The sequence below is a fragment of the Tinamus guttatus genome, unplaced genomic scaffold, assembly GCF_059628265.1.
Source record: "Tinamus guttatus ecotype Peru unplaced genomic scaffold, ASM5962826v1 Tinamus_guttatus_pri_ptg000308l, whole genome shotgun sequence".
In the NCBI taxonomy this organism is placed as follows: domain Eukaryota; kingdom Metazoa; phylum Chordata; class Aves; order Tinamiformes; family Tinamidae; genus Tinamus; species Tinamus guttatus.
Window position 1 is genome coordinate 213,289 of NW_028288842.1, and position 121,019 is coordinate 334,307.

The following is a 121,019-nucleotide window of genomic DNA, read 5'->3' on the forward strand; positions in this document are numbered from 1 at the left end:
AAATGCTCAGTTCAGCCTTCTGTAGTTGGGATTAAATCAAGTCTGCCAACACTCTAAACATGCAGAAGATCCACAAAGAAAGTCCACGCTACAGTGTGCTATAGAAAAGGAAGAGCAGCAAACAAGACTCTGGTTTTGGATCAGTGCAATTGCACTGGGCTTGCTGAGGAACTTCAAAGGGTTCCATCTCCAGTCCGAGTCACGATAATTCATTAAGCTTTCAAAGGCTGGTGAATACTTGCCTTACCACTCACCACGCCTGCTCGTGGCAAGGTTTTCTTTGCAAGGATTGTCTCCACACGCTGCCTTCGCTGCTGCTGCTGCTGCTAACAGCCTCTTTCAGGTACGGGCTATTGGTGCTCTCCTTTCCAGAGACACCCTGATGAGGCTGCAATGTCGTCCTTTAGGAGGCCCTGGAAATACACCTTAGCTTGGATTAAAAAAGTTACCCTGGCTAATGAATATTGCCCAGAGCTACCAACCACCCCAGATTAGCTCAACCTTCCCGTTTATGGCTGTAGGAAATGAGGCCAGGCTCTGGAAGCTTGAGTACTTAATGTTTAAATTCAGTGACTGGGTAGAATTACTGGCAGTCTTTCAAAACACTGCATCAAAGGTAATATTTATTAGCCCAGTTTAATCCCATGCCTTGGTAACCTGTATCATGGGTTAAAAAAAAAAGGCTGTATCTTGAGTTAATAGAGGTGTACTGTTATCTTCAAAGAAGCATGTTAAGTACCTTGCAATCAAAATAATTTTAATTTCATCTCATAATTCATCACAAATATTTACAAATGACACTTTTTGCATAAGACAATTTTAAATCGGAAAATTTTGTAAATGGTAGAGAGGATTTGATAAAAGAAGTGAGAGCCACAATACTGATCACTAACTGCAGAAGACTCATGGTTACTTCTTCTTTGTCTTTTTTAGGGTCCAAGAGGAATCCAAAAAACAGCAGTTAGATTCTGAATGTTTATAGAAATCTTGTGAAAGAATTAACACTCAGTAATAGAGTATTTTTCAAACTAATTTGGTTAAGAAAGAAACTTTGTGTCTGGATAATCTGTAAAGCTTAAAGTTTTTTTTATTTATTTCTTGGTATTAACTACAATATTTCTTGTTTTATTTAAAATTTACTTTTAGTGTCATGCTCAATCGAAAGCAAAGAAAAGAGAAATTGCAAAGAAACTGCATTTCACTATGAAAACTGAAATGTTCACTTTTCAATTACACAAACGTGAATTGATCAATCCTTAGAAAAGCATCCATTTATTTTTCTTAATTTGCTCTATAATACTGCTTAAAATTTTCATTTTGTGTGGGAAAAAATACTTTTATGAAGATAGAAAGCAGATCCTTTTGGCCCCATGATTTAAAAAAGTGAATGTGGGAAATCACATATAAGTTCAATAAAAAAAAAAATCTACAGACAAAAAAAAATTACAACAAACCATTCTAGAAAACTTGGACCAGATGTAACCAAAAAATTAAAACGTTCCAAAATGTTTCATATCTATAAGATATATAGCTGCTCCATTAAGGCCTCGCAGTCAATGGGTATCCATTCATGGATAGTTATCCAACAGCAGACGTGTGACATCTAGTGGCCACCTACAGGAGTCACCTATTTGTTCTTTAAATATTACAGACACACTTCAGCCTTTGTAAAAGAAGATCTGAAACAGGTTTCCTCTCACTCATCGTTGGTGTGAAATGAAGGGGACAGCACTTCCGATTGTACCTGTGTTTAAGCTTTAATGTTTGGAGTAAACAAAAATATCCATGCACCTCAACTCTTCCAATGCTTTCCTTTCCTTATCTGAATTTAAAAAGTCTGGTTTTTTTTTTTTCTTTTTTTCCAGTATACTCCATTGATGCAAAAATATACCTACTCCTACAATGGTGGGGATAAAGATCCACTCTGGATGTTGCTGCTGAACTGTTGTATGGAACCTATTAAGTGCCGTGTTCCTGGAGTCCTGCTCTGAAGGGGACACAGGGCTCGTGAGGCCCGTGCCCAGGAGGCTGCCGCAGGCAGCAGTTCCCCACGGTGCACTATGTTACACGAAAATACTTTTAAGTCACAAACTCAAGAAACTGAAAGCTACCTTCATCTTTCCAAAGCATGTACTGTAAAAGATACTGTATAATTTAAACATTTTCACTAATGGACACTGCTATCCTTACTCTGGGACCAAGACAATCTATCCAAATTTCTCTAATTAGCAAATAATCTGTAGTGAGAACAAAGTGCTTCTTTTTTCCTAGTGTCACTTACAACCAAGGAAAATAATACTAGAAAAAATGTATGTTCTGTCCCTCTAATAATATATTATAAAAAATAGAGCGTAATAACTAAGACTTTTTTTCCTGAGTTGTCTTATACGCTTATGTTTGCCCACTGGGTTTTTTTCCAAAACCTTTTGTTCCGTTTTTTATGATGATCTAATTTAAATACTTGCTTCCTGAACCATACGCTCGATTTTCACTTTTGACTACAAAAGCTGCCCTCCCCAAAAAGGGCAAGAAATCACTGCAATGTTTAGGAATTAAATACATTATCTTACAATTGCAGGGTGTGCAAACCACCATCTCAATGAAATTTAATAGTTACAAATATTCTTAAACCGAGTACAGTACATTCTACAGACATAACATGGATAATTAATATTTCCATTTGAAACAAAAAATAATTACAAGCTTTTAAAAGTATTATAACTAACAAAATCAAATTCCTGTACAGTATCTGCTGGTTAAAGTTTCTTAGCAAAAATATAATATTGTGTTTTCAGCATTCCAGTTACAGATGGTTCAATATTAAAATTAAGGTTCTTCATCATTAAAAAAAATATTGTATTTTTCCATAGGTGCAGCAGAAACTCTCCCAGTGAACAAGGCTTAAGTATTTAAAAATATATAGATAGTATTAAATATGAATTAAGATGAAGAGTTAAAAAATTATAGTACAGTACTGAGGATGTGTGGTTGTTGTGCATTAAGAACTTTACATTCCTTCTTACTACAAGAAAGCAACACTACAGAGCCCACTGTATATCACTTAGTTCAGCTGGATCCCCAAGTCCTCCATCCGCCTCCAAGTAATTCATGAGAGCAGTCATAGCAGTGTCATCATTTTCACATATTGCATCGAAGTCCAGCTGAGAATTACCACCTATAAAATTATTAAAACATTTTTTTTGCATTACAAATCATGAAGAATATGCAAGTTTTCAAAATGTCTTTGTTTTTAAATGGCACCCGCCTTTGAAGGCAAGAGAAAACATTTACATCCAAGTGTTCACAGAGATCAAGTAATTCAAACAATGGCTATGAGCAGACTGTCATCAAGATGTGCATGACTTGGATTGAAAACTCAACCCTTGCCAAATCATGGGTCTACTCCAACCCTGGTATCCAAGCAGAAAACTGCTTTCCAGTTTGTGTCACTTCAGTGGGAAACACAACCACGTGCCTAAATGCTTGTTCATACGATGCCAGATGAACTCCCGAATCCTTACAAGCTGCTATGGGTGGGCTTCAGAAAGCAGCTCCATACTTTTAGCCCTTTACAAGGGTAAAGTAAAATATTTTAGCTTAAATACCAATGAAAAAAAATGTTTCCTTGCTTACCATGGATAAATGATTTTTCAAATCCTTGATTGAGGACCAGCATCTGTACTTTTTAAATTGATACAAAAGACTCATAGCTCAACTGGAAGACAGCTACAGGTTTAAATAAATGAAAAAGCTTCTACTAACTGATGGATAAACAAGGGAGATCGGAAAGTTTAACTACAGGCCTAATAACTGCTTTACTATCACTGTCTTTCATTGTGTTAAAAATAACACAATAAAAAGTTCAAATCTCTTAAAACCTGACACTTTTGAGTGCACCACTTTAAAACCATCTTGCCCTATGCCCATCCCCAAATACCCAAAAGAGGAATAAAATAAATCTTACTGAGGAGAGGTTCATTATTGGGAAATGAAATAGCACCCTGGGTTTGTTCTGAAGTCTCTACAACTTCTGTTTCTGAAGGACATAAGTGTATCATCTCTTTATTTGGCACCTGGAAGATCAAAAGTAAAAGGGACAGAGTAAAATCCTAAATTTTATTACAATTATTTTATTACAGAAGCATTATAAATTGCTGTCAAACTGTGAAAAACAGAGAAAAAAAAAACAACAAAAAGACACTGAATGGGAGTCCTACTGCATTTCAAAATCCAATTTTGAAAGGTTCACATAGCACCAGATTTGGTTTTAACGCAGACTGAATACCCATCTGTCAAAGCTACTTCACAGTGATGGGCATCTGATTTACTGAAGATCAAATTCATTATCCAGCAAATAAATCCAGTGTAACAAAATGCCCTGGCACACATTTTCCAAATCCAGTACCATAATCTACAAATTCCCAGTCATATCACCTATGTTAATATCAATACATTAAACTGAATCCATTCTAGCTTAAAGATGAAGTAAAAAAGCTTCACACTTTTATTCTACTGTTGCTAGCCTAGTGCTTCCAAAGTGCAAAAGTTATTTTAAAAACACTTAATCTTGTACTGTGCTGATAACAAGATACAAAATAACAGAAATTCTGGTTTTGTATTTCATGTTGTTTGATGCATACAGAACCTGGGAAGTATGAGGTATACAGTACTGCACATGGAAAGTGCCTAGTTTTGAGCTATCTGGCAGTAATATTTTATTTTTAGATTTTAAAATGCAGTGGTAATACTTACATTGCTGCATTTCACAGACAAAACTGGAGAAGGTGACTTCCTCAAGAGATGTGATGGACTTAAGTCCCCAGATGGAGAAGAATGCAACCTAAAATCATATATATATATATACACACACATGGTGAAATTATGAAATCACGCGAAACAAAAATGAAAAATAGTCTATGTTGCAGAAACAACCAACATTCTCCTAACCAATAAGAAAATGCAAGTAAGCCTATGCAAGACAACATTGCCTTCAATTCTTCTAAATACTAAATTCTCCTGCTACAGACTTGGATAAAACAAAAAGCAGAAGTGCTCAGTAAAGAGACTGAGTCATAATTTGTTGAGTGTATTCTGATTTTTCCTTTGAACCATCACATCGACAGACCCAAGAGTGGCAGGTTTCACAAGTGAGCACACTGGTGCACATAGATACATTCCAAAAGAAGCAGAAAACAGACCACAAAAGGATTTGTTTTCCTAAATAGTTAAAGGTAGAACTAAGACTATGTCCTCATGCTCCTTCTATTATCATCACACCCACCTTTCTGCATTTTCATTAAATTCTGACAAAAAAAATATAGATTACTTAACAGAATTCTTTGAGTTCCTGCCAGTTGTCTCTCACTGAACATGCCAGATATTAAAATAATAGTGAAAATGTAGTATTTGTGCCCTTTGGATAGCCTGCTCCCATCTCCTCCTGCTCTTCCCGACTGTCCAAGACCAAGGCTGTAAAAGAAGTGGGGCACTCTGGATGCTTTAACAACTATCACTTGCTCATATCCAAAACTTGGTAAGGAATTGGTGGAAACATATATATGTTTAAAGTGAGTAAAGAGTATATCTGAAATAAATATGTATTTGTGTAGAATATTTATTAATTTTCTACATTCCCACATCCAAAGCACAAACTGGCAAGAAGCTCTGCCATCTCTGAAAATTGTGACAGAGACTTCAGATGGAACAAGGATTTTAGGACTGTCCTACTAAAACCATCTTTTCTCAGGTGCTAAACCAATTCAGATGTGCTTGTAAGTACAGCTGCACGCACAGCCCTGAAATCTGTTAGAACTTGGTGGTGCTCGAAGCTCAGCTTGAAAACCATGTCTGTCTTGGACACACTAACAAGTGCAGAGAGATGATTCAGGTAGTAAGGGCACCCATTCGCCATTGGGTTAAGTTTGTGGTCACACAGAAAGAAAAAAAATAAAGGTGTTTGATGAAAAAGAGTTGCCATTATCTTGTTTAGACCACTCCTTTGGCTAATTTTGATTTCCCCAGTGTGCATAGGATAGTACCTTGACTTAATACAAGATGTGAAGAAATGGCACGAAATCTTACTCCGCAGCTGAGAAGAAATACAGTACTGCCATGACAGCTGAGTCCATTAGGTGTGAAGTAGGACGACTCTTTCCAAAGAAAGCAATACATAGCTTCATTTTCTAGCCACTATTCAAGGTGTGAACATAAATGACAAAAAACACTAAGGCTCATTTTTCCAAGGCCTGAATGAACTAACCTGATGCAGCTTCTCAACGTGAGTGTGCATTAACTGCCAGAGTTTTCCAAAATACCTGCCCCGGAAACAGGATTCCACTGAATGCTAAACTTGCACAGAATGGGGTCTTCCGTGATTTTATTTTCTTCTAGCATCCCACTTAAATGAGAAACAAGTCAGGACTATTACTGTGATCTGATCTTTCTGAAGAGATGCTTTGATAAGTCAAATAGACTGCTGCAAATGTCCTTTTGCCTTAAACTGCTGCTCTGTAAACCATCAGAGCCATGTTTTACTTATGTAATGAAATCCAGACATCTACAACAAGAACCTCAAACAGAGATGTGCAGGTACGCACCATCAAGAGCTTCCAGCTTATGATAGGTTGCCAAAAAGGAAAAAAAAAAAAAAAAAAAAAAAAGGTAATGTTAACAGTATCAAACCCTCAAATAGGGGAAATCAGTATCATCATCTCTTCAAAATTCCACAGTTCTGTCCATCATGATGGATTCCTAAGGTGAAAACAGACCAACTTTGGTCTCTCAGGATCTTGAGACTTGACACAGAAGAGGAGAAATGAATTGATTTCATCTTTATGGAAAGCTCAAACTTTCTCTCTGTTCCTTATGAAGATGCTCTTCCTGGACTGTTGTCTGTGTGGTACCATAAGGAGAAAGGTGTTCTTAATAACACCAAAACTTCAAGGGGGGAGTTTCCAAGAACTTATGCCATGGCATATGAAGCTACACCTGACACCTCTACAAGGATTTCCAGAATTGGTGCACTCCTTATTGAAAGATCTAATATTACTACAGTCTTTCAGGTATGGTTGCACTGGAAAGATTTCCATGGGACCTTGCACACACTGCTATGCAGACATTGTGTCTGCACAATTTCTTGGCATCTCTTTACCTGAAAGTGGAAGAGCTAAGGCCTGAAGAATGGCCTCACTAGCCAAAGCTGGCACTTAAACAAGGTGCCTTGTCCTGATGAGGTGATAGTACCGTTAAGCTGTGCTTGACCTCAACAAAAGAGGTTGGATCTTCCGATATCATCTTCATGCCTGAAAGTCGTGACTGAAAACAAACCTTCTCTGCACAAATGCACCTCAAAGACTTGGAATCAGCCAACCCAGAGACTTTTAAAAACTCTTGTTAAACAGCAAGCAAGAAATGTGGAAGGACAAGGCAAGAATACCAAAATTATCTTTCTTCCTTTGGATTTACATGACTATGCCAGCATAGGTATTTTGCTAGAAATCTACTAAAACTAATTTATAGAATGGCTAATCTTTAACTAACAGTTTAAATCTTGAATTGATTTAATTGATTTGGAATGATAGAGTGGGGTTTCTTAATCTACAGCTGTGTATTGAGAAGGAATTGAGCTCTCACTTTATTCCACTTTCAAGACAAGCTGAGAGGTTATGCAATATACCACTGGGCACTATTTCAGGGTAAATTCTGCCTGCAGAACTAGAAACACACATATTCTGTCCCCAGGCCACTAATCTCCATTCCCTAATGGTTCTATCTATTCATTTCAACCTCAAAGTGAAGAAGCTACATCAGAACAAGAGTTCTGAAGTCATGGCTAAGTAGTTCTTTCATTAAGAAGGGAAATTACCTGCCCCAGAATGAAACCATTTACCAAGGCCAGTAATCTGTATGGCCCCGTAGGAGGCTCATATTAGGCTGTTGTAATTGGCATCCCATAAACGCCCTTGCAAATCAAAAAATATTTTTTAGATGCAGAATAATAAAACTGGAACTTGAATAACCCCCACATAACCACTTACACTTCTTTTCCATCTTTATTTAAAAGCCTAATATAAGATTTTAAAATATTGTTACCTTTGTAATTCTAATACTTCATTTGCAATTTCAGTTCCTATACTTCCAGCACCAAGAACTGTTCCAGAGGACATTCCAGGTACACTTACTAAAGACTGTTTTGTGGTATCTGCAGTTTAAAAACAAAACAAAGCTTAAGTTTACAGCAATTATAGCAAAATGAAGAAGTTAATAGCACATATAGATCAGACTATGTAGAACAAATGAATGTTAAAAAAATGCATTATCAGTATCTCTCTACGTTCTGTGTTTAAAAGGAATTAGCACAATTGCATAAACCTCATTTCCTTGGGAGAAAAAAAAACATGCAAAATATGAAAAGACTCTGCAAAAGAAGCATAATAGCCTATCAATCAAAAATCTAGTTGTAGTAGAATCTGCTCAAGGGAAAAGAGATGTTGCAAGCCCTTCCAATGACAATTATGTGAACTAGAATGCTGTAAACAATCACAAATTGTCACTAGAATTGTCTTTGGAAGAGGTAAACTCTCTCTCACAAACAACCTGGAATAAAAGGGTTCCTGGATTGGGTAAAGCTAAAACTGTAAAAAAGGTGCTGATTTTTTGGAATCAGCCAACCCAGAGACTTTTAAAAACTCTTGTTAAACAGCAAGCAAGAAATGTGGAAGGACAAGGCAAGAATACCAAAATTATCTTTCTTCCTTTGGATTTACATGACTATGCCAGCATAGGTATTTTGCTAGAAATCTACTAAAACTAATTTATAGAATGGCTAATCTTTAACTAACAGTTTAAATCTTGAATTGATTTAATTGATTTGGAATGATAGAGTGGGGTTTCTTAATCTACAGCTGTGTACCTATGATAATCATAAGAAGTGACACTCGCCTTCTGCAGGCTGGGAGCCACTGAGGGCCAGCTCTTCAGGTGACTCATTGTGACCTCTGAGATTGAAACAAACAAACAAAAACTCAGCAACTTGAAATTGTAATTAAGACCAAAAATAACACGGAGATTCATTTCACAAATTACTTACAATACTACAGTGTTGTTTGACACAATGTACTCCAGCTCTTTGGTCCATGGATTCATGAAACTAAACCACTGACTCTTTAAAGTAACAAAAGTCCCATCTTTTGCTCTAAATTTGTAGGAATTCGTAAATACTTTTTCCTTATTCTGCAGTACTAGATAAGAAAGAAAAGTTGTAACCACAGTATTTATGCTAGGAAGATACAGTTAAGTCTAAAAAATTGTTCTATGCTAAAAGGAAAAAAAGATAGCTAGACATTCAAACCAAAAAAAAACAAAAGAACAAAGACAGAAGCTCTGCTGAAATCAAACTACATTTTCAGAAACACTGTTTTTGAACTAGAGCTCATGGACTGAGCTTCTGCGAACTACTGACAGGGAGACTCCTGATTTGGTGAACCTTCATAATCGGTGTCTTTAATTAAACGACTAGGCATATTTGCTCTCCAGGACCATCCTCATTCTTATGTCTCATTAATGCAGAAGCAGAAAGTGCCGATGACTCTTTACTACTATTAATTCACAGCTTTGTGTTTCTGATTTCTCCTGTTTTCACACAGCAGTTACATGTTGCTCCATGCAGTTTGTGAGGACAAATCATTTTGTACCTTCTTTATGTTTTTCAGCGAGGTGGTTGTGATCATCTTGATGGCAGTACTCGTAACAAGAAGTTCCTAGAAGCTCTTGGGGCAGATATCCTAAAATTGCTGTTGCACTGTTAGAAATAAAAACATGAACTACAGCAGATTCAAACAATGGCAAAGTTTATTTTCTTCAGTAGCAGGTAAAGCAAAAAATGAGTGTTTAAAAGAAACAGGTAATCAATCCTTTAAAACAATTAATAATTGAATTTTACTCTGCTACTTTAAGGAATAGATTTAAATTGATATTTTTAAAGGAAAGAAAATTATTAAAAGCAATAAAAATCTTCCAGCGGCCATAATCAAATTAAGAAATGGCAATACGATCCATATTGCAGACAAAAGTCCGTTTTAGAGAAGCTCAGAAAATATTAAACTTTGTTTTCAGTCCTAATGAAATAATTTGGTACCTCATTAAGATATACTGCATTTGTTCCAAATGGTAAGATTTTAAGAAGCAGTCCTTTTTTGATCGAGTTTTAACTATCTGCATACAGATACAAATCATACATATAGCCATGCAGCTCCAACATCAGATGTTTCTTTAATGAATAAACATATGAGTGTATTTTATGACTTATTTTAATTTTGGTAGCCTGCCTTTTCCAATAGGAAAATACATAAAATGTAGTGTAGAATAGGTGTATGACAAGAAAAGAGCCCCGACTATCCAGTTTCAGCTGGAATCACTAGTTGCTTACAGCATCTAGAAATTTTATCATGCTTGAAAAACATTTTTCTGTGGCAGAAAATACTAGAAAACCAGCTAGTGACGTCATTTTCATTTCTCTGTTGAAGAACAAAATGCTTACCGTTGATCTACGTAAACAAATTTTCCATCCATGGCAAATCGTGTAACAAATTCTGTTGCTTTGACTTTTATTTCACTACTCTTTTGTGGAACAATATAAGGGTGTAACCTCCCAATGGCAACGAGACAGTTAAAATTACTACTGTCTTTTTCTACATCATTTTCTTCTTCCACTCCCACCTCCTTAGGAGACCAGTTCTTCATATATCCAGTACAGTGAATGGTACAGTACTTTCTGTGATCTAATAAAAAAATGAAATAAGCAGTTATAGCTCAAAATGATTTTTTAAAATTACTTTCATCGTAACATCAGCATTTAGATTTTATGATGATCTACAACAAGATACAATTTCAGAAGGCTATAATTAAATACTCTGCAATACTACTTAATTTTATACTACTTAATTTTGGCTTACCTTGAGAGTGTACTTCTATATAGCTACAGGTGTTGGCAGTTCAAATACATTCTCACAGAAGAAAAAGTAAACCAAGAGTCTAGCAACACACAGATCACTTCACATGGTTTCATACACATTCTGAATTCAAACAAACTAGACAGGTCTTCCCCTCTTTGTCTTGTGAACACTTGACTATAACATATTTTTACTGCTGCATTAGGAAACTTCTGGAAGGAAGCCAAAACCAATCAAGCTTACTTTCTATTTATCTCAGGCTTCAAATTACTGGGAACAGGTATATGAAAAAGGCCTCTAAATTCCAACATACACCGTCCCTCACTCCTGCAACTGGTAGCCCCTTTTCTGTCTTTATACCATGCAAATAACCTCATATATACCAAAAAGTAGAGATGACATACTGCGTCTTACAGTCACTATCTCTCAAAAAATTACCAAATGACTCCGATATCCATATTCTGATCAAACTATGTTTTCCCTAAGCTTAACTGCATCTACTCTATCAATCAACTGCAAGTAACCCTACAGGGACTTTGTCACAATTTCTCAGATTGGCAAGATGACTCTTCCATCAATATAAATGTCAAATTCTCATCTCTCACCAAGTTGTTTGGCACATTGAGAGAGCTAGAATTCTATTAACTTATAATGAGAAATCTACTTTAAAAATTACCCTTGAATGGTATGTATCAGTAATAACATGTTACATTAAAAAAAATAGTAGCAAGATTTTTTCAAGGTCCATTTCAGCACTTTTACAAACGTCAGTATTAAGGTGTTAAATGAGAGCTGGTAATTAAGTTTTAAAAAGGAAAAAACATCCACTGAAAGTTCAAAAGACTTTACTGCTGTACAGGCACATCAGAATACAAGCTAAATTAAAACTACTGAAAAAAAATGGAAAACTAGATTTGAGTAATTAACTTCACTATTTTAAGTGAGAGAGGAAAATTCATACTTAGCAAGTAGACACAACAGAAAATGTAGTTTAGGAAAAAAGAAAAAGATACTAGTTTCCCCCCCATCCCCCCTCCAAAACACTACTTTGGGCAGATTTTATCCCTAGAGTTATCTTTAGGACATAGATTAATCTCATTCCTCTGATTGTCTCCAGTGCTTTCAAGAATTTCCCTGAGTTTTCTCAAATTCACAGGAACAGACCACATGCTGCTAAACCCAGCCACTGTATCTGAGGTTCCTTCTCCCACTTCCCTGGGGTGAATAAGGAGGAGAGAATACAACTAGACTGTTTTTCAGTACGTGTCACCAGGAAATACTTACACTTGACAACTATTTTGGGAAGTCCTTGATAACTGCAAGGACCACATTACTCACTCAGAAGTTAAATATGCACAATTTCATGTCAAAAAGACTCCCACTGCCTCTACACTGATTGAATACCTTTCTTCTTTTGGTTGGACAAGCATTCCTTTTCTTCTTTCACTATGGTCTTACTACATTTTATCCGACAGAAGAAAGAACGTCGAGCACCAGAATTCAGTCGAGTTGGTCCAGCTTGAAAATCCGTGTGTACTTGCAAGCCAGCTTACGAAAGTTCAGTAAAAGAAGTTAAAAACAAAACAACAAACAACTTCGGCCTCATCCTCATTTCAGTTTCTAGTACATTTTCCCTATTGCTTATTTGCCTAAATTTGGTACTTAACTATGAAATAATCCTAATGGCTTAAATAGGGAAAGAAAATGCAACTGTCACATAAATTCCAAAATGAAAAAGAACTATCAAATTATTTGAATGCCCTAGACACTTTATAAAATTTCAATTTCTATTTGGTACAGGAAACAGCTGCAAAGATTTTTTTTTTTTTTTTTTTAAGAACAGCTATAAAATAGCAGTTAGCTGCACAGTACATAATGCTTTCCTTAACAGTAATAACTGTAAACAGAATAAAATTTGGTTAAATTAGGATTGACACTTAGCATTTTCAGAGAGGAGAGTGATTCTTGATACTGAAGTATTTTATCCCATGTTCGACTACATCAGGTCTTTTGTATTGACAAGACCTATCAAATACAAGAAAAAAAAGAAGTATGCCTGGTAGGAAAAACATCAGACCACATGCCGGCAAATGCTTAGCAATGCTGATTTCTATCATTCTTATTACCCAAAATAACTTATTTACTAGGCTAGCTTCTAAACTGTAAGCACTCTAAGCAGCAGATTAGCAAATATGTTATAGGAATCGTATCTCAGGCTTGTACATAGACACACATACAAATACGTGAATATGCTCTGCATAATAACTGAACTTATTGATATTTCTTAAGAAAATTTCAGTACACTCATAACTATGACTTACTTTTGCCATCTACGAGCTTTTCTCTTGGAGAGATATCAGAAGAAGAAAGTTGCTCCTTAACTTTGGCAACATCTTTTGGATGCAAGTAATCAAACAAACTTTGTCCAATTAAACTGGCCTATTTAAAATAAAAAAGTAGATAACTGAAAACTATACATTCTAGAACCAAACACCATATTAATCACCTTGGAAACACAACTTTCTATGCTATTTTAAAAATAAATCTTTCAGATATCACAGTTATTCTGAATTCAATATTTTTAATCTGCATTTAATTTGCTCCTGTTTAATATTGCTTCCAAGAAAACAACATAGTAAAAATGGAATTGGTAACTTCCCTTAAAAAAAAATACTGGCTATAGCTGGATAAAGCATAGAAACACATCCCCCCGCAGATTTTGTTTTAAGAATAGAAGTATTTACAGGTGCTGAATGACTCAGGCTCTCATTTGGCTGGACAAAATGGCACAAGTAAGCCAGGAACTCTTCGAAAGCTGCACAGAAGACAGCTCACTTCAACACTCCTTAGCAGGGGATACTTATAGGGATTGCTCTGCCTGGGATCCTCTCAACCTGCTGACCTGCAACTTCAACAGCCTCTGCTGATCCAGTCAAAATAACCAGCCTGCGGAACTACTTCAAGCACCATCACCTTCTTCAGAAACAGGAAAAAATTCCCACAGAAGTGGGATAGTGGTTTTGTTTTTAATATTGCTTACCTTCACCACAGCAGGTCAGATCACTGAGTAGAAGGCAGCTGTGTTGATAAGAAGGATTCTAGATCCAAGCTACACCTCATCTTGGACTCCCTGCCATCTGCTATGTCACCAGTGAATAAAGGGAGCACCTCTCCAACAGGCTAGAATTGGAAACGGGCTAAGGGAAAAGCTTCTAAGAAAGCAAAACAAGCATCCAGTCTTTTCCATTTGCCCAGTCCCCTTCTAATCCTAATGCAAATGCAAAATGCTGAGTGGCACTGAGAAAGGCTAGCAGCAGTCTTGCCAAAATGCACAGGAACAACAACAGGATTTATAGCTAGAAATGATTCCCAGTTAAGCTAACGAATCCCTGGCTTAAGTCAGTCATGTCCACTGCACCTAGCCCCTTTTGCCTCTTTGGCGGGAAGAGCAGCCATCTATGTTATGGGTCTGAACGCGGGCATGGCTGATGGGAGAGATGCCAAAAGGTACATTTCGTCCCTGACCGAGTTCCAAAGCTCTCAACAAACAACTGCATTATGCTTTTTGGAATTAAAATCATCATATAAAAGAAAATCTTTTAGAGGTGGAAACTAGGACAACTAGTCCCCTCAGACCAACACTTTCCTTAAGGATCATCTATTGTAATCTGGCACTGTCACTCTGGTCAGGGACACTGACTGTTCTTGCAAATGCTTCATTCTAGGAAGTAGAGCCTCACCCTTTAAAGAAGGTTAAAGCAAAGGGATGCAAATAAATGACGCAAAAAGATTGATTTTTCTTTTTAATAAAATGCGATAAGATTTTATAAAGTTTAAAAGTTCCTAAGTTAAAGAAAATGCAAAATAAAAACTCAGTTATAGCCACCTGATCATAATTAAGTATTTTGCAAACTGATTCTGAAACAAACAGAATTTTTCCTCTGTTGCATCCAACCACAAACAGGAATCCATCTGCAGCCTGAAAATACAAAGATATTGTCTTTATAAATAAATAACTAAAATATTTTATGAATATTAATTACTTCAAGGAAGTACACTTGTAATCCTCAATGTTTTTATTAAGTCATATAAATCACACACAAAAAGGAATTAAAAAGACTTCAAGAACCAAGTCAGACTGCAGACAGGTAAAATTTCCTAAACATAGCTTTGGAGAAGAGAAGGCCAACTGTTAAACAGCTTAATTGGAGTCATTTTACAGATCTTGCCAAATTATGTTATTGTAGCAAATAAGGAAGAAAATAGATGCAAATGTGGAAGCATAAAGGAGTGTGGGTGTATGAGTGTGTAAAAACAGGAGGAAAGATTTTCTTGCAGATATTATTTCTACTTCTATTTCAAAATATAAATAGAAAAAATAGAGCAAAGCATAGCAAATAACAGCAATTGTATTTACATGTAATTGAAAACATTCTCTATATTTGCAGGCAGAGTTCAATATCAGCATAAGAATATTTTATGTATTAATTATGCAGTTTATGTATAGAGTTATTATCCCCTATGGTTGCTGTCTATTGCACTGATGCATTATCTTCCATATATCTTTATGAAAAATAACGCTGTATACTGTATACGGTTCATCAGCCAATACTCACACACACTTGTAGGGAGAGAGAAAAAAAAAAAAAAAAAAAAGCTCTATCAAACTAAAAACTTCATTAGTGTCTGGCTTTAATAGAACATCATCTGACTGATAGTCTCCTTCTACTTACCCTAAGGATTAACTGTCTGAGCTCATCATCCTTTAAAAATGAAGGTTTATATCGGACTTCTGAATAGGAGCTAGTAGAACCTGGAAAACAGCTTATTTTCAGACACGTATACAATGTCAAAAGCTACAATTTAACAGAGCTATGCTTGGTTTATATTTTAGAAGTTTTCTTTGCAACCCATGGCTTAAAAACAACAAAAAAAACCCACTAGTAGTTAGTAACTTCAAAAAAAAAAATGCTGATGCTGCCCTTCATTTAGCACAAATCAAAATATCCTTAGATATCCTTACTGTACTGCTAGAGAAATGGTGTTATGAGAACTGGATTATGTAGAAATATTTTAATAGGCTTGTTTCAAAATCCTTAACATTTGCTGAATCTCAATTCTTATACTCTCAGTTGCCTTCTGGGCACAAACAAGGCTTCATTAGAACTACCTATCCAGTGACACACACACACACACACACACACACACACACCCACACACCCACACACAAAACCCCAAATCATTCTATGTAGCTCAACTATTGTGCTGTTGACTTGCTATGTTTATTGTTCCAGCTCCCAAGGTAAATAGCCTAGAACCACTCTTAAACACTGGAAGTATTTTGGTAACTGTATATGAGGTTTTGTTTTTTAATGTCCCCTTTGACTCCTATTCTCAAAGATTACTGTGTTCAAAGCCAATGTTTTTTTTAGTTTTACATGAATGGATTTGGTTTCATGACATTACACTGCACAAGAGTTAACCTGTCACTTAAGCAAGTTCTGTATGCTCACTACCAGTACAATTATTTACATTAGTTTTCTTAGGTAAGCATCAACACTGTTTCCCAGTGTTGAGGGGGCCTTTTTTTTTTTTGATCTCATGCTTGATGAAACTTGTTAGAAGTATTTGGTATTTCTTAAATAACTTGGTCTTCAACTTAAAGTTTTCCCAGATTTTTTTAAAAGCATTTTCCACGCCTTGTTTCATAATGCTGTTTATTTCAAAGTCATCAGCTGAATATGAAATTCCAATGCAGGGATAAAGACGTGATGCAATCACAAATGTGGAAATAATGAATAGAGGAGCAAATTGTCTCTGTACTCCTATTAGCAGTACAGCTAGTGGTTTGGGTAGAGCACTACAGGTACTACTATTACCGAAAGTATGAGGGAAAGGGGATAGATTGCACATTGACTTCTGCATACTTTCTGTCTGCTAAGGGTATCAGACACCAAAGGGTTGTTTAATACATAACAGAAAAAAAGACAAAACAAGAAATGAAATTCTGGAAGACAGAAATATGTAAATTTAAATGAAGAATAAGTTATGAAGGATAAGTTGCAGAAAAAAACTTCAGTAGACAAAAATTACACAAAATCACATACAGCTGCTAACAAGAAATACAAACATATCTAGAAATGATTATGTAGAAGCATATACTCAGAATTGAGCTCAGTGACTAGGTATAGAGAGTTATTTATCATTAAAGAAAATATATAGTATAATTCTTTTTAGAAAAAGCATGACCTTCGTCTCACCTTTTATAACCCACCTTTTAAAGATTTTAAGTGTTGCACAGCCATCCGTAACACTGTAAGCTTGTCTAGTTTTCGCGCCATGGGGTTGCACTGAGGTATCATAGCAGACAATTCTTCTATCAGATTATTCATTTTGTCTCTTCTTCGTTTCTCTGTCTGACTGTGTGCCTCTCTAACAAGAAAAAATATTTCAAGAAAGATGCAGAACACAATCTCCCCCTCCACCAACAAATCTATTTAATTTGAGGAGCAGAACATACTGCAAGAAATATCACTGTGTTGAAACAGTTTTTCTTAAGCTTCATGTATTTGACAATTCAACTTGTTTAACTTAATCAGAACAGCAACAGCCATAGTAATGATATACTATTGAGAGAGAAAGCTGTCAAGCAACAACTTGATTATGAAGGCTTTTAGAGTTGTGAAATTCTCCTTGTGACCCTTGAGGTTCAACTGAATCTCTGGCATGCAGTAAGCTGTCAAGGTATTATTTCATGTCATTAGTAAGCACTAGAAGACATTTCTGCTTCTCGTTATCTAGTTATATTAAAAGTCACTCGGGTTGAAGTAGGACACAGAAACAAGCATTTATTCATAGCACAGCATAAGCAGCAGATAGCACATTTACATATCCTTATTAGCTGTGAAAACTAAAAGCAAAGAAGCTATGTTTAATCTGTTTTCAATTCTCAGTAAGCTTCCCTTTCAGTCACAAGACAAGCTGGTAGAGAGGGCTTCAGGCTCTGTGCATACCTTATGTCTTAAGTTTTACCTCTTTGGAAGCCCCTGTCCAAGAACTCAAACACAGAAGAGGGCTTCTCTTAAGAGGGCTTTCATCAGAAAAATGCACATGTAGTGCACATGACAATATACATCACGAATCTCAATATTTACATCTCAAGTCACCTCTATAATTCCTTCAAGTATGTTAGCTTTTCTAGCTGATCTTTCTCCCTCTAACATCCTCCAGCAGTCAAAAAAAAAGTTTAATTCATTCATTTCCTCCTTAAACAGAAGGCAAACTGGCCACTCAGTCAAAATGAAGATCATTTTTCTTCCTGACTGAGAAGACACACAGTGGTAGTGAACCAAATTGAGAGGAAAATGTTCTGGGTAATTCATCTCTGCAATGCTTTTTCTTAAGAGATACTGCAACAGAAATTATTAAAGGTAATTAACTAAATCTGGCCTGATGAGAAAGAACTAAGCACAATTTTAAAGACAGCCTTCCGTTATTTCCATTATTCGTTTTAGACACACACACAAAAAATTCCCCTGCCCACAAACAAATTTGAGTTATTCACCTGAAAAATTTTCTGATCTCTCTCTCAAGTTTTAGGAAAAATTTGTTTTCATCTATTGATTTTCAGCTCTAAGGACTGACTTTTTGCTTTGTGTCAAGCAGCAACAGTAATATATATTACCCTGTTGTAATATACTCCTTGAAACATGAATGTCTGGAAGACAGACATAAACATCTGTGGAAACACACCAATCTTCCACATCTGGAAGATTCAATAAGAAATTAGGGAACATAGAACAGGTGGATACAGAATTTGCAGTGATGAATGGATGATTCAAAAAGCCCTCTGTGATATTTCCCAGTTACAAAGTAGATGAAAGTAATTTCCTCAAAAAGAAACATACTGGAAGGAGATATCTGTTGAAGAAACTTTCCAAATGTCTTCCACTTTTTCAGGTAAGAAACCATTTTTGAGAGAGAAATCAACAATACAACACGACTGTTATCAAAGCACTATACAAAATAGAAGCTTGCATAATGACTGGGATACTCAGGAAAGATGAATGAGTCCTGGATTTAAGTAAAAAGTGTGCAGAGATAATATATTTTGGAATGAACTTTGTCATTAATTTCTTCTGGTTAAGTTAAACTACAATAATCTTTCATAATCAGCAGTTAACATACTGGAAAAATACTGCTTTTGGCAGCACAGGGACTTGAAGATTTCTGCCATCACATCTTTGCTAGCATGCAGAAAATAAAACAAGAATTTTATTCTGAAACAACTCTAGTTTAAATGGTCTATAGTTTAAAATAACTCCTTGCATGAATCAATTGCATTCGGTCACAGTTTCAATAAATTTCAATTTGCATTAAGGTAGGATATGAATCGAAAGTGCAGTGGCAATCCCTAAACAATTTCCCTATATAAGAATTTGTTCAAGAAGAACAATAATTTCTGACATGCTTTAGCTCAATCCACTTTCACGCAGACTACCCTCAAATAACTCCATGTGGAGACAAACCTAAAGGAAACGTTGACATCTTGACATTCATCAGCTCCCTTTATACACAGCTTGAATGACTGTATTAATTCTTATCTTGAAAATTTTAAGCCTCAGGTTTTTGTTAATGTCCGAGCATTTTGTTACATTTTGTTAATGTATTTGCAACAAAGCGTTCTTTAAAGTATAAAATTCCCAAGAAAGAGCCAACTATTAATAGACAAATAGAATAAAAAGGTGCCAAAAATGTTAAATATCTGACAGTTTTGATAAAAGCAACCCACAAACTGATTCGTTTAGTGTCAATCCTAGTATTTACAAGCAAAATGTACTCTTTTTGTAAATTAGTACCTGAAATCTTTTATTTTAACATGCTCATCATCTTCACTCCTAGAGAAGAAAAGACACAGAGTTTTAAACTGTGTATTTAACACTAGGCACATCTTTCCTTCTGTACATTCAAGATGATATAGGAAATTCTACAAAACAGCTATCACTCGAACAATATCAAAATTGCACAAATTCCTTATATGAGAATTATCTAGCAAGTGATGCATAACATAACAAGAGAGCAAAACATAACTTTGAATGTCCACATAATTATGGGGATATTTCATAACTATGCACAGAAAACAAAACTAATGCAACATTAAAACTAGTCAAAGCCCAGCCTTGATTTTCTTTCTAATTTTGCAAGAGTTATCCTCTATCGTGTGATTATTTCCAAACTCATTGTCCAAAGACAAAAGCAGCACTCAGCTTACACTAGGCTGAAAATAGCACTCTACAATTGCTCATGGGTGCAAAAAAATTAATTATTTTCCTTTACCACACAGTAACGCCTAGAAAGAGTCTATTTAATAAAACTGCAGATGAAAGAAAATCAATTGCCTGCATCATGAAAAATCCTTGACAGCAGAAAAACACAATTGACTCAAATGAGGGCAATGATTTTTATTTTCTTCAAAACCACTGTATTCTTCACCAACAGCTTTTAAAAGTGTCATAAGGTGGCCTAATCACTAACTTGCAAAGTCAGTATAGGCATTTTTGTACTGGTGGAGAGTATTCAGAGCAGTTTATATATTAACATTGGCTACCGCTTGCCAATGAAGGAAAACTACTACAATTTTTTTTTTTTTTACTATATCTGCAGTAGTACTTCTGCTTTTAAAATTTAGCAGTGGAGCCATCACATGCTGTACTCTAAGCTCCACTGCAGAGGAGACTCAGTAGGCTCAGGACTGCCCCAGAAGAGGCAATGTTGTACCAGATTTTTCACTTTTCTATCATGAGCATCACGGCAAAGTCCACAATAAAATAAACCATTTTATCTCCAGAGAAAGATTTCATTATGATCCAGTAAGTCATGCACCAAATCCCAACTAGGCAGGTACAACAGCATACTGGGCAGCTATTATCACCTTTTGCTGTATGTATTTGTACTCTGCAGATTTGTGCCTTTATACTAGCATTCCTGAAGGCAAGCAAACACACAGCTTACCCACCCAAACAGAATGTGACACTTATAACAATGAAAATAGTAATGGCTTCATTTCTAAAAATGTACCTTTTCTGAGGATCACCATCAGCTTCAGCTGTGTCCCTGCAGGAACAGGTAATGAAGTAAACAGAAGGTACTTGAGGTAGAGAAAGATGATTTGATATGCTCAATGAAAAATGTTTCAGATAAATGTTATAGGAAAACAAACAAACAAACTACTATAGATCACTGAAAATTCCAGAAATACAAGACATACTTGAATTTTTAAGCTGGACAGTTTTATCAACATCCATAGTGTGGATACATTCTGTAGATTAGGGACTATATAGAAGAATGCATTAAAGAGAACTGCTTTCATAATCACAAACATACATTGTAATTAATAGTTGTAGTGTCTACGGCATTTCAAGAAAAAGGATTAGGAAACTACCATGTCATTGAAATAACATACATGCCTCATCTTTACAGTGTGGCACAAAGAGAACCAATTCACTTACTGGTTATCGGAATCACTTCCTTTGCGTTTCCTTGGAATCTCGGCCACAAAAGCGTTGAACGAAGCAGGGGCAGCAGGCTTGGTTGTTGCATCCATGAGGCTAGGGACTCCAGAAGGAACGCATGGGTTCCCATCTACCAAGCAATTATCTGTGAAAGAGGGAAAGAAAAAAAAAAGTTATAAATCAATAAGAAAAGTTATAATATCATGCTTTTATTTTGATTTTCTTTTGAAAAAAAAATCCAGTTGGTGACTTCTAGGCCTCTGACACAGAAACCATAAAGTTGTATTGCTACAATGGAAGCATTAAAAGTGCATATTGCTTCCCCAGAGCCATAAAATGGTCTCAGCAAGACAATAAGCACACCTTTAAAATATAGCATATTGTAAACTAATGTTCCTTCCTCTCCTCACACAGCCTCAGCAGACTACACATAGAACCTCCAATACCTCAAACATCCTTCTGCAAAATCCTAACAAGATGTAGTATTCCCTAGCAGATCGAAATACTGAAACTGACTCAAATTTCAACTTAAAAAATGTGTTACGCTTTTTAAACAAGCTGGACATTTAAAAATGCAGGCTTGCTGTAACTGTTTCTGAAATAACATCTACAATTACACAGGATTCCACTTAACATAGTACTAGGAACTTGCCAAGCTCCATCTCAGACTTCCCTTCATAATTCTCACCTCAATCGAAATGGCTTTAATTCTGTGAGGGGAGAGAAGAGTAGACACAAGTCAAAAATATCCTGTCTATCAACCAGAAAAGGAAATGAGGCTCAGGGAATTTAACCACTATTGCCCCTTTCCCACAGTAACTTTTCTTACAGTGTCTTTATTTTACAAATGATCTGGCCACAACTGTCACCCACCTTATCTCAATACATACTGTTACAAAGGATCACCCAGTGATGTTTAGGTACAGAAACGTAATTAAGCCTGGTTTATACATCTAAACACAATAAAAATTAATTTCACAAAGGGACAGATGAGGGTATAACAAAGGTCACAATGTACTTGAGCATCTCCAGCTTTTAACAGCAGGCAAAATCCAAGTTGGGCACTTTCAAAATCCAGGGGAAAGGAAAATTGGATTTTTTTTTTCAGAGCATTGTTATCATCTGAGATGTCAGTAAATCACAGGTAAAAGTATGTGAAAAGAGAAATACACTGCATACGTTTCTGTTTTCCTCTTAGGTATAAGCACATTTTACATCAGAAATTTTACCTCCTAAAATCTATTCTATGGTTGTTGTTAGAATGCTACTCTGGAGAGTTAAACAAAAAGCCTATTACTTGAACAACAGCTTGCCTAGTCTTCCACTAATCCATTCTACCAAGTCAGGCTGTATACAGTGTTGGCCCCTTCTGCATTTTAAAAACCTTTCACTACAAAGTCACACAGGAAGTTTAAAAAAAAAAAAAAAGAAAAAGAAAAAGTAGGTGGAAAAGCAGGGAATCACAAAGTATTTGACAAATACATAACAGTCTTTAGGCACATGCGACAGAACGAAAATTTGGCCACTCCAAATACACAATATATTCATATTAGGGATATCAAAAAGATATTAAAAGAATATAGACCACAAATACAATGACACACATCAATGACACACATCATATACATTTGATTTTTTTTGATTAATCATCATTTCAAAACAGTCTGATTTTATATTTCTTCTATATTTCCTTGTACTAAAAAAAAAAAAGCCTCCCCCAACAAAACCAAAGGCATTCTGTTCATAAAGAGCAGTTTTAATTCACAATTACATAAAGAGCAGCCTTCAATAACTAGATTAAGCCACTGAAGTATAATCATACTTTATAAATATTTATGAAGGAGTACTGGCTAAACAGAAACCTAAATCAAAGACAAGAATGCTTCCAGCACAACAGATCCTTTCATCCGGTAATAAAGCGGGACAGGACAGACCCACTGACCTAAATACTCCTGGGCACGCAGATGGCCTGTCGGCTTTCTAAACCACTTCCCCTTTAGGAAGCAAAATTAAATTAACTGATATATCATTTACAGTTTTTCCCAATTATTCTTCATATGATTCAAACAACAATCATCTTTAAAGGCTCAATCAATACCCTTAACACTGCATCCATCTCCTCTCCACCTCCTTCTAGCATTCCTTCCACTTTTTCTTAATTCAGGAGAAAAAAAAAACAAAACAAAACATTTTTTATTCATTAATAACTTGTAACCTAAACATTTTTGTCGGTATGATGAATTCTTAAATAGCATCAAGATGACAAATAAAATGGCATGTTAAATGCTATTTAAGTAAAAAGTCGGTAAACTATTTGTAGCTAGATGATCTTGTAGCTAGATAAAAAGATATAGAGGTGGTATCGATTCCTGCCACGTACAGCGTGCAGGATTGACATGCTCTATCAAAATAAACGGCAAACCTAAAACAAACAAGCAAGAAAGGGAAATAAATGTAAAGTCTCAGGACTAACACACTGAGTAGAAAAGTACTTATTCAGAATTTAACACACAATTTTTCCTTAATACCCAATGCTCACCGAACAAGAAACATAGAGGAGTTCCCAAAGCTAAGCCAGTTTTAAGAGGTCTATAAAACCCTTTAAAATAATCTCTTAGAGCTTTCCATAATTGCTCTTTTTATGATGCTAGGTGTTTCCTTGAAGGATATCTTAATCTCCTACACTCTATGATGGAACATTTCTTTACCTTTCTAGTTACACCACTTTGTAAGGAATGGCTAAAGGATTTATGGATCTTCTGTCTAAGAAATAGAATGATCTAGAGTATAACCCAATAGATGTGTGTGTGGGGGGGACACATTTATATTAGGTGAAAGCTAGATTCTCATCTTTATTTGTGCATCTGACTGAATTTTTTATATTTGTATTTTTTGTGAACATTTTCCTATCACTAAAATTAAAAACAATTACCATCTAAAACATATGAAGTACAACCAAACATTTCCCATTTCATAAAATGCTCTATGACCAATACTAGTGAGAAAGACTCCACCTTACTGCAAGTTTATTTTTTCAAGAAGATTTAAATCATTATCCATTTTTAAACTACTGAAAATAGTTTACATTAACTACAGAAATTTTATCACCCCAAATGCCATTATTTAAATCAGGTGGTTAGCAAGACAAAATTACAAATGAGAAATCACACTGTCTTTATTGTTATTAATATTCAAAGTTTTGCTACTGTATGGGCATACTGATGACTCAGTTTTAATGGTAAATGGATAATTCCTGAATACAAATGCCTATTAGTGATCTAGGCTTGGTTCTCAATATTAAGCATCTCTGCTTATCTAAATTAAGTACTAAAAATATTTTTAAAGCATAACATGCACAGCAAGAGAGACGAAGGCAACATTGAAAAAGGAATTCAATGTAATCATTCTCTCCCATAAAAAGCAGAACATATCACAGAGTTACAAATACAGTATATGAAAAACAGTTCTTCTCAGTAAATGCATTATAAATAGAACACTCCGGTATACTTCAAAATCAGACAAAACATAGTATAGCATAGATAACTATTCATGGAATAGTTGTCAACTCATACACTTTTCACTGTACCGACATACAACAGTATTCTACCACACAGCAACTTTTTCATATCTTCCTAAAAAAAAAAAAAAAAAAAAAAGAAGGCAGAGGGCTGTCAAGGAAATAAACAGTTTCAGAGAGGCTGCATGAAACGAACATTTGAGGGTGGGATGAGAAGTAAAGATAGATGAAACCAACTGTATCCCTGAGTTCTGACAATACTCTGTGTAAATCACATCGCTGTCTTTATAAATAAGCCTTGCGGGACTTAGTTTCCATATTTTTCTAATCTGCCTCATACCACTTCTGCTACTGACAATGACAGCTCAAAACATATGCCATATTTCTGAGCTGTTATAGCACTATCTGTTTTGAGGTTCTCCGTTTCTAAACAAAAACATTCTATTAGAAAAGGCTTACAGTGAAACCAGCCACTAAAGGCCAAGGTCATCCGAGCAAACTGAGATGCCCACAGGGGAACTAGCCCTTCGAGGCTTCCTTTATCCCCAGCGGAGGAGAGAAGACACTTCTAGGGTGATTCATCTCAAGCTGAAATAGATTCCTACAGTTGGTTAGATGAAACACAACATTTCCAGGGTGATTCATCTCAACTTAAAATAGATTCCTACAGTTGATTAGATGAAATGCAGTCCAAGAGTGCTGACTTCTCATCACTAATTACACAAAGACCTAACTAGCTCAGATGCTGATATACTCTGTAGACAACGAAAGTTAGGCAAGATCAATGCCACCAAGGGATGATTTAAAGCTACTATGCAATTGTTAAAATATGAGAGACAGCGCTTCGCGGTTGTCATGCAACAAGATCAGGTCCAAGACAATCTTTCAAACCTACAGCCTTCCATAGGCACTACCATTTCACAACCTCGCTTTTGGCTAGGCACAAGGTTACTCCTTGCAGTCTTTCTTCCTAAAGTGTTCGTATAGAATTAAAACATGTATACTGTTTTTTAATTATCAAAACAAAATCAAGCAAGAGAAAAATAAGCACTCCAAATGTCAAAAGAAAAATTTAAGCCATGCAAACATTCATAATTCAATGACAAGACCTTTAAAACAGCTCCTACTCAAACAGTTTAAAAAAGGAGTCTAAACCCATCTACCAGGATGTTACTATGAAATACACTTGAAATTCATGTTACAGCCTAAACAGATTTTTAAAAGTCAGGTGGCATTCTTCATATTTTGGGGACAGATGTGCACAAAAGGCATTTCACACTTATAGAATTACTTTCCTTGTTGCATGTCTGCAACTATTTATATTATCAACGTGGTAATGCTGACACAATCCAAGAACAGGAAGGTTTCTACACTTTCCAGCAGAAGGTGAGGGGAAGAAAGAAACTGCTTTGCATTGGAATTCCTAAGATTACAGATGTATTTCTCCAAACATTTGAAAATACTTCTATGAGAAGTTCTTAATTACCAGAGTATTAAAATATTTGTTTTCCCATGCTGAAATGAATTCTCCTCTGACACATAGTAACCACTAGCAAGAAATTCAAGCTTTGACATTTTATATATATATATATATATATATATATAAATATATGTAAATAAAGACAGAATTGTGTTAGAAGCGAATGTATTTAGGTGACACACAATTTTTCCTTTTTTTTTAACCTCGACAGATGAATAGCTTATTGAAACATAAATCTTCTCACACAAGCTACTAGGCTATGCCTACATCAGTAAACACACTAGAACATTGACAACAGGTCAGTTTACAGAAGCAAATGGTACAGGAGTCCTCACTTCAATGTAGTTCAGGGCACTTCTGTTAAATCACATCTAGTCTAGCTCACTGGACCCAAAATCCCTAAAGAAGACGCCTTCTAAAGCTGCCCAAGAACCAAGTCCAGGCTCAGTCCCTTTTGTCTGGAGTTGGACGTACATTTATTCCATGTCTGGAGTTACACTAACCTTCCTACATTAAAATTCTGGTGCAGTTTGTTTTGGAAGCGACCTGTTTCACTCGTACCAAAACCACCCTGCAAAACAAAGCACTGCACAGTAAGTGAGGGCGAGTGAGGATTTACTACAAACCGTCGTCCCGCTCTGAACCACAACACTCATTTTGGTTGGTGCTCTGACTACTTGCACAAGTGCAGGATCTCAGTCTAAAGTCCTTATGAGAGCAGTCACACACAGAAGCAGATACACACACAAATTGGGACAGATCAGCAACCAAACTTTTCTAAGTTAAGGTATTATTCAAGACATCTGATTGGATTCTGATGGCTTACAGCACTTAACATGTCCAAAATGGTTTCTTTTTTTGGAATGTCTTTGATTACCTAAGCAATTATAAATATACCTATCCATATAGCCATAGGACAGCTGCTGAACCACATAATTTCAAATAATGGTGTTGTATGAACTGCTTTGTTTTACTAAGGAGTTCTTTTTCTACACTTTTAATTAATTTATACATATTTTAATGAATTGTTATGCAGATGTGCATTAAAGAATAAAAAAAAACTATATCCGTACCTTCCACAAATATTTACAGGTATCAATGCCAGGACATGCATGATTTTACAGGTCCTGCACATCTGGACACAAATAAAAAAAGACAACCATATTCTATAAGCAGGAGAGATAAGTGTATTCCATGTATTTCTTTAGGGCTTTAAGAGAAGCTATAAAAAGCATCTTCTGGCTAGACAGTGCATCTAGCATTCTGATCACACCCCACACTACATTTTCATTTAAAGTTGGAACTACCATTTTCCTACGGGTTAAATTTTGAAAACAGCAGAAGTGTACTTGTGCAAAACAGATTTTCTTCCACATTGTTTAAGCTTCTATTAATCAGGAGAAAGATGCTGAGAATTTAGTAATTAAGTCACCTTACGCTCAACGCTATTCAGAAAACAATCTATTTAGAGGTTTGCATTTGAAACACAACACTGGATTTTTTTTAATACAAAGAAAAAGTGATATACTCTGAATTACAAAAATGAATTTATGTGAACCATACTAACAGAGGCAACTGAATATTCTTTGCATCTCTTTTTGCTTAGTTATTTTAACCACTCTCTCACAAGAAAGTGGTCAAGAACCGTAACTTTACCAATGAAATAATACATCTACTTAATAAATCTCAAACACCAAGTATTTGGCCAAACCTACTAGTGTATTAAAAGGTATGACTGTAACCAGGTAATGAAGAGATACTACACAAGCCCTTGAAAGATTACCCTGCTTCCCAAGTCACTTCCGGGTTCAAATCAGGACGCTGATAGAAATCTAGAGTCTCAAATATCTTAGCTCATTGCTGAGAAAAATACCTTGCCAGTAATACAGTGCTCAAGAAATCAAGGCCAGCAGTTCTTTTCCACACTTCATATCCAAATTATTGTGGAAAAAAAAAAATCAAGTCTGCAGCAGAATTTTATGAGCCCAGGAGTCCAAGAAGGAAATTTTCAACGTTGATGCTGATTCACTTCCCACAGTCACTCACAATGTGATTTTCTTCTTACAGTGAATTTAATTCTTAGCTGATATGAATTCTCCAGTTCAGAGTACAGTCTTCCTAATGTTCAATGGCAACAAAAATATGTTGCTCAAATGAAAAACTACTAAGCTGACCTGGACCTATTCCAATCTTTAAATCCTTTACACAAATCAAGATACTTTTATCTTTTTAAAAGTAAAATGATTAATAGAAAGAGACTCTGTTTCTTTGAAATCTTTTAGAAAAATAGGGATAAGCATAAACAAGAGAAGAAAATGGAGTAGGGACGTGGGAGTTCTTTCACAATGTAACATAAAAATAATTTTTACATGGAAAGTCCACATATTGTCCCTTAATTTACATTATTTCCTTTCCTTACGCTACATGAAGGATACAGAAACAATAAATGCTAATTTCAGACAACAAAAAGAAAAAAAACCTACAAAAATGCTTTAATAAATTATATTGCTACTTGCTACGAAATTATACAGGTATTTAAACAAACAAGCAACAGCTAATCTTCATAAGTTAAAAGCACAGCAAGAGACGGAAGAAACTACCTCAAGACACCGAGGAGCCTGAATACATTAAAACACTACAAATCCCTCAAGTACGCATGAGAAGGACAACAACAGCAAATGCATAAGAAGCCGTGCTAATTAAACAGAACTGCAGCAATGACTCGCGAGCAACGTGCTCGCTTCTGCAGCTCAAAACGCCGGGCGAAACATCGTTTCTTTTTCCATCCTCGGATCAACAATCTGAAAGGAGGAAGCAACATACTCATCCCTACAGCAGGAGGAGCACAAGCAGCTGCTGCCCGGCTAAAAGGATGGCCCGCTTTTAGTGCTAGAAACTTAGGATGAGGAACGAGGAATGTCATGCCGCTGTCACTGCAAGTGCACACTCACACGCACTGACACGGAGAAGCCAAACTCACTACGCTTAAAACGCTGAATTACACCTGCCTGCAGGAAATATATAGATATATATATATGGACGCCATATATATATATATATATGGAAAACTGAAAATACATAAAAACAAACCCAAACAACTCCTCGGAGGGAAGAGCAGAGCGCAGCTCGATGCTCTGGGCCCCAGCACGGGCGCAGAGCAGTCCCAAAGCCCAGAAACGCCAAACGCGCCCGCAGGGAAACCGAGAAGGCACCCGGGAAGGCAGCTGCCACTCAGGCGGGCGGCCACCCCGAGCCGCGGACACGCCGACCCACGCGCGGCCGCTGCCCCGCGCTCGGGACAGCCCTCCCGCCTCCAACGGCTTCCAACGGCCGCTCCCGCCGCACCTGGGGCCGCGCGCCGCTCCTCCTCGGCGCCCTCGGCGCCGGCCGCTCCTGCCTCGGCCATGGCGGGCTGCCCGCGGCCCGCTCAGCAGCGCCCCCGCCGCGGCCGGCATGCGGGAGGTGAGGCGAGGTGAGGTGAGGTGAGCGCCGACGCGCAGGCGGGGAGGACCCGCGGGCGCCCCGCCGCGCTCGCCCTTCAACACCGCCTCAGCAGCGCCGCCGCCGGCGCCATGGCCCCTTCCCCTCCGCCGGGGCGCTTCTCGCGAGACTTCTCGCGTGGGCGTGGGGGGGAGGCCGCGAACGAGCGCGCGCGCGCGCGGGCGGGCGTTTGACGGCGGCCGTTGGGGCAACGGTCGCGGCGCAGGCGGCGGGACGGGCCTGTGCGCCGCGCGCGCCCGTCGCGCGTGGGGGAGTGAGGCGGCCGCGCAGGACGCGCCACGCCCGAGGAGAACTCGGCAGCTTGGAAGAGGCTGGGTGAGGAGGAAGGTCTCCTGCGCCACCCCCCTTCCTCACGGCAAAGCACGTGCAAGCCCAAACCTTTTAAAAACAAAAACAAGCAAAAAAGTTATATCTTTCTAGTTTGTTAAGCCGTCTTAACGGGCCTGGATGCCGCCGGGTGCTCAGGGTGAGCTGTGTTTTTAGGCGAGCGAGAGAGCCCTTGGGAGGCGAGCCCTGGCGCCTGCTGCCCGGCTCACGTGCCCGCGGGGCCTGGGCTGGGGCGCGTGAGCCGAGCTCCTCCTGTACAGGCCTAAGGGTGGCTCTTAGGAGCTTACTTAACGTGCACCGAAAGTGCCGCAAACGGGCGCTCACCCCGAGGGACCTCGCTGGAGCTAATCTTAAATAAGACCTGTGGGACATGTGCGGCCTGGACGTTGGGACCTCAGTGATGCCAGCGCTGCTGGACAGAGCAGCCCCTGTCAGCCCACGTCTTGTGGTGATGAGGAAAAATACATATATGTGAACAGCAGGAACCTGTCCACGTCAGCGAAAGTGAGCAGCATGCAGAGGGTTAAGGCAACCCACGAGCAATAAAATAGTTCTTGCAGAAATGAATTGCTTGCAAGATAGCTTTCTGAAAAGTGCTTTTCTTCAAGAGGAGAGGCGTGCACAGCAGGGCGACGGGTCCGGAGCTGTGCGAGCAGCGCAGGGGGACTCCTGTGGTTGTGTTTGTAAAGCACCTCGCTGCTGCTGCTAATGCTACAGGTGATTGCGGCTATTTATAAAATCAGTGCCGACTATGTACTACTGACTTTCTGAAGAAGGTTTTTTTTCCCCCTAAATTATGGAAATTAGATAGTCCTACTAAAATGTCTTACTATAGTTTGATCTGGGTGGCTGGAAAAAACACCTGACGTAAAAATAGCCTTTTCTGTGTCTGTTTTCCTTATGTAGATATGTTACTTTTTTTTTTTTTTAAGGAACACTAGTATGCTGAAACCAAAGTGTCGTCATATCTTTGTTTCGATGTTTCTGTCATCCCTTTAACAGCCTTTTCTAAGACAACTGTTTGGTATTGTCATCGTTTTCATGTATAAACACACATGCATGGCTTCAATACACTGGATTGAGCATAAGGAATTAAATCCTCACAAAATGATGTGGGTAAAATCCATTTGACCACCTGTAAATTTAGTGTAATGTAGTGGAGGATGAATAATTTCCTAGTTAACATCAGAGGTGGGGGGAAGCAAAAGCCAAAGATGGCTTTTCATTTATAGCTTTCTGAAATTTAAACAGAATTTAGTTGCCTAAACTCCAAACTATAATCCTGAAAGCCACTAGACATATGAAATCCATAGGTCTGTTTGTGCTTTTTTGTTGTGTCTTTTTTTTTTTAAATTCAAAGCTCCCAAGTCATTTCAAGTTCTGCTTTAGCACATGGTAGAAGTACCTTGTCCATATAAGAGTGGGCTGCTCAGCATGCTGCCCACATCTAAGCCCAAGGGTGCATTACAAATGTATTTTTTTCTTATCAGGGACTCCTGGAAGTCTTCCAAGTTCATTAATACCATTTCTGTGTACTTCTAGGCCAGACAAATGCGCATTTGATCAGAATTGGACACAAATGTGTGATCGGCGAAGAAGTAGCACAGAATTTACCAGCATCTCGTTCCATGCTACTTCGAACTGGTTGCAGGGGAAGGTATGGCATCTAATCCAGGGTGAAGTTGAAGTATTGATATAAATTTCCAATAAGCTGTTCATGGGCAGCTAAAATGCCATGTTTCACCCTGCTAAAATACTCTTTTCCTCCCATTTTGAAGCTGGGAGCAGCCTCTTACCAAGTCTGCATCCCCAGTGGGCACCCATGTGTAAAGGAGAATTCAGACAGCAGGGAGATTGTAGCTAGCCAGGCACACTGGCTGAAAACAGTTCAGGTAGTAACTGCAGAAAGTTGAGATGGCCACTCTTACACAGTTCAGTAAATTAAAGATATAAATAGTTCCAAAAATGGGTGTGTTAGGCTATCAAATACAAACTCTGTCCATTTGTGAGTATCCAGTTCAGAGCCTAGGATGTCAAATGTAGCTGTTTTGGATGAATACTGACTTACTGGGCATGGTGATGGTTTAATGCCAGAAGTACTTGTGATGAAGTGAATGCAGATAGTTTTTTTGTTCCTTTATCATTTAAATGGGCCAGAAAATCAGAGTAATCCCTTAGCAATATTTCTGCACGCCAGGCTTTCTTTATGACACAGAATCTCAGAATCACAGAATGCTTAGGGTTGGAAGGGGCCTCTAGAGATCATCTAGTCCAGCCCCCCTGCTCCAGCAGGGACACCTAGAGCACGTAGCACAGGGTGGCATCTTCATAACCTGTGCATTTCTTATCCTTGCTCGGTGTCACTTCTCTTGGCACTTAGTGCTTACAAGCAGAGTGCATGCCAATTCATTAACACAGGTTGGAAACATTACTGATGGTACTAATTTATTGATTCAAAGCTAAGGCTTGGCCATTTAACTGAGCGTTTCATATATGACAGTAACTGGTGTTTGTAGCATTGAGTAAGCCATGTTCCTTGGCAGAGTAGGTGCTCATTTTGATATTTTTGCCCTGTTCTGATGTGAGAGCTTCCTGTTCAGTAGCTTTTAGTAGTAAAATAGAGAACAAAATGCTTTATGTAAGTAATGGATAATAACCTCCTTTTTTTTTTCCAAACAACTTACATAACATCTTGCTAAAGGGGGAAAAAATAATAATTGAACCTCAGAGCAGTTAAATAACAATCTGTCACTGAGCAATAAAAGAAAGGTGGCTGTACTATTGCTCCTTTTTTTCTCTCTATAGACAGTTAAGGAAATCCGAGGCCTGTCTTAGCAGTTACACAGGCCAGGAAGAGCATGCAATCAGCTTTTCTTTGACCCCTCATCCCGAGGAGGTTGCTAATTGCTTTGTGTGTTTGCTGGGACCAACCTAGATTCATGCACGCCTCTCTGGAGAGACCTATTTCGGAAGAGGAGAGCGACGGGGGGAGAGCGACCCAGCCTCCCTCCCCTGCCCAAGGGACACGTTTTGCTCTGGCTATGGCAGTAGCACACTGAATGACACTGCCTCACTTAAAAAAAACCCCGATAAACCCCCGATATCTGGGTGACTGCTTAGGTCTAGCTGGCTAGCAAGCTTTTCCTGCTGGAACTTAAGCCCAATAAACTGGTGTTGCTCAGCACTCATGTAAATGCAAACAGATTATTCACGCTTTTTTTTTTTTTTCCCCCCAGAACACAAGCACTTATGGTTTCCCCTCAGACCAAGTTTCTACATAGTTTAAATTAATAATAATAAAAAAGACTATCTGTGTGCTGGATCAAGTACTTTTTATGGCTAATAATTTAAGGAATATGGATGAATAGAGGGGTTTTTTTTTAATATCAACCTATTTTAGACTGTTTTGTGCTTTCCTGGAGCACGGTGGATGACTTTTAAGGGCATGGCAAGAAATATCTTGAGATGGCCATAAATTCCCTGCCTAGAATTCTCAGTGATTTTTTTCAAGGCACTCACAAATTGCAAGGAGCTTTCTGTGCTTTAAGGTGTTGAAAAGTGATGCAAATCCTTGGACAAACCAAAATCTGTTTTACATTGCTGGAAAAGCAGATCAAACAGAGTCAAAATATCTCTATGGTCAATACATTCATTTTTTCTTTAATACACTATATCCATTAGGAAAAAAAATAGATCATCATTTTAAAGCAGTTCTTCCCCAAATCGGGAGAGTCTTCTGCTTTAGAATTTATATAAATGGCATAATCATCCTGCAATCAGCCTGAAACAAAATTAAGCTTTTTAAAATGGTTTCCACTCGGTAACAGCCCTTCAAAGAAGTGAAAATCAAGCTCAAAAGAATACAGGCTCTGGCAGCACCCAGCTGCACTGTATTCACCCAGTACAGAAACTCCCTGCTGCGTAAAATTAACATTACGCAGCTTGCTGGGTGGGTAGCCTTCTGCCTTCAAGGATCTGTGAATCACTGACAAATTCCTTCCATGCTGAAACAAGTTGGATGTGAGCCCTGAACTCCTACTCATCTCTCTCTCATCTAACTGGTGGGGCAAGTGGGTCAATCGATTTACTTTGTGATTCTTGTAACAAAATTCTCAAAGTCAAAAAGATGAGCGGTTTCGAAAGTGGCCTAGCTGATGAGGTCTGTGCTGGGCAGTAATTTAATTGCTTGTAAATCTCTTAACTAAAGGTCGCTTAACTTGATGTTACCACTTTTGATTAAAACAAAAACAAAAAACCCTTAACTTTTTAAAAAGTCTTCTAATTCTTGGCAGAATTAGGAATGATTTTCTGAATCATCATTTTCTGGATGCCTAACAAGAGCCCAGTGCCTAATGGTTTTGCTAAGTATGGGCCACTAAATCACGACAGAATTAATCGAAATCAGAAAGCCAAGGACCCCTGCATACAGTGGGCTAGTAACTCTATCTGATGTGAGTCACCCAGCAGAACTGTGATGGCTGTTCGTTGACTGCAAACTCTGCAAGTCCAGGAATCACACTTACATGTTTGCTGCTTGGAATAACATTCCAGTTCCATACTGTGGAGCAGGCTGGGGCAAATCCCACAGTGATGTACGTGCTACATACCTAAATAAAGCAGTAAAGCCTTTATGTGGCAAGAGGGCAAAGGAAATTTGACCTGTAACACCTGCAGTTTGGAAGACCTTGTCACTCACTCATACTCCGCGTCCATAGGGAGGTGCAGGTTCTGTGGGAATCTCTGGAAGGACACACTGCCTTTAGTGTTTGTAACTCTCGCTCTCTGCTCCTGCTGTCTCCTCTTGCAGGCACGGAGCAGGGATGGGGGTAACTCACACCCAGCTTTTACACAAGAACTTGAAGATAACAGCGATGACCCTGCAGATGCCAGTGGCTGGTTTCTGTCTGAGCCAGGAAACAACAGAGGCAAGGGAGAGACCTGGGCTTTGCGTGGGGGAGCAGAAACTTCTGGAGCAGGTGGGAAGTAGATGGGGAGTAACTGCTACCAGCTGAAGGTGGGGAGGGAGAGCAAGTGTTTCCCGAGAAGAAGCAGCAGAAAGTGGCTCACTGGAAACAGGCTTAAAGCAGCTGGTGTAGAAACAAGATGTGGCATCAAGAATGAGTGCAAAAAGCGACCCAGGAAAATATTTTGCTTATGGACCTGGAACGTTTTGTGCAGGAAGAAATAAAATGTGTAAAAGCACATCAGATAGTTGCAGGATGCTTTATACACATAGAACTATATTTTTAACAGATTCATTTCAAAACACATTTTTGAATGTGCTAGTGACGTAGCCTTTATGTTCATCTTTAAAGCGACATATTCTTGAGGAACATGGGATTTGGTAATTCAAGGGAATTGAGAACTAAGCTGACATTTCCTCGTAACCAGGAGGAAGGTGCAATCCCCTTAAACAGAATTGGCAAATTTCTGTAAAAATTGTCTCAAATTGCTGAGAGCAGCACTTCTCAAGCAGAGAGCTGTTACTCAGTGGTGAGCTACAGTGTGTGGCAGGCCCCAGCTCCTGTGTGCTGTCAGCTGCACTACCCTGTGCGAGTGTTTCATGTGCGTTTTCCTGCTGTGGTCTCGATAAGGAAACGGGAACAGCTAGACACAAGTATTCTTACAGTGAACCCAAGAACACACTGCCCAGGGAAGGCTAAAGGGAAAGAAAAGGGAAGCTCTTGGGAAGAGCAATAACCACTCCTGAGCTGGCTGCATCTGCTAGAGTGAAGGCAACTTGTGCTCTCTGCATGTGCTGTTTTAAGAGCGAATGGGCGCTGCTGCCAGCGCGGTTCAAGGTGAGGATCCACAAGCCAAGGGTCTCCGTTCTTTACACATCCACCAGTCTGGAAGGGGAACAAATCCAGTCCCTTTCACATAAAGTGCTCTGAGCATAAAAAAATAAAAGCCACAATTTTACAAAAAGAATGCTACATTTATTTTCAAATGCTGTAAAAAGCCTCATATAAATTTTTTATAATGCTTCTATGTAACTTTCCCAACCACAACTAATGAAACAGTCTAGGAAAAAATAGAGCAGTTGCCATTTAGACTCCAAGAACGAGCTGCTGCAATATCTGACGTTGAAAGGACACGGTACAGTATGTTACAACGCTTGTAATCGCTCATGGTACTGAAAAAGGCAGAGCACTTCCTAAGCAGCGCCGGTGCGAGTGGGCCGTGCTGCAGCCATCCCGACTCACCGCTGCCGCCACCAGAAACCCACGCAAACACCCTCCTCGCCCTGCTCGCGGCCCTCTCTTCCCGGAGCGCTTTGCTGCGCTCCCCTGGGCCACATCCCGTGCCTAGCCCCTGCGCTCATCCCATGCTGCAGCCAGCAGCCCGGGTGTGGGACAGTTGACCTATAAAAATAACACTTATACAACTCTTCAGCAAGGCAAATCAACAGTGCAAACGCGGTGTCAGCAACAGGTGATTCCTGAACGCTGGCATTTGGTTTGTTCGAACTCCTTTTACACATGAAAGGTGCTCTGCCACTCTCCTGGACCTCAGGCCACTCACTCACGCCGATCACAGAGGGAACCAAGTGCCAAAGCTCAGCTGTGCTTCGCAGTCCAAACATCCGCCCCTGTTCCAGGCTGTTCCGATGCCGAGTCGGGGTAGAGGCTCCCTACTTCCGCAGAGGCGCTCAAGATCTCCTTGCTGGAACAGGTTAACTTCCGAGAGCAATTTGCATACACCATTCCGCGGTTTAACTGAAGTTAACAAAAATATACTCCCAGAAAATAATTTTTCACATGGTTGCAATCATCAAGCCATTTCAGGATCTTTGGTACTCCAAGAATTAAAAAAAAAAAATGGCACAGTGACAGAAATCAACAAAGGAAAAACACAGCTGTTCAAAAGAGGAGGACAAAATAAAGAAGCAAAAGATATGTTACACTTCCTTTTTTTCTTTTTTTCTTTTTTTTTTTTGGAAAGCCAGTGTAAATTAACCTTCTGTTCTCTTTAATCTATTACAGTGTCACAGCTTTATCTTTCTCAAAAAAGAAAAAACAAACCTATCATCCTAAAAGCAGTAGTTAATATTGTCTTTAACTTGACTTACTGGTTAAAATAATGCCATGTTTTCAAAAAAGAAAAAAAAATAACTATTCAATACAGAAGTGTTTGCTAAACAGGCTGCAGGCTGTTTCCATAAGGATATAATTCTTATGTGAGCACTGATATGATTAATCATCTGCAATTTTATATGCATATTATCTTTAGTGTTACAAAGAATTGAGCTTCTTCCAAGCCTGTAAACCAGTGAGTATGTACAGACAGAGTTATTTAATAGATAGCTTTAAGTTAAGTGTATATTTATCTTCCTTCCCCTAAGCTCCACTAGGGGAAAAAAAAAAAAAAATCACTGAGCATTTGCAGTTTCCCATGTCTTGGTAAATTCAAGCAAAGACTTCTTTTTATATTACATAAATAGGGTAACTGTGGTCTTTTGAAATGTTTTTTTCTTTTCTGGAGGAATTCCACTTCTAGTGTACATGAGCCCCCCAAACAAGGTTAAGAATTAAAGATAAAAGAACAAATGGATTTTTGAATAGCAGTATCTTTTGGGGCCAAGCTTATACCTTGGATTAGCCCTAGAGCAGGGAGACAAGAAAATTGTGCCCTGCTAGTTCTAGGTCACTGGTAAAAAGTGGTAGCAAAAATATAAATGTGGATTTAAGTGAGCTACAAATTTTGGACAATCTTTGGATGGTTATAGGTGACCTTTACTTTGCTGACAAGGATAAAACCAGCCTGGAAATTAGTGCAACTTTCCGGAAGAAAATTGGGAAATAATAAGGTGTTCCTATGTAAGTCAAGCCTTAAGGCAAAAATGAAGCATGGCCATATTCTGATATAATATTGTATAAATGGATACTCCCTTTTGATGAGCCAAACATCAGATATTTGAAAACAAGCAAAATATTGAACAAAGACATGACCGAAGCCCTTGAACTGCTGGCTGGGGGAAGACGACACCAGGGCACAAAAATCTTTCTGCTAAATGGTCTTCCATGCAACAGATGAACCCCCACAGGGAGCTTTAAAGCATACAGACAACTCGGAAGAGGCGGATGTCCCGGTGCCTAGCAGCAGTGAATATTTCTGTAATGGCTTTAGCAATAATTGCTTCCATTTTCCTGAGGGGAAAAAAAGGGTCTAATGGAGTCTACTACACATCAGAGCATCCTGTGCTTCACTGCAGTAGGCGCCCTGGGGGCCCTCGGTTCCCTTTTCGCTGGCGCTCAGGGCAGCTGCAGCACCAAGGGAGGCAGCAAGTGGGACCTGGCTTCTTGCCTTACCGGGACATTGCTCCGCTGCGCACGTCTCCCCTCTAACCAGCAAAGGACATGAGAGATCTCCACTGCACTCTGCTCGTTTCTACATACTGCAAAGAAGGTGCTGGCACAGAGCTACAGATAAATTCACCAGCAGCCATATACATATATATATATGCAAGCTGGCAGCAGGGCTAGCAGGAGGAGCCCGTATGGACCATCACACTGGGCAGAGCAGCGTTTAGAGGCGCTTCTGGCTGCACTCGTGGCTGCTTGTGGGCCCTGGTGACTGGGCTCCAGACTCACTCGGGCCCTTCCAAGCCCACAGACCATGAGAGAGACAGTGGGAGAAACTGGAGCCTGCAAGAGAGTGAACCTAGTGGGGCGCTCGATTTGCTCCAGCTTAGAGGAGGCTGCTAATGGATGTGCTGAAAATGAAAGGCAGGGACAGGATCCTTTCCTGCTTGGAACATCTTAGGGAAAGGGAAAAAAATAGTAAAAGAAGCAGGTTGATCACTTTTCTAGAATACCTGTTTTGCAGGGACAGAAAAGGCTATTTGAATTCTCAAGAGCAGTAAGATTATCTGTTTTACAGTCGAGGCAGGAATGCAATCTCAGAGATTGCCACCTCCTCAAAACTTGGTATCAGGACAAAATTTCCTTTCTAAAACAAGGACAAAAAAAAAAAACATTTAAATTCAGATTCCATTTTTTCTTCTGAATTTGCTAACAGGTTTAAAGCTCCATCAGCTTGAACAGAAACACCTGTAATGGCATTTTGAAGCAGCAACGCTACTACGCAGGTCACAGGGACTGTCTCATTGCCACACACAGGGAATAAAGAAAAAGGAGAGAAGATTACGGATGAGCTGCTGGTACAGGGCTTTGGAGGGGAGGAATGAAGGAAGGTATAATCAGGCTCCACAGGATATTGCTAGTTTAAATAACGAAATGTTGCCGTGCTCATGGGCTAGCTGTAGACCACAAGTGGAACCCCCTCAACTGCTCAGAGGATTTTGCAAATACGGGCAATAGTTTTCCATACTGCCTATCTAAAAACCACCAGGCGAGCAGTATAATAACAATGCTGCATAAAATGATATGTTTTTACTCCTGGGTGGATTAGATGGTTTACAGTACAAACACAGCCACAGTACAGAGAGGCAGAATTAACCGTTCTACACACATAGGCAGTGCAGTTACAAAGGGATGTACGTTCCTTTTTATTCCAGTACCTTTGTATAATAAAGTTAACAAAAATATTCAAATATTAAAAAAAAAGCCAGCTGGCACTGCCAACTAATTCCTGTAGTAGTCTTAGAAATCCTAATCCTGTAGAATTTCCGTGTGAAGTTGATGCGCACCAGAGTCAATGTGTTGAAAACTAACGCCAAGCGGGTCTGGTGATGCAGCTACCTGAGGTTTGTGGGGTTTTCTTTCCTTTGTGGGTTTGTGTTTTGGTTCACAACTTCCCAGCTTTCATGTAGGAAGGGATGGAGCCACGCTGCGTGAGCCCTTCAAACCTCTTGTAGGTGTAATTGAGGAAAACCCAGTCTTTGGATTTGTAGTCAGGCTCCGTTGTGTTTGGCACTAGAGTTCAGAAACAGAAGCAAGAATTAAGAGCAGTGCTACTTAGGAGAGGCCTTTTCATGTGGCACTAAAGTAAATAAACATGAAACTCGTTTCGCTCGGCATCAAGAATCCCCTGAAGAAACCCTGTTTCCACTAAGCTCAGTGGCATTTTGCCATTGGTCTGAGCAGAATAGTCATTTCAGCATATCTTTCTGAAGCATAAAGTGTTGTATTTCGGTTTGTGTGCACACCAGAAGCTCCTGTCACCTAAAAGGAACCTCTACTACTACCATGAGATATACAGTTACTTATAACATTTAGGACACTTCATGCACAACAAATCCCTATAAGCATAAGTCATAAATAGAAGAAAAAGCTACATGCATCCCAAGAGGATTACATATATCACCCATTTTACACTCCTAGGACTTCCTTCTGCTTACAGCACCTCCAAGGCTTCTACAGCAAGCAGGAGATCCAGTCACCTCTTAATAAATAAGTGACCAACGCGGCTGGCATGCTCAGCACGGATATTTGGTACAGTGAGCTTCTAAATTTAGCATTCAGGTAGTTATCTTTAGAGTTCTAAAGACATTTTGAACTCAAGTGGCCAAAAATACAGGTGTACAAGGTTATATTTAGGTATTTAGATGTACAGTAACATTTCCAGTGATGTGACACATGTGAAATGCCAAAAAACACCATTACATTATGCATTACATAAATATAAACTTATATACCCAACTTTAGGCACTGAATGCTTTTGCCTTCGAAGAACTGACTTTACAGCTAAGTAACATCTACTTCAGGGAGGAGGGGAAAAAAAAGGCTTTTTGATCATTCTGGTGTTTGTTGGCATATGTAACTCATCTATAATTCATAATCACTGTAATATATCTGCCTATGTATAAGCAATAAATATTTAAGTGAAAACAGTGGAATTTGGGAGAATTCAGTACCTCAGAGAATTAGGCCTTCTATCTATCTATATAAGAATTTCTTGCTACTTGCCAATAGGAAATAACATTAAGAAACTAAATAATTTGTGGAGCCTGTGAAGTTCAAATTGCTATGTTGAATAACTTACAGTTGGCTCATTCATCTGCCTTTCAAACTTCTGCCCATAACTATGTTAAAATTCATGTTTGGCTCAAAACGCCAAAGTTAAAGATCTAAAGTAAATCAAGGCATAATGTTTTAACAGAATTTCATTAGACAGATTATATGGTAGAAAGCTGTTTATGTTCACTGTCTGAAAATACATGCTGACCATTTTTTCTAATTAACTTAACAGTTTACATCTATTTGGTCTTTTCTGCCCCCAAGATCTACAGAAGCAGAAGCTACAAGAGTTTATAAATTTACATTTATATTTGAAAGAAAATCTCTAGATCAAGCCCATATATTGGCTGGATTTGGATATCAGAAAAACAAACACACACACAAAAATCATGGAGTATTCAGGCATGGCATAGCATAGATAAAATGTGGAATATAAGACATCAGTCTCACCTGGCTGTAAAATATCAGACTCGGGGAATTCATCAAAGTTGGAAGTATCATCAATGCTTTTAATTTCTATAGGGATTGCAGCCGGTCTTTCCCTACACACAGAAATAAATCCAAAAAGAGTGAATATTAGGAAGAGAGGCACTAAGTTCCAGTTTTGTTTAATTTAGCTTTTTTTAATCACAACATCCCTTTTATTCCAAACACAAGGGTCTGCTGAGTCCTTTACAACGATATTGACTTGTGTATTTTCCAACATCATGGACAGATTTATCGGTCTTCCAGCATGAGCGTTTCCTTGGCACTCTTGGGGAAAACATGCTTTTCCACTAGCTAAAACTGCATTCCACATCAATTCACCACATAGCTATCACTGTGATCACTGCTGTGACCAGGAACCACCGTGGTTACCCTCATTTCACAGACCCAGCCTACCCAGCTGAGCAGGATTTTGCTCCCCTTTGGAGTCTCCAGACATTTTGCTTTACAAACTCCTCAGCCTGGAACTGCTCCAGCTACTGCTCCACCACAGCTCCTGTTTCTGCTGGTCTAGGCTGCCAGCAACTCATCCCAAATGAGTCGATCCTGACACTTTGCTGCTGCTGTGTTGGTTCAAGAATCAGGCAAGGCCTTTCAAAAGTTTGAAGCTGGAGGGTTAACAGCTACTCAAGTGATCTGCACCTTGACAGCATTTTCAACATAGCACCGCGGGAACATTATTAGTCTGCACATGCAAGGTTATTAGGGCTGTAATTATTACAGTTGCAATTAAATCCACCTCTGGGTGGAGGTGGGGAAGCTTCTTTGCCAGGTTGCCAACTGTGGTGTGAGCAGCTACTGCTGTTGCTGCTCACTAGTGTCACCTACACTGAAGGAGAAGTTGAATGAGGCTTCCTGCACCAGAAGCAAGAGCAGAGGTGGGACAAGGTAATCCCAAGTCCGCACTACGGATTTTCACGAACAAAAGTGCCATATTACTGAAATGGCACAACTTTGATTGACTAGTAGCTATTATTTGAAATGAAAATGCCCCCCAAAGCCTGCTTTTTGAGGTGTCACCACTTTGAAACACACAAATGTGGCTTGAAGACCTTGCATATCCCAATTCAGGCTAGAAACTGGTGCCTCTGCCTCAGACCTGGCCACAAAGGGGACTCGGTGCCTCAGCCCCGTGCTCTGCACAAGCACCACTTCACTTGGGCGCAGCACCTGCATGTCCTGCGCTTTGCTCCTACCTGCAGCCTTGCCTTCTAACTCCTCCATTTCCCCTGAATCTTGAGGATACAATTTGCCTTGTCCCTGTTTTAATGAAGTCAGATAGGGGAGTAGCTGCAAAGCCTGTTCCCACTGGAACAGGAGCTGTCTGATGATATCAAAATGCAAGTCAGCAATGCCAGAGCCACCCTACCACAATTTCTCTCCATCCCAAGCATTCGGGGCTAGTCAGAGGCATTTCAAGCTGGCAAAACTCTGATTGGATCTATGGACGTCAGCAAGGCCTGACAACCTTGGCTCCCACCCACTAATTGGTGGCAGCTGCCTTTTAACATAAAAGATAAACTGGGAAGGATTATTCTTGCCATCACACTGCAGGAGATCCTTGCCTTCATGGGTTTCATTCTTTATATAAAATGGATATATACCTGATATGTCCCCAGTCCACTCCTTCAAAGAATGGATGACTTTTTATTTCCTCTACTCCATTACTACCGATTCTATTTTCTGAGTCGGTGCAAAACCTGAAAAAGAAAGAAATGAGGAAAATATTATAATAAGGTAAACAGAAACAAGAGTAAACAAAACTGCCATGGTATCCTGTATCAGGAATTGGTGGCATTTTGAAGAAAAGTTCCATTGCTTGTGTAGCATAAAAGCAGCATATTACAGCTAGGAGAAGAGAGAAATATTGGAAGGAGGATATTATCAATGCCCCCAAACAGGAGGCCATGATGACAGTAACTTGCATTTTATCTAAACTGCTTCATTCCTGTCTTCAAACGTTATGAGAAGTTGCTTCTCTGCTGACTGAGCAAGGCGAGTTTGGAGTGGTGACTTTTCAGACCCTCCTGCTGAGCACGTTCTTTTAGGCCTCCTGTTGCTCTAAAAGTCACCTGATCTTTATGAAATTAAATACTTGCTTTTGGCCAAAATGAGCAAAAGCCTATGTTTACTTAGTGATCCTGAACCTATACAGCCTGTCCACATGATCACATCATCCATATTTGCAAGTCACTCTTCCCACCAAATACTCTCCAATGTAAAAAAAGGTCATCATTTGCCAACTAGCAGAGTTTCCAGGAGGCATTTCAGTAATACAGCAAGTGAGGTTACAAACTCTCCCCAGTTGTTACCAGCAATGTTCTCATGCCTGTAGTTGAGTCACACTTGGGAAATAACTGATCTTGAACTTATTTTAGTTTGTTCTGGCTTTGTCTGTAACTCACTTTAGGCTCAGATGGCCATTACCCAATGTGTCCTAGCTAAAAAGTGAAAGGACCCAATGGGCAAGTTGTCTAACCTGCAGCTTTGGCCTTTTTTTCCCTCCCAAGTTGTCTGACTAAAGATGCTTTTAGCTTAAGTTCTTTATTCTGTTTTATGCAATTGTATGGCTGTACAATAAATGAAATAATACAAGCAATCATTGTATAACTAAATTTGCAAGCCAATAAGCAAGGCATGTTAAAAATACGTTATTTGAAATATATAAACATGCCTCAAGCAGACCTAAGACCAAGGAAGAAGAAACCCTCAGCAGCAACCCTGGACTTTCAGTGAAGAACTCAGGGTGCTGACAACATATAGACAATGTGAGCCAAACGCTAGAGAAATAGATAGTAAGAGGTTTGCGTGCAACAATTTTATTATGTTATTAATCAGAACTAGTAACAGTTGAACTAGCAACTTGGATTGTAAGAGCTAGTGTCACTGTACCTGTTTGCTATAAGAATAACTGTTTGTTGCATTTGTTGTGCTTGTTGCATGCTGCTGGAGCACTGCCTGGACTAACAATATATTTTAGTTTTTAGCTCTGTCCCAAGCACATTCCCTTTTTGCCCATAACAAATTCAAATGAGTTTGTAATTCTGTCTTTGAAAAATATCAAAGTCAACTCCTTGACCACAACAACCTCTCATGGCAAGATAGCATTTCTGCCTGAAACCAAAAAGCCTCAGGAAACTTTAATGCAGACAAATCATGACTTTGAAAATTAGACTTTATGTAATATGTCCAAAAATTTCTGTTCCATACACTGAATACTGGTGAGTGGTCACTTTTTTAGTTCCCTCTTCAAGAACTAAAAAAGCTGTGTTTTAATCGTTATTTTCTTTCCAGGCTGCTCTGGTTTTTTTTTCCTGATACAGTAGTGCAAGTTAAGAGCTGTAAATTTATTCCCTCATCCTAAACAAAAAGCAAAGAGAAAAGGATGGAAAGATTGACTGGGGATGGTGAGATGCAATAAGAAGCCAACCCCTTCTCCTAGTCCAAAGCTTCCTCTCTGCAGGATTGAAAGTTATCCTTGTGGAAGATGACTCTGACTCTGTGTGGGCTTCTGACTCTGTGTGGGCTTCTGTTACCGACCTTAGAATTAAATCCTTTGATTTCTCTGAAATGGGCACCTCTGGAGGAAATACCAACGTTTCTTTCCAGTTCATAACTTTCCTGTAGGTTTCTTGTGGTGTTTCTGAGCAGAAAGGTGGATACCCTGCATGCACAAAGACAAAAAAAAAAAAAATCAACATGTTTTTCCCACAGTAGGAAAGTAGCCTGGGCCTCTGCTTTTGCCACCATAGCTTCTGAATCTAAAAAGTAGACCTAGCCAAAATTTTCTTTTAGAATGTAAAGGTTGTTTTGCTATTTCCAGGCAATGAGACTGAACCTTGAAACATTTGATAGCGAGCAGTTATTCACGCGGACATTTTACTGAGGCCTCCTCATCTCTTACCATCTTCTTGGAAAGATTGGGGTAGACTCTAGAGTCTTCTGGAAACGGCGTTTGGGGCTCACTTCAGGAAGAAGTGAATGAAATGCTAAGGCCTGCACTGTAGTGGGGATCAGAGTAGATGATCTAACGTGTCCTGCTACCCTCTGAAGGAACCTTGAGTTGGGGTTTCTGACGTACCTATTAGCATTTCGTACATGATCACTCCCAAAGACCACCAGTCGCATAGCTTGTTATACCCTGTCTGCATAAATACTTCTGGGGCAATGTAGTCTGGAGTGCCAACAGTAGAATATGCCTGGGGAGGAGGGAAAAAAAAAAAAAAAAGTAAACACTTTAAAATAATTATTAGTTTTTTAGACTTTGGAAATAATTTTCCTGGGGATTCATATACAATATCTTGTTGTTTGGATAGATGAGAATGCTTAATTTGGTAATTCACAATATCTAAAATCTCAATAACTTAAAAAAAAAAAAAAAAAAAAAACATGGACGAGCACAGACAGTCCCCCTAATAAACAAGCCAACCCCTTCCCCCAGAAAAAAAAAATCTGACTTTTACTTTGGAAATTGAATATTTTGCTGTCATTTGTTTGACCAAGAATAAAATATTTAATTTGGCTGAATAGAACATTTAGTTCCGAATCAGTTAAAAACCAAGATAATAATTCTTTTATGAATTACTTTTGAAACAAGTAGTTACTTTAACCTTGTCCCCTCTTTGCTGGACTGCGTGATGATACATCTAGCTTCACCACATAGCTCTGCCAGGTCAGTCTGTACTAAATTTTGAGATTGCCTCTTTCCAGGGACACAAGTGCGGGAGAAAGGGCCTGAACTACGAGGCAACATGACTGCAGTGTAATCTCAGTCTGTCTCAGAATGAAGCCAAGAACAACTCAAAAGCATTTCAGATATAGTGCAGCATATCACTTCCTAGATAGAGAGACCAAAATAAGAAGTTCAAAGATTTGCAGATTTAGGGCTTTGGGACTGCTACTCAGAGAAAGTTATTGGCTTGGCTGAAATTCTGTAATCTCCAGGGCAATGGACTGACTTTATCTTATGTCCACTCACTTAATGCCAGTTACAGCTTGTCAGCTCTGCAACTACGGCCATCCTGTTACAAACTATTAGCATTAATGTCCAGTCTTTATGTTCTTCTTTATATAGTTTCAGAGAGAAAAAAAAATATATATATATATATATATATTTAATTTTATTGACTCACCAACTGTCGCCTGTTCTTCTTCCATGTTTCTGCTTTTCTTTTTGAGTTCATATTTTGAAATGCTAATTTAGAAAATAATTAGTAGGTATTAGATGCCTTCGTGAGAAGTAAAAGTTTGACAGCACACTGTATTCAATGAATGACCATTTTGCCTCTTTAAAATGCTTTCTTCTAGAAACAAATTCTTGATTATAACTGGAGAGTGGAAAAGGGCAATGAATAACTACTGCCCAACACCAAGTTGAGCATCACACAGGTAGGATACTTCAGCAGCTATTATAATTAGAACTTTATGAAGGCTCTGCAGATTAATCTGGTAGTTTATATTCAGGTATGATTCAGAGAATTGCAGTGTATTTTAAACAGCATATGCAGAATCCAAGCAGAAGTACAGAAGTAGTTTTCTTTTGTAGAATAAAACACTAATGTGGAAACATGATTGAGGCATATACATGAACAACTTTACTCTTATGAAAAGGCTAATGAGATCATCACTGACTTCAGTGATGAAATATGCATCAAATATACATACATATTAAAACATATTGAAAGGGAAGAAGAAATGAAAAACCTATTGAAGTTATGGTGTCTTTCCTGTGAAATACTTCCATGTTCTGCAAACAGGTTTTCCAACTAAGTGCAATCAGCCTGAGCAATGCTGCTTAATCCAGCAGAACTCAATTATGATGTGGTATGGCTGCAGCTCAAAGCTATTTAAACATTTAACTAGAACATCATATACTTACAGAAGTCACTTGGTGGGTTGTGTGTAAGGTTCCTGTAGAACTCAGTTCTGTGAGCTTTTTTTAAACCTGTGCATAGTCCAAAATCAGAGAGTTTTACATGACCCTAAAAAAAAAAAAAAAAAAAAAAAAAAGGAGATTAAAAAAATATATAGATATAGTAATGATTGAGAAAGAAAGTTGTTTGCATGCGATGGACTTGCACCAGACTGTCTAGTGCAAGGCAAGCAAATAAGGACTGAATCTAGATGCACCAGGAGGGTGTGTTTTCTTTCCAAGGGGTTTTAGTGTTGCCTACCGGGAATGACCAGAGCCAACAGCTCCGCAACAGCTGTGGGCAGCCAGTTTGCCTGGCTCTGTTTTGAAGTGGACACCACTCAGAGAGAACTCTGAGACTCAGAAGCCTCCAGCAGAAATTGCTGTTGCTCTGTTTTGATAGCAATCCGTTTTTAACCACACATGCAGACGCCAGCGCCAGATAGTCTACAGGCCTGCATAGGATGCTTGCTGGGTCCACCTGAGGACTGTTCCCACCAGCAAGCAGGTAATAGAACAAATGAGGTAACTGCAGGAGTTGAAATGATCACTCAGACAGTAGCACAGTCTGAATGCTTCAGGCTTTCGCACTTCTTGAATTAACTCACAAATATCAATTTTTAATGTGTATGAATTCAAGCACACGGGCAGTCTTAAGTGCGCGTTTTCATGCTCAAAAGCCTTTCCAACAAAGGCACAAAAAGGGTAGTTTTGCTTTGTTAAGCATATAGATATTCTACACAAAACATGTCGTGACCATTTTCTGCCTTTACTACAGAGAGTTCAAGTGACTGGGGTGACACTACTGTTTCAAGGAATCACTCCCAACTCCCACAGCTATAAATGACATTATCTGCAGAGCTGCTCAAAACCTAGGCAGTTTACATGCATATTTACATGCCTTAGCATCCAGCAAAAGATTGTCTGGCTTAATATCTCTGTGAATGAATCCCAGCTGGTGAATAGCATCTATGGCCAACACGGTTTCAGAGATGTAAAACTGTGTCTCCTCTTCTGATAAAGTATCTTTCTTCATTAGTAAGGTCATCATGTCACCTAACCAAAGAGCAGAAAATACAGCACAGAAATCAGAGCATTTCAATCACAAGGCTAGTCCCACGAGAAATCTCAAGAGATTTCAAATTTAACCTTATAACTGACTTTGTAGCTACTAATTATAAAACCACTATTTCAAAGACCTACAAACCCAACATATTTTTAGTAAACTGCACATAACCCTGTTAAAAATTCTAAATATGATTTTTAATTGGATAGCCCAGTGAGATACTTTTCCCCCAAAGAAAGTTTTAACGTATCCGTTGCACAGATAAGTTCTTTCAGCGGGAGCTATCTCTTTTTATTACTGTCACTAAATTCATCAGAAAAAAAAAAGTGAAGCGTTGGACTAGAGGAATTATTTAGCACAAGTCTAGAAGAATTATTTAATCCAAGTCTGCAATTATATTAACATTGGCCTCAACCCCTGCCCTTCTCTTAAGATCAGGACCAGTTATATTACTGTCACTACACTTAAAACAGCATTAAAACTTTCTATTATCATAAATTTCACAGCATGCATGTTTCTACCATTTTTATGAAGTTGATAACAGGAAGAAGTACTTCTATCACTTAGTAACACAATGTAGAACTTACCTCCAGGTAAGAACTCCATGATCAGATAGAGATTTCTTTTATCCTGAAAACTGTAAAACATTTTCACTACCCAGGCTCCATCTGCTTCAACCAGAATATCTCTTTCTGCTCGGATGTGGGCCACCTAAACATGGATTTGGTTTAAATACTGTTATTAAAGGACAATTCAAGTACTTAAATGTAGATGACATTATTACATAATCAACAGATTTCTTATATAAGTATACAAAGAAATAGGCAAGAAGTGAGAAGAGTCTTAGGCTGGAGACAGGGGAAAGGAAGCAGAGCAGACTGAGCCATTTCTCCAAGTGAGGAACAGGGACCTGGCCCAGAGCTCATGAGCTCTGCTGCTCATGTTGGGCCTGGGCAAGCAAATCTGGAAACCTCTGACCTTGCTCAGAATATTCAAGTCCCAGCTGTGTCTTTGAAAACTATTAACACACTTGCACCAAAACCACATTAAGGAATGCTCTGCAACTCTTTCTTGAAGCCACCATTGAAATAGGACCAGTCCCAGGAGATGCTGGCATGTTACTGCATCCTGCCATAGGTAAAGCAGGTCAACTGTGTGCTTTTAAAATCAATTTTTTGTTTGTTTGTTGGGTTGTTTTTTGTGGGGGACTAAGGCAGAGAAGGGAAGAGGAGGAAGAACTTTGTCCTCTGCTAATGCTCATTTTGCTGCTTTCTACTGCAAGTGTTAGTTTGGCCGCTCTCACAGGGAGCGGAAAGCATGCAGCAGAAGAGCCTGGAATGTGTGCACTAAGTGGGAAGCCTTTAGGTTCTCATCCAGAAAAGATGTTTCTCTATCACACACGTCTGTGTGATACAAACACAGTCATTTCAAGAGTATGGGAAGAAAAAAGAAAAAAAAAATCACATTTCCAGCAAATAGCGAATGAAGAGTCTCCTTCACTTTACCCTCAGTTCTACTAGCCAAGAGCAGCACTACGGTAAATGTGTGTCCACTTCATATTGCCCTGAGTTCCCTCCCCGTAGTAGGAGCTCCCAGCTCATTGGCTCTGTCTATTCCATATATTCTCATTAGAAAATGTTTCTTTTCACTCCTTACACTTTCTGCATATAGCAGCAACCTAAATTAAAACCTTGCTTAAAAAAAACCAAAACACCAGGACATTTCCCAATGCCATTACACCTGAAAGTCTTAATTTTCTTTTATTTGCATCCACGCACATCCTGGCTGCTGTGCAAAATATGCTGCTTCTTTGTGGTTCTCTATGTCCGAGAAGCCAAGAAGGCTGCACTAGGAAAAAAAGAAGAGTGGGATGCCATAACAGAGTTAATGATGGTGTTAGGACAGGTAGGGCAGATGGAAGTTCTCTTGTTAGCTTTTCCTTGGAACATCTGCACTTGAACTCTTTGCTTTGTGGTACTAAAGTATTTGCCTCATCCTATGGGGAATTTTCAGTGAATTGTTGACTGAAAAGCAGAACAGAAGAGACACAAAGCCTGACTAGAAGGCAAAAGGAATGCAAAACAAAGCCGAACAATGGACAACATAACATCTGTTGCTATCTGACCACACAAAGAAAACATTAAGTACTCTCTCTGATTTGACTTTGGCATGGTACAATTTTTCATGAAATGCAAAATTAGGGATTAAGCACTAAAAAATCTGCAATGATAAAGGAGGAGAGGGGAAAAAAAATAGATCCTTTGTTAATGTTCCAAATCAGTTGCAAATTAAACATTTTCACAAATTCTACTACGTGACCTTATTTCCTAACTTCCACTTTTCTACTGTGGTGGCACCTCCATAAAGGCCTTGTACTACAATGCCACTATTAGGGCTGCACAGAGTAGGAGTGGGAAATACAGATAGTATCTGGCACAAAGAACTTCAGCAACTGTCAATTCTCTAAACAGAGTAACTCGGAAATTCAAGAGTCTTATGTAACACAAACCTGCTCTTTTTCCAGCATATCTGCTTTTCTTAGTATCTTCATTGCATAAATATGGCCTGTATCCTTCTTCTGAACAAGACGTACCTATAACGGAAAATACAACCCAATCAATCCTATATACCTCATAAACTAGACCCCACAGAGCTATATCCTGGAAGGCTTGAATTGTAGGGCATAGAAAGGTTCTTTTATTACACATTCAAAAACACATGGATAAAGAAATCTGTTATAGCACATATTTCTATACACCATATACAGTGCTGCCATTCTAATGCTAGTTAGACAATATAATATTGACTATATAACAAAATTGACAGTAAAGCTTGCGGTGGCAGCACTTCCGGAGGCAGCATGGACAACATTGGCTGGGACTAATAGAAAGGACTGCAGGAAAGCAAGGCTCTTTGATAGCCCTTGATAAATCTGTGCCTGTAGTCCATTAATGGTCTTACCCACACTTACAGACTCACTAAAACAGCTATTCTTCTGCAATAAAACCACCAAGTTGGAACTTGTTAAAATTAACCATTTTAATTATAGAATAACATTTGACACATTTTTAATATCCTGATCAAGCAAGAAATGCACAAACCTCCCCAAATGCTCCTCTTCCAATAACTTTCAAAGACTCAAAGTCATCCAAGCCGAGCCTTGTCCTCTTCAGTCGCAGAAACTCAGTTTCTTTGCGGGCATGTTGTGACCTGCGCAGTTTTTTCTAACAAAACATATTACATGGGCACTGATAAGTCATGTGGTAGTAGAAAGCCGAGATATATCATCTCCCTTTCTGCAAAGTATTCTCCCACCCGTTAGAATTATAGAGAACATGCGATAGAGAACATGCGATAGAGAAATTTGTTTGAAATTCTCCAAATCTGAGTCAGGAGCACAGTGTTTTCTACAAAGGTCCCAATTATTCATTTATTTTGTCAGTTCTCAGAGAAGATAAGCACTTAAGTGTGCTCCCAAACCTGCCAAGGAGATGGCAGAGGCTGCTAACCACATCCACCAGCCTACCGGATTGAGTACTGGGATGATAATGCCATTTAAAGCCACGAGATGGCAGTATGCACCCACATTCGCCTTTCACCTGTCCCAGAAGTTGCATCAAACTTAAGAATTGCCTGGGACTGTTAGTTTCTATTTATTTCAGTGCCTGTGCTGAAGGCAGTACAGGCAGCAGCGCTGGGATGGACCTCAGAAAAGGAATTTACCGAGCAAAATTCTGACAGATGCCAATTGGGAAGAACTCCCTTCAAGCCCATATCTGAAGGGAGCAGGGGTACATGAGAAAACTGGTTCAGCATTTTGTTTTCTACCCACTTCTTCCATGTGCATCTCATCCTTTTCTCCTCTCTGTGCCAAATCAAAAGCTAAGCAATTTTAAACTTCATTTACAAGATAAGAACTTAATGTCATGTGAGGTAATGTTAAAGGTTAACTCATCAAACGTCAGTTTGAGCAACTTTTAGCAAAGCAATCTGCTCAAATATTACGTGTTACCTCCTCATCTGCTAAGCCCTCCTCTTCCATTGCCACCTCAAGCTTCTTCTGCCTGCAAAGAAGAGACACAATTGATTAACTTTTTTAATTAAAAACAAATACAGGATTATAGGCAAGACAACACAGATACCAGATACCAAAGAGCTTGCCTCAAATGGCACATCTGAAAACCTATCACTCACTTCATGCTTTTACTCATTTATGACCAAACCTGTTGAAAATGCATAAACAAATTTGAAGCACATGCTTTCTGGACACATTTAAGCACATGCTTACAGATTTAGGCATTAGAAGCCCAATCACAGAGTTACCATCACCCTAGGAATTTTTATGTCTTGTGGGAGCCCGTTTCTACCAAACCTCTTTTTCTACTCTTGAGCTGCCTCCTTCTGACCTTCAGGCTGCATCTTTCAGAAAGGTGCTTGGCTGCAAATGGCAGCTAAGATTTTGAACCCCAAGTACCAGGCAGTTTGTGTCTTTGCACACTTCAGGAAATACTGCAGGATACCCCAAATTAAGGCCCCTATTAGACAGCCTATTCTCCTAACAACAAGCTGCTCCATTACACAGGATAATGACAGAATGCAACAAAGAGATGGAAACCCCGCTGCTTGGCTGAAAAGCCCTCAATTAAAAACATATTACCAAGGGAACGATAATTTCCCATGCTGATGACACTCCGCAACACAACATTCATTATAATCAAATGCTCAGTGCTCCCACACTTAATTCAGTAGCACTTCACTGCAGCAGATGCAGAGCAGGGCACGGAAATTGAAATGATGATCCCACCTGCGCCCCAACACGAGGGGTGTCAGGCAACATAGTGCTGGAGTAACGTAGAGCTGGGCACGATACTGCCGCCTGAGGCCCTCCAGCCCACTCAAGAGCCAAGCAAAAGCCACCGCAACTGAGATCGCTTCCTCTCCTGCCTCCACCCTGGCCCATCCTCTCTCTCTGCCACCAGCACCATCCTATCGAGCTCCACCACGATGATCCTCCTCCCTCTTTCTTACACACTTCCATCTGCAGAGGCATTGGCTGGAGCATGGTGCTGCAGAGCATGAGGAGACACACCAAGCCATTGGGCAAGACCCCTCCATGGGGCTTATTCCTGGGAGACACAGCATGAAGGGGTCAGCTGCGAAGCCCTTCCCAGCAGCAGCAACCTCCCACATGTTGCAAAACAAGACCCTGCACAGTGTGGGCTCCACGAAGTGGTGATAATTCGATGAGATGAGTCAGTCCCCCCAGAGCCAGGGGATGCTCGTGGATTTATCAGCATGGATGACAGCTCCAAGGCAGTCCATGTCCTCAGACACAGAGCTCTCCACTTTTGAGCTAAGAAGGATGCCCACGAAACGCTCTGTGCCAGAGGACTAACGTGTCCTTGAGGCAATGCCAGCAAAAGCCAGCACGGAACAGCTGCATGGAGGCAAGAGTGAGCCAAGGCACTACCTGGTTTCTCGCTCCTCATGCTGGATGATGAGGTTGCTGTAGAAGTTCTCCAGGGTGAGCTTGGCCACCGTCACTCTCTCCCGGGTGTGGTTGCTCATGGGAAAGGATGTTGTCGTCCCTGCAGTCATCGCCATGGTAACATGTACTGAAACAGAGCACGGCAAGGCATTACTCACTTGAAAAATAGATTTCTCTTCCCTGCTTCTCCATCCCTAAGTTCTTAGGCACTGCAATAGTCACACGAAAGGCTTCAAGAAATTCCATTTAAAAAGACATATTACAAAAGATGTTTTATGAGCCTCATGTTTCTAGAGCCATTCAACAGAACAGCACATTGATGGCTGGGGGATTTCTAGAAACCCTCCCATCAAATAATGTAATGGCCATATTTTAAATTTTTTTTTTAAAGCAACAAACCAAGAATAGAAAACCCTTCCACAGCCTAAGTGCATTAGTCGACCAGCTCTTCCCGTTAGTACCATCTCTAAGCTGTGCTGATAATCCAGGGAGCATTTTCTGGAGCAGCCCACTCTTTCGAGAGCTCTCTGTATTGGGATGCTCAGCTTCTGGGAGAAATGTTACTACAGCAACCTCCCAGTCCAGCTGTAGATATGCTGCTTGCATAGATAAAGTGCTTATGCAGATAAAGTTCAGCAACTGCTGAACACACGCAGCCCGACACAGACAAACAAGTTATTTCAAGAAACACTCTAATATGAGAAAAACCTGCCTTGGGATCATTTGGGAATGTCAGGGGGGCTCAGTATTAACTGGGGCTCAACATGGATTAACCTTTACTTCAGGTATTGCGAGCACACTCCATCACCAGCGAGCAACCGGCTATTTATCCTTTGCTCCGCTCGTATTCCTGGGAGGATCAAACACCATAGCAATTTTGTCTCACGTTAATTTGTCTTCCCCGTGCTCCCAGAGCCACCAATGCCAACGTTACCAAATAGCAAATCTAAGTCGCTTGATTTTATTAAGCCTGGAAAAGGGAGATAAAACTTTTGGCACCAACACGCCAAGTTATAAATAGCAGGGTTGAGCCTAACTGTACGTCTAAAGCAGGAAAAGAGAGGATATAGAAGGGAGCCCACAGGGTAAATCAGAGAGCTCCGGGAAAGCTGTTTAAAAGCTAAGAAACCTGCATGGACACGACTCCATCCCAAGGGAGAAGAGAGGCATCTCCGAAAGCGCTGGCTTTCTGCATCTCATGCGCCCCTCCCTGCCAGCCAGCCCTCCGCAGCGAAGCCTGAAGCCTCCCAAGGCAGAATTCACTTGGCATTTGCTCTCTTTGCAGGCGGGAGCTCCCAGGGTCCCCTGGGGAGATGCACAAGAGCGTGGGCATGGCAGGACAGGCTGGGTGCTCTGCAAAAATAATGCACTGGCTCGCGGCAGAGAAATTGCTTTTCCTGAGAAATCCCTGCATCCACTTGCCATCTAACCCAAACAAACAGAATACAAGTCCATGTCCCAAACCAAATATCCAGTTGGGAGCAATTAAGCCAAGTGCTCCAGCCTGGCCTTTTGTAAACAAATGATGCCAGAGAGGATGGAGGCGGAAGGAAGAAGCTTCAAAACGGAGCCTTTTATGGAGAGCACAGGGCGCTTCCTGAGCTCGCCACGCCGACGGGAATGTTTTGAGGAGGTGCCACCCAGAGTTCCTGGAAACGTCCTCAAAAACCTCCCAATTCACCCAAATTCGTGTCATCTGCATAATGGAACTGTTCTATTTGCGTCGCATTTGGCTGCCTGGCCCGAGAAGAAGGTCACATTAACCAAGCAGTCCTGTTTTGGCTCTGGCTGAGCAAGACCTAAGACCTTTCTTTCCAAAGTGCCCAGCATGTTGGAAAAAGTGATACAGGGCAGACTCTGAACAATGGAGACATCAGAATGACGCGAGGGCCCCAAGAGGGAGCTGCCAGCAGCCCCACGCGCTGCTTGGCCCTGAAAGGGAGCCAGTGCTGGCACCTCCGGAGCAGAGCCACGGATACGGCTTGCTGGACATGGGATGGGTTCCAGCGAGGTGGCAGGACACCAGCGCGCAGGGCAGGAGCTGGAGGAGGCTACCGACAGGAGAGCAGAAGGGAGGGAGGGCATATGAGGCCCCATACTGACAAGTTGGATTTTTCAAGAGTCTTGTCTGAGCAAGTCTCCCTTCCAACCCACAGCTCCATTACTGTAGGAAGCACTGGTTGATCCAAGCACATTTCTTCTTTTCACTTTCCACTTCACAAAGACCTGAGAGTGAAAGGAAGACCAAGCAATGCTAAACCACAGCTTCAGTCTTAGAGCTTTCAGGGTAGACCTGAGCAAAGCCCAAGCCTTGACTGATGTTTCCTGAGAGGCTTTCTATTATTCACACCCCCCAAGCCCAGCTGCTGCTGCTGCAAAGATGGCAATTGCCAGAGAGAGCTTTGGAGAGGATGCAAGTTTGCAGCTCCCACAACCCATCGTTCATGTTTTCATACTATAGGTGCCACAAGCCCTCAGGAAATTTGCTTTATAACTCTATGCTATGGTTTCCAGCTTGTCAAGTGGGATAAGAAGACAGGGAGGTGGGGCAGACTACCTTAACTGTAAAACTGATAAAATATCACCAATTATTTGAGCCGCAGTGATGGTGAACTGTATTCTGTCAAATACTTTAATTTTCAAGAAAAGATAAACACATGGAATGTGTTACCAGCGGCAAGAACTGAAGCCAAGCTTGCCACAAAGAGCAACACCTTCCCATTTAGAGGGTTTCAGGACCCCAGAGCAACCAACACAACCAACTCTTGCTTTCTTCAGCACAAATTGCCAGTGAGAGGGCAAGTCTGTGCACGTCAGATAGCAGCAGACCCCACGGCTGGACCTTTTCTGGAAGAACTGGTCTAAAGATGACCCCCTCTTTATAGATATAAGCCTCTCCTACACAACTGTGCTGTATCATATAGCATCTTCTTACTATCAGTGAGTCTGGATCAAAGTCTAACAGTGGAAACACTCTTATTTTAGAAACCACACTTGTCATATAATTATACAGCAGCCCTTGAGTAAAATTACTCCATACTTGTTACTAAACACGTATTTAAGTGAGGGAGCAAACACCACGCATCATCCTTGCAGAGATAAAAACATGTCTTTCAGCAAGTTGCAGTACTCTAGGACATTTCTCATGTTCCCAGGGCTTGCACACGGATTGAAGCACAGTGTTACACGAGGGCAGGGAATCCCAGTCCTTCCTCTCCAAACAGCTATGTCATTCCACGGAAAAGCTGATGGAACGATTCTCATCCTTACACCAAGCATGCTCCTAAACCCCAGCAATTATGAAGCCAGCTCTCTATCACAATAAAAAGGGCAAAACTGTCATGTTTATAAAGTTCCTACTTACACCCCGTCAATGAAAGCCTCTTGGTAAGGAAGACATGTAAAGATATTTCAGCCTTTCAGACCACTCCCCATTGCCTCAGCACAACACATTGTCCCTGAAGTTTCTCTCAAAGTCAAGCATGCAAACAGCATTTTCAAGAAGCAGAAGTTACAAGATAAAGAAGAGAGACAGTTTTGATGTGAGACTATTGCAAAGTAAAAGCATGTAGCTCACCAGAGGGATTGCCTTTAGGAAAAGCCCGTTACCTCCCGTGTGTAGAGCAGGAACTCTTCTGCATAAGCGGCTCCAGCGTTTGTGGCAAAGCTGCCTGGCTGCTTACAGATACCACAGCCAAACAACCAGCAAAACCAGCACTGAGAAATACTGGTGGCTAGGACTATGTATATATTTATATATTTTTAAAATGCCATCTAGGAAAGCAGTACGGATACAGCAAGGCTGGAAGTACAATTGCCAGCCCTGCCGTCTCCAAATTGTTTGGATTCTCTTAAGACGAGACAGGATATATATGTGTACATATATACACACACATATACAAAAAAAAAAAAAACATTGTACACAAATAACTGCACGATTCACACCAAAAGGTAGGGGGTAGGGGCAGACGAGTGAAGTGAGCAGCCAAGGCCTCGGGGGCCAATGTGGTGCAACCCACCAGCAGCCCCAAGGGGAGGCGCAGCAGCTGCCCAAGCATTATTTTTCAGTACTTGGTGTTCTTACTAAATACAGATGTCTAAGTTCAAAGTGGAGCCTTGCCCAAAGTTCAGTAACGTCAATGAATATAAGGACAAAACAAAAAACCTTCTAATTTCGACAGATTTTTATTTCATATTGTAGTTCTGGCATCTGGATGGTGCTAGCTGTGCTACTGCTGCTAGTGAAATAGTTATGAGATCAGCATATCTGCATGCACGGCTCTGGAGCATGAATGAGAAAGAAAAATACTATATTCTTACATAATTCATGTTTTCAGTAGTGTAACCATTCACAAGCCTCTGTCATATTTAATACGCTACCTGGAAGAAGCTGTGTTCTCAGACAAATGCGGCAAAGCAGATACTTCACACAGATTTTTTTCTTCAATGCTCTTGCAAAAAAAATTCTGACATCTTTTTATTACAGTCCCTACATGAGAAAGGAAAACAAAACACACAGCCACTAACTTCCTTTACCATTTCATTTATGTACTTCATTTCCTTTAGTTTTCTACTAGTTGCCCAATCTGTATTACGCGCTAATAAATTTTGCTACTTTAAAGCTCCAGAACAAATTACATTTGCCCTTTTAAAGTATACTAAGAAACAGAGTAAAGTTAGTCCTGCCAAAACAGGCTTTGCTATTTAAAAGCAAAAGATGTTCAAATGCTTTAGCCATTTTAAGTCATTCTTCCTTTCCCTGCGGAACGTGCACAATGAGTGGCCTGTTATAGCCGCAGCTAAAAGCAGATGGAGCTCCAGCTAATAAACCGAAAACAGGAGACACTCCCAATGCCAGATCTCCATGACTGAGAAAATCTTGGAGATGTTTGCAGAATCTGGGGCTTAAACTCACACATCTGCTACAAACTGCCACAGCTCGGGCTGCAAAGACACTAGGTATACCCGAACACCGCAAAGCCAGAGCAATCGGGGGTGTTGGTGTTTGTCTCCAAAACACCTGTTGCATTCAAAATGAAATATATATATATATATATATATATATATATATATATATATATATATATATATATATATATATATAATGGGCCTAAGTGAGACATGCTTTCTAAATGAAGTTGTTTCCTTACCTTTGGATAGATTCCTACATCTCTCAATCCCATCTATCTCACCGTGCAAAACAAGGCCTCTAAGGAGACTAGGCAGAAGGAGACAACAAAAATAATAAACAAAATGAGAGTCTCTGGGTGTCCGTGCCTGGCCAGCTGGCACGAGGCAGCCCTGTTTCTCAAGGAAGCCGTCCCACTTTCCGCAGAACCATCTGCTTATTTCTTTCCCACTGCCATTCCCTCCTCTGTGCCAGCACAGAGGACTGCATAACCTAGATTGGGAGTTGGTTTCAAAGTATTCCTTTAAAAGTCTTCTTTTGCTGGTTTTACTCGGGTTGACTGAAACGGACCCTGTTTTTCCAGGGTTACTCCCATGCCAGGACCAATTCATTCCAGTGGAGCTTGTCCGAAGGTAAGGAGCACTAAGCAAACAGAGCCTTAGGCCTCCATTTAGTTTGCATCCCAGAAATTAGTCTCACAAATCATTACAACACACCCATAGTAATGATAAGGAAATATTTCCAAATATGGAATAAAAATTGAATATTAGAGTTCTGCTGCACTTAAGGATTTCCTGCTATTCAACTAAGTAGAGCAGCAAAAGTCTCCCATGAACAACGGTCTGTGATTCAGTTCTGTCCTGCTTTCAATAGGCAGCGAGCACGACTGACAAATGCAAATTAATTTCCTTGACAGGAAAAGATACTGGGCGGGTGAAACTATGTGTGCACACATACACACACGCATGGGTATAAATATATACACAGAGACAAACACTTTTTTAAAAAATTAATTTTTCAAGCACTTCAAATAACAAATAAATTTTTGACCTAGGATTTTAACATTTGCCTAGATTTACAGATGAAGACAGTAGTTACCTAAAGTTTAAAACTGTAAGACCACTGATAAGGTCACTTTTCATCTCAGTTATACTTAATTCAACCTTTGCCGATACAATTAGAGTCTTTATATTCTGCTATCAATAGCTCTGTTCCAAAGTTAACAGCACAATCCTGAGACATCCTGTACTTGGAGCATTCACTCAGTGCTGAATGACTTGCAATGACATACCAAAAATTGTTGTGAGCTCGGTCCCTTCAAATAACTCATTTTATTTTCTTTACAGAAGTGCTCTTTGAGAAAACCACCCAATTATTTGGGTCTTGGCAGTCGGTGCCCTCTCAAATTATTTGACTGTGCACAACTGTGGTTGTAAGATAGGCGCACACCATTAACCTCATGCAGAGAGAGAGAGGAGAATAGGGAGTTTGTACTTCTGCTACGTCACTGAGAAGAGGGTTAGAGCCAAGACAGGAAAGGATTGGAGGACTCTGCATCCCCCTGTGCTGCTCTGCGCTCCTGGGAGGGCTCCAGCTGAAAGCTCAGCTTGGTACCACACAACGGGCGCTCGACCGAGCACAGCCGCAGCCCTGTGTAGCCCTCTCCGGCTCTCAGGGTTTACCCTGAATTGATATTTTAGGTTATTGGCAACAAGGCAACCCAGTAATGCTTGGTAAGACACAAACAGCGCTATGCCGCAAAATACCCAGCGTTAGCTCACTTGCTCCTTCCCTTTCCCTTGGCTCTCCCCAAGACTCGCAGTGCTCCAACTCACTGTCCTCAGAAGTGTTTGAAAGAGGAAGCTCCTCTTCCACTACAAGTAACACAGTCACATTCACTTTAGCATTTTAGCAGCTTTCAGCAAGTATTTGCAGCCATATCACCAAAATATTGTTTTACATAAGTGGCACATAAAAACTCATGCTCAACATTTTGCTGTAATGTCTGGGGCCCTTTTGATCAATGAAGAACAAAATGAGGTCAGCACTTCAAAGGTCACTGACCAAAATCTGCTTCCTTCTTAATTCTTGTATTTTGGGGATAAAACGATACCATATATAACAGTTGGCATGTCCCACTTCAAAACATGGACAACTGTCTGAAGTAAAATTCTGTCAAACGGATTTCTCTGGGTCTGACTCCTTCGCAGCTAAGGGACATAACTTAAGACAGTAATAAAGAATAAGAGGAGGAGCTTCCGATGTGACAAATGCATCAAAGTTCCTTGAAACGGTAATATATTTTCAGCTTTGGTCCAAGACACTCAAGTGAGCTGAATTTTAGGAATGCTGCAAAGCCTTTCTATTCCCTAAGCAGCCTAGGGAGGCAGGAGCATAGGGAGGGTCAGCCCTTGGAAACCAGGAGGGATATTGCTATTGGGTAGGGCTGAAGGAGAGGAGGGCAGTAGGCTTGTTTTTCTTTTTATTGATGTATGTTCAAATTTCTGACTCTCACTAGGCTCTTTTTAGTTCACATCAATCAAATTAAATATAGTAATTACACATGATAAGTCTGTGCCAGCAAAGGAGCTGGCTGCTAGACGAGACACAGAGCATCAGTGACCGCCACGGCCTGCACAGCGCCTACAGTCAGAGTTAATGAGCACAACACATCCCTCCGGCCCCAAAGAGCTACAAATGCAGGTAGCAAATCTTGTTAGGACATGCCCCAGTGGAGAGCAGACATTTACCCATTCAAATCCTGCTGCAAATGTTTATTTCTTTAAGTATGTTTTTTTTGAGATGGCAACAGCTGTTGCCACATAAAGCAGACTACTGTGATGAGGCTCAGGATGCAGAGCTAAACAGATGCTTGACCTAAAAGTAGAATACATGATACTGCCTCACTGATGTTTGAAGCTGGGAAACAGATTTGGAAGAGGCAGGGGATGGAGTTTTACCACCATCAGGAGCTCTGGGCACCAGTACTACATGGAGGAAGAAACGTTATTTCACAAAGGCATGTGATAATGACAGTGAGATCAGAGTCCCTACAACAGCAGCAAAGACAACTGAAAAGACCGGGCTACCATTCCAGCTTACTATCAGGTAACTTTGGAATAGAAGAATCAAGGGGTCCATACCATCGTATTTTCACATTCCAACAGCAGCTATACATCACACTGAAAGCAAAAATGCTGCCTAACAAGCTTCCATCAATAGCTGAAAAAGAAGAATAAACCTCCCCAGCTGCCTGCATGCAATGCCAAGCAGAACTCAGGACACACAAGAAAATATGGTTTGGGTTTATTCACCTGAGATTTAGGTGCCTAGCTGCACAGAAAAGCAACTCTTTCAGATGCACTCAGACTCACAGAGCCTTTATGAAATCCAAGTCATTCAGCAACCACTTGCCTAGTCTGTCACAAGTCTGCTTGCTCACTTCGTCCAAGGTGGAAGTGTGACCACTGGAGTGTTCTGTTATGGATGTGCATATATGCATAACCCCTCTTACACAACCTCATAGTCACACCTCTAGAGAGGTCAAAGAAAGACACAAAAGAAAGATCTACACCTCAGCTGAAATTGGTGAGGTTTCTTCCTAGTTCCTGTGGAGGTTCACTCTCCAGTGTTGGCCTGAGAAGCCTCATTCAAAATGGGTGGTGTTTTCCTTTAAATTAATATCAGATATTTGATTAAACTACCTGGTTTGCTAGTCAAAGAACAAGAGAAGCAAAAGTACTCACCATGACCAGCTACACAAGAAGAGGGGGAGGAAGAACAAAGCACATCATCTGCTCACCTATTTACTTTTCTAAAAGATACTCTCTATAGCCCTATAAGGCAATGAAATGTCATTAGGCCTCCACTCAATCCATCAGACAGAGATGAAGATGAGTGCAGTTACCTGCAGGAAATCCGAAAAGAAACATCAGTTCAGCACCAAAGGTTGACGGAGATGGATGGAGTGGCAAATAAAGAGGTCTTTCACGCAGTGATCTGGATTGTTCGACAAACTGGCTACAACCAGCTATTTCCCATAAATAGTAACTGGAGAAAAACCCAAATAAACTATAGAAAGAATGAGATCATTTCCACTTCTGAAATGCTATTTAACATTAACGCTTCTTTACAGAGGGGAACTGCAGGCACAAGGCCCTTACGCAGGAAGGATGGAAGCTGCTGCCAAGGCCTGTTTCAAGGAGGGTCAGTGCAGGTCCCTGCGTTGCTGTCTGTGGGCTGACTTGCTCTCTCTGCACCAATCCCTCCTACCCTTTACCTGATAATGCGGTTTGCTGAGACACAGCCATAAGAGGAGCTAGATCCTCTCACCCATCTGAGCCACAGCCCCCAGATCCCTGTAAAAAGACAGCCGTTTTCCATAAGATCAGTGAGTTAGCTTGTCCCACCCTGTAGCCACACAACTGCCAAGTTCAATCAAGCCAAGTACCAAAACATACAGATAGGCTTGGGGCCAAGGGAATAGGACTCTCCATTTTGCAGGCGCCTCTTTTTAGACTACACTCAACACATGGACAGGGTTGGGATATGCATGTGGTGACAGGAGGGCAGGATGCCACGCATCTAAATCAAGAACAATTTAAGCCTTCTCTTTTTCTTATTTTTTATAAGGTTGGGGTGATGCATGTACAAAGGAAGGATGCTCTTGTGGTTACAGCACAGGAAGCTGCATTAAGTAACACATGATCTGGATTCTACTCCATTCTCCATGTGACTTAGTGCAGAATCAAAACCCAACAAAAACAACAAATATATACACACACACGCACCCCTGCTTAGTGTGTGCCTCAGTTACTCTACATGAAAACGGACATATCATTCCTGTACCTAGCAGGCAATGTTAAAAAGCTTTAATAAGCTCATGCAAACAGAGAACCTGGAGTCTTAAGAGGAAAGATGATACAGAAGTTTTAACAAAAATCCAATAACACACACTCTCAACTGACCCCAAAATTGAGGCATGTGGCCCCTTTCTTGGAACTGGACTTCTATGAGCCACTCCATTTCTACTGACTGGAGAAATGGTTAAGTGCTCTGGCAACTCCAGAAGAGACATGGATCTGTAGGTTGTGGATTTGAAAGGGTGTGTGGCAAGATAAGCATTTTTTGCTTCCAAAGATGGGGTTGAAGTTTAATTCTAATTTCAGAAACTAGACGAAAAAATATGGCAAAATAATAATAAAAAAGGGAAATAACAGCTAAATATTCATATACTGCAAGTGGCCATGTTTGATGGAAACATTTCCAGGTTGTGCTACATTCCCCTTTGGCTAAATGTTGCTATTGCAAAGTATTCATTTGACTGACTCCCTAATCAGTATTTACGCATTTTGTTGCTCACATGCCAATAACATTAATCAGCTGTCTTTGGAGGCACTGATACACAGGTGACATTTGGAAAGTCTTGCGGGTTTCCCGGGACAGCCATACCGAACAACGGGAATGTAGTTTGTCCCACTGAAATAACATGAGGTAAGAAAGAGTACTTAATTTCACAAATCACTAGAAAGCAGGTGCTACCTTCTTTTTACTTCTTCTGGAGATTTGAGGAACATTAGACAAGAAGCGAGGCACTTCAGACAATTAACTATTGCTTCAAATTGCATCTTAAAACACATCCCACTGGCATTCATCTACAGAAGGAAAACCACATAAAATCAGCCTTAGCAGTCAGAGAAAGTCTGTGCACAAACCAGCTCTTTTCATTCCCCAGATCATGCCCCACTCGATAGCGAGCGCTACCTCCTTAGCCTGGCTAGGTAATTAAAGTTTCATCACCTCCTCAGGTCTAAGAGGACAGCACAGGGTGGGAGCAAGACCTGGAGGCCCCGGTTTTCACATCCCAGGAGTAAATTCCTGTGTGGGACCCTGCAAGCTGGGGACGTGTGTGCTCCTCCCTTCCTTTCAGCTTGCCCAAAGCTGCAATGGTCCCTTGGAGTTATCAAGCCTGAAGCTGCTTGACTCTCCTTTGAGATATTCCTCCTAATAATGCTAGAAAGTCTCTTCCAGTGAACGCGAGCTGCAGGCGATGGCCCGCTCCCTGATGTGATGTGTCTGCCTCCAGGCCTTCATTGAGCAAATGGGGATTTGCCTCACTTTAAAGTATTTTCTCTCCACATCTCAAGGTAATTTGCAAAATTTATGTGAAACACGACGTATTTGTAAAGCCAGTCAGCTGCAGTATCACTGTTTTCTATGAAGGGAAGTAAATGAACCCGAGCTCAATGTGCAGAGCCTTAAAGGAGCAGGAGGGCAGAAGTGGAGCAGCAAATCCTTGTAGCAGCAGGAACAAACCCATCCCCACTCCCCTTTTTTAAGAAGTAGCAATATTAGCACAGCTGAGATGATACATGGGCTGACCTAGCACGCTCAACATGTTGCGCTCAAAACACAAGGATGGCTTTAAACCCTTTTTTAGAAATGAGGAAACTGAGGCACTACACAATTAATCAGACTACCAAAAAATGCCATAGCAAATCCAGAATTCCTGGATTCCCATCACATTTACTGTCCATGTCAAGAACGCACAATAACATTGGCCAAATTTCCTGTAGTTTTTCCTCATATACAAGCATCATCACTTCATAAAAATACCCCTGAGCTTTAAATGCTATGAGAGGAGAAGAAAATCTCTCTATCTGAGTATCATTAAAAAGAAAAACCCACTCTGTAACACCACAGCACCACGTGAAACACAAAGTGCAATTTGTTTAAGCTGCCAGTAACCTGAAAGAACAGCTGAGAAATAGAATCACTGCAGCAGCCCTGACTCTCACCTTGGGTTTAATGTTACCGAGTCAGATCAGGTCAGCAGCTGAGCACTGGGGAGATGCAGCTATCTCTCTGGCAAGACTTCATACAGATATGCATGTTTGAAAAATAAATCTTGTGCACTTAAAAAAATTTATGAAACCCTATTTTTAAACACTAAATGGCACAGTGAACTATGGGAAAACTGGGCTTTTCAGAAGCGTAGCTGCAGAGCAGCCTTACCTTCTTACACTAATATTTACACTGGGCCTTGGGGCTTTCACAGCTGCTACTGAGGAAGCACATTCTCGTGCTCTTTTGGAGGAAATTAAGCCTATTCTGACTACACTGTTTGCCAAACAAAAGGAGTCTGTGAATTCTCAAGGCTTTTTTTTTTTTTTTTTTGCATGCACCTGCAGAGATTTTTTTTTTTACCAAGGTGAGGCCAGCTTATTTTATCCTTGTTGGGCTATCCATTGCCATAGGAGACAGTGCTCAGAAGTCACATTCATGCAGCACATAACTGGTAGTCCACTGGGGACTTGCTTTTAATTCCCCCTGAAAAATATATTAACCTGTTTTAGCAGCTATTGCAGTAGTGCTAAAATAGTTCAGTACAAGAGTCATGTTCACGGAAAGAAGCAGATGCCTCCTCTTAAGGCAGTTCAGAGGAATGCCCTTCTGAAAGTGCTATTTCATCTCCATTGAGTGCATGCCAAGGTAGGATGCTTAACTTAGCCTTGAGTCGGCAACTTTGAAGCACTGAAGATAGATGGGCAACACTCTCTCTAACATGGATATACTCCGCTTCCACCAGAGCTAAGAGCATTTGAATCCAACAGTGGTTTGGGTATCTTGTCATTTTTACAACCTTTAACTTTGTGCACCTCACAGGCAGTAAAAACATCCTCCACAAAAAAAGATGAAGAACCCAAACTCTAAATAGTGATTGCTAAAAATACTTTCCGTGCAGATACTCTTTGCCAAATAAGTGCCAAAACTTCAAAGGCTAAATTATGACATTGAAGTATTTGTAGCGTAAGCTTGTCTCTCCAATGTTTCTTGGGAAACTTGGCTGGCAGTCAGATATGGCATCTTTCAGCTCAAAGACCTGATCCAGGCAATAACTGGAAGTCTCTCTTTGGTGGCTTACATGAAATGAAGCAATGGATCTCAAGAAACAAGGAACTACATCACAAAAGCATCTGTAAGAGCACTTCCTTTGTTGATGCCACGCGAAAGGCCAAGGACCGAACAAAGTGGGGAGAATGAATCCCTCAAAATAGCGTGTTCTTTCAAAATGTGACCACTTTTCCCTTGTGTCTCCTCTGAAAGCTTCCCAGTGTATTTTATGAACTGTGAGCTAAGCTGAGAATTTCTTCAAGAAATATACACAATTCCCATACTTCCACAGCAGGAAAAAGACACAGGGCCTATTGGCTTACAGTATTTCACAACCATAGGACAGGACAAGGCAATTTTATAAGGACACAGGTAATATAGGATCAAAAGCTTTGATCATGAACACCAACCTTCATTTGTCATAGTAAAGCCCCACATACACTGGAAAGGACATAAATCCCATTAATTAGGTTTGCCAGAAAGCTAGACTGTAAACATCACGGATATAATTCAAAACAGCATTCTTGGAATAACTAAATAAATAGTGCTAACTAATGTGAACTCTTGTGCTCGGATGTCATAAGACAATTGAATATTAACACAACAACACATGATGAGGAGTCTGGTGCTGTGCAGCAAGTTTAGAGATACAGCATGGAGAGAAAAGAGCGTGTTTCACTCAAATATTAAAGCATTCCCAATTTTGGTCATTTGGAAAGAGCTTCTGATGCAAGTCAATTATGCCTGAATTATGCAGTGTCAAATGCAGCCAGTATTCCAAAAAGTAGTAAAAACACCTATGAAAAGATTTTGGGACATGGTGCAGTCTCTACCTACTACCTCAAGAAACCTTCTGGGTATTTACAGCACACACTGGAGTTTCTTTTTCAGTCCCTTCTCTCTTGAAGTCAATGCGAACAAAAGAGAATTCTTGCATAGAAGTAACATTACGTTTGGTACAAAAGAAAGTCAAAAATTAGAGACATTTCTAAGGGTTTTTTTTAAATGAATACATTCTTTATTGGAAATAATTAGACGTTAATTTCGAAAAAAAAATAGAATTCAGTGCAACTTTCTTATAAAAGCACGGGTCTGTTAAGTTTCACTTCCCTTAAAAGCCCTTCGCTCTTGGTCAAGCACAAACTACAGCCCTGATGAATCCTCACAGCAGAAGAGGAAAGAAGAGGCAAGTACAACCAGGTGCAGCACTTACTGTATCACATGCAAAAGAAAAAGCCCCTGGACATTCACACATGATGGGAGCCTACTGTGGTGAGTGACTTCACCTTGTAAATCAGATGCTTTGTTGACAAGATGATCACCACCCTTGAATACGAGGAAGCTGCACCCTCAGCGCAGATTCAGACGTTCCAGACAGAAGTCTGGCCTTCCATCCAAGACAAATATGGCATTTAATCTGTCCAGTACTTTCTGTGCTTTATTAGTTTGCAATATCTAATGAGGATTTACTTTAGAATTCATAAGGGGAGGGGAAAGTGAGGGGAGAGGAGAGGAAAACAAAACAAAACAAAACACTTTAACCAACATCTTTGGTCAAATCCAGCCCTGACTCAGCAGCCAAGAAGGGGAGGAAAAGCAGAAAGATTTCACAATGTCAGAGGATCATCTCATTGTGCACCTCCATTCTTCACCCGCACACAAGGCAGGCATAGGCTCACTAAGTTTTCATATGTCCTAAGCAAGAACATGCACATTTATCCTCTTACTCTGCATGGCAGGTTCCTTGAAGATGAAGATGACAAGGCTGCTTTAAAAGCTCTTGCACAAAACAAACAAACAAAAAGCATTTACGTAGCATTTCTCAGACTGAGGGAACTACAATCAAGTAGAAATAAGAAAGATACTGTCACATATGCCTAGTCACAAAATTGAGTTTCTCCAAAGGAAAAAAAAATACAAAGAATACTAACAGGTTTCTTTTTTCTTTTTAAATAAACAAATACCATAATGGAAACTGTTGCATCCAACAATCATTCTTACGTTTTCACTCCCTAAACAACACAGGCTCATCCAGCAACACAGGCTGAAACTGCCCAAGTTTGAACTGTAACAAAACTGAAACCAGCTATTTGAATTTACTGCTGCCTTAGTAAAAAAGGTGTCAGGGAGCTACTTGATTTTCATTAGGGTGTATAAGTAGGTTTTTTTTTCTCCATTTACCTCATAATTACTCACTTCCTTTTTTGATTTTGACTTTCCACAATTCTTTCAATCTTCTCAAGTGCAGTGATCATGTGTATCCATGCATTCTTTTTTTTCCCTAAACATTGCTTTTGGTTTTAAAGATTATTTTACAAAGCAGGTTGACACTTTGCTTAAACAGATAACATGCAGGCGCATTTCACCCTCAAACTCTCACTGTGGCCAGAGCCCAAGGGCCCATTTTGCTACCTCCAGCAAAGGTAGCCCAGGTTGCCAGCAGCAAGGCTGCAGCACAAACTGTGGGCAGCCACTGAAATCAGTGGTGTGGGTCATGGCAAATTCATACAAGTGAAGTTCTTTCATTGCTGTTATGGACTATTTCCTGGCACAAAATTGGCTCTGCCTTCCACCTCCCATTTGTCACCACACAACTGGTGTGGATGTCTGTGGAAAAAAAAAGCAAAGAACCAACATGACTATGATGCCCCTCAAGATTAATGTCACTCTAGCGAGAGCCTAACACTTTAGAGAGGTGAACCAACCATAGCTGTCAGAGACTACACTTGCACTTGGGACATAGAGCAAGTGTTAGCGAGACAACAGGGACCATAGGAGGGAAAAAGGAAGTAGAAAGTTCCTTTAGGTCACACTTCACGGTAAAGCTCCACTGATACTGACTGAAGGAGCTGTGGTTATACTTGCCTGAACTCAAAACCCCAGTACACGTTAGCAAACCCACTAACACGCCCACAGTCTGGAACTCATGGCGCTACCTGTAGGATTGATGATACCAGTATAGAAACCACATTTACTCCTCATCGTGACACGGCAGCAGAGGGGTAAATTCTGAAAGAAAGGAGGATGCTTCACTGGTCCTATCACAGGAAACCTTGGCGAAGTTCACTCGGATCTAAATTACAAGCCAGGCATAACCATCCTCAGGAAATGTAAGGACTTAACACACTCAGATTGATTAGCTAGTAAACATACTAATCCTCAGCTGGATATCTCCATCCTTCCACATATTACTACCACACCATAATAGCGGAAATCCAGATTTTAATCTTACACACTCATTCTCCTGCAATACTATTTAGCTACATGGTCTCAAGCCTTTGGGAATGACTCTGCATTTCCTTGTGCACCTGGAGCACACAGTGATTTCTGTGTACTCTGTCCTATGGAACTAATGTAGCCCATAAACACTAATAATTACTGAGCACTACAGCTGGTCTAGAAGTGGTCTATGCTACAATGGATGAAAAAAAGCTGAAAATTCTTCCAAATTCTTTGAAGGTTTGCTAGGAAAAATTGTAAATCTGAAGCATTCCACTTTGTTCCTCTCTCCCCATATTTATCACTGGCTCTTGAGAAAAGGATGGAAAGGGAGGAAAAAGAAGATGTAACAGGGAGAGGAAGGAATTGTGCCTCCTCCATTCCCTTCATCTTCCAACCCAAAATAAATATATTCGTTCAGGCCTTTCTCCCTCTTTGAAATGAGAAAGACATTCTCAAATGAAATCATTTATTATATATATATATATAAAAGAGTATTCCAAAAACCATCTACTTCCAAATATAATGCTGCCAGTTATCATCAAATGCTACTCTTAAAGTCCATGTACTTTCTGTGCTAATAGGAATATAAGGATATGAAGAATGCAGAATAGGTATCTCTCTCAAGCTTAGTCAATCTGCCAAAAAAGACAAGACAGTGACCTTCATGAGAAGGAAGAAGTAATTTGTAATTGATTTTCTTACCTGAAATGACTTCTAATGATAGCTGTACCTAAAGCCATAGCTTACCAAGGCTAAGTGTTTTCCAAAATGCAGTCCACAAGACACTGCCAACTGCATGGGACTTGGTCAGTGGAATAGCCTTTTCAGTGTTTTATTTCTTTTTTTTTATTCCAAGATGCATGATGCTCTGGGGAGTATGTTGTGGACTGCGAAAAGTTCGTGATTCAGTGAGCTTGAGAACTAGGGCTTCAATTTTGCTGCTGATTAAGCACTCCATGGTTTGTATAACTCAACCTAACTGATACATGTAACACTCAGAATGAATCAGCTGAAGATGAGCTGTATTTGACTTCTTGTTTATATCTCTTTTAAGCAGATACTACTCTTAAGGTCAATCATAACCACATGTTATACTATAAACTTTTTTTCCCCTCACTGTGGAAATCTGCTAAACTTTTATTAAATATTTGATATGATGTCCACATTCTGCATTTCATGTTTTTTAAACACATCCAAGAAATAGTTTTGGTCTACAGATTTTTTTCATCTTAGTGTAATTTTGCCCAAGTTCACTAAATTACTATGATTCAGAGGGTGAAAGTGAACATAAGGCTTTTCTATAGGAAAAAAAATACACTGAGAGGAAAAACCACTGAGAAATTTTTAATTCTTGCTTAGGCATCTGAGCAGTGAGCTCACCATATGCAGATTGGCTGTTCAGAGTACAAGTGGGCCAAGATGCTCACATAATAAATATTTGATAATAATAAATGAACTCTGTTTAGCTGTTCAATAAAACTCCCTGGGAAGATGTACATGGCAAAGTGGTGAAAGAATCTCCATACAAAGATTAACCACACAAGAGAACTCTTCTAATATGCTTGCATATACAGTGGTCACCTATCTACATCATTACACAAGATTTCAGAGTTGAATTTATAGCAAATACCTACTTTAATAAACCCTGCTTCTCTACCCTTAACTACTACTTCCTAATTAATAAGACACTATCTATACCTATTAGTATTGTGGCAGAGCAGAAAAATTAGACATTACTGTAAATAGTATTTACAATATACAGGAATATGAATGCTTCCCCTTCCCCCCATATTTTGGGACCAGGCTTCATTTTTTACAGTGTTAGTAGAAACTAAGATCTACACTGTAACTAATTTCAAGAAGTGATGGAAATTATTTTAAGCCATATATGGCAGATCAGTCATGAGTAACACCAATCCAGCTGCTCGCAAGGAGAGTATTTACCCTGTATCAGGCTAACCAAACCCAACCAAACCCAGTGACAAGGATATGCTTGCACAATGTCACACATTAGTGATACCAGCAGCTGTAATTACTTTCATTCTCCTCTTGAAGGCCAGAGCTCCCTGTGATAAACAGGCTACTTTTCAACACATGCCACTGCTTTGAACCCCACCATAAAAACACCTGACTTGGTAAATAAGTCTTGGCAAGTGTATTTACTGCACAAATACCTGTTAACCAAAAGCCGTTACCACGTTAAATAGGAATGTGTGTCAACAGGTGCCTGTTAAAAACAGGTAGCAGCCACATCCTTCATTGTCTCTCATTGCAATGCATTTTGCCTACTATTCCACACAGGAGCTCATATTCTGAGAATAGAGTTCCCCTACAGTTCAGGTGGTTTATTTGGTAAGTATATATTCAATTAATCACAAAAACTGACTTCGTTCTCAGTCTGACATTTCTACAGTTTAAAAAAAAAAAAAAGTTAGTCCCCTTCAGTCCTTACTTTTTGACAAAATCCATTTGAATCCATTCCCCTTTTCTGCTCTGCCAAGCTTTAAATACCACAAAACAGAAGAATCAAGCTATCTTTCAGTTCAAGAAACAACAAGTGCCTTAAAACAATACCATACAATGCTTTCATCTGTGGAGCTGCCCCCTTTAGCTATCCCCTTTAGAGAGGGCACAGCATGCTAAAAAAGCAGTGACATTTTGAGTGGAACAATTCTTTCATCAGGCTGATATTTGGCTGCCATCCTGGTTACCTCCCTTATAAGGCTCCGGTGAGAGGGAGGAGCTGGGAACATATTATGCAACTATTCACTGTAAAAATAATGACAACAAATTTTAAGAAATGACTGTGATAAAATCTATCCCAGTAGACATAGGCAAGACAAATACAGACTGACATTGCTGGACTAAGTGCTATTTCTACCTGGCTGCTGGGTGAAAAGAGGATTTTTTCCCCTAAAAGACAACATTTTTCTTGGTTCTTCAAAAAAAAAGGGAAACATTAAGCGTGAAGCTTCTCCTACCTTCTCTGCATTTTTGTTCATGGTGGCATTCAATGGCAGTTGACTCAGACCTTCCTCAGAATTATTCAGCTCTACTCATTCTCTAAGAGGCAAGTGCTAATTCATACACTACGCCAGAAAAAAATCAAGTAGAAAATGGCAGCCTATGAGAAATGTCAGCTTTAAAAAACAATCTCCTCCAAGTGACTGGACCCTTTTCCACAAAGGGCCCCTAACTGGCTGGTATCTGCAGGAAGAGGATCCTCTGGGGCACCAGGAGCCCAAGGTGGAGCACAAGAGTGTGGACGCTGCCTCTCTGCTGTGTCAGGAACAGGAGATGGATCATAACCTTGCAAACTGCCTAAGCACACTTCATTTCCCCTCTCTTGGCAAGACGCTTCTGTCAAGTGCCTTTCTCTTGCCCAGCCCTTGAGTTCTCCTTAGCAGGAAGTTTCAGGGTGGTCATATGTCTTACAGAAGTATAACTTTTTTTTTTTTTTTTTTTTTTTTTTAATCTAACCTTTTTGCATATAAAAGCAGACTTTATTTGTAACTCCTATGGCAGAGCCCTGGCATCTTTCTTTTAACTGCATCCAGCTTAAGCAGAACGGTATTTTCAATAAGTATTATTATTCTACATAAAAAGCTCATACAAAGAACCCTAAAATAAGTACTTCTTCCCAGCAAGGTAGGCACTTGGCTAAAGTTTTCTAATTGTTTTTATAGGATGGTTTGTTCACTTATTTTTGTTTTACTACAAGATTTAATATGTGAAATTTCTTGGCACATTTTAGCAATGTGGTAGTAGTGCCTTAAAATTTAATGTGATGTTACATGCAATACTCTCAGAATTGCAAACTAGTATCTTTATTACACACTCAGAGAAAGGCCTGTTTCCCTTTTCAGAAGGGTTTTGCAACCTTCCATCTGTTCAAAAGGTAACAAAATATATATTTGTTTCCACTTGTGTGGAAGGGAATTTCATGAATTCCAATATGGCAGGATCTCTGCTAAGTCCGCTACTCCTCTACAGCTTGTCAGCGACCACAGGCTCAAGCTCTGAAACACAGGGGGCAGAGCTCAAGTAAATTACAATCCAATAGACACTCTTCCTCTTGTACAGTTCCTCTCCCCATACATATGGGAGGTAGCTCCTTACACTTCCCCGCATTCCCTCTCCCAGTTGTCATGAGCTCAGTCTGTGCAACCTGCCTGCTCCAAACTAGTACTTAATCCTGTCTGTGCTTTGTTACTAAAAGGTGAATAGTCTTCTCTGGTTTTACTGCTTCAGGACATTTTTGCTATTGTGAAACCTCACAAACCCAAAACTATTATTTTAATCATTCTTTCCTTTTACTAGCAAAAACACAGAAGGAGTTGTTTGCTCCTCTGACAATGAAGCAGTCTCCTGAAGTAAGTCTATTTTTACGTATCTGTTTTCTTCATCATATTCGGTTGCAATTTAAAAATATATTTCAGCTAAAAATGTGCATGTTTAATTGCTTATAGGTGTAAATATTAAAAACTACATCACCAATTCTAAATTTACAGTTCAAAACAGATGTCGAATTTACTGAGGAATTAGAAAATTAAGTACTATGATCAATGAAGATACTTGAAGCAGAAAGATTAGCATTCTCTCTCAATATGACGTTTTGTTTTGCTTTTTCAATCTCAGTGGAGTGGGAGGAGAGATATTAAAGCAAGCCTCACAAAATGACCTGATTTTACAAGTAAAAGACAATATTAAGCATGACAATTGCCCATTTTAATGCTTTCCATGCCAAAAGTGACTTACTTGCATTGTCATAAATTCTTCCTGATTCATTCATTCATTCCCCCACTCTCTGTTTTGTTTTTCTTGTTGTGAAATGTTCTATTGTTTCCTCGAGCAGATGCAGGAGCAATGGGATTGCCAAAAATCATTCTGTCTTAGAGCTGCAGGACTCTTTGTACCAACTGAATATCAGGTCCACTCTTCTGTATTTGGCAGTGACCTAACTTCCAATCTCCAAGTAAAGATCCCTCATCTTACTTCCATGTCACCATGTAAATTCACACCAGGTACAAAATAATCCTGTCCCTTGTTCATACCCTATAACATGATATTTGGCTACCCTCCTGGTAAAAAAAAGGTCTTCTCAACAGTTGTTTAGTCACCAGACTTAAAAAGTCTGCATCAGTCCATCTTGATGGATTAAACTTCAGCCAGTTATTTACGAAACCCAAATTTTCATGCTATAGTAGTGCAGCTACTGCTGATAGCGGGTTCTAAGTGTGCTCCAAGTGTGGTTATATGTTGAAATAGCTGGAAACAAGAGATAAATTAAACATACTATTGTCCAGAAAATCACTTATGTCAACTGTCATTACCCTAAGACATACAAAGCCTCTTTCTGGGGGACTAACAGCAAACCATTTACCATATAATATCAGCTTACTCTTTTGTGGTGACAAATACAGTATTCAGAGAGGTAATTGTTTTCATTGTAACACACATGTCTAGTCTGCATTTCTTCTTAGAATACAAACAAAGTTTATCTTTACATCTTTGTCATTACAAAGCTTAGCTTCATATTCCAACTCCCTGCTCATACTAGCCAAGGAAAAAAATATTTTGATTTGAAAAAAATGTTGACTGAGTGAAAAATGAATTTATGGAAGGGAAGATATGCTTTTAAAAAAATAAACTTCACAAAGCTAATCAGGTACCATGGACAAAAACAGCGCTCCTCAAACTGTGACCGAGCAACTTGCATTCACCAAAGAACTCAAAAACACACAACAAGCTACAGCAAGTGGCTTAAATAGTTAACAGCTACACCAGAAGTCTACCTACAATTCAGGCTTCCAAAACACAGCGATAGCTGAAGCAAAGGAGGTTACACAAAAGTCCTGAGAAACAATAAGCTAGACAAACCTCACTCCTGTGCATAGGAAGTCATAAATTCCTCTCCTGAGGATATTCTCCCACTGCGCACCCAGAGCACGGGGGCCCGATCCAGCTACTGCCTGTTAATAAGGATTGAGGTTTTTTAAAAGATTAACTTTAGATTAGGCTCAAGAAATAAAGCATGATACCTGTCTGCTATAAATATTTGCTTCTTAATTCTGTTTAGTTAGAGAGTTTGGGTGTTGTTTTTCCTCCAAAATGAAAGTGACATATAGAAGATTTATTTTCAGGAATTCTAAGCCTGTTAAGCTCTATTTAAAGTGAGCATGCACCATGTCATGTATATGGTGAAAAGAGCTACGTTTTAATTCCACAGAACAAAGTTTACTTTCCCTAATTCAAAAGGGCTCCCCCCCCCCATGGAAGTAGGAAAACCTGACTGTGTACATCTCAGAAGATGCAACTCCCTCAGTACCAGATCTGCATTACTGTATGCATCAGCATGCAGTAACAGGTCCCTCACATAAAGCGAGCATGACCGCTGCTTACCACCTCTCAGATTAGCAGCATATTTATAATTTTTTCTGCTAGAGTCCTGAGTAAAGTCAAGACTGATACTGCTTCACCCGTCAGTTTCTACATGATAAGGAAGGAAAACAGCTTTTAAGATTTATGTGTATTTTGGGCACATTTTATAGAACATGCACAACAACTCGGTGAGATTATCAGCATTATACACACTTGCAAACAATATCCCAGCACTTACAGAGACTGTTTTCCCAAACAGTGATCAGGAGACAAAAATCAGTATATGTGACAAAAACTAAACATCTGCAGTCTGAAAAAGAAATCTTATTGCTCTTTAGAATAAGGCAAGTAAAAAGCAAAACCACAATAATGGGGTTCAGCAGGCTGGGGTTTGGAGGAGTTTGTTTGTTTTGGTTTAGTCTTTTTGGTTAAGTCTTTAACACTGCTTTTCATTCACAGACTATTCCAAGTCTTGCTTTTTTCTATCCTGGATTTTTGCAGCAGGAAAGCCAGTACATAACATCATCAGAGGCTGTCTTTCAGCATTCATGGAAAGTCTATTTTTGTGATCCCAGCAGTTTGAATTTAAAACAGAAAACAACAACCAGAGGCACCCCGTACTTCTCCGCATTTAACTTTTAAGCCAACACCTCAGCCGCTGCAAACTGGCTGACGTGAGCCAGAACAAAAGCCGAACTGTCAAACTACAGGCCAAAACCCCCCCAAACTCCTCCGACTCCGGGAAAAAGGTTACATGGGCAGTTTTCAATTTGCTTATGCGGGAGAGTGGAAACATATAGTTTGTTTCACGTATAGTACAGAAATTATTAAATAATAATGACAATGATAATAATACAAAATAATAATAACAGAAGAGCAGGACACCCTTATGCGAGGAAGCCGCGTTAAGCGCCGCTCGCACTGCCGGGCCCAACGGTCGCTCAACGGCCGCCCGCCCAGGGGGCTCCCCTGACGCCCGCGCCCCACAGGAGGGCGCAGCCCCCTGGGCGCCGCTCCGAGCGGGGCAGCGGCGCGGAGATCCCGCGGGCGCCGCGGCGGAGACCACGGAGCGCAGCTCGCCAGCCTCCCGTGACAGGGTCCACCACGCCGGCGGGAGGCTCCGAGCCCGCGGGGCAGCGCGGGTGCCCGCGGCACTCACCTCTCCGCCGCGCCGCCCTGGCTCCCGCCGGCTCCTCGCTCGCTGCCCCGCAGCCGGCGCCGCTGCGAGCACGGCCCCCTCCGCCGCCGCTAATGGCAGCAGGAGGAGGCAGCGGGAGGGCCCTCGGCGCAGCGCTGTTTACCGGGCGGCTCTCGCGAGAGCGCCGCGCGACGCCATTGGCCGCCGCCGCCGGGCGGCCGTTGGGGCGCGCGGGCGGCCGTTGGGGCGCGCGGGCGGCCGTTGGGGCGCGCGGGCGGCCGTTGGGGCGCTCCTGCCGCCGGGCGAGCCGCGGTGCTGGAGGAGGCGAGACTTCCCCCGAAATAGCCAGGCCAGCCTCCAAGAGATTTGCAGTCCGAAGGGACCGCGTTTCTCTGCCGGTTAAAGCAGCCAGCGTTAAACTTGCCTTTCAGGTGTCTTTGGCAGCAGGCGTTATCCGGAGGGTTTGCCCACGTGAGAAGATGGCACCGAGGGAAAAAGTACTGTGGAAGTGGCATGAGCAGGTGCCCAAGGAGCTGAAAAGAGAGGGATGGCCTGAAAGAGCAAACCTGGGTACGGGCCTCTTGATGCCTTGCTGTCATTCTGGTTGTACCAGTGGAATGCAAGGGTGTTGCCTCGGGTAGAGGAGAGCTAAAACCCAACTCTGTCTTGCTACTAGGTAATAAAAAAGTAGCAGCAGAGCAGCTGCATTTGCAAGGAAGCTTACCCTAAGTAACAGTAACCCGTACATCCTGGCTTTGACAGAGCCAGCTAAGTAGAACACAAACCTCTGAACTCAAACTGGCAGAGTGGTGACCGAGGTACCTCAAGGTACTTCTGCTTCCTTCATGAACACATCCAGGGGAAGCTAGAGAAGGTGTGTCCTAGTGTCATCTCTTGACGTGAGGATGGTTTGCTGGTAAAGACAACTTGTTTAAATGAAACATTAAATTGATTTTACTTCACTGTTTTTTTATACAGCATCTGAGGAACTTTCCACACTAAAACAAAGTTCCTCCACAGAGATTGTACAGTCTCAGGACTTTATACAATCCCAGGACTTTATTCCTACAAGTGGATCTACACTTTCCCCTTGGCTTTCAGGCAGAGTCGAGAAATACACTGTGAACCTACCAGAGCAAAGTGCTCTACCTGCAGAGATCAGTTTCAGCAGCATAAGGTTTGGTAGGTTTGAAATAACAGAGGACTAAAATTAGCATATTTTAACTTGAATGAGATGTAATAAGGGCTGCCCTTGTGATATCAGGGCTGCAGTGTTTCCACATTTGGCACCCGTGGTAGTGAAGTTGTGTGTGCCCATTTACCATTTTGCCATGTTGAAAGCGTAGGCAAATTACAAAAAAAAAGAAAGACAAAAAGTAAATTCAAAATAAATTGGTGATGGATCTAAAAAGCAACATTTCACTAAGGTACTCTTTCTGGAGCAAAAGTTTTTAAACATCTTTAACAGTGGTAAGGAGGAATGAATGAAAGCTCCCAAGAGGTATGGGTACTGATTTTGATTATAGTTTTTTGTTGTTTTGAGAATTCTACTTTCAGTCACTTGTTTTTATTTGTGCCCCCCCCCCCCCCGAAAGCCATCACAGGGAAGTTGGGGGAGGCAGGGTCAGTCTCAGACATGAAGAGGACCAGATGTGACAATGAAAACTGAATGAATATTCACAACGTGATGTTACAGTTCCTGACTTGCTGCTGCTGCTCCTCTTGTGGGTCTTGCCAGCATAGCAGATGGCAGACACTGAAAGGTTGCTGTGCCAGTGGAAAATTACTGACTTTTGTGTTGGTCTTGTGCGTGTGTGGGGAGGAAAAAGCCGGGGGGGGAGAGAGGGGACGACAAGCATTTATTTATTTATAATTTTCACAAGAGGAAAACAAATGATTCATAAGAGTATAAAAATTATTGATGTCTAAAAAGCTGATCTATTACTTTAGACAAATGATACATATTTGTTTACATTATAAAATTCTGTGTGTTTTTGAGTTTTCATGAATGGTAGTTTTGACCAAAAAAAGAAACAAATGGTAACAATGCAAGTCTATGTTCCCTAAGCGGCTGATGGAAAAACAGTATTTCATGTTTCTATTTTTACCTGGCTATAAAAATATTCATGTTAGGAGATTTTCCATTGCAAAACAGACATGGTTTACTTTAATTTCTCAATTTCACATTTGCATAGCTGTGCCCATAGAAGATCATCTTACTTGATCTGGCAATGGAATCACCTCTGTTGCAGTTGAAGGCAATGGGCTATCTAGCATGAATAAAGCTAAACACATCCATAGCTTGTGAAGGTCTGCAACCTTAAAGGAAGCAAAAAATCAAATGCTCACTCTTACGTGAACCATGGAAGAACCAAGCTTGCAAATAATTTCTGTGCAGGCAGATAAAGTGGGGAGGGTTGACAGAACTTACCCAAGGCTCTGTGTGGTAACCCAACAGTTAAAAGCAGTAGTGCTTGCTTAATAACTTTTACTTCTGTATATTGGCAGGCTTAGCCCTTAATTCAGGCTTAGCTAAAGGAACCTATTCCCTCTTCCCAGAAGAACAAGAATTTTTTTTCCTAAGTATACTTACCTCTGAACTGCTATATAATGTTCTGCTCTGGCACGTTGCAACATGCGGTGAAATGTTCTGTGCTGGCTGGGGCTGCGGGATCAGGATACACCCTGGTGCGCAGCAATTAAAGTCAAATACAAAAGCTCAAATAGCGCCTGTCAAATTCCACTGAATCTCTGAAGCCTTCAAAAAAAAAAAAAAAAAAAAAAAGAAATCTTAGGGTAAAGTCTGTACCAAACCAAAACAGTGTTGCCCTCATTATTGTAATTCAAGAGAGGGATCACTGGTCTGTGAAAGGACATGCATGTGAGGTTTTACATAAATTTATCTTGCAGTCAATTGATGTTAACAGATACAAATTGCCATATCAGAGCCATGCTGGAGATGTCTCTTGGAAAAATTCTTCTTTTTTTAACCAATAAATAGCCTTTTTGACAGCAGAAATAATGTACAAATGTTTCTCAGAGACATCACCAGTAGCTTGCAGAAATAATGTACAAATGTTTATCAGAGACATCACCAGTAGCTTGCAGCAATCTATCTAGTGTAGCATTAGGAAGCAATTCTAATGTTCTGAACTTGTTTTCTTACTATTTTTCTATACCATACAAGACACATTTATTTCTTCAAAATAAGCAAAAAAACTCTAAACCTTGAAAGATAGGTTAATGCAAACTATACAGAAACATTCATCAAGATTTTCCAGTGTCTTATTATGACTTTCTTAGCTACTTTATACTACTTTTAATACAAATTTTACCTGTGACTTCCTGATCTGCCTAAATTATTAAAGTATATAGTCTCTTTGTCATTTAATAAGTAGAAGACGAGGAAAAACTGCAAAACCTTTAATCTATTTTATGGAACTTAGAATAATATGCTATAATTCCAACAAGAATTTGCATCTCCTGAATGTCCTTGAAATTGCTGTTGCTTGATTTCTTTGGGACATAGTGGTGAACCAAATGCTCTGAAAATTCTTGGGCACAGAAGGAAATAGTATTTCTTAATAGACAAAATGTATAATTAGATGAAGACAGCACATGGTTGCACTTCATATGAAATGTTTCATAGTCAAAACACTTAAGAAGATCTTGGACCTGCAGATTTGTGAAGAATTAGGTATCTGATTGAAATGGATTGTCCTGTATACTTCTGTGAGACTAGTCTCATAAGTAACATTACTCACATAGCTGTTTGCTAGGTCAGGCTCCTTATTTAGGAACCTGGCATTAATATTTAAAAAGATGTAACAACATAGGAATGCCCGCATCGATGCTGTCCCGGGCGGTGTCTCAATCACAGTTTGTCTTCCCAGTGATCATGGACATCCATGCCTGGAAAATGAAGGACAAAACTCACGTATGGTGAATTGCTTTAAAACCCTCCCACCTCCAACTATCCTCAGCTTGATGTAGTCAATCTAAATGGTAACTTCCAATGTATCACTCTTCCAAGTGCTTGTGCAATATCCTTGTAAAACCTTGTGAACCTTCTCCAGGCACCACACACTTCAGCGGGGAGGTCCAGTCTGTCGTATGAAAATCAGTTCCTTTCATTTATCCTGGACCTGGCTCCTGAGAGAAAATTGTTAAGGCTTCTAGTTCAGGTATCAGAATAGACAGTGACCTGTTAATCTATATCCATCCTGTGAGTGCTACTGTTTGTTTATTTATTTATTTTATTTTTTAAAATATCCCACACTTCCTCAGTTATCATTATTCCAGGCTAGGGTCCTGCCCCAGAAACCATTCTATACTGTTCGTCATCCTTGCTGCCCTTCTCTGAACCCCTAATATGTATTTTTGGAAGTAAGAGTATTCAAGGTGTGGGTGAACCACCTCTTCACACAGGAGCTTATACTTCCTGCCCATCCTGTTAATTTGAAGGCTGAGTACATAATTTGCTGCCCCTTAAAATTAGTAACAAACTTGTTATTTTTTACTAGGTGCCTTTCAGAGGCATTAGCAATAATCCAACTCTGTTCAGTACTGTAGCCAACTCACAGCCCTCCTTAGAAAGTTTAATTTATATTTTACTGAAAGCCAAGGTGCTTTGCTTTGTATTAATAATATCTATGTCACAGAGAAACCATTTGTGCTTCCATATGCCTAGTCTACAGAGCAAAGCAACCCATTCAACTAAAAATAAAGGAAATGAATGTAGTGAGTTTACAGATTGTCATCTCATATGCTGAATGCTTTAGCATTTCACAGCTATACTTGCAAAACCAGTGTTTTGCCAATTTTTAATACAATCTAAATGCCTTTTTTTCCTATGTAAGTAGAATTCTTCTTTTTAGCATGAACTTGTGACTTGGCTTGGACTTTTGCAGGAGGTTTAGAACTCACAGCAGGGTTCTTCCTGGCAAACAGACAGCAAATTCCTCAGGCAGGAGTTAAAGATGTGACAAATTTGGTTCATTTTGTAAGCAATTAAAATATTTATAGCTGAGTTCAATCAAACAACGTCATCTTAAAATATTATTATTCCTGGATTCTCTTTGGAGAAAATCCTTCAGGGACTTGCTGGAGACATATTTAATACATGATCTTTTTCCGTAAACAAAGAAACACTGAAAGTCTGGAACAAAAAATTACCCAAAACACTAATAATAGCATTTTTTGATTTTTACGGAAGCTATTCTTCCTCGGTTGGCGTAGTCGTCATGTCCTTTCCTTAAAATACTACAGTGAAGTTAACAGTCTTTCCAGTCAGATTCCTGAATACGTAAGAATATATTTTACAAAAAGAAAATCTGTTTTTCAGATATTTTATTCTTTGTTAAAATATTTGACTGTTCTTAGACTGTTTCAGGATTGAACATTTGCTTTTTCCTCTTAGCAAAGATTTTCTTTAGATTCTTTGCTAGTTTCATGATTATTTTTGCACGGTACATGGAAGACTATGTGTAGATTGCAAGCTTGCCACACAGTCTGTCTTCTTACTTAGGTTTGCTTTCTGCTTCCTTAGCTGCACAGCTATGTAGTTCAGCTTTTGTGTCTGACATAAAGCTCTTAAAATAAATTAAGAGAAAAAGAAACTGGAACAAGATGTAAACGAAGTGATGCAACTTGCTGTTACATTCTGTTCCCTGCTTTTCAAACCTAATGCATCTGTTTTAGTGCCTGATACCAATGTCTCTGTATTCACAGGAGCTACTGAACACGGAGGCTTCTGTGTGCTTGCTTGGCAGGGAAGGTTTGGCTCCACAGCATGGATCCCTGTCTCTTTTAGGAGGAGGAGGACAACAAAATAAAACAGACCCAGGCAGCATGGAGACGAGCCTGCCTGGAGCTGGAGCTCTCATATTTCTTCTCTCTGACTTGAAGCCCCACACCTCAGGTTAAAGGACAGAGTTTTGTGTCCGGTGTTGCAGAATAGGGATGAAGTTTGCCTACTCAGGGTGCAAAACTTCATGCCTGGGACTATGGGAAGGCCTGCTGGCCTCTTTCCCTTTAGATATCCTTGTGTATAGTTGGATGGCAGTTGAGTCAAAGTCTGTAGACAGTTCTTGAGTCTATAGCTCAAAGTGTGGAGTTGGCATGGAATAAATGAGAGCAGGTTGCAAGGAAGCAGGGACAAAACTGCATGGATTTGTAAAGAAAGGTATATAAGATGATGAAGAAGAACACAATGCAGTAGTGTAAGTGGATTGCCAGAGAGAAGTCTTGGAGATATTTCTTCCGCAAAGATAAGTTAATCCAAGGTTAATGCAGCTCTGAAAACTCTTAGCTCAAAAATTTTAAGTCAACTCTCCCCTCCCAGACATTCAAAGAAAAGAAAGAGCTGATGATGATTACAAAATTCTAGGGTTTGGCAAGTGCTTTGATTCTTTAACTTCCTCTGCCTTGCTCCCCTACCTTCCTTTTCCCCCTGCATCATCTGCACAAGTGGGACAATTAGAGCTGGACCATTCCATTCTAAATGTGCAGAAAGAGCAAGCCCCACTGCACTGTGTTCTTGCTTTGCATTTGCAATCCCAGCACAGCTTCTCCTTTGTTTACAGCATACGGAGGATGTCCTAATTACGTCTTTCACTACTGACTCTTCCTTAATGGAGAGTGTAGGAGATATTTTCTGTATTGTTTGCTGTTTAGTAGCATGGAAAGTCTTCTCCAAGTTTGTTAAACCAATGTGGTTCACTCTCAAGAAGTGTTTCCTACCAGCCAGCACTGAAGACAAGTGCTTGACTCCTTGCTGTTTCTGCCAGAAGTGTATTCCTCCTGAACCTCTGCTCCAGCTCAAAGCTATTGGCTTTACTGCTAATGAGGAAAGCTCTATTACTATCCAAGTTGCAGAACGGACCCTTCTGCTCTGCCACACAGGCTCCCGGAGGTTTCTGTCCCTCTCAAAGACACTCGGGGCATCTCAGTGGCCATCAGTGCTGCTGTCAATTGTCTACAACATGCAAGATTCATCAGTCCCTGCTGCGCAAAGAGAGAAACTATGAACTGGGAATTCCTCAATTGCCTGAGTTTTCTTTGCAACAGTCCCATAAAATGAGTTTGAAAATATAACATAAGAGAAGACCCTTGTAGATTCCTTGTATTTCTTTTTTCCTAAATCTGAAAAAGTGTCCCATTTGCATGAACTCTTAGCTTCTTCACTGTCTGAGCTATCTCTTTGTGGTGCAGAACTCTCAGCTCTTGAGGTCTAGGTCATTAAACACAGGAAAAATCTACAGGGCATAAAAATAGTAAGTCACAAAATGGCAAGGCTCAATTCTTAAATGAGCTGGCATCTTAGCAAATTTGCTTAGTTACAGATATCCTCTAAAATGAAGTAGAAGTTTCTAAACAAAACATTTCAAAATCACAGTGTAACTGTAATTTGAAACGATGGTATGAGAGTCAGTTCCCCCATGTCTCTCATGTAGTCCTTATAAATATCCAGCAAACCTACTCAGTTTCTTCTAGGAGAAGAGGAATTGAGCTATTGGTAAAGTTTTGAAGTCTTAAATTATCAGGAGTGAGTTCTTGGTTCACGTGAATTTTATGGGGTCTCTGAATCTTGCCACTGGTCTGACACACACACATACACACACAGGCGAAGTATTTTAATCTGGTACATGGAGATGCTCAGTCCCCTGGCCTCTGTCAGCAAGATCACTTGCATTCCTAAGTTTTCATGTGGGTGAGGAGTAGATGAACATGCTGCTGCTTTACACAGTAGGGATAACTGCCTACATGCTCATCCAGAGAGGGGAGTGTGCACTTCCTCCATTCAGCTCAGAGTGACCCTCTTCGGGTTACCAAATAGAATGCTAACTATTGCATTGCAGTGGTAGTCTGCTTCCAAAGTCTGCTAAGGCAAGGAGCTGGGCAACTACTGGCTTTGTAGGTGAGACCATAAAAAGTCACCTTGTGACAATATATGTTGCAATTAGTGTGGCATTTTGGTGTCTCACCTGTCTTGCAGGCAGAGCTTGCAAAAATTCTACTATCATCCCAATTTAGCCCCTCAATGCAGAGATTTAATTATGCAGCCATTTAAGCTACATTTGCAGTACAGAGTATGTAAACATACTGTCATTTCCTTCCTTCTTTGCTGATCTTCTTTTTGAGATTAATCTCTCTTGTCCATTTTTTTTTTCTTCTACTAAGGCAATTGAAAACATAAATTACATAACTAGCCTTTTAATGTACCACAGGCACATGCTGGAGTACAATGATCTATGCACAATCTCCATTTGCAAGAAAAAAAAAAAGTGATTACAAATTAAGAAAATAGTTACAAACTTCGTGCAGTCTCGTGGTTGCTTGGACTATTTATGAGGGAGAACAGAGAAAGGGAACCAATTCCCTTCCATTCCCGTTATCTTGAGGGCTTGGATCTTCTAGTGGAAATAATCCAATTGTCACAACATGAGGAAAATAGTTAGGTCTAATAAAGACAAGCATGGACCCTAAAAAGATATGAGGTCAAATTTAAGCTAACACATCTGATGATTTCCCTTTAGTTTTTGCAGAACCTCTCTGCATTGTCTCTGAATAACTACAGTGTCATGGAGGGTAGAGGAGCAAACCCAGGTACATTCCACAGCAGTAGTTACAAAATGCCCAAGTTCTGCCACTGACATTACACCCCATCAAATTCTTCTGGCGCCCCCAGGAGCGCAGGGTCCTGTGCAGAGGCTGCTGGCCATGAGTGGAAACAGAGCAAGTAATTAAGCCTGCGGTGCTCAAGTCTGTGGGAGAAGGGCGGCAGGGGGCCCCATGGAGAAAAGCTTTTCAAAGGGGCATCAAACACTGAATCCCCAGAACTCTGCTCCCATCCTCCCAGGAAAGAGCCGAGCACCAGCCCTCCTTCTCAGCAGTGACTGTGATTCGACAGCGCTGGCAATGAGCTGCCAGCGGGGTGGCTGTAAATCTGGAGCTTCTAAATAGTCATTTCCTATTTCTCCAAAAGGTGCAGAATGTTAATCCAAGTCCGTCTTTGCTCCTTCTCCCATAATTAGCCATACATGCCCCCAGTTTGGCCACATGAGCTCACTCAAAACTAATGGAAAAGAAAAAAAAAACAGTACACAGGAATACTGACATGACAGAATAGGTTTAAAAGGACAACAAAACATCAGATAGCCTAGTTTTGTGAGTGGCTGCTAAAGCAAGCAGCTGGTGGTAATTTCTTAAAATTTAAACTAGTAGCTCCCGTGTCACAGCAACAGCAGCATTTATTAGTAATAACAATACTTAAAAGGCTGTTTCCAAGAGGCCTGCATACATTAGCATTGCTTTTGCTAGCTGGAATTTTTCATCTGTTGAAATAACAAGTGATTACTACACTTTAAGGAGAATCCTGCCTTTTTGCATGCAGAAGCTGTGGAGCAACTGTAAAATCAGGACTGAAACCTTTGGTTCTGCGCTCTGGATGATATATACTAGGAAAATATCATGGCAGTGGACATGGAAAGGAGAAGGGTGAACAAAAGCACCAAACGCCTCCTTTCCACAAGTTTGAAAAAAGTTCTTGCTAGAAGAAAATGAAGCAACTCGGGCACTAATATGGTAGAAGTGGCCAGTTAATTTGCTTTTACAAACTGCAGAGATCAAGCACAGAGCTGTTGGCAGGTACCTCCAATCAGACATACTTATTTATTTTCCCTTTTCTCTTTTCTTCCTTACAGTTTGTTCCTCTTCCACCCTCTTCCCGTCCCGAACCACCACCCCACGCTGGTTAACTGACTAAGGAAATGCTGATTATAGGACGAAGTCACAGAATCCCAGAGTGGTTGAGGTTGGAAGGGCCCTCTAGAGATCGTCTAGCCCAACCCCCCTGCTCCAGCAGGGACACCTGGAGCACATGGCACAGGGTGGCATCCAGGCAGTTTTGGGAGATCTCCAGAGAAGGAGACTCCACAACCTCTCCGGGCAGCCTGTTCCAGGGTTCTGTCACCCACATAGGAAAGAAGCTCTTCCTCACATGGACATGGAACTTTCTGTGTTTTAATTTATACCCATTACCCCTTGTCCTGTCACTGGCCACCAGGCCCCGCAGCACAGAGATCAATGCAGAAAGGAGAGCAGGTGCAGAGGTGATTATCGGGATGTTTTGGCACCTCCTGCCAACATGCTGCTGACAGTGCCAGCGTAGCCAGGTTAAAATTAGGTCAGATGATAGACACAGAGAACTTGCAGTCAGAGCCATCTCTTGTATTCACATACATACAGCCATGTTCTACCAGGCTGTGACAATTTATGGACCAAGTGCTGTCTGGAAGTCACAACCTAAAGCTGTAGCCTCTGCAGACTGGAGTATTATTGACTTGCTCACACACAGAACATGAAGGCAAAATCTTGAGAGACATTTCCTGAACAAAAAGAGGAATTTGTGAGAGACTTTCAGAAGGGACATACTTTTCAAAGGAAATGCTTTGTGTCTCTTTAAGCCTTCTGTTTTCTTGATCTGACAGGCCCCGGGTTTGGAGCCTTTTTCTAATACACACATTTACAAGTGTATTAAGGAAATAATGCCCTAATTTGATGATGTGAGCAGAGATGATGAAGCAGTTGCTATTAAAACAGATCTCCATAAATTGCTAATGGAGGAAGGGAACGAGTCAGATGGGGCTGACTCCGAATGGTCTGGGAATTTCCCCCCAGGCACATGTCCTATTTGGCTTGCTGCAGTTTTGTCCAGCTCCCTCCAAGACACACAACCATGTCAGACAAAGCTGCCTTTTTCACTTTTGGAGCTAACAAGAGCAGTGCAGCTCCATGTTTACCTGACTGGCTGGCTGCCCAGACAGGGTTTCCCCAGTAGGCAACTAAGTATGTGCAGGCAGTTCTCCTTCCAGTTCTGTTAGTGCCCATCAAGGACCAGCTGCATCTCCAGGGACAGGGAGCTGAGCCAGTATCCCAGGCCTTCATCAACCAGGTCCTCATCACACCGTCCCTGCATGAGGTGAGCCAGGCAGCCCTGGGGTTGCCACTCAAGGTCAGTGAGGATGGTCCGGGGGAAGCTTGTTAGCAAGTCAGGTTCATGCAGGGGAAGTCAGTCCACAGGTCAGGCTCTGGATCAACAAGGTCTATGGCCAGACCATGGTCCATGGCCTACAGTCCAGCTCAGGCAGGGACTGACTCCCCAGGCCTGAGCTTAAAAGGAGTCCCCAGGCAGAGGGAGGTCAGACTGGATCAGAGGCTTTTGGTGAGACTGGTCAGGGCAACTGAGGCCCTATAAGTACCATCAAAGCTCTTCATCCTTCTTTAGAGTTCTCACTGGGGGAACAAGGAAAGGAAAACACAAGATTAATTTTTCAGGGACTAAGAAATGGAGAGACCTGGGCTTGGCTCATAGAGAAGATAATTTGTTAACCTTTTGCTCTTTGCATCCCCATTTTTTGTGCCACTTTCTGTTTGCTTCCCACATCTGTGACCATTCATGTATCCTGCTCTCCATCTGCCTTCACCTTTTCTGCATGTGCTTTGGCCCAGCCACGTGCGGTTACCACTTCCTTCAGCTGTTCTGTGCTGACTAGGAATCTTTATCGATGATCGGTTACAGCAACAGGGGCAACTTGGATGCCTGTGGCCTTTTTTCTCCCAGTGGTTCCTAGTGCCAGGAGTTGAAACTGTGGGGATTCATTGGCTCTGGGGATCCAAGGATCTCAAGAAGGAAATGCAGGAGTGTGACGGGACTGCTACATCCATGGAAGTTGTCATCCACCAGGACCTTCAGGCCCATTTCTGCCAAGCTGCTTTCCATCCAGTAGGTCCTCAGCCAGTACTGGTGCATAGATACTCACAGATACTTAATCATCTCTGTGGGTAATACCGTATCAAACCTCCACAGGTCATTAAGTCCAAACACTCACTTGAAGCTGGGCTATCACCAAAACAAGATCAGGTCACCTTGCAACTCAAGGTCTTGAAAGCCTCAAAGGATGCTGATTCTGTGATCTCTCCAGGCCCTTGTTCCAGTGTTTTACCACCCTTCTGCCAAAGATATATCATAATGTCCAGTCTGGACTTCCTAAGGAGGTGTCCTAAGCAGTCACCTGAGAGGTGACTCCTGTCTCCTCTTATAGCATCTGCCACTGCTGAGAAGATTCTGGCTGTCTCCTCTGTGTAGCTCCTTTCCAAGTAGATGGTAGGCTAAGGAGTTAGCCTGGTAGGCCCATTGACATGTATTTTTATTTAAGTTGCAACCTATTCATACTGAAAGCACTTGCATTTAATGTATATTTAGATCTACTAGTAAAAGCTAAAATCTCACAGTAGTGTGAGTTAAACTAATGTTGTAAGTGAGACCCTCTTCTGTAAATTCAAGAAAAAAAGATGTTTTCTTCCTTACTTATCCCTGACCAAGGGGTTAGCAGCAATCTCTAATTCTCTGCACATGTCTAAAAACTGCATTTTCCCAAGTATTTCTACAAATAATACAAAGTTCAGATCAAGTATTCTGCTCTCAGCTTCTAGAATCACCCCAAAGCCCTAAGAACAGTGGCAGTGTACTCGCTATTGACGAATCTAGCCAAGGGACCTTCTTTTTCACCCTAGGAGATAAGCTGAGGCCTAAGTTCAGCACTCTCCAATGCAGCTGCATAGAGTGTTTATTTAAACAGGCCTTTTATTGACTATTAGATGTTTCCTGGCAACTGAATGCAAGTGTAAAGCTATTGTCAATGCCCTTCTTCCTTCCCAGGAGGTTGGTTTTGGTCTCATCTTGTTCCATACTTTTTTTTCTTTCAATGTGATTTTGGTAGGTACCAGTTGCTGCCTAGAAGGACATACTTTAAAATAAACAGATACTTAGATAAAACATTCAATGAAAATCTCTTAAGTATTTCTCAGAAGGCTTCTATCCACAGTGTCAAACAATGTGTTGGGTTGCATACACCACAATCTGAAGCTGTGACCCTCCACATTAACTTTTCATGTACAGAAGTATGAGTGCTAATCAGAGTGCTCTGCATGTTCCTCCCCACCCTGGGAAGCCCTGTCTATTTTATCAAAACAGATGCTAAAGGGATTCATTACAGTCCTCCAGAAAGCTTATACTGGGGAAACAGAAATGCAATAACTACTTCTACATCCTTCTCATTTAAGAAAAAATCTCTGTCAACCAGGGTTTTATCCTACTACCTTTCTGGCTTGTGAGACTGAGTGCTCTTGATCTGAAATCTGTGCTTTTTTGAATTTGCTTTTGCAAATCCATTCTTCATCTAATTTCAAGTTCCCATGTTGGATTTTAAGCCCATGAAATTCATATTCCACCAGCTACATGAACAGAGATACTCTCGTCAAAGTGCAGACTACCAGTGTCTCACAAATAACCATCTCCAGTTTGTGCGAAGTGTCTGAATTACTTCTGATTGGATGGAAAGAAGATGGAAAATTACTTGTGTTGCAAGTAAAAATCATAAGGACATGGAAAATTACAGTGATGAAGCCCAACGAACTCCAAGAAAGCAGAAAATAGAACTTATGCCATTCTTCTATTATCCAGTCAAAGAATTATTTTGATTTGAATAGAATTGCAAAAGACTACTTAAGAACTCCATAAAAAAAGAGAATGTTCACAAAGGGATAACTCGTAAGTAGCCTATTGGTAAAGCTACTTCATGGTTCAAATGTTGCTACATCAGGTCCAGCAATTTTGACTTACCTAATGCTAGAACTTGGTGATTTTGTTCTAAATTGCCACAGCTTCTTTCCCTCCTGTCTAAAGCATCACACGATGCTTTATTTAGGCCAGAACAAGTAGCCAAATGCACCGTTTGATTACAGAATGGTGATAAATCACCTGTTATTAAAGCCACTTTGCAGTTGCCACATCCAACCTGTGTATGGACTTAAGTAGGTAGATACAAGCACTGATAAGAAAGGCCTAATAGTCCTAGGTCTGCAAGATTAGCACCCTGTTCCTGAAAGACATCAGCCATAAGCAAGCTCAGGACTGAGTGACTCCATGGATATGATAGCATGAAGAAGCTAAAAACTTTCTACAGCTCTTGCCAATCATAATGTTCCTAGGTGTGCAGTAATATCAGCGAGGTAATCTGGTATATTGCAAGCCACATAGAACTACTTTCTTTTGTTGGGGAATTTTCATCACATCCTTTTTCAAGCAACACCTTTGAACTAGATTTGAGAGATCCTGGAAAGGATCATTGGAGACATAATTCCTGAACAGTAAAAGTGATTCACAAGACTTCAGGCTATTGAACAGACAAGCTATTGTAGTTTCTAAGACTCTCAATTCACTTTCTTAAGCTCTCTTAGTAATATTCAGGAACACTTTTGATTACTGCCAAAGTAAGAGATTTTTTTAAGGTCATATATTAAGAGAACCTTGTATCTGTCTATCACTCTAGATATTCCACATCTAATGTCAATTACGGCAGTATAAATCAAACAGTAGGACATTGGTGCTGCATCTCAATGCTCTGGATTTTGTTGTGGGGCGGAGAGGAGAATCTGGCCTGAATATTCAGGGCATAATTCCTGTGGAATAAGAAGACTCTGCTATAGAAGAGAGCTTCTCTCTTAGAAATAGATTCTCTTCATGTTTGCCTAACGGAACTCTTGGCTTTGATGCAATTTTTTTTTCCTTCAGGAAAGTACAGGAAGCAGGGCACAGAGCAGCAATAACTGACAGAATGAGGAGGGCGAGTGGGTAATGAACAGTACTGACCACGTTGTCATTAGTCATGCCCTCCCCCATGTCTGTCTCGTTAGAGGGAACACAGTGTAGGCATTGGCTTGAATTACTCATCTTTGTTTATAGTCCTGCCTATGCAGAGAGCCTTTTTCCAGATATTGAAGATGCCTTTTTGTGTGTGTGTGTCCAGAGAAGCTCAAGCTGCAGGACAGATATTAGGTGGAGGGGAACAGGAGCAGGTGATTTCTTTAGCAGTCACTGCCAGACTTACTTACAAACACCCTCATAAAAACAGCTCTCTAAAATGTACCTAACCTTGGGAAGAAGCATGGCTGGCACCAAGGAAATGAGCACCTCTCTTCAGAAGATACCATGTTGATGAGTGACAGAGTAAGCTGCTTTCCCCTGAGTGTACAGGTTCTCCTGTCATCGTATGTGTTTTTGTGCTATGCTGGGGCAGCTTCTGCCTGGCTCTGTGTAGATACTGACCCGTAGTTGTGGCTGGTATCCTTGTTCGCACTGGGGGTTTCCTGCAGAGGTGACAGGGAGGGTGCAGGGGAGTGAGGGCATGATGTAGTTCCTCACTGGGGAAATATGGAGTGCAGTATTGGATTTCTTGTTTGGGTGGCATAAACTTTAATGTCCTAACAGATAGTCTAATGCACTCAATCATGCTCACTGTTTTCCATCTCCGTGACTCCTCACCATATTAATCATAGAAAAAAAGTGTGACATTATTGCTATGAAGTTCCCAGAAGCATTCTCATGTACATCCACAATAAGAAGAGAGTTGGCATGAAAAAATATGTATAAATCCTTCTCAGTGCATTTGGATCAAGCGTACCCCAAGGACCATTTAATCTTTTCTGTGGTCTGAAAATGGGAACATAGGCTTTAATACTTGGTACAGCTGAAGGAGATTCTGCTAAGACTTAGGAACTGTTGTTCAGTCATGCAAAAGGTGACCTGATGCCTGCAGGGAAGCGTCTCACACAGATGTCAGCAGATGCAAAGGATGGACACTGCTTTTCAGCCAGTTCTTTCACTGTCATTTCACATAATTTTACCAAAATGCGCAAGCATGAAATGCAAGACTCCAGTACATTTGATTTGCACAAGGAATTAAGGATCATTTTGGTCAGCTATGGACTTCATACTGTAATTCATCACAGAGTGTTTTATCGAAGCCTCACTTTCAACACTGTGTTCATGCAATTCCCTCAGCTGGGACAGCTAGAAATAGGCAGGAGAGGAAGGAGAAGGTGATGAAATGAAATGTGATTTCTTTTTCCTACACCATTTTTTTCCTAATGGAAAAATGTATCCCTCTGCAGAACAGATAGTTTTCCCAGGTGATCCGCATAGTTTTAATTGTTTCCTGCAGCAAGACATTTATATGAAGACAGAATAGCTCAGCCAGCTTGGCTGTTGTCTGGCCAATGTGATTTAGAGGCAATCTGCTTGGTTTGCTTCTGGAACTACAAAAAGGTGTGAGTCACCAAGCACAGCGGCAGAACTGAGCCATCTCTGCCCCTGAAGTTCAAAGCGTTCAGCTCTGTTGTTTCGGTTCAAGCTTATCTCTCATTGAAATGACAAAGCAATCAACATGGAAGAAACCAGTATGAGTGTTTATTATCACATTCTTAATAAAGATAATGGAATAGTGAAAAGGACCACACTCAAGACATTCCTTAGTTCTTGGTCAGGCAGAACTGCAAAGTAGTTAATGCAGAAAGCTAGAAATTAAGGCTGGAGGAATCTGCTCTTCTCTGCTTCATTGGGTAGCATTAGGAAAGATGCTTAAGTCTGATTTTCATTAAAATCAAAATACTACTTTTCAGGATCACTGTATTCAAATTAAAGTTGCGTGTCAACCAGGTATTAAGCAGGTATCCTGTGTCAGGTTGCATGAAGTAGAAGACTCAGTCACAGGGGTGCACATCGACAGAAGCACATTATGGAATATGTGTGTGTGCACGTGTGTGTGTGTTTGTTCATAGAAATTAGACTTTACTGCAGAGTCCCGGTAGCAAAACCGGGCGGAATGAAGATTACCTCAAACTGCATCAGAAGGGAGGAGTGTGTTGATTCAGATCTAACTTTTTGATTTTTGTCTTTGTGAGTTTGGATGTTTTGTGTGAATCCGAAAGGTACTTAAAAATTTACAGATGGGAAAGGCTGAGAAATTGCACATACCTTTTTATGAGCAACTGGAATAAGGAATAGATTTACCATCCTGACTAGGACAAGGCAATTAAAAACATGTAAGCCTTTTCTGAAATGGATTCATGGTAAGGAAAAATAGTCTGTATATTTCCTCATTCGATCAGAAAGACTGAATTCTTCTCAGAATTACCAAGAAAAGTCCTTTGTAGACATCTATGATCATTACATCATCTATCTGGACAGAGATTTATTACTGCCAAAATTCTTTGTTGCAGAAACACAGCACCAATAAATCATCATTTCACCTTGTCCATAGCTTTAATGGGAGAGGGAACAGGCTGGTAATTTTCCTAGCCACAATGGTAGTCCAAAAGAAGTCTTGAGAGGGGATTGTTATTTCCACTGGGAATAACAACATTTACTTGTCACTGAGAGGGGAACTCAGGAACGTAGCTGCATTGCAAAAGAGCACTTGAATATGCTACTTCATTTCATCCCTCGTGGGTGTTACCATCTCTTTAAAAGAGGCCACTATCCTTAAAACAGCTCCCAAACAGATGATGAGAGTATAGATGAGTGTCACTCATCCTCTTCAGTAAAAGCAGTTGAGCTGACCCCCTGCCTTTGCACTAGAAAGGATAAGGAGCACTGGCACAGCTCGTGGTGGGGCGGATCACCTCCAGCCGGTGACAAACAAAGGAGACATCTTTCATGCCCTCAATTAAATAATATTTGGGAAGCTTTTGCAAATAAGAGCACTGTATACTGTTGTTTAACTGGGTTGAGGTCCTTTTGGGATTGATCAACTGCATTTTGTTATATGGGCTGTTTAGTAGGAGGGATTTCACATGGTTTGATCTCTCATTTTCCAATCTGTGTAAATATTCTTTGTTTAAGGCATTTCCTGCATAATTCTGCAAGAGCACTCAGATTTCAAGGTTACTGGGAAGGGAGTTTGTAGCAAGGTCTGGAGCTGTGGCAACTTATCTCATGTTCTCATACGTATTTTCAATTTCTTACTTTAGCACTCTCTTTTGACTTTCTTTATGATACTATTTTGTATTCCTTTACTTATTGAGAATTTTGCTCTACAAATGCATTGTGTTGTGTAATTTCAAAGACAGGATAAACTATACAGTTGTTTTTACTTTAATGTTACTTCTGTTTTCCATTATACTTTGCAAGTAAGGGTAAATGTAAGATGAAAGCATGACACTTTCTGATAAGCATTTCCTATACTTCCTATTTTTCCTATAGCTTTTCCTTCTGTACCCTGGCTAGACTGTTGTTTACGTCTCTTGTTTTCCTTATCCTTTGAATGTCGAGAAAAAACAGTCAAATTTCCCTTATTTGCATCCCAAGAAGTGTTAAAACTCCCTTCAGAAAAGAGCAGAATTTATTCTAAAAGAAATTTCCAACAGGGAAATGAAAACAAGACTGATATTTCTAAAGAAAAGTCAAATTATTTCACCTCTGCTTTTACATCAGAAAAGAAACTAAAAAGAAAGTGCCCAGTGTTTTTCTCCTTTGCAGGATATCTTTGAGTAAGATCCTCAAGATGGAACACATAGACTGTCTTTGTATTTATTATTCTCATTTCAGTTGCCACCCATCACCTATCAAAACTTTGAGTGTATCAAAGTCACTTATCAAAGCGCTTAATGTATCAGAGTGAAACGCTTCAAATGCAACATGGGGAATTTTACAGGCAGAACCTGACAGCCTTACCTGAGCCTCAGGAACTACATCACTAACTGCCAATACCAACCAGAGGTCACATAATAAGCTATTGGTTCCCTGTATTTTCTGCCGTATCAGTGCTGAGGTCCGGAAGCTGCATGACTAAGGATAACAACAGAAATCCTGTGGTTACTGGAAAATTAAGCTGAAGAAGGAATTTACGCTGCCTGTTCTTATTCACAGACACCCAGTTTGTCTTTCGCTTACTATCACTAGTGTTGTAAAGAGTGAAGCCATGAATCTGGGATTGATCAATTTTTCCTGTCAGTCGCATTAGCTCTGCAGGATGGCTCTCTGCAAACGGACTCATGCATTGCACTATGTAGCCCTTTGGTACTGCGCTGGCTCCAAGTCAGCTACCCAGGTGCCCGGGACAGTGCATGTAGAGAACTGCGTGCTGCAAAATGAGACTCAGAGAATCTAGCAAGCTGGGCAAGAAAATCCCTAAACGAGGTGGAAGGAAAAGCTGAGGAGAAGACCCAAGGCTACCCTCAAAGTCAGTGGAGTTCAGCTACCTCAGAACTAGGAGCAGGTGATTCTGTGTGTGCTTCTCCTTCTGCCTGAACTCACTCTTTAAGCCTGGTGCCCAATTCAAGCGAACCACTGCCTTGTTGAGAAAAGAAGCCCAGAAACAAAGAGAAACTGCACTTCATTTCAGCTAAGTGTTAAAAGACAATTGTCTAGTATACTTACTTTGAAAATGTGAGTTTTCTGGCTTGCAGTGGGGCTATGAAAAAAAAAGGTCACTAATGCTGGGCTTGTATGTGATTTGGTCTGAGCCTCTCTGTCTCCCTTGTTGAGGTTGCTGCCATTTGAACCCTTCGAGAAATGATGGTGGAGTGAGGAATTGCCGGAGTAGCAGGACCAAGACCAGGCACGCTCAGGTTTGGAGTCTAGAGTCCAGGTGTTCATATGTGACTGATTTGGGGTGATCAAATATTTATTAAAGGCAGGTAAAGCACATCTGTCATCACCCTGTAGGTGGTTTGGAATTGCGCTTAATTGCTTTTCCGGAAGTAGAGCTGAACAAGCCAGAGCCAGTTTTGTCTTGCAAATACCTTGGCATTAATGTACAGCTTGACCACTCCTATTTTCCTTTACTGTAAGAGGCAAATACAGGTGTTTCAGGAATTTACCCATGCAGAAGCAAGGAGCCCTGGCCCCTGTAAGTAGCCTTGGTGAAGCCTGGCTCTTTTTGGGTAACTATTCATTTCATTTATTTCATTTCATTTATAGCTCAAAAAGCATTCAGTGGGAAGTGTTTCACTGGTGGGCATGAGTTGCAGTTCTGTTCCCCTCAGATCAGCCAATGTCATATTGACCAGTATGAACCTACTGCACGTGCTCTTGCCCTGGAGCTTCACAGTGAGATATATCTAGAGGAAAAATTTGAAACCTGTACTTCCTACATTTAGAGATTGCTGAGACACAGAATTCAAGCAGACAGAAGAGACCCTTCAGAGAAGCTCGAGAGCCTGCATTGCTTAGCAGATAAAGTTTGATAAGGCTGATCAACCAGCCAAACACGATGTTTCCGTACTACATGAAAGCTGAGTCTTAACAGCAATTTCCATATTGGGAAGAAACAAAAGACTATATGGATTTCATGGACCCTTTTGATATTCATAAAAATGTATAGTCTCTGGAGAATCCCTGTCTAAAAGGCTTGCGAAGCCATGTTTAATGGGACAGTGCCTGTTCACCACGCTACCTTTCTGCCAGGGTGTGAACTCCCAGCAGAGATGACTCTTTGCTTTATTCTGGTTTATGGAGCATTTGGGATCCCTAACACACGCCTTCCACATACTCAGGAGGATTTTCAGAATGAGCTCAGTGTTCCACACTGAGATCAGGCTTTTCAGTGATCTCAATATATAAAATGCTGATCAGGTGAAAGGCTGTCTGTAAGTGTCACAAGAGGCACTGCTGGGTGATGGACTTTTGGAAATCCCTCTCAGGAACCAGAAACAGCTCGGCACAAATGGAAGCTCCTGGTGGGTGCAGCGGCCAATGTCTCCTCACCATCCTATATGTCAGGATTTTCTTCATGATCTTCCCCTGCCTTTTCTAACCTACTGCTGACACAGCCATTGCTGCTGTTTGGCCACTCATTGACACCATGCAATGACACCCCATCTACCACCGACACCCTCATGGCATTTAGTCCCTGTCTGGTTATCTGTTGGTTTTCTGTGGCCTGTTCCCAATATACATCATTAATGAGCTGTAAAAGGTAAGAAATCTTCAGCCTCAAGAGGCAGGGAGGACTTTCCAACAAAATAAAAGTGCCTGAGGATGGCACTTTCAGCAACTGAAGACCTGGGAGCTCAGGAAAGCTGGGCAGCTGCAGCGGTGCCAAGCAGAGCTGCTAAGAGGGAGCAGGTTGGCAGCCTGGCAGGCAGGTTACCCCGAAACCAGCCTGGCCTCCACCGAACTCCATCAGCCCTGACCGGTCCCTGTAGAGCGCTGCAGGCACCACGCAGCGTGTCCCCACGCACCGCCCAAAAGCGGGCCCAGCTCTCCCAGCACTGCGATAGGAACAGCTTCTGGGCTGCTTTAACCTCACAGCTTGTGCCGTGGCGCAAGAAACCCCCAAACAAAAGCGAAGCTTTGCTGTGGTGGAAGGGTCGGCCGTTCAGCTTTGTGAGTGCTGCTGTAGATCTATTTCGTTTACACTCTTGATAATTAGTGCTGTTTGCCTAATTGTCTCACTGGACTAATCATTAGTTTTACTCTGCCTGTAAATAAGACAGTCTGTGGTTTGAGTAGAGCAGAATCTCTTGCTGTGAGTTTGTCAAATAAATGCAGATTGGGAAATACAAACATCTATTCTGCACTGTGAGCAAAAGCTCACACTATAATGCTGCAAAGGGTGGTGTGGCTGAGCAGTTAACATCCCGTGAAGCATGCTAGCTCTAGAAACACCAGATAGGGAAAACAAAATAAGGAGGTTGTTTGGGACTTCGCTAGGCCCAGCTGCCCTGTGCTACCGGAAGCAGCAGTGCTTTCACATCCAGGAAGGAAGGGCAGAGTTATTAACAGTAGCCTGCAATCACCAAGTAAATACCAGGTGAAGTAGCTGAGGGGGTGGTAGCAGCTGGTGGCTGCTGCAAACTGATACATTCCATGCTGCAGGGGTGGCACTGGCCAAATTCGACTTTGCCATGAGAATAAGAATGGTAATGCGGGACTAAAGATGCTAGAATATGACTATACTCTCTTATATTTTATGATGACACTTCACCTCTCCTAGTTACTTAATCCGTAGGAGAATTCCATACATGCGAGTTTCCACGGCCCATATTCTCAGTGAGTGCAAGTACATGTGAGCTGAGGATCTGGCTCTTGTGCTTCAAATAGATCTGTAAATGCTGAGCATTTTCAAGCACTGATGAAGCAATATCTCTCCAAAGATGTCCCGTTAGCTCTCCTTCTGATGAGTGCAGAAGCGCTGGAGGGTTTCCTTTTGCCTGGCATTGACCGTTCTTAAGGTAAGCCTGTGGTCTGGAAATGTCTCTCTCTCCCCATAGACCAAGGTAGCCTAAACACTTAGGTTTTAGACAGATAGGTTAGATGAGATAAAAATCATCCTGGTGTCGCAACAGGTCAGGGTTGCAAGCAAGAGATGTGTGTAAAAGAGCCAGTCACTTTTAGTCAGAGTGTGTTCAGAGGGCACCTCGGAGATCACATGAGCAGGATTGCATTTTGCTGTGGTTTTCTTCTGGTCTGCTCATCTGTGACAGATACATTAAACACTGTGGGGCACACTTAATATCTGATAGCTACCTACTACCTTGCTCTGTGATGCAAAACATCCTTAATGAGTAAAAACATAAGAATGAGGCAACACATTAAATTGCTAAGGTGAGTATCTTGCAGATGTTTCTCTCTTTATCAGTGAGGTAACTAAGCTGAAGATGTGTCAGCACCCTTGCAACAGCATCGCTCGACGTGACCAAACACGTGATTATACAAAAACAAAGAAGTGATTCATTGGTTTTCTTTTTTTTTCTTTTCTTTTTTCTTTTTTTTTTTGTTATTGCATTATGCATAATAAGCTTAGAAATGTGTTTTCATTTAGACATGCCTCAGGGGTAAAAATATACACTATGTGCATCATCTAAGTAGTCCATGTCTGCCCCTGTGCTAGGATACAGGCAGCAGAAAATCACAGGTGAAAGATGACCATAATGTAATATTTATATCCCCGCGTGCCTTCACTGAATCAGCTTTTTTAATGGAGAACAGCTTCAGTGACAGTGCCCTCACTGAAGATCTCTTAGTGGTTGTGAGACTTGGCATGCCTTACCTGACTGTGTTCTGAAACACTTAGGCCTATCTTATCCTGATTTTCTGGTTAATTCTTCAATGGATAATTGATTTACTAGGAAAGGGTGGTTTCCTGTTAGAAGTCAACCTGACAGGACTACCTGCCTGGATATGTAGTGTGCAAAGATCCTGGCTCCCAGGATTGTATTTCTGATCTTCCGCCTACCCTTAGCACGTATCTGATGTCCTGACTTACCACGTGTCCTCACCAACAATAGAGCTAAGCAAACTAATACTGAGTTCTGTGCCAGGACCCAGCTTATCAGGTGCAGATTATCGTCTCGGCTATACTGGGTTCTGGGACATTTGTGCTCTCTGGATACAGTGCTGGAGCCAATATCTGTGTAAGATAGGAGAAGAAAGGAGAAGAAAGTTCTTGCTGGCTTTTGTGTTTTCCTCCACACACGCTAGCTGGGGTGTAGGGGCTGTGAACTTAAGCAGGGTTTCACACGAGGGTTCCTGTGCGGTCTTCAACAAGCCATTAGATGATAGTCCCATAGGATGTAAAGAAGTAACTGCATCAGTGTCCCTTGTGCCCTTGAAAAGTGGCCTTTTAGTCTGATGGGCCTCTGTGATGATTTGCAAATTTTTTCGGTTTACGGGCAGAGGACACAGTCTTCGAATCCTCTCTACTTAGAAACAGGAAGTGTTTCAGTGCTCATAAAAGATAGCGAATGCTGAGCAAAGGTAATTTGAAAATTATTGCTGTCATTGCCAAACTGCAGTTCCAGTATAAGGTATAAGAAACATAGTACATTTTCATCCAACTTCCACATTTTTTTACAGTGTCTGGAATTCAAAAGGCTGCATCACAGCCCATTTCTATAACTTGCTCTGAAGAAAGGTCAAAGTTTACCATTTAGGTCAGCTCTAGAAAGGAAAAAATCCAAGAGGGCAATCACATCAACTTCCTACCACTGACAAGCAGAGAGGGCTTCAGTGTCAAACTGAAATCCTCCTTGAAGCCTAGCACTGAGTCTGATGTGAACATTGGATCTGTTTCAGCTCTGATAACCCTCCTAAGACTTCGGAGAGACCACGTGGTCCGGAAAGCAAAGCCCTGGGCTGTGAGCAGCTCTGGCAGTGACTCAGAGGAGCGCGGCGAGCAGGACCCTGCTATCTCAAATGAATCCTGCCAGGTGACTCACGTGCACGCCTGGGTCGCTGGCACAGTGAACTCTGCCCCTGCTCGCCTTCATAGCACCCAGCACAGGCTGGGCAGCACTTTCCTTCCGGAGAGAGACAAGGAGAGTGACACCAGCGGTGTGCCAGCACGGCCTCGCGCTGCTCCAAGCAGCTCGTTGCGGGGACTTAGATGAACGGTGCCCTCCTCGCTTGCCATATAGCCAACAACTTGGCCAAACCCGGACCCACAGCTGCCACGCGCAGGGGCACAGCTGGCAGCAGCCTGCGGCTCGCGGCTCCCTTGCCCCCTCTCAAGCTGTTTGGAGGCTGGCAGGATTTATGCCACTGCATGTCACAGATTAACCTCTTGGTTTGCCAGAAATGCTGCCGCAGCTTCTTGTGGCTGATGTCTTCCCGTTGCTGACATGCACTGGTCTCTGCGGAGCCGCCGCTGAAGTTCTGCTTGTGTCTGCAGGCGGTTTCATGGAAGCAATCAGACAAAATCGCTGTTTTCCCCTCGTGCCCCATGATTATTTCTTGAACTCATTTGAGTTCATGAGAATGCGAATGTAATGTGGCTCTCATGGCCACCAGCAAGTGGTCATTCAGCAGCAGTGCAGAGTTAGCAACACCGCCAGCACTGTGGTATTGCAGTAGGACCCGTGTACAGCCGTATGGTTAGCCGTGTTCCCAGTGACTACAGTCACCCTCTGCTGCAGTTCCCCATGCTCTTTCTGTCCCAGGTGACTAGGGTTTCCAGCTCCTCCTTGCTGTAAGCACAGCCAATGTGGTGTCACTCACTTGGTTTCTCTCTCTGTCTTTCCTGCAGTTAATGCTCTTGTCAGCTACAGCTGAGCTACAGGAGAAAGCTCAGATTCATCCCCCCATATTCTTTCTCCTGGGTCAGGGTCCACTGCGTAGAGAGCATAAATTCTAGAGTAATCTATTCAAAATGAATGTGTGATCAGCTGTTGTCAGAAGGGGCCCTTGTCACATCTCAGCTAGCTATGCCCCCACACCAATTGCAGCTGGTATCTTCTGCACACCTTCAGGACCATCATTGTGGGTCAGAGATTCATCTCACGTTAGCCTGGGCTCTATGGTGAATGTTCCCGTTGAAGGAACACTAATGGGTGCCTCTGTTGATCAGTTCTTGGCTTGCTACCCTAAAAAATCACGTACACTGTTTTTATAGACTAAATAATTTACTTCTCTCCATACAGCGTAGTCTGTCTTTAAACGGCTCCTTTAAGGAACCCATGTCCTCTTCAGTGAGTTCCTGGAATACGAGAGCCACAATGTTTGTTGTTTGATAGGCAATCATTACGGCAGGTTTGCGGAGAGATGGCTTGTTTAGATGAGATTGCTGTAGGCATTAACTTGTTGCCATAATCAGTAGGGAGAAGTAGCTGCCCCATGCATTTACCTTAATAACTTCTATGGTTTCAGGACCTGGACCTGGTTATCGTTGCACTTTTAGCAGTTGAAGGCCAGGTACATGTGAACTGATAGTAGCAGCAGATTACGGTAGTGTCGAAAGACCTTACAGTAAAAGTTCAGTGCCCTGACAGTGGCCTTGAAGCAATGCTGCCAAAGCCAAAGCGAGCAGAACTGCTGCCAGCTGCTGGGTGAGCTGACGGGCTCTCTTAGCGCTGTGTCTGCAGCCTCTCTGCTGAATGAGCACGTGGTGTTGGGGATGCAGCTGTGAACGTCCACACGAGACATCCTTCTCTTGCCCGTGTCTCCCTCATGCTGAATGCGGTGAGCCCCTGTGGCTTCCACGGTGTTTGAGATACAAACCTAGCTGGGCTGAGCTGCAATGCACTTTATGCTCTTTGCATGTGTTATTTTTTGCTTTGCCTTACTGGGTTTTCGCCATACTGGCAGACCTCAGTTATCAGCCTTGCTTTATCCATCAGCAGCACCCAAGCAGTTTTGCCCAGTTGGGCAACAAGTTTTTCGTGAGGTCTCTTTCCACTTTCATTCTAGGCCCTGGCTCTACCTTTTGTAAGAGTTTGTGGCAACAGGAAGGTTTCGTGCATCCTGGACAAGGATTTTATGCCCAAGCTGAGGCCTGTTAGCTCTCCTCCTGTCTCAGAGGGAACCGTTTTTCAGCATCAGACCTAGGGCCAATGCTCTCAGTTTCCAGCTCCCATCCTTCGCCCCTTTTAACTACAAAGGAGCAAAACCAAAGACTTTCTGTTCTCAGATGGCTTCAGAATAAGATGAAGTGCTATCTTTCCTGCAGTCACATCACTTAAAGCGATTTTGCCCTTGAGGACAGCATTAGCTTACGTGCATAAAGAGGATGTCTGTGTGCTTAAATGTCAGGCCTCCTGAGACAGGAGGTACTCTGCTGTAATTATTGATGTAGCCTTCCACAGTTTTCTCCAGTGGGATCTTTTATTGCTTTCTGGAGTAGAGTGACAGATCATCCTTGCCAAGGTTTCCTTAACACAGTGGACAGTTTTTATTCAACGAATGGGAGGGATTAGTCACAGCAAGTGGAAAGATGGAGACAGCCAGGCAAAACTGCCCAGAAAGGGGCACTCTTCTGCGAAGCAGCACGTTCGCAGAGCCCTGTCCCCCATTGGCACACCTCAGCACGCTCTCATTTGACAAACAGCTCAACCCCCATGACTCCGTTTCCCCTCTGCCTTCCCTGTTGTGGCGTTTCCTGGTGTCAGTTCATAGGGACAGTGTCTGTCTTCCCGTGTGCACGTCGGCGCCTTCGTGTCCGCCGCGGCCGCCAGGCACCGCGCAGGTAACGGCGCTGCAGAAGCTCCCTCTCCTCCAGGCCGCTCTCGGAGCATGGGAACACAGCTGACAGCTGACTCTCCGTAGTTAATCCATAGGCCCCGTGCTAATTACCTCCCCACAGTAGGCTGCACAGCTTAAGTGCAGGAAAACAGCTTGTCTAAACCCAGAGAGCAACTAATGAGAACAAGCAGCCATTAACACATCAAATGAGATAATAAATGCTGGAGAGCACAGCTGATGGCTCTGAGTCTTGTAATACTGTGAGTATTTTTCAACTTGTCGGTGTAATAGCAGCCACTTCTGTGCTGCTTTGCTTTATAGGAAGTGGCTTTTATTATGGTTATACATCAAATGAAAATATATCTTGAGTTATAGAAGCTGGGATTAAAACTCTAGACTTAGCAGTTAAAAACTTTTTCTTCCGAGGCAGTGCTGGTGAAGGACCGTAGGGCCAACCAGGGCATTTCTAGGGAGAGCAGAGCTTTCCAAATTCAGTTTGACCAACAGAATCTGGTGTAGGGACAGAATGCGTGAAAGGGTCAGAAAACACACTAGTGGAGAGTGCTAGAAAGAGCCTCTTATGCCTTGTTTTTGCCATCCCTAACTCACATCAGCTCCGAAATTTCTGTACATAAAGGTTGCTTGGTACCCTACGGCAAGCATAGGGACAAAAGAAATGCATCGGTAATTATGCTACCTAACATTAAAACTTTGGGACTAGCAATCAGAGGAGTTTTCTAACCTTCCTTCAGAAATTTCACTCAAGGATCTTAACTCTCTACCCAAGCAATTAATGCATTTCTCTGACACCTCTCCACAGTTGAAATTGGCAGCTACTGAAAAGCAGTTCTCTTTGGTGTGGGAAATAGCAGAAAATTAGCTGCATGTGTCAGTGCTATACTTGGAGTACCAAAATGCAGAACACGAGGGCTGCTGAGTGCTTTTGAACCTGGGCAGAGCGGGTAGAAGGGAATTGATAGAGGCAGTGCAGTCATCAGCTGATGTTAAACCTTTTTCTTGCAGTTAAAGTTGCTGTGGGCTCTTTCGTGACCCGTTCCCATCACCATCATTCTTACTCATGTGCATCAGGATCTTCCAGTTTCTAGCTGCATGCAGAGAGCAAGTGCTGCAGCAACGCGGACCTGCAGCTGCTGCTGCAGGGCTAGTTATTCCTGCACAGCCTTGGGAGGGAAGAGGCAGCTGCTGAATCATCCAGCCCTTCATGGGGTACAGAGGCTTTTTATTTATTTATTCTTGCAAGTCTCTCCTAAACAGCTTATTTGTCTCAGGACTGTGTTTTCCTCAGGTAAACTACTGGGATCTTGAGCACTCTCCTGCCTCAGGATTTTTTTTTTTTTTGGAATGAAGCTTCTTCCAATGCAGTATTGCAGAGAAAGATGCTGAGTTATTTTGACCTCTCTTTTCAGTCAGTCACTGCCTGAGATTGAAGGCCACATTTGCCACTTATGAACAGAGCAGCATAATAGAGCCAGATCATATTCCATACAAAAACATCCTCTAAGGAATGATTCTTCTTTGCAGCATCCTCATGCAGCAGCAATATTGCTTTAATGATTCACTTGGACACCAGGATGTTGCTGCTGGCACCACTGTGCCACACTGTCAGGGAAGGCTCTCTGCTAAATCCGTGGCTAGCTGGCAGCACGGACCTGCTCAGGAATCAGTTCAGTTGTATTCCCAATCACACGCTTGTGCCAGGATGCTCTTCCCAGACAATCTTTGATGCCACTCAAAAGAAGTGCATCCTGCAGCCTGATTTCCTTATTTAACGGTCTTACTAGCCTGGCATAGCCAAGAAATTGTGATAGCAGCTGCCTCATTGAGTTTTGCTGGTTGGGTGGTCAGAGGTTTAAAATTTGGATGCCAGTTTACTTCCATTATATAGATTGCACATGTTTATCTTTGGTGAGCTTGATGGAAAGACAGTGGAATTGCTTTGGAGACTCTGTGTTACCTTCAGTGCACATTATTCTTTTTTGCTAGGAAAAAAACCCAGATACATCAATCTTTGTTCCCCTCAGTAGAGATAAAAGCTGAATTGGAGAAGAGCAGCTGCTGAAAAGGGAGAGGAAGAAAATGTTTTTTCTCCCCAAACAGGACATATTCTGAAATAATGGAGCATTTATGAAGCCTGATTCATTGCATGCAAAGTCAGCAAGGATCACTTGGTGGGGGGGTAGCTATTTAGAGCCCTTGTGGATGAAAAAGCTGCTGAAAAGAGTTTCAGTCATCTCCAAGCGAAAATATATCGTGTCTTATAAGAGCTAGCTCTGCATTTGCCAAGATCTGATCCAAAAGCGAAAAATCACAGAGTAAGAAGAACTTCTTAGGAAAATTACAGGAAAACAGTGTTCCATGAAATGTGAGACTTTCAATTAGCCCACATCAGGTCTGCAAGGAGCAGAGACTCCTCGTAATGAGCAAGGAGAACATTTTCTTTTTTATGGCTCTGCCTTCTCAATTATGTTTTTAAATCACTTTCGGCCATATCCAGGCAGCCTAAATTCCACGTAAACTTTCGTGCTTTTAGAGGGATCGGGACCTCTAGAGACCAACTGAGAGACTCTGAGGAAAGTGCTGGGTTGAGGGTGCCCTGAATCAGCCAAGAGGAAATGCTAGACAACGACTCTTGGTGGTTTCTAAGCCAGCTGAATATGCCTCTTTTCTTCTGCTTATTTTTTGTAACAGTGATATCAGCGGGTGTGCTTAGGCTTTCACTTGTCTCCTTTTTTAGGAGATAGAAGGAGAAGAGAATCGTGTTGCTTGTATTTGTGTTGCTTGAGGGGTTCTCAAAGGACAGTACTGGATTCTCTTATGCAGCGGCTGAGGGTCTCAGTATCAAAACCAGAGTGTAGACTGTATCTGCGTAGCCCTGTATATTTGAACAGATATCTGCAGATTAACATATAGGAATGGGGAAGTGGGTGCACACATCTCTACGGTTTCCTGGAGAGGTGGGAAGAGAAGGTGCCACAGAATAAAGCAGGCACCCTTTGGAGAGCCTCACACCGTACTTGGCTAACTCCCTGGATGCTCCCTGCATTACAGGGCCTCCTGGCAGCACTGCAATTTTAGCCCGTAAATTTATTCTGGCAGAGTTACTGTGGTTTTGGAGATCTAAGGCCCTTAGTATTTCAGAACCCCCCATTTCTAGGCATTTAGACAGCAGCAGTTGCTCTCAGGTCTCTAGGGAACTGGAAATGAGGCATCCAGTGAGGCCAGGCTGATGCATCTCCCCTCCCTGGGACCAGTTGCTTTCCAGGGCACTTGTGGGAATAGGGAAAGAGAGGTGGAGAAAAGCAATTTGCACAGTGGGAACAAAACGCACCTTTTTTTTTCTGCCTCCTGCTCATGCTCTCCCTCCCCTAAGGGTATAAAGCCAGAAGGGCCCTGGCTGCTTACAGCTGCGCCCACAGGCCACTTACCTCAGCCACTCTACCTTAAAGAATTGAGAAATTGCAGTGGGTCATCAAAATAAATGAGAAGAATGTGATTGTAGTGCTTTGCCAGGTGCTCAGCATATAGCATTTTGGACTTACAGAAGCCTATGCCAAAATGCCTGAATAATGTAATCCTGAGAAAAGAAGAGGAAAAACATGAGTTTTTGAGGATAAGTGTTCAATCCTCCAATTTTCATTTCAGGAAAGGAGATTGGATTATCATATGTTAATTTTTCAAGCCTGTAGCTAGATTAACTGCAGCAGGTAGTATCCTGTTCAAAGAGCAGATTTTGCCTGATTTTATGATTGTAAACACACCGCAACCTTTAACCAGAAAGAATAATATGGAAGATATAAAAAGGAAGAAAAGCTTAAGAGGCAATTTGATGTTGCATTTGTTTTTCCCAGCCTTGTAAAACGCCTTTGTGAGTTGTCTTCTTGCCTAATGCTGCTACAGTAGCCTCCCTTGATTTTCTCAACTGCTAGCCAAAGTTTTCTAGACAAGATTTATTCCATGCATCTGACTTCAGGCATGGCCTGTTGGAGAGCATGCGTGTCTGGGAATGACAGAATGGCAGCTACAGCCTATTTCAGGTGCATCCATATAAGCTCTTGATTTTATTCTCCTTTCTATACGGATACAGAATCTTTTCTGTCCTGTGTCTTCATCTGTTTTGGGTCATTCATCTCATAGGTAGTTCTGTAGGGGATATCCACATTCAAAAAAATCTTTTTTTTTTTTTTTGGAAGCAAATGTGTCCTGTACAAGAGCTACTTCAGGAAGAGCTTGTTATTTGCAGCATCTCCCCATGGCATTTCTGCTGGGCATTAGAAATCACCAGAGCATAAAGCCAAGAAGTTCTCCACTGAGAAAGTTCTTTTCCCTTTTTCTTTTCTTTGACCTTCACCATTATTTCAACAACTGCCCAAACTTGACCTCCTCTGGCTTGGAGTTAAGGACAATAAACCCCAAGGCAGGTGAGCACTATCTGAAAGGGAAAAAAAGGAGGTGATAGCCTTAGTTATCAAAGCTTGAGACTAACTTAATTCTCACCTGAGCTTTCTGCTGACTCACTAGGACATTGCACAAGGCCTCTTTATGTTTTCCTGACTGTTATAGGGGCATGATAATGTTTTCTGCTTCCTGGAAAGCAATGCGAATGTAGCTCAGTATTTCTAATGCACTCCTGTGCAAGGAGCAGCGGGGGTACAAAGTCCTTATTCCACATCAGATAACCAGGAAGAGCTGCTGCAATGTTCATAACTTGCAAGCTCCCGTTGTTCAGGATGGAGAGAATTCCACTGCTTTCCCCTTCTCCCCCCATCTTTGCATTTTTTGCTTGAAAGTTTCAACTAAACAAGTCACCAAACCCAAGATTGGAGCTAAAGCAGCAGTTCTGGTCTGTAGCTCAGGGGACCAACGAGTGACTAAGGTCGTCATATTAGCGAAGGGGGCTGGCATAGGTCAGGGTTGCATGTGGACACCAGAGTCGGGATTCAACACAGTGCTTGAGAAGTTAGAGAGGATCTGAAATCTTGTAGCTGAAATTCAACAAAGACAAATACAATGTACTATGCTCTGTAAGCAGAAATTGAAGAGACGAGCACAAAATTGGAAATTGCTGGCGAGGCAGCAGCCTAGCAGAAGAGGGAGGTTTTCCTAACTGGGCCCTATGGTGTGATTTGGGACAGTGTTTCTGTCTCCTGACATCAAAGCGTAAAGACAGCGAAACACTGGGACAGGTTGTCCACAGTGATCATGCAGCCTTCACTGCTGAAGGCTTTTAAAGAGCAAGTGAGGCAACGATCTTTTAGAGATTTTCAGGTGGAATTACCTGTGAAGTAGACAAGCTCTTTAAGCCCCATGCAGCTCTATTATCCTCTGATCTGTGCTGCAGATATCAGCCTAGGTGTATGTCAATAATCTGATACTGCTGAGGAAGAGACAAGCCGAGTTCTGGCAAAAATTGACTAAACTATCTTTCTGTAGGCAGCAGTGGCAATTGTTCTGCTTTCTGCCGTGATGAACTCCCAGCTGGAGTCCTTTGTCTCACTCAGAAGCAATAAGCAGACATAGTAGAGAGTCCACAGAAGAGCAGCAGCCATAAAGGTTTAGAAAATGGGATCCTTAAAAAGAAGTTGAAGACACTGGGTTGAGAAGAGATGACTGAGAAAAGGGGCTGCACCCTGAACAACTATAAATTACTTTGTGTGTCCATTTAAGGAAGGGAAGAAAGAATGAGGGTCACCTGTGGTTTAAAGGATTTATGTAGGAAATTGGGTAAGGCTTTTGGTCTGCAAGGAGGTAAAGTGTTAGGACACGCTACCCAGGCACCTCAGCTCTTCAAAGTGAGGAAGATAAAAGTGTTAGGGATGGTGTCCAGATACAGCCTGTCTCTGTGCAGAAGGTTGGACAGGGTCATCTCCTGAGGCTTCTCTTACCCTTCCAAAGCTGTGACTCTGTCTTATTTTGACTTCCGGATAAGGTACAGAGAAATGGAGCCAAATTAATAATCTGGAGAAATGCCTAACTTTGATAATCAATGTACACTTACTCTGGAAAAACAACTGTGTAGCAACATGGTACTGTCAAATAGATTTTTAGATACCAATGCTTTTCTGTTGTTTTTGCATCTTATACTCTTCCAGCCTCCTATTAAGGTCTGAATTTGCTGACAAGGACCAGACCACCACATAGCTTGCAGTGTATGTGTCCTGCTCTTGTTTATACTTTGGTATCTCTCTTGAATTTTGGAGAGTATCTCTCCTGAAGCATTGTTTAGGTCAAAATATTCTGTGTTTTCAGAAGAAAAAAAAGAGATTGCTTTTGGTCTGCCAGCATGGTAAATGGTCTATTGGATGCTGAGGCCCTTGACTGGTAAGACCTGGTAAGAACTAAGATTGCTGCTAGAACACGCTTTGCCTCTAGAGTCTTTTCTTCTTCCATCATCCTCTGCTTAACTGAGGCTGTAGATATGGGCTCTGCTGCTTCCCTGTTGTTCGGTGTTGAAAGGAAGCTGCCTTTGTCCTTGGTATACTTGAAAAAGTTAAAATATTTGACTCTTAAGCAGAAGATGATCCAGACAACGCAAATCCCATAATGACACTACCTTTTATGATGTATTTCTACATAAAAATCTAAGTGGAGTGAGTATACGCTGTGCTCTTCACAAGCTGGAGAAAAAAAAAAAAAAAAAGCTTCCTATTCTATTTAGCCGTATTCCCGTTCAGTTTCTGGGAGGCAAGCATAATAGTGATCTTCATTTTACTATCACACCAGCAAAGATCATTTTTCTGAATGAAACTTGGTTTTGTGCTGAATTATTGTTTCTGCCTGCCAACAGTTCCAGAGAGCTTCATCTTCCTTTTCCTTCGCAGAGAATTTGTCGAGAAAACTGCCCTTATTCATAGGCACTTGCACTGATGTTAAAAGAGACATAATGACTCTGGGATACATATTAGGGGCACTTAATTGTGTTAACTGTGAAGTTAAATGACCAAAAAAAAAAAAAAGTGTGGTAAAAAACATTTTAGCCAAAATATCCATTTTTTTGGTTAAGATAATGAGGGCGTCTTAGAGACAGAATTTGCTGTGTTTATTGGCCTACAACACTTCATTTCAAAGTAAGAATCCAGCATTTTCCATTTCTCTGCAGGTACGAGATCAGTTTTTCGTCCCTGTAAAGCACCTCGATAGCTCCAGCCCAAGCCCGAGCACCTTCCCATGTCTCTAACTGCATCTTGGCAGACAGAACTATATGTAACAGAAAGACAAACTTATCCTTTGGTTTGGTAGAGAAAGGCATGAAACAGACCAACAGCTGGCACTTAAAGTCCTCAAAATTAACATGTGTCTGAGAGCACGGTTATACATTGGAACAACCCTTCCTCAGAGCCACGTGAGATTTCCCTCTCTCACCTGTTGGTCTCAAACACAACAGTGAGCTCATGCTAGAGAAGGAGGATGAAGTGAGTAAATCCTGACCTCGGTTTCAAATGCTGGCTATGGATTTGTTGCCATGCTCTTCCACACACCAGCACTTGGATTAATCCCCTTGGCTAGGGAATAGATGTAGCAGCACACCCTCTTGTCAAAGTACTCAAGTTCCTGAGACCAAGTGACTTAATGGGGGTAGGAGCATTTGCGAGAGAAAAAAAAAGGGAAGGGGGACACCTGACTTGTCAAAAAGAGGGGAAAATGTTGCTTACCAAAATAAAGTTGCATTGCACAAACTAGTTGTTGATCTGCTTCAGTTTGACATGAGTTTTGAAATGGAAAATCCACTCCAAGTTCCCTATCCGGCTCCTATGGGATTTCTCACCTTTTCCTCCCATGATCTCCCTCCCTCTAGCCCGAGGCAGGGGACCCTTCTCCTTGGCTGCTGGAGTTGCCCTACGTGCAGGTGTTCTGCTTCCCTGATGAGCTGCCTGCTGCGCTGATGTGACGTGAGCCCAGCAGCTGCATTGCGTGGGGCAAACGTGGGGCGAGATGCAGACCTTCCAGGACCAACACTTAGGCACTGCAAAACTGCACGCTCTACACATAGCTCATGCATCCAGACCATGAGAACTGGAGCAGCCCTTCCCCCCACGTAAGCAGCATTTTCTGTACCCCTCATTCAAAAGGGGAATGCAGGTTGCAGGCAGAGGTGAGGCTTTTATTCTGGTATAGGGATCTAGGCAGCCTGCATTTAGTAAATGGTTTTGAGCCTGTGTCTGGGAAATTATAGGCAAGATGACTAAGAACTCTGTTTTTCCTTGCATACATGAGGTCATCATTTGCGCGCTGCAAACAAGGAAATAGAGGAGAGAAATCGGAGCATGTTTAGTAATCTCACTGGACTGGGCAAGCTTCCTACAGGGAAGGAATCGGTTAAGTGGCCAACATTTTCCTGTAAGTTAGGGGCAAACTGATTGGTACAACAGTGACAGAGAGGGCAAAGGGAATAACGGGGATGTAAGGAAGCTGGCCGAGGTGCCACATCGCCCGACCTTCGCCGTGGTTTCATGCACGTCGCAGAGTGATGGGAAGGGTGCAGTTCCTATCAGAAGGGTGACCGTGTATTTATGTGTATTACAAACTTGTGGTCAGCTAATGGCACACCCAAATCCACTGCTTCCTTTACCTAATGGTAGAAATTAAGAGCTAAAATGCAGTCTTACCTGCACACCTGTATTAAGATAAAAAAGAACTATCATGTTAGACCTCAGTCGTCCTCTTCACACAATGAAAATGCTTTATCCAAAATTCCAAGCCCATCCACAAGAGCTTCTGCATAGCAAAGACTGCAGGGCATTTGTGCAAAAGCAGGGAAGATGAGGACCAAGGCAGTGTTTGCTTGGACAGGCTAATTCTGGAGGCAGCTTGTCAGGCTATAAAACAACACACAAAAATGTGAACCAAAAGGACGGATACCATTTGCTTAAGTGTCTGCTCTAGCAGCAAAATAGTCACATTTTCTAGTGTTTCACACCTACATGGGTGAATGTCAGCATCAATATTCTTTTCTCATCCCTATGGAGCAGCCAGTGCACCTGAGGAGCTGTTGTGTACCTATCTATAGGGGTGAATGCTCCTAGAGCCTTTTGCCCAGTAAACCTGAAATCAGGTCCCGTGGTTACAAACTCAACAGAAGATCATTCAAGTCTAACCAATATTTCCCTTGACCCCAGGGGCTTTGTATCACTTTTAAGCATTCTTTGAACCCTCACAAATGTCCATACAAAGCTAGGAAGAATTCCCCATGGCCCCATTCCGGTGAGGATGGATGTTCAGGATTTCTCGTCAGGACTCAGGCAGCTCCAGTGCACGGTAACTGTGAGCAAGGACAGCGGGACAAGACGCTTCCTCCTGGCAAACACCTTCCCACCTCCCTACAACACCGTGCAAAGTTTCATTTGTGCTGCTGGCAATGCCTCATGATGTCAATTGTTTTTTTCCACCAGACAGAGCTAAACCTGCTTCTTTAGTAATAACCATGATGTTTACTAGTTCTCTCCAAGGCTGGAATATCCAGACTAATAGCTGAAACAACACAGGAAAACTCCAAACATGGGAAGGGGATCAGTGAAAGTGATTGGTTTATGGACACTCGTTCAGGGTATCTCAATTACTCTTATGAGAGCTTGATGCTGACTCTAAAAATGGAGAATGAAAATGGATTTAAAAGTGATAATCAGGGAATAAAGTATTTGAAAACCTGAATAGGGTTTTTCTCACATCCCCGGGCTTAGACAAGAATAGAAAGAAGCAAACGTGTGAGGTCAAGTAGCTGCTCGACCCCACTTTATCTCCCAGACAGTGATTAATGAAGGGCTGGAAGGAAAATCACTTCGGACACGTGCAAACGTTTCCACAGCTGATCTGAAGTTTTGCATCTATCTGGTTGTGAAGCATGTGAGATGAAATGATGTAGAGCATAATGATGTTTGCTCCAGCGACTTTCCTGTAACACTAGAATAACAAATCGGCAATAAAAGTTTCACAGACATTGACAAAACACAGACTCTTCCTTTGTTGTGTGTTTGTCCCTAAATATAACTCAACACTGTGGCCATGATATGTACTAAACGGTGACCTTCAGGCTTAAAAACAGATTGGGCTGGTGACTATATATATACCTGCACACGTATATACAGGCCCTCTGCCTTCTGACAGAGAAAACCTAATATGGGTGAAAAACAATTTTTACCACACGCTTTCTTTTTCAGAGATAGCAAGAATGCAAAATCAGACATTTTGGCTTTACAGATACATTTGTGAGAAGTATTGGAAATACTGTTTTTCTAGCTTCTCCCTGAAGGAGGTGAGGAATAACATCTTTAACACAGACATATTTCTTCCCAAATATTTCACCAAGAATTTGCACTGTTTTCTCTTGGTTACTGCTACTGCGGCTTCTTTTTTTCCTTTTTCCCCCTAATGTAAACCATAGTATATAATAAGTATTGAGTGGCCCTTTCCCTTCTTATATAACCTATGTAGTTAACCTCTGGCAGAAAGAGAACTATTAGAAATCAGGAATTCTTGGATCCTCAAATTGCTTCATCTCTGATCTCTTGCCTACTGCTTTGTCCCCTTGTCCCTCCCAGGCTCCTGCCCTTTATTTTGAACCATTTCAAGGTGCACATTGATGAAGAGTGCCATGAAGCAAAGAAAAGTCTTAAGTGCTATGACTATGAATACTGTTGAGGAGGTTTTTATTTCAAATGTTTGAAACATTACAAAAACTAAGGCAAAGAAAAAATGACTTCTTTCTTGGGAGGGGAAAAAACAATATCAGGCTTTGCCAACAGGGTGGCTGTCCTTCCTCCCACAGGAAAAAAAAGAAAAAAACTGCAATGACTTTTCCAAGATTGTATTTTGAGGATGATTTTTGTACCAGGAAAAAAAATAGTCCATTTAACCTCTAAAAAGACAGATTAAATAAAATCTTAAGGAGTCTTTGCCTTGGGGAAACTAATAGTTGTCGGTGCACATCCATCTTGAAAGGTAGTAAGAAGGTGCAAGCTTGGTGGTATTTTAGCCTCTGGCTTTGGGAGGGCTGGGATTTAGCCCTGAAGGAAAGGCAGGAGATGGGACAACCTGCTCCCCTGGTGCCCCCCTGCCCGTGCTTCTCAGCTCTGATCTTCTCAAGCAGCAGCCCTTGCCTGCCCATTCAATTCTTGCTTCCACTGGTAGTACTTAGGAGAGGGGCTGTGGTAGCCTGACAGGCACACACTAGACACTGAAATGAAGCTTTCTTTGCATTCACACCAGCTATTACTTCAAAACGTAAATTCCCTACATGAGTGCATAGATGGCAATAAGAAAAGAGGCTCCATGCATCTTTCCAGCTTTGGCAGAAATCCCTGAGCAGCAGCCTGACAGCAGCGTTTGCAGGTATTGCTCTGAGATGGCTGTGAAACCCCTTGGACAACTCCTTGGCATCTCTGCTGAAACCGCAGGGGACCAGCAGATGCAGCCTTCCTGTAATTTATTTCTCTCCTCTCCCAACCAAAAGGGGTCATTAATTTCAGCTGGATTTGCAGGATTCCTCAAGTTTTCTCCAGGGGAGAAACCCTCATAGAACATACAACCTCTTATGGGTATTTAGAGTTTCTGACTGTTGTATTATTATCTCTTCTTTTTTAAGTAACTCCTACTACATTTCATTTCTAGGTTCTTACCCTGTACGTCACATTTACTGGAATTCACCTCTGGCTTCATCAAGTGCAGATACTGGCCTTATATGACGGTAAGTCACATGTATTTCTGTGAAGTTGCTTTCATGCTACTTTTTTTCCTTGCGCACAGAACTGACCCTACTGGTTTTCTCCTGGTACTTTGTAGGTATAAAGGCAACATGCTCTGTGTGTTTGAGTCCTTATGTCCAAAGTCATCACTCATGTGACTCTTGCTCATAGTGGGGCTGAAGTTCAGTTTCTTATTCAGAGGCCTTCCAAGAGTTGTTGACGTTCAGAGACTCCACTCAGAATATTCTGAGCAGCAAACACTTCCAAAGCACAGAAAGAAAAGAAAAACTTTAGAAGAGGAAAGGGAGAAAGGTAACTTAAAGTAAAATTTACTCAGCTGAAGGCAGTAAGCTAAGCTGCAGGAATACAAAACTGCACCCTGCAGCCTGGCAGAAAGATTGTTGCTGTTCTGCAGAACTGAAAGGCACTTATTTCATCCTCACAGTTCAGCGTGCAATCAAGTGATAGCAAGAATGGACATTTCTGTTTATCGTGCCCACTTCTTTTCATGGTGCCTGGTTTAGCCTTGAAAATATAACTGCAAACGCTACAGGCTTTAGGGTTCTGCTGCCTGCAGGACTTGGCCAAATGGGAGTTCTCCATTTAAGGAAACCATCTTGAGAGTTTGTCTGTATCCACTCTAGCCTTCACCCAAGGCCTAGAGTTAAAGTGTTGCTTGAAGTCCTACCACAAGCACACACAAGCATGAGACAGCATGACCTTCAAACAACCTGTATCGTGACCATCAGCCAGATTTTCACGCCGTTCCCCGAAGACCCAGCAGGATTAACAGTAAGCAAGAGCTGTACTTCATATCAGTTCTATAGTATGTTCAGAAGATGTTGTAAAGATGTGGTTCAGAGGGGCTCATAAACCATGAGGAAGTTGTGAGTAAATACCTAAAGGTACAATTAGTTTGCTTAAAGGGCAAAGTTCTCTACAGCTGGGCTTTATGTTTTCTATACATACACAACAGAAATTCAAGTTCAGGTGAGTACTTGAGGAAGTTCCTACACAAGCCCCAATCACTGGGGAAGAACAGGGCTATTCACTTCTGACAGTTTGGTTTAACCATACCTGTAAAGTTGATCAGAGGTTTTTTGTAAATACAAAACTTTGTGCTTGGCTGAACTCCAACAAAATTCTTTATCTTTCAGTAGTAGCAAAACAATCTCCTGGACAAAGCAACGTAAGCATAACAAGAACTGAAAAGAAAACCCAAAGTAAATACGCAATTTTACTTCTTTTTCCAAAGCACATCATTTATCTAATAATATCAGTTTTTTGAAGGCTTCTATACGACGCGACTGTAGACATAAAAGATACCTCATGAAAGAGCGTTTCAGTGGTTTTCCCCAACACATGAAATGCTAGATGCTACAAGGTTGTTCTCCCAGAATTCTTTCCTGCTTCAAGATAGGCATGCAAATATTTGTGTGATTCTTCAGAATGTGTGCTTTAGGCATCCACGTTCCCTTACGGAGGAAGTGAGTAACTCAGTTTGACTTCAGTGGCAGTTACTCATATCCTGTGAGGAGACAAGTGGGAAGAGGAGAGGAAAGAAAAAAAAATCGAAAAACGAAAACAAATACAAAACCAAACAAAAACAGGAGAAGGATACAAGCGAAAAGATACAAGGCAGGGGGAAAGAAAAGGAACAGACAATTAATGAAACATCAGTGGTAGGTAAAGCTCACTTATCCTATCATTTTGTGGCACAATCCACAGAGAAATGAGTCATAATTGTGAGCACACAAGTATTACAGCACTAACATCCCTGATCATTATAGTGTCCTTATATATCTTTTAGCATGTTGTCTTTCACAGTCATGCATAGAATAATATGAAAACATTAAATACCTTAAATTTATGTTTACACACAAATGTTGTGTGCATGTATGTATCTAGCTCTATACACATTTATAGCCACAGAGCTATCAGAGAGGATTGGGATATTTAGGGATAAAGCTGAAAAATGTGCTTAGGAGTTAGCTCTTTACTTTATAACCTCAAGTTCGAATCCTGAATTGTCTATTGCTTTCTGGATCAAAGCCAGCAAAAATGGTGTGCAACTGTCTGCAAGAGCAGCCTAGTACGCTCTGTGGAAATGTGGCACTTGGGAATCCAAAAGGGGCTGCATTCAGACTTGCAGGTGAAAAAATGTGGGATCATGGCCTTAGACCAATGTTGGCACCGGTGTGGCAGCTTCTCCTGGGGAGGTTGGAGGGCAGGAACCCCCCAGGTGTTTATGATGCTGCTGGCACAGCTTGTGCCAAGGGAAAGCAGGCTCCATGAAAGGCAGGCTGGGATCCAGCCTTCCCTCGTGTTTTGGGCCGTTCGGGTCTGGCGTTTTGGTCCAAGCTCGTGTCACTGCTCCAAGCCCTAAGAAGTCTTTTACTGCATAGTACACATTGGCCCGTGAACTGAGCCAGCTACAACAGCTCCGGCTGACACCAGCACTCTCTAAAGAAGTCTGTAGCCGGGATGCAGTTGATTTAGTCCCCTGCTTGGATCATTATTTTCTCCAGTTCCCGGGCAGACAGCGAGCAGGATGAGGACGCTGATCCATTGCTTCTCTGCGGAGGCACTTCAGGCCAAGCGTAACTCTGAGCAAATGGCAGCGCTTGCACACATCAGGTTGTGCCGTTGCCCAAGTGCTGAATCAGGGCCATAAGGAAGGCTAAGTCTAATGCGCTGGACTTAAGATGCTTCCTGAAAGGTTTTAAAAATCTCAAGCCATCTAAGATCGTGTCCTTAAGAAAGGAGTTCAAAATAGGTCAAGACGGGTATATCTTTATGTCAGGAGAAAAGCCAGAGGTACTTAAAAGTGTTCAGTGACGGCAGATTCTGCCTCCTCAGGCGGTGGCTCAGTGATTCTGGAGAGGCCATTGCACATGTAGCTCTGTGAAGGAGATTTGAGCATCGGAGCCAACTATGAGACCAGTGGGCTTTGGGAGAGCAGTCTGAAGACAGAAAGTGTTTGAGGGACTGTAAGGAGGTGCCTGGGGTGAGGGTGTTGGTGAAGGTTGGCAGCCGCAGGCAGGAACTGTCAGACACAGTCACAGCCTGGTAAAAATATCCTGAAGCCAGGCAAAATGGAGACCGAAGGTGGAAAAGTTCAGCAGAGAGCATGTGGGGAAGGCAGGGGGTGAGGGGAGCGCGCGGGGGTTTTCCGACCTCTGCCTGCGGATCAAGGCTGTGACTCCAGGTGCCTTAGGATAAACTCGGTTTAAAGATAGAAGGGATGATGGGTCAAGGAGACAAGATACAGAAGATTAGACGAAGCCAGTAGTCTAACCAGCAGTTGCATAATGTCTGCAGTATTTTACTGTGTTTGTCATCTATTCCCCTTCTCCCTCTTTTTGCCTCCCATCTTCCGACACTCAGAGTAATTTTTTCTCTAATTACATAGCGCAGAATAGAATAATCACTTTTCTTTCACTAGTGGCTGGAGGCCATCTAGAAATGTTTGAGTCAGTATTTCTAATGAGACTGTAAATGTCCTTAACCCACCAGGGTATGATCCACCATTCACTGACTATGTAAAGTGGAGGGTGCTTCATTCTCCTCAGCAGAGACCCCCTCATTCCCTAAGCTGAATACAGTCTGCAATAATCTTAGGGCTAAGCAAAAATTAAGGGTGATATGGTGATCTTAGTACTTAACAGCAAAACGTTGCGCACAAGTGGATAGTGTTCTTCTTTTACCCTTTTTTTAACTCCCTCCTTTATTTATTTTAGTTACCTACCAAATCTAACTGTTTTAATAGCTTCCTGGTTAAGCTGTGTTATACTAGTATTTAGGTCAGTGAGCCTACCCGTAAGAAGCAGAAAAGAAGAATTGTACTTCTCTAAAATATCTGTGCCTGTGGAGTGAATCTGAGAACTCCCTGAAGTATTTCAAATGTGATTATTCATCTCCTGCTTAGCACCTGAAGCTATTTTTAAAACTAGTCTGTCAAAGGGGGTATTTTACAAGACCATGTGGTAGGTAAACACAGCACCCTTGGGAATGACCTAAGTCTCACAACCCTCTGTCCCACTGCCTCGCCAGGAAAGACACTAATGAGAGTGCTGTGCTCAGGGACAAACGTCTGGTCAGTTTAACCATTAACACAGACTGAACTATTCAACTTACTTAATAAGGGCAAACTTACGGCCAAATCTTTGTGGGATGGCGTTTTCCGTGGGTGACATCATTCTATAAGGATTTCTTGAAAATAGTGAAATATGCAATCAGACAACTATTCTGTCCTTTCCAGACACCTGTGACTCAGCCTAGACTGGTATTTCTTCCTCAAAACAAAGACAGTTTCAGAATTAACTTTCTGAAAGCTGTCACTGTGACAGGAAAACTAACATAAAGAGTAATTAAATAGTAATTAAAGCATATTGCTGACATATTGTGATTCTCTCAATCTTTTTATCATTCCTGGGGGTGGGGAGGGAACCTATTCCCATTTTCACAAGATTTTTGTTTATTGTAAATCTCAATTTACTTGCAACATTTAGATATGCAAGTTTTAAAAGCCTGATTTAATTTCTTCACTGCATTAGGAGTATTATCATTGTTGTTATTCTCTCCATGAGCTGGAAGCACCTCTCCGACTGAGGAAAAGAATAGCAACATCCCACAGGGAACTCTTTCAAGTCCTCAACTCAAAACACAGAGTTCAAACGGCTGCCTCAGTGCCCGAAGCAGTCTGCATGTTAGGCTTTCCTTGTGCATCTCTCCCCAGCAGGAATAGACCCTCTTGTCTCATTAGTGTCCGGCTGAGTTACGGTGGGTCCTAGTCCTTCCCTGGTCCTTTAATCCCATCGCC

The 121,019-nt window shown here is 41.2% G+C and overlaps 2 protein-coding genes across 2 annotated transcripts; both read right to left on the reverse strand.

The window, feature by feature from the left end:
* Window positions 1-2,761: 2,761 nt before the first annotated feature.
* On the reverse strand, window positions 2,762-29,903 carry BMAL2 (basic helix-loop-helix ARNT like 2). The gene is made up of 17 exons (XM_088528343.1): window positions 29,803-29,903; window positions 21,458-21,605; window positions 21,027-21,062; window positions 19,808-19,846; window positions 17,224-17,381; window positions 15,683-15,762; window positions 14,836-14,928; window positions 13,271-13,388; window positions 12,354-12,497; window positions 10,538-10,778; window positions 9,693-9,799; window positions 9,089-9,239; window positions 8,935-8,996; window positions 8,092-8,200; window positions 4,753-4,840; window positions 3,965-4,073; window positions 2,762-3,175 (listed from the first exon to the last, which is right to left on the reverse strand). Exons 1-17 carry the CDS (start codon window positions 29,861-29,863, stop codon window positions 3,039-3,041), a joined length of 1,881 nt encoding a protein of 626 aa, XP_088384469.1. The 5' UTR covers window positions 29,864-29,903; the 3' UTR covers window positions 2,762-3,038.
* Window positions 29,904-39,635: 9,732 nt separating this feature from the next.
* On the reverse strand, window positions 39,636-77,840 carry STK38L (serine/threonine kinase 38 like). The gene is made up of 14 exons (XM_088528396.1): window positions 77,723-77,840; window positions 54,141-54,285; window positions 52,683-52,734; window positions 51,772-51,894; window positions 51,180-51,263; window positions 49,258-49,381; window positions 48,506-48,660; window positions 47,572-47,674; window positions 46,826-46,887; window positions 45,775-45,892; window positions 45,234-45,357; window positions 43,298-43,393; window positions 41,658-41,749; window positions 39,636-40,163 (listed from the first exon to the last, which is right to left on the reverse strand). The coding sequence occupies exons 2-14, from the start codon at window positions 54,272-54,274 to the stop codon at window positions 40,036-40,038; spliced, it is 1,395 nt and encodes a 464-aa protein (XP_088384522.1). The 5' UTR covers window positions 54,275-54,285; window positions 77,723-77,840; the 3' UTR covers window positions 39,636-40,035.
* Between the last annotated feature and the right edge of the window lie 43,179 nt (window positions 77,841-121,019).

Coding starts and splice junctions, on each gene's coding strand:
- BMAL2 (XM_088528343.1), bottom strand. CDS start 29,863: ATGGCCGAGGCAGGAGCGGCCGGCGCCGAGGGCGCCGAGGAGGAGCGG. Junction 14,929..15,682: donor TCAGACAGTTAATCCTTAGG/GTAAGTAGAAGG, acceptor TTGTATTTTCAG/GCTGCAGATGGATTCCTGTT. Junction 4,841..8,091: donor GAAGTATTAGAATTACAAAG/GTAACAATATTT, acceptor ATATGATTTTAG/GTTGCATTCTTCTCCATCTG.
- STK38L (XM_088528396.1), bottom strand. CDS start 54,274: ATGGCGATGACTGCAGGGACGACAACATCCTTTCCCATGAGCAACCAC. Junction 46,888..47,571: donor CAACCCACCAAGTGACTTCT/GTAAGTATATGA, acceptor TTTCTAAATTAG/CATTTCAAAATATGAACTCA. Junction 43,394..45,233: donor TCAAAGGATTTAATTCTAAG/GTCGGTAACAGA, acceptor TTTCTTTTTCAG/GTTTTGCACCGACTCAGAAA.